At 41.0% G+C, this 144,179-nt stretch overlaps 3 long non-coding RNA genes across 4 annotated transcripts in view; all 3 read right to left on the bottom strand.

Annotated features, from left to right (window-relative positions):
- Nucleotides 1-33,724: 33,724 nt before the first annotated feature.
- On the bottom strand, nucleotides 33,725-35,889 carry LOC307196205. The gene is made up of 3 exons (XR_013831070.1): nucleotides 35,793-35,889; nucleotides 35,378-35,528; nucleotides 33,725-34,596 (listed from the first exon to the last, which is right to left on the bottom strand). It is a non-coding gene; the product is annotated as an uncharacterized lncRNA (long non-coding RNA).
- A 19,940-nt stretch (nucleotides 35,890-55,829) lies between these two features.
- Nucleotides 55,830-102,248, bottom strand: LOC307196202. The gene is made up of 7 exons (XR_013831067.1): nucleotides 102,083-102,248; nucleotides 91,921-92,043; nucleotides 82,161-82,396; nucleotides 81,203-81,334; nucleotides 70,751-71,075; nucleotides 68,509-68,768; nucleotides 55,830-55,965 (listed from the first exon to the last, which is right to left on the bottom strand). It is a non-coding gene; the product is annotated as an uncharacterized lncRNA (long non-coding RNA).
- Nucleotides 102,249-140,869: 38,621 nt separating this feature from the next.
- LOC307196203 overlaps nucleotides 140,870-144,179 on the bottom strand; it is a 23,947-nt gene continuing 20,637 nt past the window's right edge. For both annotated transcript variants that reach the window (XR_013831068.1, XR_013831069.1), the window contains exons 2-3: nucleotides 143,539-143,715; nucleotides 140,870-140,930 (exon numbers count right to left, since the gene is read on the bottom strand). This is a non-coding gene — a long non-coding RNA (uncharacterized lncRNA). The remainder of the gene's footprint in view (nucleotides 140,931-143,538; nucleotides 143,716-144,179) is intronic.

Raw genomic sequence — 144,179 nt, 5'->3', positions numbered from 1 at the left:
CCATGCAGGGTCTCCCTTTTAAGTGATCTTTTAGGGGTCTTTGTGGTGGTGTAGTAGTGATAATTATAACTTTATTTCTAATGCCCACTGCTCTAGTGATCTTTGGCTCTGTGGACCACAGATGGACCCAGAGCTACAGTATGTGAAGACCTTGACCTTCCCTTGGACATCTGATCTCTAGGCAGCTTCTTCAACTATACCCAACAGGAAAGCACCTTTAGCTCTTGTGACCAGCTTTTTCACAACTGTCTCACAGCAGAATTGTCCAGATGTTATGGGGAAGGGAAATGAGAAGAGGAAATGACAGGGGTTGGTGAGGTATGGAAAGATTTTATGGTTACGATATAGTTTGTGATTGGCCTAAAAATTATAAAAATTGAAAAGGGTAAAAAATACCAGTATGGCTGTATTCATACAAGAACCTGTACACAGAAGTTTTAGTTATAATAACCCCAAACTGGAAACGACCCAGGTGTCCTTCAATGAATGACTGATTAAACAAACTGTGGTATATTCATACCATGGAACACTACTCAGTAACTGAAATTAAAGAACTACTGATATATGCAACAACTCCAGGGAATCTCCAGGGAAATATGCTGAGTGAAAATCCCAGGAGCAATCCCAAAATATTACATACTGTACGATTCCATTTATATGACATTTTTGGAACAACAAAAACCCAGCAAGAGAGAACAGATTGATGGTTATCAAGGGTTCAGAGAGGGAGCAGGAGATGGGTATAGTTATAAAAGGGAAACCCCAAAATTCTTGTGGTGATAGAACTGTTCAGTATCTTGATTGTGATGGTAGATACTCAAACCTACACATGTGATATAATTGTATAGAACTAAACACACACACACACACACACACACAAATGAGTACAAGTAAAACTGGGGAAATCTGAATAAGATCTGTGGATTGTATCAATGTCAGATCCAGGTTGTGATACCGTACTATAGTTTTGCAAAATGTTACCATTGAAGAAACTAGATAAAGGGTACAGAATATCTCTCTGTATTATGTTTTACAAATGTATATGAATCTATAATTACCTCAATTTTTAAAAATCAACTTTTAAAAAGTGGAATGTCATTTCAGATAATAAGGTATAGCATAAACTAAACAATTAAAATTTAGATCAGGTCTAAGATCACATTTCTATAAAGTTGGTTCTATAAATATTTCTTAACCTGCTAAACTACTTTGCCTCAATTTACAAGTCAAAATTTTATGAATAGAAAGTAGAATAATGCATCCAGAAAAAATTTAATAAGACATTCACACTTTCAGAGAAGATGATTTCATTTCATCAACTTACACTGATTACACCTTGGGGAGACCACCGTCACGTTGGCCTCATTGAAAGAGTCAGAGGTTGAGATGGTGTCTTGGACAAAGACCGGTATAGCCTAACCCTCAAATTAAAACTCCCACCCTCTAGTGTCCGCCTACTCTAAGGGTTGATATACATAAGATTGTATATCTTACATATACATAAGATTGTATATAAACAACGCTATACATAAGATTCATATCAAGATGTGAAAAATACAGATTTCTAGACCCACACCTGGAAATGCACATTCAGTAGGTTTCCATAGGGTTCTGGAGTTTTCACATCTTATAAGCAACCCAGGTGATTCTAATCTACCTGGAATCAGAAATCAGAGTCAACTGGAATGCTTATTAAAAATGCAAATTATTTTGAGAACCCACTGCTTTAGTTGCACCAGTCTGTTTTAACTTTATTCTGATGACTCAATTGAATTTATAGAAAGAGGTTTGGGTACTTAAAGGCCTGGGTCATGTTCCTGTATGGTTGGGGGTGGAAAGAGAGAAGGAAGCTGTCAAAGAATAAAACCTTCCCAGCCCTCTTCTTCCAATCACAACTCATCAGAGAGCATTTTGCACAGGGAGATCAAAGGCCCTTGCCGAGGAGAAGTTGAAAGACTTTGCTGTTGTAATTCTGGGGCAGAGGTGCTTGGATATAAATGATTCCTAACTGTGGGTTTGGGGGACCCTGCTACGTAGAAATGTAAACACAGATGTCAGGCCTTTTATCCCCACTATGTAAACACACCAGCTGCCAGGGAAAGAAGGAGAAACCCTTTGGAATTAGCTGCATTTTTTTGTCATCTAGAGCATAAAAATTGGCTTCACGCTTGAATTTCCACCAGCAACGCAAAGCCTGTTCACCAGAATAGGGTTGAACAATGAAGGAAACCTCCACTTGCTGATTGCCTCTTTTCTCTAAGTGACATTCAGTTCTTGCCTTTCTCCAACACGTGAGCGGCTGTCCCAGAAGAGGACGATGAGAAGAGATGGTAGCACCCTATCACAAAACCTCTGGACTCATGGAAAAAGTCCCTTAAGCAATATATGGCCTTTTGGTCCCAAGAGCCTAAGATTTATAGTCCTGTGTGACCCAGATTTAAGGAAAACGGAAGTTGCAAACTCTCGTGAGTTTTTGTGAGAAAAACAGAATGGTTTCCCATAAAAAAGGATGTGATTATTCCAATGCATGAATATTTGAAGGGCCACAACTGGTTTAGCCACACCCAAACCACAACAAACCTCTTCTCACATTATTAAATATTTTTTTTTAAAAAAGGAAACCATGAAAGGAACTATTTCTGAAAAAAACATTAAATGTGCAAAAAAGTATAATAGGAAATGTATTTCTAAACAAAACACTTTAATCCATGGAAAAATGTGTCTTCAATTACATCTCGAGCTAGCCTGCCAACTGGCATATGCGAGTAACTCTCGTGTTTTCTACAGAGCTTCAGTTCTGAAAGACCTGAAGAATCATAGCAAAAGCATATAAAGAAAATTCATTGAAAGGGAATTTTTTTCTCTGAAAACATTAATGGTGGTCAAACAGATCTTCTGACAATGGATAATAAGCTGGTTGTTGCATTATTAACAATACACAACAGTCCATGGTGATAAAAGTAATCTGAAATTACTAAGCAGCCCACACATGTGAACTTATTTGGCAGAGACCACTGTGGTTTAGGACACATTGGTTCTAACAAGTGGTCCATCAGAGTATTGTAAAAGCATTATCACAGCAAGCTTTTTAAAGGATTCTCTTGCTTAGAAAGGGCCAGCCAAACTGTCAATATGTGATTGATAGAAGAACCAGTCAATTTAAGATAAATGCTTCATAGCTATTAACTAGAAGTTCTGTCCTGCTGGTGTTTGGCTTATAAGATACTATTTTCCATAGTCAGGTTATGGACCACAACTAAAGATCGGTGGAGACACTATCGTCTACTTAAAAATAGGTTAGTTCATAAATCCATTTGTTTCTAAATTCAAAAGATCAGAAACAAACAATCCATTTGTACACTTTTCTGCTTTTACAAGAGAGTTCTAGATGTTGATTAATTGCATTCCATCTACCTCCTCTTGCTCATTTCAAAAACTCATGTATATATGTATGTATGGATGGATGTGTAAATATATTTGTGTGTGTGCATGGATGTGTGTGTATGTGTGGTATCTATTATATGTATGTATCCAAGATTCAAAAACAGCACACAGACCAGAACATCTTGAAAATTCAGACTTCAAATGGCTGTGCATGGCAGCCAATACCCACTGTGAGTTCAGGCAATGTTGACCTTCCTTCATTAGGAGAATGAAGTTTGATAAACCGAGTAAGTAATAGAGCTTATATAATTCATAATTAATGTAATATGGCAAAAATACACATCGTGGTTTGTCCCTGTGTGACTCTCCAGGCTAGTCTCTCACCCATCCTGTGCTGTATTCAATCAAACTGGGTTTTTTGTTTGTTTTCAATTCCCTCAAAGCACCTTTTTTTTTGGTTTTCAGTCATTACTTTCTTCCTTTTGTTTTCTTTGAGTTTTATCTTCACAAGTTAAACAATTGACATATTTAGTTTCAGACCTTCTTTTAAAAAAATGTTTGGGAGGCTATACATTTTCTTATAGTACAGCTTTAGCTATATCCCCACGTTTTAATAATGGAGTATTTTGGTTAGGGTTCATTTCTAAATATTAGGTTAATTTTAATAAAATTGCTATTTTTGTAGGTCAAAAATTGTTGCATGTTGGCAATTCTGTGTTAAATTTAATATAAACTAATTTCCATTGTGATTTATTTACCCACAATTAGTGGAAAAGTGTACTTCTTAATTTCCAAATATATGAGTTTTTTTCCCAGTCAGCTTTCTATTGTTGATCTCTAAGAATTTCACTGTAGTCAGCAGAACTATATATTTTAAACTTTTATTAATCAGTTTTATGGCCCATTTTATGTGTTCCATTTTAGTAAATGTTTGGTTTGTGCTTGAAAAAAAATTATTCTGCATTTGTTGATTGCATTGTTCTATATGAACCCAACTGATAAATCTGCCAATTACGTTGTTCAAATTTTCTGTATCTAAGCTGATTATTTTTGGCTTGCTCTATGAGTTTTTGAAATAGGTATGTTAATATCTCCCAGTATGTTGATGGATTTTTAAATTTCTTCCTGAATGTTGTTAGTTTTCATTTTATATATTCTAAGTCTGTGTTTTTAGTTGTTAAAAGGATGGAATTGTTGTACATTCCTGGTTAACTGAACTTTTTATTATTATACAACAATTTTTTAATACCTAGAATGTATTGTTTTTAATTCTATTCTTCAGTATATAATAATCTTTAATTATATGTAAAATAATATACTTTATTATTATTACATATTAATATATATAATCTTTTAGTTAGAATTCATCTTAACATATTTTTTCCCAATTGATGATTTTCAGCTATTCTGTGACCTTATAGTTTTTCTGTATCTCTTGTAAGCAGCATATGCTATATTGTGGATATTTATCTGGTCTAACAATCTTTTTTTAAAACTGGAACTCTTAGCTTATTTATATTTATTGTAGCTAACAATATACTTAAATGTACTTTCAAACATCTAATTATGGACCATTTAATTATTCTACATTAAAAATTTTTTTTTCTCTCCTTTCTTGCTGCCTTTTGTATCATTTGACAATTTTTTATCATTACTTTATCCCCCTTCATAATTTAGAGTAATATACACTATTTTGATTCTAGAAATTGTATCATCTAGGCCTGTATCATCAAAGTTTAAATTTATTCAATATCTTTACTTCCTTCCCCCAAATAAAAGAGACTCAACCTTTCAATCCCAACCTCCAGCTCTTGACTTAATTCTGTTGTTTTAATGTATTGTCATTTTATTATTCTGAACCACTTAAGACACTGTAATTGTCATTTCACATAGTCAATGAAATGACTATATCTATATAGATATATACAGTTTTATATATATAGATATATACATTATAGTCAATACTTAAGTTTATCCACTTATATTTTTGTTTTCATCATTCATCCTCAGATCTTACACCTGGGATCACTTTCCCTCTACTTGAAGTGTATCTGTTAGTATTTCCTTAGTAAGCTTCCTTTGGTGATAAATTCTTAGTATTTGTTTGTCTAGAAATGTTTTTACACTGGATTTACTCTTGAAAGATATTTCTGTAAGCATGCAATTGTAAGATAATATTGTCTCTCTGAATATATCTTCAAGATATCAATTTACTTTCTTGTGACTTGTTATTGTTGAAAAGTCAGTTCTCAGTTGAAATATTATTTCTTTGAAGGTAACCTGGCATTTTTTCCAGTTACTTTTAAGATCTTCTTGTCTGTAGTGTTCTGCAGTTTCTCTATAATGCACTTTAGTATGGATTTTGTTTATTTGCTGGTTTTTCCTACTTTCCATTTCTTTGGATTCCTATATAGGAGATTGGATCTCTCATCCATTCTAGAAAATTATCTGCCATTGTCTTTAAAGTGTTGCCTCTAGTACATGTCCAGTGAGTTACACTGTGGTAACATATGGACCCAAACATGCAGTGGCTCAACACAATAGATCTCTGTTATTTCTTAACAGTCATGAGCAGATGCATAATTAGGCAGGGTTAATCTCCTCTACATGGTCATTCAGGGACCCAGCTGACAGAAGCACTGCTTCTTAAACATATGGCTTTCCAAAGGCATCTCCACCGAAGTCAGCCAGAAGGAGAAAAGAACCAGGAGGAACACACATGAAAGGTGTTTTATGAACCAATCTAGAACAGGCACACATAATTTTTGTGTTCATTGATGGAATGCAAGTGAGGCTAAGAAATACAGTCTATGTGTCCTGGAAATAGAGAGTTTGGATCCTTTTGAGTGGCTAGTAGATTCTGACATACTCTTTCTCCCCTTCTTCTAGATGATGCTAGATCACTTCACTCTATCCTCCACTTCTCTTAATTTCTCTTTCATTTTTTCCATGACTTTGCATCTTTCTTTGTGCTGCATTCTGGTTGCTAGAGATATAGTAATTGGAATATATCTCTATTTCATTAATTTTGTTAATTCAGCTGAATCTACTCTGCTGTTAAACTCAACCATTGAGATTTTAATTTCAATTGTTCTATTTTTAATTTCTAGAAGCTTTATTTGGTACCTTTTCAGATCTGCAAGGTCACTTTTTATAGTTTCTGCACCCAAAACATATTTTTAATCTTGTTCTATTTATTTTGACTTACTAATGATAGTTGTTTTAAATAATTCTCATATATGAAGCGTTTAGGGAAGGGTCTGATAATTCTCTCTTTTGTTTCTGCTGGCTTTCACTCATGGTGTCTTATTTCTTTGTGTAATGTATAATGTGGATTAAAGGTAAATTCCCCCAGAGAGACCTGTGTTTGTTACTGCCAGGAATCTGAGAGCTGTTACCAACCTGAAATTGATTTAAGCTAACATCTCATCTTCAGAGGGTTTTTTTTTTGCGGGGGAGGAGGGTTGGAGTCACCTAAGTTTTGAGCATTCAGAATTCTAATATTTGGGGGGCTGGCTTGAAGTTTTACTATTTCTCAAGGGATTATTTTTCCTCTTCCACTCAGAGCTAAAGTTAAAAATAACAGCTTTATTTGCAGTCTCCTGGAGTAAAAAGAGAGTTGAGGTATGTTTATTTCTAGTTCACTCTACACTGTGGGTACATACCTTTGGTATCCCAGCTTAATCCTCATGGTTGACCTATTGGACTCTCCACAATTGTGGGGACAACACTGGGAAGTCTTCCGTCCCCTGTACACTATGTCTGTGAAAATATGAAGCTCAAGTTCACCCTGTTTGGAGAATGTACTTAGGGCAAAAGCTAGCTTCCTGCTGTGCTGACCTGAGTTCTTGTTTTCATCTAGTTTTTAGACTTAATTTTGTTACTGCTCACTGACACATGTGAAAAAATACAAGATTTTTAAAATAGCTTATCAAACATTTTTGGTTGTTTTCAGTGAGTGGGTCAGTTAGAATATTTCATTTCTCCTGCTGGAAAAGGAAGTTCACTTCTACTGGTCTGGTGCTGTCAACTCATTTCCTCATACAATTTCCTCTCACAAGCTTCCTGACTTCCCTTTCCTGAGTACTCCTGTAGCATTCAGAACATACTCTTATTGTAATAGGGAAGAACAAATCTGACTCCATATTAGATCTGTTGGTTTTACTTCAACCTTTGTATTCTATTGTTTTTGCTTTGAGTTAAGAATGTTGCCTATAGCCTGAAATATACAGGATAGTCCATTCTCAAGGCTCTGACCTGTAAGGGTATAACATTTTCCCACTCATATAGAGATAAAAAGTTGCAGAACAGAGAATAACATTTGTCTTGTTGGAGGTTCATAGGAACGTAGTGACCTGACCTATGTGGGCAGCCAAAAGAACAAAGGATTCCAACACCAAGGAGTTTGCATCAACCAACCACACCTCCTCCCTTTTTTAGTATAAAAGAAGCCTGAATTCTGACTTGGGTAAGATGGCTCTCTAGGACATTAGTCTGCCATCCTCTCAGACATCTGGCTTTCCAAATAAAGTTGTTATTCCTTTCCCAAACACCTCGTCTCCCAATTTAATGGTCTGTCATGCAGTAAGCAGAATGAATTTGGATTTGGTAACATTATCTTACTATTTACTACATGGCATTGTAATTTCTAGTTTGTCCATATTCTTGGTAAACTGCAAGTTTTGAGAAAGTAGGAATCATGACTGTTTTGTTATCTTTTATATCTCTAGTAAGAATCAGAGTGTTTCAGGTATACAGGAAGCACTGAATAAGTATTCATTGAATAAAGGAATGCATATGTGAATTAACCTCTGTCTCCCACTTTCCCTATCTGCTTTGAGTGGCTCCTGGACATTTTCTGGGATCTTTTTGTAATGATTTACTGTTAGTTTTAGGATAGTTTGGCCTTTAGGTAATATGTTGGCATACCAGTAGGTACAGTGAACTTGGTAAATATTAAGTATGTGTTTTTGAAATCAAAAACATCTCCTGAAATGTATTATAATTATTGGTTAAATAATTTTCAGATGGTTTTTAAAATATTGTATGACTATTGAGGTACTTCATTAACTAACACTTAAATGATATGGTAAATACTTAGAGGAGTCTAGAGAAAAGCAAAGAATGCTTTAACTGCCCTAAATATCAGTTTTATTGTGCAATGGAGACTCCAGGAACCATATCCTGAAGTTGAGGTGGTAGTTACCCTTCCCCACTGTCAAGTCTGTTCAGAAACATGCAGTCATCATCCTCAGCTGCTGCTGATTAGGCTTGTTGTCACTTCCTGTCTCTTCTGTGACTCGTTCCTGTTCACCTTCGCCTCTAAGCCTCCAGCTTCCTTCCTAGTCCTCTGCGTACAAGAGGTTGTTAGGAAAGTTCCACCCAGTCATTTCATTCATCCTGTGGTGAATGCTGTTTTCAGAATTAAAGACCAGAATGTCCTGATTAAACACTTAATTAGACATAATAAAAAATATTGCCAGTTTTAAATAATTGATTCACTCATTAGTTTAATATGCTAATGACAGAGCCTTGAGAAAAGGAAATGGAATAAAATTTACCCTCTAAGAAAGTGGGTTGAAATTAGATTTTTCAGAGTAAATTACCAGCTCCTGATAGATGAGAGCAGTCTAACTAGTATTTCATTCACTGCGTGGACCTCTAATAGCTAAACTTTTTGCAAATGACAGCATTCAGGACTGGCCTTTAGTTATTTACTGTTATAAACTTCCATATGCTGTGAGATACAATGGAAAGAACCCTGCACTGGTTAACTGGTTTAACTGGTTTGTGTTCCAATCACATTTGTCACTTCCCTAATGTGTCTTGGAAAAGCCTCCCAATCTCTTTGAGCCTTCACTTGCCCTGATGTTAAGATGAAGACTGAGATTGTGTCCTAGACAACTTTTTGTCTCTAACATCTTCCTTGGTACCTACCGAGAACTAGGCACTCAGTATATATTTATCGAATTAATTAGAGAAGGAGAGTAGATCAGGTAATATCTTAAGTACCTTTCAATTCCAAAATTCCATGATTCTAATATTTACCTTTTCTTGATTTTTGTCCCAAATTTCTAGGCAAAATGACTTTTGAGGCCTGCGCAAACCGATGATTAGAGGGAAAGATAGAAAATTCTGATTCAGCACCAAGAGTGAGCTGAACTTGTAAAAAATCATTTATTAATTATTTCTACTGACATCCATGATCTGGAATATTATATCAGAAAATTTTAGGAGGACTCACTTACATCACAGATCTTATTCTTTGCCATCATCCTCATGAGAGGTGTAAGAAAATGAGGAACAACAAAATGGCAAGATGGAGAAGATTATGTTAGATGTCTGTTGACCTGGTGCACAAAATATTGTTCCACAAATAAAGCAAGATGCAGAGACTAGTCCCTAATATAATCGTATTTTAATAAGAATAAGAAATAATTATAAACATACATACATATTCTATGTGTGTTGCAGGGAGATATATATTTGTATGAGCTTAGGAAAGATGTATAGTTGACTACCCAACAAATTGTTAATTTCTGTTTCTAGGAGTGTTTAGATGGGAGAGAATGGGAGGAAGGTATGGAAGGGAGGAGGTTTGCATTTTTCTTTGCCCACTTCTGTTCTGTTTGGCTTGTTTTATAAGCAATTATAATTTTCACTTCCTTCTTCAAACTAAGAAATGAGTAAAACATGGTGGTTCCCCAATTTAACTTGTGATAGCATTCCAAATAATTCATAATTCAAAGTGCCTAGATTGGCCTCCATGACCCTTATGTTCTGGTCTCTCACTACCTCTGAGACCTCAGCTCCTGTGAGTCTTCTCCTCATTTACTCCCTTCCAGCCACTCTGATTCTCCTTAACATTCCTCAAACATGCTAAGCTTGCTCCTACCAAGGGCCTTTGTACTGGCTGCCATCTCTTCCTCTAGATGTCCACATGGCTCTCTCCTCATGTTGCTCAGATTTCTGCTAAAATGTCATCTTTTTGGCCATTATATATTTTGTCCCTCTTCCCTGGCACTCTTTTGCCTGCTTTATTCTACTTTCTTTTTTTTTTCCATGAAATTTATTGCTATCTGAGAGGCTATATATTATTTACTTGTCTAGTTGCCTACTGATCTGATCTCCTTATATTGGAATGTTTCCCAGTGCCTAGAACAGTGCCTAACATACACGTGACATTCAATTAATACATACAAAGGTGAATAAGTCAAGTGCGGTCCATTCTCGTGGAGCAATCTAGTGCCATCTGGGACACGCCTTCTGGTCTATACAGTTGATATGGGTTTTTACAAAGAGGGAACAGAAATAGGAAAAGTTTAAACCCAGGTTTCCTTCTGCTCCTAGCCCCCGACATCTAGTGACATCACTCAGGTTACTCTGCTAATCTTGACCTATTACCTCTACCCTTTACTTAGTTGTCCAGCTTCACTAGACAGGATCAGACTCAGCAAAATCATGTCTTTCAGTTTGTCTAATCACCTAACATTTGTTTATTTGATGTCTCCAACTAGATTGTCTCAATCTTGTTTTAATATACCCAATATGGAGCATAGACCCATTTAAGAGGCAAAGTGAGCAGTATATTCTCACCCCTGGATTCTTCACTGAAATATTCTATCTCCAGCTTTTCTATGTCAGTAGGTAAGCATGTTCCATTTATGCTAAGATGCTCTTAGAAACAAATGAAATAAAGCACAATTCATTTGGCTTAACCAATCAAGATTTGTTGGCCCTCAGAACAAATACAGTCTCAAGGAACGGCAGTTTCATGGTTGATAGATCCAGCTTCTCAGTCATGTCTCCAAAGAGCCAATTTCTTTTCATCTTTCTGCTCAGCAATCCTCAACCTGAGTTCCATCCTAATACTTACTCTCCTAGTTGTAGCAGGATAATTGTCTGACAAAGTCAGGGATACAATCATCCTTGCTCAAGTCCAGTAGGAGAGATTCCTTCTGCCCCAGTATTGCAACAGTGCTAAGATACACACTGATTGGACCAATGTGGGGCATATGTCTTCCCCAGAATGAACGGCCATAACCAAGGGAATGGAATGTACTGATTGGGTTTAGCCAATCCAAGACCACCCCTAGATCAGGGAGTGAGGTCAGCTTCCTCTAAAGTCTATTGGAGGAAAGGAGAAGAGAATCCAACAGTGAAAATCAGGATACTCTTAGAACAAATGTCCACTACAAATATCACTATAGGGAGGGATGTGAGGGCAAAGGGAAAAGGCTCATCTCAACTTTCTATGGGCCCCAGAAAGTCCACAACTACAGCTTTTTCATTTGGATTCCCAATGTCCTAAGTCTCTCTAGAGCATATTTATTGGTTGGAAATTACATGGAATCCAGGAGAATTAAGTCTGAGTCTAAATGATGGGCCTGGTCAGTGCACAGGGGATGTTCTCAGTTAGGGACTTGCCTCTACAAAAAGGCCAAAGGATTTCCCGATAGAGATGGCAATGCCAGAAAAATTAAGTTGTTTTTTTCCCCTCCTTATCCCAGTTTAGAAACTGAGGATGAGAAGGAAAGGGGGAATCCATTAGAACAATAAAAACTAAATTCTATATCTGTTAGCAATTCTTTCCCCATTTAAGCATTAATAATCTTCTACCAAAAAACATCAGTGTCTATATCACATTCTTGTAGGGATAGTCCAACCTGTCACTGAGGAAGTACTAAGAAAGCTCCAAGAATCTAAGAAAATGCTCAGTGTAAGTCGATGGCATTAATTTTTTTTCTTATTGTGGAGAATTTTAAGCACATAAAAGTACAATGAAATGCTATGTAGCCATTATCCAGCCTCAACAATAATCTACACATGGCCAATCCTGGTTTCAGCCACCCCTCCCCCCATATTATTTTGAAGCTAACTGTATACCATGTAATTTCACCTGTAAATATTTCAGTATGTAACTCCTGTATCTCTAAAAGATGATCAAATCTTTAAGAAACCACTATGCCATTATCACAGCCTTTAAAATTAGCAATATTTTGTAAATAATTATCAAATATCTAGTCAGTGATCACATCTACAGTTCGCATGAACGTCATAATTTTTAAATTTGTATGTTTGAATTAGGAGGCAAATGAAGTCCACATATTATAATTCATTTATAAGCATTTAAAGTATCTATGGGTTCCATCTCACTTCTCTTTTGTCTTTCTTATAATGTGTTTGTTAGGCAATCAGGTAATAATGCCCTGAAGATTTTTCCACAGTCTGGATGAAGCTGAATGCAATCCCATGGTATAGGCTAACACTTTTCTCTCTTCTCTCCTGTAAATTGGTAGCTGGAGCTAGAATCTTCATCAGACTCAGGTGTGGATGGCATGTTGAACCATCAGTCAAGGAAATGTATTCATATATCTTCTCATAGATATATTCAAAAGTGCCTGAGAGATTCCAAGCTACAGCGAGGTGTCATTTTGTTTACAGCAAATAAATAACCCAAATGGAGGGAGTTCGCATGGCAGGTTGTTATTCTGAAACTCACACAGCTAACATTTCCAAGTTGGAGGAAAATACACTGCACAAGTGTGGGTCTGCAAGTCTGTACTGTACTCTCATTTGTAATGATGCAAACACGTTGCTGTATATTTCATTGACCAACCTACTGAAGCAATGGTGTGCCGAAACCCAGTATAGAACACAGAATATGAAAGCTTGCTTAGAAATTATTTAGTCTGTTCCTTCTGTTTTTTCAAAGCTCAGAGAAGTTAATGATGTGCAGTTAAAAGACATGGCAAGTGGAGACCCCAGAGCACCTGATTTCCAATCAATGGCTTTTTTCACCATCTCTCTGCTAAAAGGCTAAAGATAGTTCAATTCACCTGCCTCAAATCTATGTAACCTTAAGTCTTCCCATCATTGTCCAAGAGCTGGACCCTAAAGAGAGATTTCTTTGGAACTAGGGAGTAGAAGATCTCCCACCCACCTACTTTCATTATCAGCTGGGATTATAGTATTTCACCACTCACCCTTCTTACCTGGGGACGGAACAAAGGTGAATCCTTGCTTTCCCCTGAGGCTCCAGTATCATCGACAGTGTCATCCTCTCATTCCTTAGCAAGTCTAAGCAGCTCGCTCTGCTTCTCATTCGTTTCTCTCCCTTTTTTTCCTCAAGACCCTGCTCAGATTCTGGTTATTCCATCCATAAGTGACGGTAACCTCTTTTCCTGTTCACTTCCTCTTGCCTTTAATACAATCCTTTACATGTACTGAATGGAGGGCATATCTCAGTTATTCAAAATCTTCTAAGGACAATTGTCATCTGTCTAGTCCAAATGCAAACTCTTTTTTTCAGATTAATTTTTTTATTGAAGTGCAATTGATTTACAATGTTTCAGGTGTACAGCAAAGTGATTGTTTTATATATATATATATATATATATTCTTTTTCAGATTCTTTTCCATTATAGGTTATTACAAGATATTGAATATAGTTCCCTGTGCTGTACAGTAGGTTTTTGTTGATTATCTATTCTATATGTAGTAGTGTGTGTCTGTTAATCCCAAATCCCTAATTTATCCCTCCACTCCCTTTCCCCTTTGGTAACCGTAAGTTTGTTTTCTATGTCTGTGAGTCTATTTCTGTTTTGTAAATAAGTTCCCTTGTATTATTTTTTTAGATTCCACATATAAGTGATACCATATGATATTTGTCTTTCTCTGTCTGTCTTATTTCACTTAGTATAATTTCTAGGTCCATCCATGTTGCCAAATGCAAACTCTTGACCCTGATTTCACTAATATCACTTCCTCTTTGTGCTGCTGGTTTAACTCTCTGATTTCACATTTACATCCTCCTCATAGCATCTTCTCTAACCCTCTCAACAGAGTTTGTGAAACTTACATGTCAAGTGCATAGAACATGTTAAAACCCAGGCCAAGTCCCTCTTCTTCTGAGAAATCACCTCCACTTAATACAAATTCCAAATTTCTTGACCTCTTTGCACCCTTCCTTCGTTGACACTCATATTCCCTGTCATGAGCGCCTACGGCACAGTCTCCACAAACTTATCTGGCTAACTTAATACCACTTATAGGGATAGTTGTCCATGAACAAATTCTCCAACTTCCCTATAAAGTTGCGATCATTGATAACTATTTGTTGACTATTTATTAAGTGCTACATTTAATAAGGCACTAATATAAATAATATGGTATCTACACCAGTGTACAAAAAACACAGTCTCTGCCATCAAACCCTCATATTCTAGCCGAACCAACAAAATATGCACACTTGAAAAGATGGCTAACAACCAAAAACAATAATTACAAATGAAAAATTATTAATAGCCAGACAGTGGCTACTATGAGGAATTCAGCAGAGAGGCCCTAGAAAGAGGAAGAGACATTCGACCTTGGGCTTGGAGTTCTAGGTAGTTTTTAATGTGCGGAGAGGGGATCAGAATTAGCTGGGACATGAACATGGAGGGCAGGCTCTCAGCAGATATGGACCACTATTCATCTTTAGTGTACTTGTAAAAGGAAACATGACTGCTGACTATAAACATGATGAAGATGATGTTAGCCATGGTGCTGATGATATGAGGAAGGTGAGGATATTGGCAGTACTGACAAAAGACAGCGATGATTCTAGAATCAGTGAACCATGCTTTACAAAAGAAGCCGTTCTCTTTTTTCCAGTTTGGCCTTGATTTGTGTCAGTTGGTGTGAAATTGTCTCTCGTGTCACTCTACCATTCCAATACTAATTTTGATAGCAAGGCTGCGGTTGACTATTCTTGCTTTATATCAATGGCTTAATGAATTTTTTTTTCCCAGTGGAACAGCAGCAAAACTTGTGGGTTGATGCTAATTTACCTGGCTAGGGTCTTATTAATATACTTTGGCTGGGGACAGATGGAGTGCTCAGGCAAGGCACAAAGAGTTTTCTGTGCTTTGAGAGTTTTCTGCAGAGTTTGTTTTCCTTTAGTACCTGTTGCCCAATTTCACTCCTAGAAGCTTGGCTTCTGGACAGAGGATAATACAAGCCTAACCTTACCTCCAACTGAAGAAGCCGCCTGCATGTATCCAACATTGAGATTATCTTAACAATGCACTGCTACATCTAAACTCACAAGAGCACGTGCACACACACACACACACACACACACACACACACACACTCCACTTTATCCTGCCATTTCACTCTTAAGTTTGGGAAAATTGAAGGCACAAAGGCAAGCATGATCTCAGTTCCACTCGGTAGAGGCTTGAGCTAAAATGACGCCTGGAAAGCAAATGCGGTGACCTTTAAAGGAATCGAGAAGAAGCTATTTCCAGCACATTACTAAATGCTATATTTTAAAGGTTCTAACCTTATTTGCTACAAGTGTATAATATCGGGAAACCCTCGTGAAGGAAGGGTCTGCATTCATCACAAAGGCACAAGTCACTTACGGAAGGGATGAGGAAAGTTATTACTTCCCAACTTGCAGACACTGTTTAGCTCAGCTCCTTCTGTGGTTTGCTGCATTAAATAAGGTTCAGAGATCACTTGGAGAATTACAGGCTTCTTGACCTAAAAAATATAAAGTTTTCTGCAAATAACAATAGTCATATCATCATACAGAACAATTTATGACACACACACACACTCCACCTTTTACAGTTCACACCAGCTGGCAAGACTGACCCTTCATGTGTCTGTGGTATTAATTTCATTTACTCTTCTAGCTGATTAATAGTAGTAATTGATCTATGAGACTCAGTATCAAAATAAAGAATGGGTAAGCAGAAGAAATTACTCATTGAAAAAAAAAACAACAACCTAAAACACAGTCTTTGAAACCAAAGTTGGTCTCCACTGTACAGGTCTGGAGGACTATTTGCAAAAAATAAAAATATGTAACACTGATTATCTTGACATTTAATGGAGTCCTCAGGTTTAGATGTCTTAGAATAGATAGGTAGATGGATAGACATAGAAAGATAGATAGCTGGATAGATAGCTGGATAGATAGATAGACGATCAATCAATCTTGATAATGCCGACAATATTGCCTTACATTTGTAAACCGCTTTACAAAACACTGGTGTTTGGCACTCTTTTTTATTCTTAACCTTATTATATTTTATAGATTGGAAGTAAAGATTTCCAGCAAGCCAGCTTCAGTAGCTCTTTTTCCCACCCTGATTGCATAACTCACATCTGTGAAGGAGTGTGTTGCCAATTATCTCATGGATATAGGATTTATAAGTCAGCCAAGTCAATAAAACATTGTGTGAGGGCCTATGTGGTCAGAAGTGTCTCCAGTTGACCTTTATGCTAAGTGGAGCTGTCAAAACATTAGTAAATAACCCTGATTACCTAACAATGCGCTGGCCTCCACGTGACGGTCTAACTGATTTTTGATTTTTTAATAGCAGACTGGAGAATCCCTTTCAACCTAGTTAGCATAAAACCATTTGTTGCCGTTTTTTGGTTTTCCATACTTAGAGTTGAAAGATTGAGGCCACCAGGAGAAAACAACTATATGGGGCCTAGGGCATGGGTTTTCAGGCTAGGGGGAGTGCTCTGAAGCAAGATTCTCTCATGGTCAGAGAGTAACTGTGTGAGGGTTTTGAAAGTTCTCATTTAGCCAAAGCCCCAGGCAAAAGAAACCGACAAGGGCATCGGTCTCCAAAGCAGCAATAAGCAAAGTCAGAGAAGTAAAAGAAACCAAATAGTTAAAAGTGGCGAGCAGGGGCTTCCCTGGTGGCGCAGTGGTTGAGAATCTGCCTGCTACTGCAGAGGACACGGGTTCGAGCCCTGGTCTGGGAAGATCCCACATGCCGCGGAGCAGCTAGGCCCGTGAGCCACAGCTACTGAGCCTGTGCGTCTGCAGCCTGTGCTCCGCAACAAGAGAGGCCGCGATGGTGAGAGGCCCGCGCACCGCGATGAAGAGTGGCCCCCGCTTGCCACAACTAGAGAAAGCCCTCGCACAGAAACAAAGACCCAACACAGCAAAAATAAATTAATTAATAAACTCCTACCCCCAACATGTTCTTTAAAAAAAAAAAAAAAGTGGCGAGCAAACTACATTCAGAAATCAGTTCAGTTTCACAAATAAGGGTAGGAAAAGTGGAGAAACCCTAAGACGTTAAATCAAGAAGTCACTTAAACCTAAAGATCTTACCAGTAGTTCCCCTGTGACTTGGGCCATTATGGCTACAAAATGTCCTTGACTGAGTTACAGGAAATCTAAGGTCTACTGGCGGTGGCTGACTTCTAATGGCACAATGAGTATCCTAAAGCAGTTTAGGCTACTGTTGTTGAAGCACTCTAGAATGAAACAAAATGCACATTGATTTTCAGTACGGAGATCCCAAGATTACCGTTAAGTCGAAAAATGTTTCTGCGAGATAATTCCTGTAGCCTGAGACACAATAAAATAAACACGGGGAAATTCAGGTCTGTGAGTCCCTCATGCTAGCGCATCCTGAATTATCTTGGGTGGTTCATTTTTATTTTATGCTGCCGTGCCCTTTAATCTGCCTCCATCTCTAGGTGAAACTCCATGCATAAGGTGGTTGGATTTAATCCAAACTCAATCAACATAATCAAAAGTAAGTACTGAAGAACACACATGACAAGTGTCAGGACTCCCTTCATATTCTCGTTGGCAAGATTGGTTGTGGGTTTGCCAAGGGAGACTGGAATGGGGTGTTTTCGGTTGAACTTGAGGGTGATAAGACTTCAGTGGAAGGATGTGTTCATTTATCTACTTAACAAATATGCTGGATATTCTCACGCGGGGATACCCGGCATATACACAATTTCTAGGTTGCAGATGGCTGTCATGCCTATACCCCGCCGTTGTTTTGTTCTATCTTCCTCTATAATGACAATGGCTGACTGTTACTGACTGCTTCTAATACACCAGGCACTGTTCTACTGATACACACTCCGTGTGGGATCACTCATTGAATCTTCCCAATAATCTTCAGCAGTGCATGCTGTGATTATTCTTAATTTTCCTGGTAAGGAAACTGAAGTACAGAGAGGCTAAAGGATTTGCCAAGTTCACACAGCCAGTGAGTGGGAGAATTGGGATTTGAGCAGTTTATCGATTCCAGGGTATTTGCTACCTCACAGACTTTTGTGAGGATTCAAACATTCCTGACACACAGTAGCAAATAACTGTCAGCTATTATTTTTTATTATTTAGGCTCATCCTATTGCTGTTAACCTACTTTTTTTTTTCACCACAGGAGAAAGACAACTTTTATTCTTTCAAGAAAATGTACCAACAGGTTGAAGGAAGAAGCATGCTGGCCACATCCCCTGTCCTAAGCAGGGGTCTGAGATGATGCCAGGCCTGACCAGGGCTTGGGAGAAGCTAACGGGGCTCCCTGTGGTACTGGGGGGGAGGGCTGGACCAGCTCAGAGGTGAGACTTTGTTCTGTTAGCAGTGTGATTCTCAAATTCACAGCCTAGACTCGGTCCCCCAGCCCCCCGTAAACATGAGAATAGGCTCGTGACTGCCAGCTTCTCCCTGGGTCTCCATCCTGATGGTCCATTTGGAGATTTTGGACTTGCTAGCCTCCATAATCATCTGAGCCAGTTACTTAAAATAAATATTTGTATAATTTTTTAATATACACACATGCACATCCTATTGGTTCTGTTTTTCTGGAGAACCCTGACTAATACACCCATGAACTGAAATGTCAAAAACCAGACTGGGCATTTTTACCAGCCTACACAAATTACATCACTTCTCCCCATCCTTACTGGAACTTTGAGAGTTAGAAAATCCCCAAATTTCTCCCTGAGGTGTAGACTTTCGAAGTATTATTAGTTTGCTGCTCCTTTTCAGTTTGCCTACAAAGAAGAACTTCAGGCTACACAATAAACAGAAATGCCAGCAGTGCGACCGGATTGTCCAAGGTTGTGGCTTGTTCTAGAACACACCGGGACACAGCTGACCACGGCGCTCCCGTTGGCTGAAACCAAGATGTGATTGATTAAATATCCTGCCAGAGATTTTATGCCTAATTATTTAAGTTCCCTAAGGCTAATCTTTAAGAAAACAGTGGAAGAAGAATACCAATAACTCACAAAAGATAACTTTCACACCATCAAAAGCAAGTGTCCCATTTCACCCAGTTCCACCTGTCAGTCCCCCCCACACCTCCGCAAGGATGTCCTTTTCATATGTTAAAGACTTCTTATAGGGTGGAATGATGTGTTAAGTTATAAACAGCTGGTGGGCGGTTTAATATACTTACATGTGATTGGATCTTCCCCTTTCATTTTCTCACCCTTGTCGCTTTAAAAATAAAAAAGCTACACCCTCCAGAAAGCACAAGATAGATAAAACCAATATGTTTGCCTTTCAGTTAAAGACCTCAGGCTCTCACCTGGAGTGCAACACCCCAGCATCAATGAGAAGATTTTTCTAAGAACTGTGAAAAGCAGGACCAGGACCGGGAGTGCTTCTGTAGGAGAATCCCGCTAATGAGCTTTAATGTCCCTGAGAGCTCAGGTCACTCTGAGCTGAAGCATCATCTACACGTTTTCACCTTGGAGGTGTCTTTTTTCCTGAAATCCTAATCTACTAAGACATACTTAAGATCTAACAATCAAAATGTTTACATGGATTCAAATTTTTTTTTTTAAGTTCTGGCTAACGGAACTATGAAAATGACACGCAGGTATAGTCCAAACTTCTCTGTCTCTTTTTCTAACAGACCTTCTTTTTTTAGAGCAGTTTTAGGTTCACAACAAAATTGGGCAGAAGGGACAGAGATTTCCCATGTACTCCCTGCCCCCATACCCCCATTATCAATGTCATCCCCCAGAGCAGTACCTTTGTTACAATTGATGAACCTATACTGACACATCACTATCACTCAAAGCCCATACTTTACATTATGGTCCACTCTTGGTGCTGGACAGTCTATGGATTTGGACCAACGTATGATGTATCCACCATTATAGTATCATGCAGAGTAGTTTCACTGTCCTAAAAAATCTCTGTGTTCTGCCTATTCATCCCTCCCTCCCTTCTAACCCCTGGCAACCACTCATCTTTTTACTGCATCCACGGTTTGATTTTTTTCTAGAATGTCACATAGTTAGAAGCACATAGTACGTAGCATTTTCAGACTGGCTTCTTTCACTTCGTAGTATGCATTTAAGTTTCCTCCAAGACTTTTCATAGCTTGATGGCTCAATTCTTTTTAGCTCTGAATAAATATTACATTGTCTGAATGTATCACAGTTTATCTATTCATCTACTGAAGCATATCTTGGTTGCCAAAACTTGCCAAGTTCTCTTTCGAAATATCTCTGAAGAAATAAAGGGATTAGTAACTCACTTCACGGAAAAAGAAAATATTAATTTTTTAAAAGATGTATTTATGGATCAAAGGCCACAAATTTGCTGTGTGGTAGGCAAACTGGGTGGGAGTAGACTTGAGTGAGGGAAACCAATGAGTTATAAACATACTAGTCTTTGATATGATTTAATCTGGCTTAATCACACAATGTTAAATATTGCATAAAATTAGGAATTTTGAGCATATGTTTAAACATCTCTGAAATCTATAGCATTATTTAGAAATTTCAAATTTTACCCAGTTAGCAACTTACTTTATTCAAGACTTCAAGTTATTTCTGTTGACTACCTCATTACCTTAAGAGAAAATAATATTGACTTTCATCTTCAGAAGAAAAATGAAGCAAAGTAACTATAAAAAAATAGATTCCTGGCATGGTGTATTCTCAGGTATATGTTCTACTTACATTATGCCTTCCTTACAACACACATAGTAACACTGTTAGAAGTTTAACTGGCTGCCTAGTTAGTTGTTTGCATCACATAATTCAACTTAATTTGTTTTTTTTTATCAAACCAGTCCATTGTTTCTGAACTGTTCATACATCTCCATGAGGGCGTCCATAGTTTCCTGGTTTAGTTCTTGAATCGTGGTCCTCAGTAAATTTGCTGAATGAATGTCCATTTGTTTGTTTGTTTTAAATGAATAGGAACTATATCTGGTTCACAGTGTGGCTATACCTGCCACCATATTATAACCAATACAACAAATCTGCGAATCAACCCTTGCAGACAATTCTCAGTCAGGGCCAGAGCTATGTTGGGCATGCTCCAGAGGGTACCGTTTTTACAGATGACGATGATGGGAATTGCGGCCCCTGGAGTTAGTGGGGCAGCCCCGGTTTGTTTTACTGATTATCATCAACATCCCTTGAGAATTTCTGTATGGTCGATGTTTACTTCTAATCAAGAATCAAGATGAACAGTACTTTCAATGTGTCTTGAGAATTTTACATGCCATCTAATTAACTAATTGAAGGTGCCTTGGAGTATTACAAGGCTGAGAGCCCTTGTTATTAGCTGCTCTTAAATGGGGATAAAAATCCTGCTCAGGCTGCCTCACTGGGGTGGGGTGAATTTTTGACTTCTGCTTGCTCATCTATAAACTAAGCAGGTCTAAAACCAGAGAGCTGTATGGATTCTTGTAGTTCCGACATTCTGTAAATTTAAAATACACAGAATCCTGAGAATTCAGGCTCATTCTGTGACCATTGCCTTTGGCCTCAAAGTCTCGAATCACATTGTAAAGAAAATCTTTGTGTTTTTTATTCAACAGATATTTAGAGAACACCTGTGATGCTAGTAGTCACTGAGAAGGAACTAGATATGCCCAATCACCTCTACCAGTAATAACTAACAACCATTATTGAACAGTAATGCCAGCATGCATTAAGTATTTACTATGCCCCAGCCACTCTTCTAAGATTTATATATCTTATTAATCCTCTTAACAATCCTATAAGGTAGGTATAAATAAGAAAACTGAGGCACAGAGAGGGTATGACCACCACGAGTAAGTGAAAGAGCTAGGATTCAAATACAGGCAGTGTGACTCCAAAGCCCTCGCTCTTAATCACTGCACTATCGTAAAAGAATTACAAAGAAATTACAAAAGAAAACAAAGAATGTGAAGAGTTACTTATAGAGTCTGCATTTCTTACACTGATTTAACTTCTAAACTGAAAGAAATTATCCACATAATCTAAAGTAGATTCGGTGGGAAGAATCGGGATGAGAAACAACGACAACAACCAAAGCCCCCATCTCTTAATATATTCATTTGTGCTAATATTATTATGTTGGTTTAGAAGGAACACACTGGGAACAGACTCGGGAATTTAACTCTGGGTCGATGTGAATTACTTCCGGTTCAGGGCTCACTCCAAATAACCTGAATGAAGGCCCAAGTCCCACTTCCGTGTGTAAGTGGGAAAAGTCCAGTGATGACTCCAACCTTCACAGGTCTTTTTCTCCTTGCTCCAATGGAGCTGACTCTGCACTCTAGAGGTTGGCACTGGAGAGATGTTGTAGCATCGAGTGAAGATGGGAGCTCTGGAGCCCCAGCTGGCTGTGAACTCAAAAAGAACTGAGTGGGAATCCTGGCTCTCCTGGAAGAGCAGTTCTGCCAAGTTCCTCAGTCATGCCAACTTCAGGTTCTCTATTTGAGTAATGGGAGAAAGACAGCACCTACCTAATAGGATTGTTGTGAGAATTAAATGAGATGATACATTTCTAGGTAATGCTATTCTGTAATAACCTAAATGGAAAAAGAATTTGAAACAGAAAAGATATATGTATATGTATAACTGAATCACTTTGCTGTACACCTGAAACTAACACAACATTGTTAATCAACTATGCTCCAATATAAAATTAAAATTTAAAAAAAAGTATACACTATATGACCCCCGTCCCCCCCAAATAAAGACAACATTAAGCCTTGGCACAGACTCAGCACTCAAAAACGGTTTGCTCTTACTATTATTAACACTACTCCGTACTAGTCAACCATATCTCTCAACAGGACCATATGCCTCAAAGGTGGGTTTCTAAGACTTTTGCTTTTTTGTATCTACCTTGGTGCCTGGCACTTACGATGTGCAATAAATACGCATAGACAGATAAACTGGCAAGGAGGGCAAAAAAGGAGAGCTCCGTTCTCTGCCCATAACGTTCCCAAAACAAAGACAGCAAATGAGTGGATTTGCTGTTTGGTGTTTTGATCATTCTCTTCAGATTTGTATGATCAGATTTCTTCTCTTTTGTAAATCACAGGAATAACTTCAGGAAGCCTCAGACATCCTCATATAAGGTTAAATATTTAAAACAGAGCTGCATGAGCCTTGAAAAGATCCAGACAAACATATGTTGAGAAGCTTTGGCAAAGCCCGGCGCAGCACAACGAGCAAAGGGAGGCCTAGCACCCCTGCACCCATCGTCAGGGGCCGTCCATCTTGAGCACAGCTTGCAGGCCTCTTCTCAAGCATGAGGTCACCCAGAGCCCAGATGGGCAGGCGGGTTGCAGAATAAGATATGTCTGGGTGCAGATGTGAAAGGAATTGGGACTAACAACCATAATGGAAACAGGAAATGAGACTTAGGTCAGCCGAACTGCACAGTTGTTGAAAAAGCAAAACTTAGCCATGTGGTATAATTTTCATGCTCCATGAGGTTTACCACCAATCAGCCAACTTTACCAATAGATTAAGCTGTCACTATGAAAAAAAAAACCCTCAAAGTTGTCCGTCAGACCCCTTTCCCCCCAGTCTTTCTCAGTTCCTTCCTGTACTCCAAATCAACATTCACTAGAGCTGAAGGGTCATCCCATTCAAATGCTTCAACCCACTACTTTTTCCCTACTATTTAGAGCCATTACAATGAATCTGGCAAGGCCTTTGAAGACTGGAGGGGCTCAATGACATATGAAACAAGAAAGAAAAAAATAAGGATTTATTATAATAAAAGAGCAAGCCTCTTCCCTTATGGTACACATAGGCATGTATGTTCATAATAGGGATATACTCACAAACTCACCCATACACATGCACAAACACACACAGTGCTTCTGCCCTTTGTACAGGGAGTTATTTTGAGAAGATTGTTGCGGGGTCTCTGGGCTAGGAGAGCAGCGAATCATTAATCTCTCAAGATGGTTAGGTTACGCTTGCTGCCGTGATGTTACTGACCTAACTCTCCCAGAGTACATCCAAGGCTGTCTGCCGACCTGAAAACTTTAAACAATCTCTGCCACTCTGCCCTTGACCTCACACGGACCCTGATGTCTTTTTGGCTGATGATAAAATTCATGCACAGCTAAGACATGTGGTTTCACAGAAATACCAGCACCAAGTTCTGCTATTTCTTTTAAAACTATCTATAACATTACCGTTTCTAAAAATCTACGATTCTACTCTTTAATATATACCAGCATGTTTAAGACTTGGGAAGCATCCTACACAAAATGTTTCTTAGTTCTTCAGACTCATTTCATTTTCTGAAAGGCCTAAAGTCTATGTGCTATATCACCTAATCGTAAAACATCTTATACAATTCTCTCGTTGTTTCACTTTTATTAAAAGCTCTGATTTTCCAAAGACAGTGGGCCCAGAAAGAGGAAAACTTCAGGGAAAATGCTTAGGAAGGAAGTTATTTTTTTGATTTGCTATTTTAAAACAAGAGTAGGAAGGGAGACAGAGCCTGCTGAGTTCATTAGCTGGTAATACATTAACGTATATCAAAATTAAATAAAATGTCCCAGATTTCATCTTTGTCAAAGAGAAAGATGCTGAGACTAGAAAGAAGAGTATGGACAAACTTAAGTGAGAGAAAATAGAGCCGAAGTCAAGAGTCAAATATAAGACTAGGAAGCTGTAGGGAATGAATTTAAATCCTGTAGCTCAGAAGAAATTATGCACCTGAGACAAAATTACTGAATCCTTTAGGAAACCAAAATGCATAGAGGAGATCTTAGGAAAAACGAGGACTAAAGAGTTTGTCTGGCTACAAACTCAATACAACCTATTCATTCAATAATTCATTCATTAAAAAATGTGAGTCGGGAACCTACTAGTGACAGGGACTACCTAATGTGTGTCTGAAATTATTTGGGGCAGCGAAAAACAAGGCAAAGTTTCCACTTTGATGGAGCTGACATTCTAGTGGTAGAGTCAGAAATTAAACAAATAGGGCTTCCCTGGTGGCGCAGTGGTTGAGGGTCCGCCTGCCGACGCAGGGGACACGGGTTCGTGCCGTGGTCCGGGAAGATCCCACATGCCGCGGAGCGGCTGGGCCCGTGAGCCATGGCCGCTGAGCCTGCGCGTCCGGAGCCTGTGCTCCGCAACGGGAGAGGTCACAGCAGTGAGAGGCCCGCGTACCGCAAAAAAAAAAAAAAGAAACTTAAACAAATAAACATATAATGGCAGTTGGTGATAAGGGCCAAGAAGAAAAATGAAGCAGAATAAGAAAACAGAAATAAGTGTTCTACTTTAGGCAGAGTAGTCAAGTATGAACTTTCTGAGTAGGTAGCATTTGAGCAGCAATGAGTTAAGGGAACAAATGAAGAAAGGATCTAGGGAGATGAATATTCCAGGCATAGGAGGCAACATGTACAAGAGTCTTGAGTAAGGATAAAGCTTTGTGTGTTCAAGAAACAGAAAGAGTAACCCAGTGGCTGGAGCAGAGGAAAGTAGCGAGTGCAGTAGGATAGGTAAGAAAATCACAGAGGGTCTTGGAACCACAGTGAAGAAGACTAGATTTTGTCTGTGTGAATTGGAGGATCCTGAAGAGTTCTGAGTAGAGAAGAATCATGATGTGATTTACAGTTTAAGAAGATTGCTCTGTCTGCTTTGTGGAGCATATGTTAAATAAGATCCCAGAGAGGAAACCCTAAGACAAGTTAAGAGGCTATCCTATCAGCCCGGAAGACAGATGAAGGTGACTGGAGAGGTATGCTAGAGGCGATATCCCTGGAAGGAAACGCAGATGGGACATACCAGTGTGTTGCCCTGAGGACTCAAATATGATAACCAGGTGTTGGCTGGAGCAATTGAGTAAATCATGGGGATACTTACTAAGATGAGAAATACTGGTGGAGGAACAGAATTGGGAGTAGGGTAGAGAATCAAAAGTTACATGGGAAATGAGATTAATAACTATGTAATGGCATTGCTAAAAAAACCCCCAAAAAACCACTAATGGGACTTTTGACTCTATTGATAGAAGTGTAACATCCAGTTCAAAGGACACCATACATCCCATCTACTGTGAACTGTCTGTACCACATCTAACATTGAACAACCCTGTTCAATGTTAGACCCTACGTTTTAAGAGGGACATTGACAAAGAGACCCACGTTCAGAGAACAGAGTCCAGGAAGGAAAAGGGGCTCACATGACAAACGCTTCAGGGAAGTGGGGACCACAGAAGAAAAGAGATTTCACTGAGAAAGAGGAACGCAGCACGTGGTGGTTGTCTTCAAATATTTAAAAAATGTAACTTACCCTTTGGGACTACAAAAGGCACTTGAGTAGAAGTGGGTAGAAGACGCCAGGAGACAGACCTCAGAAGGGACTCTCTCAATTAGAAAGCTGTTCTAGAAGAGACCAGCCAAGCATTCATCAGGGGAGCATCAGTTAGGAGCAGGACCAGATAATATTCAAGTCCCTTCCATCCCATGGCTTTCATCACTCTAGATGTAAACTCTTTCTGGTTAGAAGCCATCATGGTATTTTTAAAAAGCCTCTAATAGGGTACATAGCATAGGATCAAAATATACTTAAAAATTCAACTTCTTCTTAACTTGGCATGCTTATCTAGCCAATGAAAACTTTTAAATAGTTGTTAACACTTTTTATTACTGTATTTTGTTTTTTTGTGTAGGGGTGCTGATGAGAAACCTGTTCTTGGCCATAAAAAGCCTGGCTCAACTCTTTCAATTTTTAATAATAGACTAAGACTCATAGTAACTAAGGCTGACACAGAAGCCTAAGAAGTCACTTGCTAATATCCTTCTGCCTCTAAGAAGAGCTGGATAGAGGGGCAGCCAGAGTATGAAGAGGACAGACATTCCAGCTAAACACATCTGCCAATAATCTTGAAAAACTGTATTTCAAATGATTGTCGTAAGAATAAAATGAGTTGTTCCATGTAAAGCACCTAGCACAGTGCCTGGACCTTGATAACTGGTTACTGTTATTTTATCACTATAATTATTCACAAATGTTAAATCACTTCTGTATGTTGAACTGTCTGATCTTTAGTTTAAGAACCTCCAGGAAGATGGGGTGGGGCCTTTCCAAGGCCTTCATTTCATAATGTTTGGCGCTTGTTGCTGGGGCCCCCTAATGGATCATCTACAAAATGAGAGGGTAAGATGACCTTGAGAATCTTCCAGCTCTCACAGCCTGTTTCTAAAAGATTTACCACCACGGAGGATAGTCTAAAAAATGTGCTAAGTCTCCAAAATTGGAATTAATGACAAATTTTAGTAAAAGTGGTTGAATATGATATGATCATGTAGAAATAAATAACTTTTCTTCATACTAGTTAGAAAATATCATGACAAATGTGACCTTTATAAAAGCAAACTCCGTAAAATACTTTCAAGTTAGTAAGTCGTGCAAGAAACCTATGTAAAGAAAATGGCAAATGGTTCCTGAAAAATATAAACTAATTATTGAATAATTGGAGACAATGTTCTCAGATGGCAAAACTAAATGTTGTAATCATATTAATTATTGACAAATTGAGTTGTTTGTTTAAAGCATATGCAATAAAAGCATCAACGGCATTTTTCTCTCTTTTAGCTTGCTTGAAAACTGTTGCAAAAGTTCATATGGAAGAATACATATGTAAGAATAGCTAAATATATTTTGAAGGAGAAAAGAAAAAAGACTGGGTGCAATACCATAGAGTTCATATTTCACTACACACACACACACACACACACACACACACACACACACACAAAGTTCTTAATATACTCAAGGGTTAAATGTAAAGGCCAGACTTTAACAATCAGCAAAAAACCAAATGGGTGACTATCTATCATCTCCCCAGCAGGGAAAGACTTGAAAGCAAGAGAGAAGGAAGGAAATGAAGGAAGGAAGAATGGGACTTCCCTGGTGGTGCAGTGGTTGAGAGTCTGCCTGCCGATCCAGGGGACACGGGTTCGTGCCCTGGTCCGGGAAGATCCCACATGCCGCGGAGCAGCTGGACCCCGTGAGCCATGGCCGCTGAGCCAGCGCGTCCGGAGCCTGTGCTCTGCAACGGGAGAGGCCACAAAAGTGAGAGGCCCTCATACCGCGAAGGAAGACCCCCTGAGAAGGTTGAGTATTTAAACACATAAAAGTTTTGACAGAGGTTTAATATTCAATATATTAAAAGCTCATATAAAGCTTATCTTAGTTCAGGTGTCCAAGAAGCAGACAATAAGACAGGATTAAAAATGGGAGGATTTTATCAGGTGTATTAGTTACCTGAGGCTGCCATACAAAATACTATAAACTAGGTGGCTTAAACACCAGCAATTTATTTGCTCACAGATCTGGAGACTAGAAGCTGGATACCCAGGGGTCATCAGGGTTGATTCTGAGGGCTGAGAGGGAAAGTCTGTTCCATACTTTTCCCCTAATTTCTGGTGGTCTCAGGGGTTCCTAGGCTCGTAGATGGTTTTCTCCTCATGTCCTCATTTCATCTTCCCTCTGTAAGTGTCTGTATCTTCACATGGTGCTCTTTGTAGAAGGAGACCAGTCATTTTGGATTAGGGGCCCATCATATTTCAGGGTGAACTCATCTTAAGTAGCTACATCTGCAACAACCCTATTTCTGAATAAAGTCAGCTTCTGAAGTATTGGGGGGGGTAAGACTTCAAAATACGAACTTGGGTGGAACACAATTTAACCCATAACATTAAAGGAACAGCCTGTGTGGAAGGAAATCAGGAGGGAGCCCAGCAGGCTGGAGGCGGGGAGGGCATCAGAGATGGAGAGAGAGGGTGTAGACTGCCTTCTAGTCTAAGAAGGGGTCAGGAAGTCATAGGGGAGTCAGAGCCAGTCAACAAAGGCGTTCTGCATCTCCTAGGAATGGGTCTGCCTCAGTATCCTCACCACACTCCATACGCGGTCATTGGCAGGATGCAGCCCAGGAGGCGTGGCCTCAGCGTAAGTAAGGCCACAGGTTTCAAAGTGAGAGGCCTGGGAGGCACCTTCTCATGGCTGCCACACCAGGAGAGATAAAGGGATAGGGGGTGATTTACAATAAAGGAAATATAAAACGTTCAGTTTCCCTGGTAGTCACAAAAGTGAAATGTAAGATAGCAGACCATTTTGTTTTTTATTTTAAAATTATCAAAGTAAGAGTTTTGTATTTTTTGTTGTTTTTTTTTTGCGGTACGCGGGCCTCTCACTGTTGTGGCCTCTCCCGTTGCGGAGCACAGGCTCCGGACGCGCAGGCTCAGCGGCCATGGCTCACGGGCCCAGCTGCTCCGCGGCATGTGGGATCTTCCCGGACCGGGGCACGAACCCATGTCCCCTGCATCGGCAGGCGGACTCTCAACCACTGCGCCACCAGAGAAGCCCAAGAGTTCTTTTTTTAAATGAGGATGTTCAGTGCTGGTGAAGTGAGGTGGACAGTCTGTTATTAATGTAAATTGGTATATCTATTCTGGAATGCAATTTGGTAAAAAAAAAAAAAAAAAAAGTGTCTTTTTAAGTAACCACATGTGTCTTTTTAAGTAACCTTCAGTCTCCTAGGGCTCATGTGATTATGTGGTACCCACCTGCTCTCTCACTCCCTCAGGTCAGGAAGAGATGGGAACAAAGGGGAATGAGATAGTGCTTAGAGGTCTCCTTCTCATCCCCTTCATTTCTAGCCTCATAGCCACCGTCAAACAGAGCCATAATGCTCCTCCTTCAGAGGAACCTCACAACACCAAAGTGATATCTACAGTGGAGAAGCAGGACATCTACTTGGCCGAGCGACCTTCCATTCAGTGGTCGGTTAGCCGCTGCCACAACCTAGCTTGCTGAAGTCAACAGTTCCAGGAAGATGCTGTATTTCGCACGTCAGGCAAACGGACAGTGAAAACTCTTTTCTTTCCTTCCTTCTCCCAACCAAGAAGAAGATCATTAGGAACAGATATGAGAACTTCCTTGCAAAATGTCCAATCTAATTTTCAACTCAAATGGTTCAGTGGACTTTTCATTCACCTGACATGGACAAAACTAATTTATGTTCAATTTTGGAGATGAGGGAGTAAAGAGAAGGGGAGGGGGCTTCCCTGGTGACACAGTGGTTGAGAGTCTACCTGCCCATGCAGGGGACACGGGTCTGTGCCCCGGTCAGGGAAGATTCCACATGCCGCGGAGCGGGTGGGCCCGTGAGCCATGGACGCTGAGCCTGCGCGTCTGGAGCCTGTGCTCTGCAACGGGAGAGGCCACAACAGTGAGAGGCCCGCGTACAGCAAAAAAAAAAAAAAAAAGAGAGAGAAGGGAAAATTCACCATCCCAGGAACAATTGCTTGTGAACAAGCTTTAAAACTCTCATACTGTTATGGTGGTATGCCTCTGAAACTCCACTTCCAGATGCCTCCCGACCATATTACTCATATGATTTCACCCCACATCCCTCCGACTCATTCCAGTTTGTCAAGACATCTCATCTTTTAAGTTCTCCCCTCTCCCCAGAGTGCCACTGTATTGTTTCTTGGATTTGACTCGAGTGCCTTAGTTTGTCCCATCAACTTTTTTTCCTCTGGGAGGCAGACGGCACATTTTAGAGGACTTTACAGCATTCAAGAAAAAAAGGGGAAGAAAGCCCTTCCTGATGTCTGCTCTGAATTTGTTTGTGTTCTATTCTGTGTGTATCCCTCCTTTGTTCTGTCCTCTGCATCAGATGGAAAGTAATCATCCTGCCTGAAATGTATCTACAGCCAAGGCTCCGTGTAAATTACAGAGAGAGATGACAAATTTCATGGCCTGGTTATGGTAAAAATGGCAAATTTCACAGTTTGTCATGGATTAATAGAAAAGGAAAACAAACACAAATGAAGTCATCCCAATTGTTAGAAATAATTCCAGAGTGACTATTTGATGAATTTAAACAATGGGATGGAATGCAGGCCATTCAACACGTAACCCACGATTTTAAATTTAATAAAAGACCTTGTAGCTTTATACTCAAACATCCTCATGCTGAAGGTTGAATTCAAACACACTTGCACTTCAGCCTGAGCCCGTAATGAGCAAACTCCAAATTCCAAAAACCTGAGTTTACCCTTTTTCATGAGAAATAATAAAGCATCCATGAAATGTTTTCACGATGAACCGTGGATTGCAGATTTTCAGGGTCGTTGGTGACATCATGATAGATGAGGAGATTTATCTACATGTTTGGAAATGTTACACAGCTCAGTCCCTCCACCTGGAAAATATCTTTAAAAGATTAAGGGACTGAGCCCATCTTCATAGTTCATTCCCTTTCGTTCTAGTTTCAACTTTATTCCCTATCCTTGCTCGTTCTCAGTTACTACCGCAACCTTGTGAAAAACGTGTTGACCAGGGCTTCATTCACCATGGGATTCTGAGAAGGGTCTTAGGGAAGAATTGGGTAATCCATCATCATCTCTTTAAACTCAGATTCTGTAGCCTGGGCTTAAGGCCTGGCATTCCTGCGGCTTTGGTAACTGTTTCTCCACATTGTCCAAAATCCCTCAAAAGAATTCCTCATTGTTTCAGAACCTGAGCAGTGTTATTGCACTGTACCTCATTTCTATGTCTGTATCTGGCTTTTGATCCGTGCAGTCCTTGTGTTTTTCTATAGCATTCATGCCTGGAGCCTGAAAAACAAATTCCAAGATTATAGTAGAATTACATACAGCCAAAATTACATTCATTAGAGCTAAAGTTTTCAGGTTGCCTGATACTTGTCCATCCAATCACACTGACCATAAAAATTGAGTCTGCATAAACCTGTTAACCACTTTAGATTCTTCCACAAAAATGAAGACCTCTAACTAGACTGTAAATGCTAACGTATATGCAGGTGAATAAAAGTAGGAAGATAAAACAAGTGGTGACAATTGATGCCTTCAAGCACTAAGGTTTAGCGACTGTCCAAAAGTCTCAGGTGGAATAGGCACAGGACAGGATTTATATTATAAAAGTACATTCTAAATCCCTAATAAAGAAGGCATAGCTCATTTTTCACCTCTGCATATTCAAAGCAATCACATTTCGTTTATTGTCAGCTTTGAAAATCATGACTAAGTCATCTGGAATTTAGAAATAAACAACAAAGAGTAGTCAGATACGGATGCCTCTTTTTTTACTTTATCGGGAGATTTTTAAGTCCATGGAAAAAAAGACAAGCAGAATGACCCCGGCTTCACCTTCAATCCCTTCAGTGCTTCCATAAACATTCTGTCCCACACTTTCACCTCGCTCACATATGTCACCTTGTAATGTTCCTGTGTGTATGTCTTACCTACACAACTAGACTGTAAGTTCCTTTAGGGGAGGGTCTTTATCATCTTTTAATCCATCCTGGAAGCACTGAGAATAATTCAAGGCCATAAGTTCTAGCTGACTCGAGAGACACTCCTCAGGACCCCATCAAGGCCATCAGTTGCACAGCTTACCAATTTCACTGTAGTCATCTGCAACGGGTCTTCCTAAATCACTGCTAAGGACTCAGGTCTCCATAGCTCCACGGAGTATCACCACTTAATATTCCCAGCACTGCCATAGAAAACAGTTTCATATGCAAATATAGCCACTCAGCTTTCTGATCAGAGAAGCTTCACATTAAGGAAAGGCTGCTGGAACATCTGGTGTCCCATCAAGTTTCGAATATCACCATCAGGAAAGAGTGAGCCCCATTTGGAGCGTCAGGATAAAGGCACTAGCCTCTGGCTGAGCCCCCGATGCATATTGCTGATGGAATCTGAAGACAAGAGTCATTTGCTCTAAGTCTGTGACAAATGATATAGGTTCTGGCAGATAAGAAAGAACTGAAATTTGAACCTGTTTTAAGGCCACAGGATCTTATGTTCACTAGTGCTCTGTTGTCTTCATTCTCATTCCCTGATTAAAAAAAAGTCTCTGCAATTTTCTGGGGGGTGAAGTAGGGATTGGTGGGCAATACCACTGAGCCACTATAGACGAAGGAACTTCCAAAAATCAGAGGTTGAGCAAAGAGTTGGGTGTAAAGCTGAAATCTAAAGAATCCAAAGCAGACCTTGAAGCAAAGGCTAAAACCAAGGGGCCCGAAGCAGGAATGGAAAGTAGAAATCCAGAGTTAGGAGCTGAAGCCCTGGTGGATCAAAAGTGATCAATCTAATACCAATGAGCTACAGTCTAAAATATGGCCTTTTTTTTTTTTTTTTGCTTGCTCTCATATACCCTTTTAAAACAGATGCTTAGATAAGCCATAAAGAACAAAGGAAAAATGTACATTGCCTCTTCTTGGTGTTTCTTTCATCTCACAGGAAAAATGACAGGGCTTTCTAAACTTATCCAGTGGAAAACTCAGACCCAATGTGAGTCTTCTTGAAGTAGGAGGTTGGATCGCTTGACCTCTCTTCTTAACCTCATCTAGTGCATCAAGTTGAAAAACTAGCCCTGACCTTTTGCAACAAATCTTTGAATTCCCCATTTTGGGTTTTGTGGCTGCATGAGAGGCAGGGCTTGGTCTTATTAGGCTGGGTGAAGGTGGAAGTGGTAAAGATGTGGTTGATACCCTTCAGTGGGGGTCATTAGAGGTGCAAAATGATACACTCAGGCTGAATGAATGGCCAGAGGTTCCACACAGCTTCCTCCTCCTCGGCCTGATACCCGTCAGTTACATTTCATCTCGTATTGCTCTTCAGTCTGCCAGTGGGCAACTGGTAGACCTTTCTAACTGACCTAAAACATCTCCAGGCATCCTGATGCCAGAGCTATGGTGGCAATCAGGTTATAGGTTAATGGTCAGCTGTGAGGTTAAATTAACTTAAATCTGATAATGCAGACTTGGGTTGGCTACTTACCAACTCTGGGGCTTTGAGCAAACTACTTAATCTCTTTAAGACTAGGGTGTTAAATTTGTCAGATGGTTTTCTTCAAGATATATGTATTCATTAGAGATTTGTCAAATGGTTTTCTTAGGATGTATGTATTCATTAGAGAGGCACATGAGGCTGATGATGGTGATGACGATGATGATGACGATGGTGGTGGTGGTGGTGGTGGTGATGATGATACCTGTCAGCCACTTTACCCAACAGCAATTAATTTTCTCCTGGTATAGGTCAGCCAGCTCTGCTCCAGGCAAGACTCAGCGATTCAGGTTGTACCTAGTAAGTGGTTCTGACTGGAGCCCCATTAAATCCTCTGCAACTGCACAAGGGAAGAGGAAAGCAAGAAAGCCAAGAATCTCATGGAGATTTAAGAGGTGGAGTCTCTTCACACCCCATTGACCAGAATCAGTCCCACAGCTTGACCTAGATTCAGTGGGCTTGGGGAATGTTCCAGAAAGAGGAGGGGAAACACACACATTGGTAAGTATTGCTAGGATCTGCCCTAGCCACCGTGGAGGCAGTTCATCTAGCTATTGGCAGCAGTTCGTGGAACTGGGCATGGAGAATCTGGAGCAGTAGAAACCAGGCTATGAATCAAAGAAGCAAGGGCTATAGCAGAGATTAGGAGGACACATCTTCATAGATGGGGAGCTGACGAGGGATAAATGTAACCATTTTAGTGGGCCCGCTCATCATCACCTCATTTATCCAATACTTTCCTGGATAAATGAGAGTGGGAATCCCTCCTTAGTCCAATCCTAACTAACATGATGTGAAGCCTGGATGTCTTTGTAAAGCCACTTTCCGAAAGCTGTTGAGATTGCTATAAATTGGTACAGTCAGGAAGAGCTTCAAAGAAAGTTAAGAACTTGATCTATGTTTTCAAATACGCAAAGAACTAGACAATTGATACAAGGGTGAAAAGTTCATATGCTGTTAGCTGTTTTGTCCCCTAGTTACCAAGGAAGATGATGAAAATTAAAGAAGGGAGGGTCACTAAAATTTTTGGTCATAGAATGAAAATGGTCATAGGATGAAAATATATCCTTCCATTTAAAAAAAATTTTAATGTTATAGGCAAATTATTTTTTAAAAGATACCTTCTTCAGCCGTAAGTTCTGAGCTTGATGGTACAGACTTCATGTTTACAGATGAAGGGAGAGTTGCAATGTAGAAAATTGCCAAAAAGCATCCCTAATCTTCTTACAAAATTGTCTAAGAGTCTCATGATACATGTGCTTTCTGCTTTAACTGAACAAAGAAAAAAAAAAGGGAGGGTGGGGGGAGGAAAGTAAGTATTGTGACAAGCAATGGACCTAAGGGAAAAGAAATACTCAGAAAGTGATCAATAATTCTTCCATATTTTCTTCTAGGGTACAAGGGAAAAAGTCAAGGGCTTTACCACCAAGTTTAGATAAAGTCTAGTAGCTTGAGAACTTTTCATGCCAAAGCATCAGTGTTCAATCCCTAGAGATACTATATGTGTGTTATAAAAAGAAAATGGAACCAACTTACAGTTCATGCACCTACAGATCTTCCTCACTTGAGTGACTTCTTCTCAATTATTAGAGGCCCGTAGATGAGTGAAAATGTAAGTCTGTTATGTAGCACCTGATAAGAGAAATATGGAGAGGCTGATATATACACATTACCCAGTTGTTATATTTATTATACTTTACTTTAATTAGTTTTCCTTTTAAAGCTAAAACATGATCATAGGTAATGGAATTTAATTAACGTTTACAGGTCTGTTCCAACAAACAATGTAACCTTTTTTTTTTTTTTTTTTTTTTTTTTTTTTTACGGTACACGGGCCTCTCACTGTTGTGGCCTCTCCCGTCGCAGAGCACAGGTTCCGGACGCACAGGCTCAGCGGCCATGGCTCACGGGCGCAGCCGCTCCACGGCATGTGGGATCTTCCCAGACCGGGGCTCGAACCCGTGTCCCCTGCATCGGCAGGCGGACTCTCAACCACTGTGCCACCAGGGAAGCCCGTAACCTATTTTTAATGCATTTCTAAGAGCAGAAGCATTTACCTTTCTCTGTGATATAAGTTATCTATACCGAAACAACTTATTTTCTCTAAAACCATTTCTTCCTCCTGAAGCTCCTAACTCTTATAATGATTCCCCCCATGTTGGTTATTTATCTTTTGTTTCTCAGGCCCACAGCCTTCCCTTCTACACTCTGCTGGGTATTGCTGGGGCTGGAAGCCTGCAAACTACATTTCCCAGATTCCTTGCCAGCTGACTTCTTATTCATGTTCTGTCAGTTGGAGGAACTGTTCGAAGATTAGAAAGTGGGAGGAAAGACAGAAGCAGTGGTTTGGTTTTTTTTCCTCTGCTTCTTATTTCAACAGCACAGCAGTCGCTAGGAATTTCTGATGGTATGGTGACAGCAGGCGCAGAGGAACTACAGCCACTAGAGCCCCAGAGTGGGCAGCCCTGACCATGGTTCTGGTTACCCCGAGGCAGCATTCCGTCGGCAGTTTGGGCAGCAGCAGGTCTGGGCTCCTAAGCTCCAGTCCAAGAGCACCAGAAGCTTCCTCCTTTTTCCATTAGTCTGTCCAGGTATAAAGCCTTGACGTCATGCATGACCATTCTCCCTCTCTGGTACAGCTTGTCAATCATCTTTTGCTTCATAATATGCTTCACACACGTATATTCTTTCTTTTCTATTCTCATTTACTCTGCCTTGGCCCACTCCATTCCCTGCTTCTTTCATGGGACCCCACAATATTCCCCCAGACACGAAACTGGGAGAGACCTGCGTTTAAATTTCAGTTCTTCCAGTTACTTGCTGTGTGGCCTTGGACAAGTGATTTCACTTCTTTAAGACTCAGTTTCCTCATCTGTAGTAATAATAAGCAAAATTCGTTAGGTTATTGAGAACTACAATGTACTTGGGGCTCTGTTATCATTCTCTATTTTAATACTTATCATAATCCCATGATGTATGTGTTATGATTCTTTCATTTTTATAGTTGAAAAAACTGAGGTTTAGCAGAGTTAAGGAACTTGCTTAAGATCTCACTGCTGATTAAGGGAGGAAGCTGGGGTTGAACCCAGGTACCTCTGACTTAAAAGACTGTGCTCTGAAGCTTCTTTAAGTGCAGATCGTAATATAGATATTGTGAGGTTATTGCAATGATTAAATGAGATGTGTAAAGCGTGTATAGGGCCAACATATAATAAGCATGTAATGAATGATGGATTTTATGTCATAAAAGTACTATAGTGTTCTTTATATCTTATATAGTCTTCTTTATATCTTATTACATGTGTATATCAATAGCCCTGTATATCCTGCTTTGATCATCTTAACGCAAATGATTGGGTGTTTATCCCCCCTAGAAACTTATATGAGAGTTAATAGGAAAAAAGGTTTTGCCTTACAGTTAGTTTTGCTGGAACATATAAGTTTTATAGACAGACTCATACTCGCATTAAAGTACCCATATATTTCCTTATGTATTAATTTGTTCATACATGAATATACACTTTTCTTTTTGTGTAGGCATAGTCTTAGTTGACATTTCCTGGATAAATGAGAGTGGGAATCCCTCCTTAGTCCAACTTCCGGGAAGCAGGAGTTGGCCCAAGGAGGTCAAGAGCAACCCAATTAGAGAAAAAGGGGGAAAATCCTAAAGGCAGATCCCATGCAAGCCTAGAGTTAGAACACAGATCCAATGAATTCTGTTTCAAAATACAGTATATTTTTTCACGTAGTCTAGCTATGTTCTTCACCGAACCACTGGTTTTATTCGTTTCAGTAATAATGTTTTATACACCAAAGTCAAAAATTAGCAAAATTAGGAACCCAAGCAAACTTTTGGTATCTTCTGTGATCAATTCTTAAAGTTTCTGGAGCATCACCTCATCTTCAAAGGATTTTGTTTATTTTTAAAGCAACCTGTCTCTCCTTTCTTACCATCCGTGGATAATTAGAATTAGCTCCTCAGGAGGCTCATGGTATAGCAAAAAGAGGAGTGAATGGGAATCAGGAGACCTGGGGTCTGATGGTGACTCTGATGCTAAACACCTTTGTGAACTTTTTGAGCCTTCATTCTCTCCTTTGTACAATGAGACCTGCAGTTCCACCTGGTGCAGAAATTTTTATTTTAATTAAGAATGCTGGGGCTTCCCTGGTGGCACAGTGGTTAGGAATCCACCTGTCAATGCAGGGGACATGGCTTTGAGCCCTCATCCGGGAAGATCCCACATGCCGTGGAGCAACTAAGCCCGTGTGCCACAACTACTGAGCCTGCGCTCTAGAGCCCGCAAGCCACAACTACTGAGCCCACGTGCTGCAACTACTGAAGCCCGCGTGCCTAGAGCCCGTGCTCCGCAACAAGAGAAGCCACAGCAATGAGGCCTGTGCACCGCAACGAAGAATAGCCCCTGCTCACCACAACTAGAGAAAGCCCGCGCGCAGCAAAGAAGACACAACACAGCCAAAAAGAAAAAAAAAAAGAATACTATTCCATTCTGATTCATTGCAATGAATTGAAGCATACCCAAAGCGTGAATTTGGCTGCATTCCAAAATTCTGCCTCTGGGAACTCTAATCTTAACAATTTCACAGAACATTCAGTTGACCAAACGCTCTGAGCAACCACTCCGTGTGCATTTGCTTAATGTTCTGGAGGATGTGGGACCCAGTACCAACCTCCAAGAGCTTATCGTCGAACTGGTGAAGCAACACCAAAGAGAAAATGCAAGTACAGGGTGAAATAGGACATGAATCAATTTTTTTGAGTGCTAAGCAGACAATAGTGTTGGCAACAATCACGGACAAAGGAGAAGGCATGGGCCATTTGAAGAAGAGTTTAAAGGCAAGTTTGACCAAAGTGGAATGAGTGAAGGAGAGGGAGAGGATGAGCAGAAAACAGTATGGGCAAAGAGTGAAAACTCTCGAATGCCCATATAAGAAAACTTGACTTCATTCCCCACACAATAGGGAACCATCATTAGGTTTTAAACAAGAAAATGATAACTTCTAAAGAATCATGAGGCTGTCAGAATTGTTATTGGTCATGACATACAGATGTTTCATACATCTGAATGAACTGCTAAACCTTCAGAGCTTGGTCTTTATCTCATTTAATTGGATGAGTTGGACGGGTTCTCACAATCCATAAGAGTTTTATTTCAAACATACAAGTCACACTTACAGACATTCTTTTAAGTGTCTTTTGCTTCAATTAAGATACCTCCAACTTAAAGTGAATAAAGATCAAAACTGGTAGCTAGCGACAAAGTAAAAGCATCAAAGAATCCCAGTCTCTAGAACTTTCTCTTTCTTATTTAATTTTTTAACTAGATGTTATTTTACAAGGGGCTATTGAGCCTTTACACTCCTCTCACATCTTTATACACATGTTGCTTATTCATTTCTTCAGTTTTGCAGTAAAGTTAAAACTCTGTCTTCATCCCAAGAAGGCAATTGGTTACATTTTAGGGGACGACAATGCCAATCACTTGGGTGGCTGGTGGATATTTCCTTGTTGTGTCATATTTAAAAGAACCAAACAGAAAACTTCCAGCATTCACCACCAAGGATTGGAGAGAGAAGAAATATCTATCTATTATCATGAAACTTTGCTGTTTTCTCTACTGAATTAACTCCAATCATTTTTAAGAAAGAACATTTCAATACATTTTTCTGACAGGTAGGAAATTAACTACATACCAGAAGCTATTGAATTCGACTTTAACAGTATCAATAAACATTTCTGATTAAATTATGAAATTGATTTTATAATTTTGACTGTTATGTTTTTACATCAATATCATCATATGGCAGTAAATGTAGTTACCACTTCCTTATTGATCTCAGACATGGCACTCTAAAGTATTCATTTGACTATATTACAAAATCAAACTTGATTTCTTGTAGTACTGCAGTAACTTCAGGTCGTAATCTAGTCTGAAGAATCAAAATAGATGAATTATTCAGTTATTAAAAGACATATTTTTCCTTGGAGGAAAAGGAACACTTTGGTCAAGTCATCCTTAATGATTGTGTTATAGGATATTTCTCCATGTGGGATTACTTTGTGTGGGTCTCACACAAATATACTATTGCCTCCCACTTATGTGTTATCAATCATGTTTCTTGTGAATAACATAAACACCACTCGAAGAGAAAGAAATGTTTATCCTTCCTACTTAGGGATTCAACCAAAATGCAATGTTTCCATGACTTTAAAAACCAATGTCTTGGTCTCCCCAGCGCATCCCATCAAAATAATACTAATATATTGAGCCGTTGCATTTCCTGGTAGAGTTACATACCTTATGTGTCTTTCACTGGATACATTTTTTTTTATTAGAGTATAATTGCTTTGCAATGTTGTATTAATTTCTGCTGAAAAGCTAACTGACTCAGCTCTATGTACACATATATCCCCTCCCTCTTAGACCTCCCTCCCACCCACCCACCTGCCCCATCCCACCTATCTAGGTCATCACAGAGCACTGAGCTGAGCTCCCTGTGCTATAAAGCAGGCTCCCACCAGCTATCTATTTTACACATGGTAGTGTATTTATGTCAAATCTGATCTCCCAATTCATCCCACCCTCCCCTTCCCCTGCTGTCCATATATCTGTTCTCTACATCTGTGTCTCTATTCCTGCCCTGGAACTAGGTTCATCTGTACCATTTTTCTAGATTTCACATATATGCATTAATATACAATATTTATTTTTCTCTTTTTTGACTAATTCACTCTGTATGACAGACTCTAGGTCCATCCATGTCTCTACAAATGACCGAATTTCATTCCTTTTTATGGCTGAGTAATATCCCATTGTATATATGTACCACACCTTCTTTATCCTTTCATCTGTCGTTGGACATTTAGGTTGTTTCCATGTCCTGGTTATTATAAATAGTGCCACAATGAATATTGGGATCTATGTGTCTTTTTGAATTATGGTTTTCTCAGGGTATATACCCAGTAGTGGGATAGCTGGGGCATATGGTAGTTCTATTTCTAGTTTTTTAAGGAACCTCCATACTGTTCTCCATAGTGGCTGTATCAATTTACATTCCCACCAACAGTGCAAGAGGGCTCCCTTTTTTCCAGACCCTCTCCAGCAATTATTGTTTGTAGATTTTTTGTTGATGGCCATTCGGACTGGAGTGAGGTGATACCTCACTGTAGTTTTGATTTGCATTTCTCTAGTTATTAGTGATGACGAGCATCTTTCAGGTGCCTCTTCGCCATCTGTATGTCTTCTTCAGAGAAATGTCTATTTAGGTCTTCTGCCCACTTTTTGATTGGGTTGTTTATTTTTTTATTTTGAGCTGCATGAGCTGTTTGTATATTTTGGAGATTAATCCTTTGTCTGTTGCTTCATTTGGAAATATTTTCTCCCATTCTGAGAGTTGTCTTTTCTTCTTATTTGTGGTTTCCTTTGCTGTGCAAAAGCTTTTAAGTTTAATTAGGTCACATTTGTTTATTTTTGTTTTTATTTTCATTAATCTAGGAGATGGGTCAAAAAGATCTTGCTGTGATTTATGTCAAAATGTGTTTTTCCTGTTTTCCTCTAGGAGTTTTATAGCATTTGGTCTTACATGTAGGTCTTTAATCCACTTTGAGTTTATTTTTGTGTATGGTGTTAGGGAGTGTTCTTTTTTTTTTTTGAATTTTATTTTATTATTTTGTACAGCAGGTTCTTACTAGTTATCTATTTTATACATATTACTGTATATACGTCAATCCCAGTCTTCAAATTCATCCCACCCCCCCACCCCTGCTTGCCCCCCTTGGTGTCCATACTTTTGTTCTCTCTATCTGTGTCTCTATTTCTGCCTTGCAAACCAGTTCATCTGCACCATTTTTCTAGATTCCACATATATGTGTTAATATACGATATTTGTTTTTCTCTTTCTGATTTGCTTCACTCTGTCTGACAGACTCTAGGCCCATCCACGTTTCTACAAATGAGCCAATTTCATTCCTTTTTATGGCTGAGTAATATTCCATTGTATATATGTACCACAACTTCTTTATCCATTCATCTGTTGATAGGCATTTAAGTTGCTTCCATGATATGTCTATTGTAAATAGTGCTGCAATGAACATTGGGGTGCATGGTTTTTTGAATTATGGTTTTCTCTGGGTATATGCCCAGTAGTGGGATTGCTGGGTCATACGGTAATTCTATTTTTAGTTTTTTAAGGAACATCCATACTGTTCTCCATAGTGGCTGTATCAATTTACATTCCCACCAAAAGTGCAAGAGGGTTCCCTTTTCTCCACACCCTCTCCAGCATTTATTGTTTGTAGATTTTCTGATGATGCCCATTCTAACGGGTGTGAGGTGATACCTCATTGTAGTTTTGATTTGCATTTGTCTACTAATTAATGATGTTGAGCAGCTTTTCATGTGTCTCTTGGCCATCTGCATGTCTTTTTTGGAGAAATGTCTACTTAGGTCTTTGGCCCATTTTTTGATTGGGTTGTTTGATTTTTTAATATTGAGCTGCATGAGCTATTTATATATTTTGGAGATTAATCCTTTGTCTGTTTCTTTGTTTACAAATATTTTCTCCCATTCTGAGGGTTGTCTTTTCGTCTTGTTTATAGTTTCCTTTTCTGTGCAAAAGCTTTTAAGTTTCATCAGGTCCCATTTGTTTATTTTTTATGTCCATTAGTCTAGGAGATGGGTCAAAAAAGATCTTGCTGTGATTTATGTCAAAGAGTGTTCTTCCTGTGTTTTCCTCTAAGAGTTTTATAGTGCCTGGTCTTACATTTAGGTTTTAATCCATTTTGAGTTTATTTTTTGTGTATGGTGTTAGGGAGTGTTCTAATTTCATTCTTTTACATGTAGTTGTCCAGTTTTCCCAGCACCACTTATTGAAGAGACTGTCTTTTCTCCATTGTATGTTCTTGCCTCCTTTTTCATAAATTAAGTGACCATACGTGTGTGGATTTATCTCTGAGCTTTCTATCCTGTATCAGTGATCTATATTTCTGTTTTTGTGCCAGTACCATATTGTCTTGATTACTATAGCTTTGTAGTATAGTCTGAAGTTGGGGAGCATGATTCCTCCAGCTCCATTTTTCTTTCTCAAGATTGCTTTGGCTATTCGGGGTCTTTTGTGTTTCCATACAAATTGTAAAATTTTTGTTCTAATTCTGTGAAAAATGCCATTGGTAATTTGATAGAGTTTGCATTGAGTCTGTAGGTTGCTTTTGGTAGTATAGTCATTTTCACAATATTGATTCTTGAAAATGTTTCTGTTATATGGCCAACACTTAAAACCAATGGAAATTTTTATTCAGCAAAAAATAAATATAATAATTTATACATCAAATAATAGATTTTCAATAAATAGACTCCAGAATCTTCAAGTTGGAAGCAATCATAAAGCTCAATTAATCCAGTGTTCCCCAGAGCAGAATTGTCCTGTGTACCATCCCAGAAAATGACCAACTGATCTATCTTAACAGCACTGGAGCCAGAGGACTTTCTCTTTTGTAGATAGGTCATTCCATTCATGAATAATAGTGAACATTGGAAGTTTCTTCTTATAAAACACTAAAATTTATTTACTGATTGATTTAATGCTTAAAGGGAGAAGGCATTATGAAAACTGTCACTTCAATAAAAGTGAGTCTAGCCCTAGATATTAGTCTCCTATTTTATTATAAGACTATCTTACTGGTTTAATTTATGCAGGATAAGAAAATCTCTAAAAGGAAAGATATTTCCAAAAAGTTTGAAAGAGATAAAACAACAGAAATCTAATATTTTTATTAAACTGACCAAGATGTTGGATTTCTACAGAGCTGGAGATTTGAAAAGCACGTGACAGTACATGACTTATTGCTCCAAACTCATTAAAATGAGCACTGCTCTCACTAGGATGATACCTATTCATTATTTTAACAATTAATGGATAGGCTCTGAGATAGAATGATTAATTCAATAATTTATTTGTTAGGCAACTCTATGGAGTGTATTCTTCTCTGTGTCCAGCTCTCTACAAGACTGTTAAGAGTAAGCTGAGCATAATCTCTCCTCTCACAAGCCAGTGGGAGAAACAGACAGCAACTAAGAATGCAGAGAGCACATAGTGTGCAAAGAGAAGGTTCTGTGATCAGAAGGAGAAAGCCCAGTTTCCACCAGGAGTTCTATCCTGATTTGCTTGTCTTGCCTGGATTACTGCAACTGGCCTTCTAACAACCAATTCAATTCTGCTTCACTCAAATTCACCTTTCATACTTGTTCGTGATGATTTTTCTAAAATACTAACCTGACTATGCTATTCCCTTGCCTTCAAGCAAAAGTGCATGCTCCTTGGTATGATATACAGTCATGTATAAGAAGTTCCTCCTGTCCTCCAGCCATTTCTCTCAGGACCAGCCCCACCTCATACCTTGTCCTCCAGCCACACTGACCTCCTTGTGGATGTCCAGACACTCAGGGTTGGCTCACCTCTGGGTCTTCATCCACAAGGATCTCTTTACTGAGGATGACTGTCCTTCCTTGTTTTCTTCGTAGAACAAATTCGATTGAAGCCTCAGATCCCAGCCCAAAGTATCTTTTCAGGAAGTCATTCTGAGTCTCCCAATCGGGGTCTGGCATTTTTCTTCTTGGTTCAAGAGCACATTGTGTTTACCTTAATTATGGATAGTAAGTCATTGAAAGCCTGTAGCGATTATGATCCATATACCACTTAGGTTTTGTGATCACCTTATCCAAAGAGAGAGAGCGAGAGGGAGGGATGAGGGAGAGATGGAGGAAGGGAGGAAGGGAGGAAGGAAGGAAGGGAATGCGCCTATTTCATAGGTTATTATTAAGCAGTAAAGAAAATTTTTGTGTAAATAAATTATTTAACCTACATCTTCCATAGATCTCAACCTTTCTTGAGTGTCGATAATTATTAAATTGATAAATATTTAAAAGATGGGTGAGTTAGTGAGATTCTGTTAGTGGCTTTGAGTGGCCCAAAGGAGTATTTACAATGTTCACAGATTATATTCCAAGCCTTGTCTGCTCAGACATCCTTTAAGTAACTTAGTACCATGAAAGCTCCAGGTTGACTGCAGGTAAAGGACAGTCAGCACGGGCTTCCTTGGAGCAAAAGTAGCTCTAGTGCTGACAGAGGGAAGGTTTGACTCATCAGATTTGAGTAGCACAATCTCATTCTTCACTGGTTACTATACTGAAGTTCATCTAAGGATAAGAAAAGGTAGACAGACTTGCATGGAGGCAGATTCTACAATAGCAACACTGACAGGCAACCTGAGGACATTTATCCTTAACATTGTTCAAAAGAGAAGGTTCATTCTTACAAAAACAATCATCGGTACTATCCCTAAGCCTCAGAACTTGAATTCAACTTAAAAAGCAACAGGGCTTTCTTTTCCTTCTTACTTCACTGTTTTTAAACTTTTGATGTTTTAAAAGTTTTAAATAAACTGCTCATTTAAAGTTCACAGAAATTTTTTCTCTGATACTGAAACTTCAATTCCACCTTTGCAGATTAAAATAACATTACTTGTGTCTGTGATGCCCCCATGGAGAGAGGGTAATAAGCCACATGCACTTGGGGACATGGGAGACTCCTTTTGGAAAGTAAGCAAACATTACTCAATGCAAAACTTCCTCAGGCAGACTTATAAGATCTAAAATGGAAAATTAAGTGTTCATGCTATATAGATTCATCACGACTCTTGGAACAGGAATTAGAAGAGTGTGATGTAGACCAGGGTTTGGCACACATTTCTGTAAAGAATCAGAGAGTCAATATTTTAGGCTTTTCAGGCCATATGATCCCTGTTTCAGCTACTCAGCTCTGCCATTGTAGGCAAAAAGCAGCTACAGACAATATGTAAACAAACGAGTATGGCCGTGCTTTGATGAAACTTATTTGTGGGCACTGAAATTTGAATTTCATGTAATTTTTCCATGTCACAAGATATTCTTCTTTTGATTTTTTTCTTAATCATTAAAAATCATTCTTAACTCCTAGGACATTCAAAAACAGGCAACGGGCTGGATTTGGGCTGTCAGGCTATATTTTATCCAGCCCTACTCTAGAAAATATAACAAGGCACCTCTGGGCTATTAGGTAGAAACCAAGCTAGGCTGCAGGTAAAGTAAAGGATGAGGATTAGACTGCTCCTTCCCAGGAGTATGGGTACCCTTGGGGAAGCTTACAGGGACTCTCTGGGTAATACTCTGCCAATTCCCAGGAAAGGGATGAGAATACATTCAAATATTTTTACATGCTTGCTATATTTTTCACTTTTCATATATTGCCTCATTTAAGCCTTAAAATGGCCATATGAGGGCATTTTTATTCCTTTCATCCGCATTTTACAGACATGTAAACTGAGGCCATAAACGGTCATATAACCTGGCCCAAGTCACACAGCAGCAAGCAGCAGGCATGAGATTCTCACTCAGTCTGCCTAACTGCAGGGTCCGTATGTTTTCTATTCTACTACCCACAGCACAATGTCCCTGAATCTGCCACTACCTTTGGAATTCACCATGTATAACCGGCAAGTGAATGAACGGTGTGGGAGTCACTGACAGTGGCATTCAAGGCCTTCCATACCTGCTTCCTTGATACACATGACGAGGCTTCAATCTTGCTGTCCAACTCCTCTCCCACTCGTCCCTTACATGAACTCTTTGAATCCTGAAGATGTCCTGCCTCTGTGTTTTTGCCAAGGCCATTTCCTATCCAGAAATTCCTGGCCTCCAAGGCCCAGTTCAGATATTACCAGTACCAAGAGCCTTGCCTGGACCAGAACCTGAAAGGGACTCTTTTAACATGTGATTACCTTGTACCTCCCAGCTGCCCTCAAGATTATAGTCATTGATGTTTAGGTCTTATCCACCTGTTATTAGCTCCCTGAGGACAGATAAAGTACCACATGAATCTTTGAACCTTCGTATATATTACATAGGTTGAGTGCTCAGTATTTGCTAAATGAGTGAACAATAAGATTCTTTATCCAAATAAAAAGCTACTGTCATCCTCAGTAAAATAAAGGGTAGATCCTTTAAGATGGACAATGGAGGGATGCTCTCCAACAGGGACGAGTGATTAGGCCACTTGATTTTGTCCCTCATATTGGACATTCAGCTCTCCCTGGCTATCAGCTCAACACGTCAACCCTGGGGCAGAGAAGGAACTTCTGCCTCTTTCACATTCTGTCCCAAGTATGGGCACAACCTTTTCCTAAATTCCCCGTAGTACAGCTGAAATGAGGCAGAAGCATTTAAACAAGAGTTTACTAGAGGTTAGAGGATGACAAAAGGGAAATACACATAAAGAGGGACTAGAAAATGGGATTGTATGAGTAACATATAGTTTACAGTCTGCAGCTGAGTTCAGCCACAGGGAAGCCTGCATGTGGCTGACGCCACCTCACGTCCCCACTCCTGGGAGTGCGTGTAAGTGTCCCTGGATTCTCTGAAATTGAGATTCAGGAAACAGGGTCCCAAAGAGACAAAAGTTTGCTTTGACTCTGGCTATAACTTGCTGTCAAGACTTCCAGGTCTTTTGTTAGAGAAGCTACACTTTATCAGAAAAATAAGTTCCAGGGTGTTAACCTCCTTTAGGTCATAAATCATCTTGATGTGATGCAAAACCTCAAATCTGGGGAGAGGTAAAGGGCAGGAAATCAGAATCTGATACTGGATACAAAAAGAGAAGGGCTGTTTGCTGACTGTGTTGAGAGCAGAAGGTGCAAGTGGTTGAAATTGCAGAGGAAAGGACTTGGGTAGTTATGACAGAGACTTCTTACCAAAAGGATAGTTGGACCAGAGAAAGGCTATGGATATGGGAAAGGCTATGGATATGGGAAAGGTGTTCCAATGGAACTGAGGTCAGTCACCCTCAGAGTGTCCCAGTTTATGACGGTTTGAAAGTAGGGACAAAGAGGCCAAGGTGTAGACTGAGGGACATTTAGATTTCTTTTCAGCACTGGGTGTCTTTAAATCATGGATTGTGGAATATGGCACTTGAGAACTCAACTTTTAATATAAAATCATGGGCAATTAATATGATTGTATTTTAATTTTTAAAAATTTTGTACTAAAGTATAGTTGACTTACAATGTTGTGTTAGTTTCAGGCGTACAGCACAGTGATTCAGTTTTATATTTTATATATATATATATTCTTTTTCAGATTCTTTTCCCTTATAGGTTATTACAAAATATTGAGTAGACTTCCCTGTGCTATACAGTAGGTCCTTATTAGTTATCTGTTTTATATATAGCAGTGTGTTTATGTTAATCCCAACCATAAGAAAATACACTGAATGGTGTTAAGTAGAAACACGAAAAAGATGCATAAACTTTAGTGAGTTATTTATAATAGTTCAGAGAAAGAAAGATAGAGGGAAGGATAGAGAGAGATACTGGAGAAACTTGTTGTGTGACCATAAGCAAGTCAATTTCTTCTGGGTTTCCCCATCTGTAAAATGGGAAATGTTTCCAGGGCTGAGAAAGGATCAAATGAGATAATAGAGGTGAAAGAGTTTTGAAAAGTAGAAGGCACTCTCCCAAATGGAAGGGATTATGATTAGCTAAATGCATTACAGACCCAGCAGCATCAGGAAGGCTCAACCTCTGGCAAACAGCAGTCCAACAGGTGATTTGAGTAAGGCTGAGGTTACATTTTGATTAACCCATATGAAGCCCTTACATCATCTAATGCAATGTGATACACCCAAACGGAGCGCCTTCAAGCCAAATTGAGCCTCTAGTTTCATGTTGTCATGATTGTGTTTTTCATTAACTTCAGTGACCCTTGCAGTTCCTCATCTAAGGAATGGGGGAGCGGGGGGTGTCTGTAAGGAAGCCCGGGAAAGAAGAGAGAAGTTTGGATGCTAAAGCAAGGGCACATTAACTTTCGCAAAAGAGTAAATTTAAAAAACATAAACAAAACCAATAGGTCAGTTAAGCAAGTGGGTCATTTAGACTTGCCAAAGCATGTAATGAAATAGATAAGAATGAGTTTGGGGGGGGGTGGTTTTGTTGTTTGTTTTGTCCCCCAAGGGAAGTACCCGGCAGGGTCATGCCTCGTTATTCATTTATCCCAAGGTTGATATCTTTACTCGGTTTTATGTATAAATAAAAGAAATGAAATTCACTTGACCATAGAGAATAAAACTCTTATTAGAAAAGCAAGAGCGGTGGAGAATATTCTTTGAATACTGTTTTGGTAAGTCCATTATTATAGATTTTTTTAAAAGAAGGAGGGAGACTATTTGCAGAGAAAACACTCACCCAAGACCAAAGCAAAGGAAGAGTCCTGGTTTGGACCTCTTTGGTTGGAAAAGTAGCATTCAGTTCAGCATGACTAACAAGACAGCCAGGCAAATGATTCATCAGGCTCATAACTCAGCAGGTGTATTGCGCACGCCAGCCAAAGAACCATTCGCGGCTCGTCTCAAGCTGTGACCTCCCCTGTGTGGCAAGAACAAGAGAGGAAGATCAGGCCCTCGGGTTTCCTCCTATGGGTGTGTGCACATCATTTTAGTCCATTCCACTCAGAAAATATTTATCAAACACTCCTTCTGTACTCCTAAATGATACTGGTGGTGGCGGGAATGGGAATGGAGGTAAGGAGAGGAGAAGACTATAAAGGAGAAACTATCCCTGCACTCAAGGAATTTATGAACTAATTAGAAAAGTCCATGGAAGCAATTATTGAACTACAAGTTAAGTTATAGTAGTACAAACCCCAAAAGCCAGGACACAGGATATAGCACTAAATGAAAAGAAACATAAAACTAAGAATACACTCAAAATGAAAATTTGACTCAACGATTTTATATATATATGTGTGTGTGTACGTGTGTGTACATGTATATATATGCGTATGTGTGTGTGTGTAAGAGTCACGTACACACTAACAATAATAATTATAAAATTACATACCCAAATGTAACCCAAACTGGTTATTTCTGCATATGGGTTTATAGGTGATTTTTTTCCTTATGTATACAATTTTGTACTTTAACTTTCCTGCAGTGAATAGAATTCACTTTTAAAACCAGGAAAATAAATTACTAAAACACACACACACACACACACACATATATCACATATGGCAAACGTGAACGCTGTGAGAAGAATAAGGAAATGTCCTAGAGGAATTTTGACTGGAAGGGGCAGAAGCCCTGGGAGATGGATGGATGCTCGTAAGAAGCCCGAGAGGGTCTGATTTTCCACCTGAGACCCACGTGAGGGAAGTGGGCAGTCATCACTGTAAGGCTACATGCAGGAAGAGAGGATGCCATGCAGAGTTCTAGATTCAGATGAAAAGGCCAGGACTGCATAAAGTTGAGCTGTTGGTGAGCTTCACCTCAGGACTGTGACTATCGTCAAAATGATTCATTCTGTAGCAGGAGCAAATTGTATGATTTTGACCAGCCTATCAGCCTTGGCTTCACACACCCTCCTAAGGAAGACCCCTGTGGCATGAACCCTGAACCTTCTCTTCGATTGTTTGGGATAAACAGTAGAAAGCACTGACAAATGGAATGAGCAGAGTCAGGGTAGAGTTTTTGTATTTAGGGGGAAAAATTAGAATTACTAGCTGGAGACAAGGATTTGATTTAAAAGAGGATAAGTGAGAATGGAGGAGTTAGGAGCTACCTGGGCTGTATTTCAAGGAGTTTTTGATGGAAGTTGAGAGAACAAAAAGGATCATTTTCTTCTTTGAGAGACCTGCTGTCTCCATGGTGATCACAAAGTGTAGCAGAAATAGGAAAAAAAAATGTTTTCCAGTACATTAAGAATGATCTCCCCACTCTGGCATCTTCTAAGATGGGGTCAACAAACTTCCTGGAAAGGGACAGATAGTAAATATTTTCAGCTTTTAGAACCACACAGTGTCAGTCACAGCAACTCAACTTTGCCACAAAAAGTGGACATAGATAAAACATAAACAAATATGGCTATGTCTCAATAAAACTTTATTTAAACAAACAAGCAAAAAACTATTTAAAAAAACCCCAGATTTGGCCTGGGAGCCACAGTTTGCCAACCCCTTCCCTTTGAGAGTAGTAACATTTAAACATCTTTCTATTATTTTCCCCTGACATACTGCTCTTTCTTTGACTCTATACTGTGCATAGACAGGGCCATGTGGTATGTTAGTTATATTCAGGTTACAGCAATAAACACAGCAAGTTCTTTCATTGGCAACTTCAGAGGCATTAGAGCTACAGAACAGGACTATCAGAACATGGCATGATTTTGTTTGTTATTTTTGTATGTGATTTCCTACAATAATCAGGAGGGAAAACCTCATGAGGAGAGAGGGCTTATTTTCAGGAGCTGTCTTATTCATTACACCTGCTATAACAGAATACCATAGACCACGTGGCTTACAAACAACAGAAATATATTTCTTCTGGAGTCTGGGGAGTTCAAGATCAAGGCACCAGCAGAATGGGTGTCTGGTGAGGGCAGCTTCTTGGTTCATAGACGATCACCTTTTTTCTGTGTCCTCACACGGTGGAGAGGACAAGGGAGCTCTCTGGGGTCTCTTTTTTTTTTTAATGTGTGCATCTTCATTTTTTTTTTAATAAAGTATAGTTGATTTACAATGTTTCAGGTATACAGAAAAGTGATTCAGTTATAGATAGATAGATGATAGATAGATAGATAGATAGATAGATAGATAGATAGATGATAGATACATAAATAGAATATAGATATCTAGTTATCCCTCCTTGACCTCTTTCCCCTTTGGTAACCATAAATTTGTTTTCTTTGTCTGCAAGTCTGTTTCTGTTTTGTAAATAAGTTCATTTGTATCTTTTTTTAAAAATTCCACATACAAGTGATATCTTATGATATTTGTCTTTCTCTGACTTCCTTCACTTAGTAAGATAATCTCTAGGTCCATCCATGTTGCTGCAAATGGCATTATTTCATTCTTTTTTATGGCTGAGTAATACTTCATTGTGTATATAAATAAATATATATACACATATATACATCTGGGGTCTCTTTTTATAAGGGTATTAATCTCATTCATGAGGGTTCTGCTCTCATGACCTAATCACCTCCCAAAGTCCCAACCTCCAAATAACATGACATTAGGGATTAGTTTTCAGCATATGAATTCTGAGGGGACACAAACATTCAGTCTATAGCAAGAGCAAAAAGAAAGAGAGGAGCTGGAACACTGTGTCTCCTTAGTCTAATTTGCATGAAGAAGAACCTCAAGGGGCAGAAAAGGTGGTGACAGATAAAAAGAGGAAACTAAAGTGATCTAAAGAAGAAGAGCAAAGGACCTGGAGTAGGCTGGTCTGGCTTAGCATGGAAAAGTCTATGTGGTTTCTTAAAAGAACATCATTCACTCAGTCCATATCTATAAATCACCTCCTATGTGCACAGTACCCAGGCAGTCATGGGAGAACAAGGCAACAGGATATGGATTCTGTCCTTGAGGAGCTAGTCTGAGAGGGAGCAAGGGGAAGAGACTGTCGTGGGTAGGGGGGGGAAATTATTCATAGCTGGTGAGGAGTAAGGCTCTATAGAGAAGAAAGTCAATGTCGTTGCTGCTCCTTGACCAGGAAAAGGAGATCTGAATTGCCTGGCACTGCTCACTTTTGCATCGGCATGTATTTCTTGAGCCACTGAACACACGAGAGTTAGGAACGAAAAGCCAGTCTTTGACCAAAGATAGCTTTGCAATTCAAGGGCAAGACGGGCCTGACCTTCCAGACAGCTCATGTGACATGAGTTTGGATGGGTTGTTCCTACCCATTTACTCACAGGGACTCAAACATCTATGGTGGCAAGACACCATTATTTCCTCCAAGACAGATGTGCTAACTGGCTAAACAGAAGTTTGCCGTGCATGTTGCTAAGGATCCAGAGAGTTAGAAAAGTCTGCTTGACTAGCTGACATTTTCACTTTTCAGCTTACTTTTGGCATGCCTTAGAAACAGGCTGCGATGAGATGACTTCTACACAGGTAAAATCAAGTGTATTATTGGCCAAGGGACTTCCAAGAAAGCACTGTTCCCTATCTAAATAAGAGTATCCCCCCTTGTTAACACTTCAAAGAAAGACACGGCCATGTCTGTGCCATTTTGGTTCAGCTTGGTGCCAGGCTCACAGAAGGACCTTTCTGTTTGTGATGAGTGACTATAGCAGAGGACACATGGGCTTTTTCTTCATTTATTTTCCCTCTATTAGGACGCTTTTCCTACACTGTGTGGTCATATTTTGTGGTCACTGCTGCTGCAGAAAATTCCCAAGGGTCAGAGAATCCTAGAGCTTCTAAAACCAAGGAATATATCTCAGGAGGCTTCTAACATGTGTACACATAATACTTGTTTCATTTCAAACTTTTCATTTCATACTTGTTGCAGAGTTTAGTGAGATTAGAGAAGAGCAGAACAAAGAACAACTCTGCACCGGACTGACCTGCTGGGTCATGGCTGAGGCCCCATGCTTCCTGACACAGGCACAGATGCCCAGGCAGGGTCTGGCCCAACACTGTGATGTTGCTGTAAACTGCGTCTCATTTCCTTCTCTTCCTGGATCCAGTCACCACAAAGACCTATCATTAAGGCAACTTTGTGTTGCCTTGCTTCCTGTGTCCTATCAGCATGGGAATGACGGCCATCTGTAGAACAGAGAAGTTAAGCAGTCGCAATTTCCAGGAGGCTCAGTACTTCCGATTTTAAGGGATGTAGGCTTTAACCTTGTCCTCCTGAAAATATTGGCCTTCACATCCAATTTTTCTTTTCCTCTGTTCTCTGCTTCCCAGTGAGTTCAAACCTCTTGGAGAGAAGAAATGACTTTCAGATCACTCGGCGGGTCAATGGTGGATAGACAACAAATTCATACCCATCATTATACTCCAAGACTCAAGAGCTATTGGGCCAGAACCACTTTTGGTCTCAGATTATGAGCTGCTTTTAATTTTTTATTGAAGTATAGTTGATTTACAATATCATGTTAGTTTCAGGTGTACAGCACAGTGATTCAGTTGTAGATAGACAGATATTCCTTTTCAGATTTTTTTCCCTTATAGGCTATTACAAAATATTGAGTATAGTTCCCTGTGCTATACAGTAGGTCCTTATTGGTTATTTATTTTATATATAGTAGTGTATATATGTTAATGCCAACCTCCTAATTTATCCCTCCATCCCTTTTCCCCTTTGGTAACTATAAGTTTGTTTTCTAGCTTGTGAGTCTCTCTCTGTTTGGTAAATAAGTTTATTTGTATCTTTTTCTTTAGATTCCACATATAAGCGATATCATATGATATTTGTCTTTCTCTGTCTGACTTACTTCACTTAGTGTGATAATCTCTAGGTCCATCCACGTTGCTGCAAAAAGCACTAATTCATTCTTTTTCTATGGCTGAGTAGTATTCCATTGTATGTATCTACACCACATCTTCTTTATCCATTCAGACTATTAACTCTTATTCCAGTATTTCTCATGCCCCTGACCAGAGCCTCTTTGAAAGAAACAGTGTGGAATTCAATTTTTATACTTTTTGGGTCTTGAGTAGAGAAGCATATGATATCAGCTTCCTCCTGTGTCATGGGTGTCAAGATCTGTTCACAGGAAGCCACAACCATTCAGGTATTTTTATGTTTCTTCCATCCTCCCAACCCCAGTTTCTCTCCCTCCCCATTTGTAAGAGCTCCCCCTACACTTGGTTCAATTATTATTCTCCATTTCCTTGACTCCTCTACCAACCTCCTCAACTCTCTGATGATTTTGTCTCCCTTCTCAGTAGGTTTTCTGATTAACCTTCATTCCTCCTCTTTTCTCCAAAACCTGCTGTCTGGCTGGTAAAGTAATCTCTGTTTTCCATTCAAGGCTAGCTATCTAATGATTCTTCTCTGGCTTTCAGATTGGAATCCTGGGGTCATTTGTCTTTAATAGTAGGGGTAACATGGCGGACCCTTTGTCTGCTGGTGTCCACAAGGCAAATTGCTTCTGATCCCACTTGGCCTCTCACCTTTCCCCTCTGGCAATGCTAAACTAGCATCTATAGAAATTAAGATTCCTCAGGAAATTAACTCTCCAATTCATCTTCACCTTAGACAGCCACTACCTCCCTCTTTAACATATAACGTTTATTCATAGAATTATTAAACCTTGAAAAGAAACCATTTAATCTATTCTGCTTGTTTCATAGTAGAGGGAACCAGAGTCCAGATGGTGTAGTGACTTGACCAAAGTCACACGGCCAAGACTATTTAGAGACATTCGAGACGAGAACCTGCTCTCCATCCTCTTCCTGCATGGTCTTCTCACCCAATTGTCCCCCCCCTCCCTTAGTCTTGCCAGTTCCTCTTCCAATAAAATCTCACATCTGGAATATTGACATACTAGTTTTACCCTTTCTAGGACCTTAACATAAAATCAACTAAACTGAATGATCAAATTTTTGATTCAGTAATTAGATAACAGAATAAACCTGACTTCTAGATCTTTCCCTGACATCTGAACACTTCTCACCCTTCCCCTCTTTGACCGACTTACCTTCATCTGAGGTAGTAAATGATGGTGTTTTTGACCAGCATTCTCCCAAGGGTGTTGTCATGAGATGGTTTAGTCAAGAAGGGCCCTGTATCAAACACGTTTGCAAATGCTCATGGCATGTCTGATCCCTGCCTTGGCAATTCGTACTGTGTGTCAAAGCCTCTGGGAATGCTGTAATCAGAAAATTTTCATGACATTGTTTAATTTAATATGTATCAAGCCTCTCTGGTTATGGAACTCTTTAGCTGACAATATACCTATTGAAATCTTGCAGTACACATTTTAGGGAAAAGTAGTTCTAGATTCCATATCTCTGTTTCTGTCTGGATCCCCTACTTTCTCGAACTCTTGGCATCCTTACACTGCCCTACAAAAACATTCCCATCCTGTGGACTATCCTTTTAAGTTCCTACCATGTTAAAGTATTAATAAGGGCTCTCTATGTGCAGGAAATCATTGAGCTTGGAATCTGAAATGGGTTGAATCCCAGCTGAACTGGCCACATGACTTTGAATGAACAGCTTTACTTTCTGTGAGCACTGATTTCTTCACCTGTAACCTCAGCATCGTAATTTCTGTCTTGCTTATATCAGTATTGCTTTAAGGATCGGCAGAAATAATAGACGGGAAAACATGTCATTCACTCTAAAAGGTGGTATAAACGTTAAAAATTATTATGATGGTAATGACAGCGACGCTAAACCTCTTTCCTGAAGTTACACATTTACATTAGTGTCAAAAGTTCCCAAAGAGGTTTAAAAACTGGTCATATTGGGTTTAATCTGTCAATTGAGTATAGGGAAATAACAGCTGAAGGATCAAAAGCAGAAATTTGCCAGTTGCAAAAGAGAAGGAGAAGGAAGGTGTAACCCTGGTGGGGAGAAAGGTTAGGGGGAATTTAAAATCATTCTCCGAGGAGGAGACAGAGCTTACATGATTTTCATAAGAGATTTCTCCTGACCTAGGGAAAGGGGTAAACAGTCAGCCAGGAGCTAGGTGCCTGGTGGAAACATACATGAAATTGTTGAAGAAGTGGAGGGCTTTGGCTCAAGCAGTAGAGACCCCCTCCTCAGTGACCTGAAGGAAGCCAGAAACCCTAGAAGAACGTGCAAGAAAGTCTTTTCTGAGACATCCCAGAGATTTATCCATTTTGCCCCAGAGGGAAGGAGGCAAATAGGGCTGGATGTCAGTAACGGCAGTTCAACGATTCAGAGCTGAACCAGAGAAATACTAGTTTCTCATAGATAGGTTTATATGAGTGCATCCTTCTCGTCTGCCAGGCCGGTGGCCAGAAAAACATCTGTTACACATTTTAATAGGGGTCTGTGGAACACATCACATGACGCTATAACCCAAAGGAATGATGTAAATGATAGGGAAATTTAGAGATCACAGCTGGCCAGAAACTAAATGTGACATTGGCCCTTTAAGGCTTTGTCCTTCTGACCACTCCAAGTTCCTAATCCTCCTGCCAAGTGGGCTGGAGGCCAAAATATTTCTTAACTTTGCATTTATTTCAGGGTGTTAATCTCATAGGCAACCAACTCCTATTTAATAAACTCAAACTCCTCAGGCCCTCCCCCTCAGGGATGCCTGTGTCTGCTCTCCCAAAGCCTTAGCATACATGCGCCTGCCCCTGTCTTTTCCTGCCTGCCGAGGGTGTTGACACAGCAGTGTCAGGGCATCGTGCAGCTGTCATCAGCCCCATGCCACAGATGGTACCTCAATTATGCATCCTTCCCACAGCGTCTGCCTTGGCCACACGAGCCGTCTACCTGCCTCTGAGTCTCACTTGGGGCTCCAGAGGCCAGGAGGTGAGGCAGAAGAGCTGAACTCCAGATGGACTCAGGAACCTTTAGCTCTAAGACCAATCGCAGAAGGAGTGGGCTTCCCTTGCCCCATCCTCAGCCCTATTTTTAATCACTAACCAAGGAAGGTAATGAGAAAGTACTTGAATTACAAAGATTCCCATTTATTACTCTGGCCGCCCCTCCACAAAGCATCTCTTTTCCCCTTTGGCAAGAACAGATCACTATTGACACTTTTAGAAGGCCCTGGGCCCCTCTCAATTATTGGCCTAATCTCTGCCTGCTCTGAAAGCAGAATTCTTTCCTAACTAGATTTTTTAGAAAGTTAAGAGGCCATTCTTTGCTTTATTCATTGGAATGACTTCGTGAGCTAATGTATTCTCCTGTCAGTACATTTCATGGGTTCAGCAACATCTGCAGGATATGGAAAGAGCAGAAATAAACCAGATGTTTCCAAAAGGTAGCTCCACTAAGCCTTCTTAACATAATTATTGCAATAGCGCATCCACATTTTATGGTACCTCCTCTATCTTTATACGCTGCTAACTTTTCCTGTAGAACTCCAAACCCGTGGACCTGAGTTCCTTCTAAACAGATTTGTAATCTTAAAAAAAAAAAAAAATTGACATATATCCTCCATTAAATCCAAATTTCCTTTATCAAATTTTAGAGGGGAAAAATAGATTAAGGAAATGCAGATATTTATCTCAGCCTTCAACATTTACACTCATTTGGTTAATTACCACTTAATTACACTGTCAAAGGGGAAAATTTTACCACAGACAGACCAGTGCCCACCCTTCAGGGCCTCACTTCTTCCAAGAGGCAGACCTCTGCTCGGAGCCAACTCCTTTCTCCACGAAACATTTGTAATGATTACTTGACAAGAAGTGCAGATACAAAATTGCGCAAAGGAGAGCCATCACTCACCAGAGGCTTTCTCTGAGTTCTCAAGCTAGAGCAACAGTGCCCCCCAAAGCAAGCAGCCAGCAACATCCTGTAAGCTGACACTGGGCTGCCCAAACTTCTATTTTCTGCTTCATAAGCCGAGGAGCTATTTTAAGAGTTGCTGGCCGAAAAGCAGGCTCTATTACAACCAGACGAGCATTCCAACCAAGCTGGGGAGCCTCGGCTGGAAACAGAGAATATTTCCACCTATTTTAACTCAGACGCCAGGAATTCTCTATGGAGGAGATGGGGTTGGGGAGCAGGAGACACAGTAGAAAATCGGAAAACTTCAGAAGTTTGCCAAACTCGAGGGAACAAAGTATAACTAGATTAATGCATAAATCTTATTAACCGAAATGCAGCTGAATAGAGTCATTTGTCATCAGAGTTTCTCCATCTTTTAACAAATGGCAATATTTTGGGGTCTCATAGTTCTCTGCCAAGTGGAAGACCTCATTAAAGCTGTTGGAAAATAACAGTATTTGAATTAGTTTAATCATGATATGATGAACTATCAACCCAATTTTTTAAAACAATATGCAAGTAGCCTTTTTAAGCCAGAGACTCTGTTTTCCAAAACAGGAAATGAAGCATAACGCCCTTAATTTCTTCATGAGGGCAAAATCCTAGATACCCCGATGCAGTGATACAATGAGCATGAAATGAAACCAACAATCCCCACCCCAGTGACTCCCTTTGTGCATTGACTAGAAGGTCTTTTGGCTCCAAGAATGGAAACTGCATTAAGCCGGAGCCTGACCCAAATTTTCTCTTTCAAGTTCTAAGCCCTGTTTTCTATTTTCCCTTCTATCTTGGAATAGGGTCAATCTATAAAAAATGAAATTTCACATTCCTGAAAGACAATGATGATGTCATATCAGCCTGCTTGGCTTTTATGCTGCTCTTTGGGGGTATTACAAGGGGAAAAAAAAAATAATAATGTGGTGTTGGGAAAAGGGAATGAAAGCCAGGAAGCCTGAAAATCGAAGTTTTAAAACCAAACTGTATAATCAACAACACAATCATAAACACCTACAAGAAACAACCCCTTCCACTCCCCTGCAAGAAGCCACAATGAGACCTCCCCCACTATACTCCGACCAAAACAGAATTAAAAGGACTGATAATACCAAGTGTTTGTAAGAATGGGAAGAATTAGAATTCTCATGTATTTTAAGTGGGAACGTAAATTGGTACAACCACTTTGGAAAACAGTTTGATGGTTATCTACTAAATATATAAATCCTAAGATGGAGCAATTCTACTCCCGGGTATATATCCAACCTAAATAAGCATATATGTCTACCAAAAGGCTTGTACAAGTAGGTTCATAGCAGCTTTATTCATAATCACCCCATCCCAAAAGTCCATCATTTGTAAGATAAATTGTGAGATATTCGTTCCATAGAATGTCACACAGAAATATTTTCCAGACCAAAAAAAAAAAAAAAAAAAGAGTGCATACTATGTGATTTCACTTATATTTTGTTCAAAAATAGGCAAAACTAGAAGTGATAGAAGTTATCATAATAGCGGTGGAGGTAATGGCTGGACAGGGCATGAGTGAGCCCTTGGGGTGTGTTGGGATTGTTCTGTATCTTACTATGGGTGTAGTTCCACAGGTATATACAAATGTAAAAATTCATGCAGCTGGACAGTTAGTTACTATATATGAACTTTATTTATGGTATACCCCTCAAAATAAAAGCAAAAGGAAAAGCAAGACAAAGAAAAAAAAAGAAAGTAAAGAAAAAAACCCTCCCCGAGTCATCAGTTTCAAACATGTCTCACGTAATGTCACTTCCTACATCAAGCCTTCCTGAGCTTCCTGCTTCTGATGACAATGACTTGCAAACTCTTCACTTGCTTTATCATGCATGTTCTGGGACCAGCCTACCTCGACACCTCTCACCACTTTTGCCCTACTTCCTCTTTCTGACTCCCCTCCAGCCACACTGATATTTTTCTTCTCGAAAACACCAAGCTCTTTTCTGACCTAGGTCCTTGGCATTTACTCTTCATTCTGAGTGGAACATTCTTCTCCCAGAACCCATCCCCAAGACTGTCGCCAACTCACCATTCCAATCTCAACGCAAATGCCATCTCCTCTGCTTGACGGCCCTAGTAGTGTTCTGCTCTCACCATCCCTCTCTACCCTACTGCCCTACTTATCCTCTTCAGTTTTATATACTGCACTGATTCTCTAAAACTATTCTGTTTGCTTACTTTGTTTATTTCTCTGTCCTCCACAAAAATGCATGCTCTTTGAGACAGTGGTCAAGGTCACTCTCTTAAGGTCACTGCTATATCTCCAAGTGTCTAGGATGGAGCCTGGCATCCAGCGGACGCTCAATGACTATTTACTTAGTGATGCATAAATGACTCAATAAATGTATAAATCACTGCCCTCGAGAGTTAATGGGCGTGGTAAAATTAATAAGCAGTAGTAGGGCTCAGTCAAAAGAGCACTGGATCAAATGTTTGCAAACTGAGAAGTCTGCAGTAGATGATCACCTGCTTTAACATCTTTAATATTCATCTATCTATATTTAGTTGGGAGACTGGATAGATAGACATGAGAAGGACATAAACAACCCAAAACAGCAAAAAGCCCAAACAGAGACCTCAGAGAGAAAGCCATCAGGTCAGGCTGGTGTGGTCAGGGGGCCCTGCAAAAGCTGTGAGATTTTCACTGGGCCTGGAAAGCTGGTTGGAAGCAATGGAAGTAGATTGAGGGGAACAGAAGGTCCTAAATAGTAAACTTGGGTCAGCAAATATGCAGAGGTGAAAAAACCCAAGGCATCACCAAGGGCTGGAGCAGATGAATATCACTCAAGAAGAGGGTTGGTATTGAAGAGTGGGTCCCCACCAGTGTCCAAATTTCTTCCTCCTCATTTTTGAACACACCCAGCTCTTAGAAGAGGGATTAGCAATTACCAGTGAACCAACCATCTCCCAAAGAGAAGCAGCTTGACTTATATAATGGGTTAGATGAACACTGACCTCCCTTGAAACTGCAGCCTGAAAGGTGATATGAATCAAATATCAGAAATTTGCTTTATTGCCTCTGGAAAGATAGAAATTTAAATGTATTCCCTGTGTGGAAGTGAGAGGTTTGTATACAGAACCACCAACCTGTGGAAATACATTCTTTTATTCATTTGCCCTAATATTTTGGCTGTACTATAGAGCTAATATTATTGTTTATTTTTGAGAGTTAAAATGCTATCTCATTACCTTCAACTGCTATCATCAAGCCAGTCACAAAGTTTTTAAAAATATAATTAATTCTCAAACTATAAACTTTCCAAATAAATACTTTGATAGAGTAGGAATCATTTGATTAAACTGAGCATGTTGTCTAGGAATTGTGAAGTGTGTGTGTGTGTGTGTGTGTGTGTGTGTGTACAAAGCCAGAATATGATGAATAACACACTTGCCCAATAATTTATAGGTTAAAAAAAAGTATTTAGAACCTAAATAAGTTCAAACTACTGGAAGTGGGATGCAAGCAGAGATGAAAAGGAAGATCATTGATGCCAACTATTCCTTGTTTGAAAAGAGTCTGGAGTTTGATCTGGAAAAAAGAAAGAAAGAAGACTTGATTCTAGTGTTATTTTTTCAGAACTGATTAATTTCTTCTTACTGCACAGCTGGAAACACATGGAAATAAGTAAGGGTTTCACTGCAGAAGGCTCAGTTGGAAGTAATTTGCCATTGAGCTAGTAAATTGGGAATTTCAGACTTCCGGTCCTCAAGTTGGGGCCCAAGATTGGCAATGGCCACCTTTTGGTTCCAGAACCAAACCAAAGAATTCCAGTGGATCATTTCTCTGAGGATTCTCTCCTTGACTCCATAAGACTGGCAAAGTTGAGGCTGCTTTCCATAGGACCAATCTATTGGGTTAATCTTTGGTGCCTCTGGAGTCTGGTAGAGATTTCAGAATACTCTCAATGGGTAGGGCTACTGCCATTTACATCTATACATCCTGATAATGCTCAAGGAAGTTGCAACTATCACAGCTCACAGGTGACCACCACAGTACTAGGAAAAACACTAGTATATTCTTATTTAGAGAAGAAGCTCAAGGAAAGAGAAGGGGTAAAGAAATTACTTTTCATTTATATGAAGAGGTAGAAAAACCTCAAACAAACCTCAGACAGATCTGGGTTAAATCCCAGATCCACTACTTACTCGATTCTCCCTTTCAAATTCTGCTTTCACCATTTGTCTCAGGCTGTGCCTACATGCTTAGCAATGAAACACTGCTATTCCTAACTTTTACTTAAAGTGATTGTTATGCGCATGTAATGTATGACATCAATTCTCCAATCTTAATCAATAGCTCTGCGATGATGATAAATTGATCTATCTGAAGGTTGCCATTTAAAGGTTTTGCACTACCATTCAATCATTCTGAGCTGTCCAACTCCAGAACTACAGCTACCTATTCAAAGCCAGTTCTCTTTCAGGGTTTTTTGTTTTACTATTAAGCCATCATAGTGTAGCTATCGTTCCCTGAAAACTCTGTGTAAATTCCCAACTCCAGGTCTTTGCTCAGGTCACTCACCCTCACACAATGCTCTCTCCTTCCCTGTGAAAGCAATCTCCTCTGAGTCTGCATTCTTTGATCCATTCTCTTTCTCTTCCATTGGATTTGTTGGTGTCATTTAGGTCCTAGCATATGTTTCTTTTATTGTCAGTTATCTTTGTCCTTAATGGCAGAGACTATGGTTTTATGCTTTTTGATATTTTCATGACTGATGAGATACACCATTCATAACAGGTGTTCAACATATTAATGGCAGCACTGAAAACAAACAAAAAAAATTTGGGACTCAGACAGATCTGGGTCATATCCCAGATCCACTACTTACTAGATTCTCCCTTTCCCTGGCCTCCATATTCAATCATCAAGCCTTTCTCTTCTTCCAAAATGTATATCTAATCTAATTACTTCTCTTGTTACTGCCATTGTCTCTATTCATACCACCATCACCTCTTCCCTCAACCACAGAAATAGGCTCGTGACTAGCCTCCTTGTTTCTATTCTTGCCCCTTACCTTCCGTTCTTCATACTATAACAAAATTGCCTTGTTGTTTAAAGGAAACCATACATCCTACTCCCTCGCTGAAACTCTTCAACGTTTTCCCACTGTGCTTAGAATCAAGCCCAAATCCCTGACCTTGACCACGGCTTCAGGACCCTGCGTGATCTGACCTCTGCCCCAGCATCATCTCACACCTCTCTATCCCTCTCTCACTATATTTCAGTCACACTAGCCCTTGGACAGTTTCAAGAAATGGCTGAGTTCTTACCCACCTTCAGGGCCTTTGCCTGGAAGTTAACTCAACCTGGAATCCTCTTCCTTGATTCTCAACTGGCTGGCTTCTCATCTCCCCGATCTCAGGACAAATGTCCCCTTGTCATTTCAAAACCTTCTTGATCACTCTAACTCATTCCTTATACCTTGTTATCCTCTATTATAGCATCCTATTTATTTCCTGTATGGCACCTGCAACGGTCTATAATTCTCCTGTTTATTTGTGTACTTGTCTTGTTAACTGCCAACTCACTGAAATGTACAATCCATGAAATCAGGGATCTTTTCTGTTATCCATAGTATCTGTAACCACTAGAATAGTGCCTAATACATAATAGATGCTAAATAAACAGTTTTTCACCCTTATAAACAGTAAATGTTAATTTATGAATGGATTCACAATGCATATACTTCCATTTCTCCTCTCCTGGCCTTTGTCATATGTTTTACTGGTACGTATGTTATACCGTATACGGTGTTATACTGTATTATTATTTTTAAAACAGTCCATTGTCTTTTAAAGAGATTTAGCTAATAAGAAAAAAGAACCTTACATATTTACCTATGTAGCTAATGTTTTCATTATCTTGTATAGATCTATATTCCTGCCTGGTATCATCTCTCTGCTTAAATGATTTTCTTTAACATTTCGTATAATACAGTTCTCCTGATGATGCATTTTTCCAGTTTTTGTATTTCTGAAAAAGTCTTTATTTTATCTTCATTTTGAAAGCTATTGTCACTGGTTATGCAATTTTTGCTTTTGTTATTTTACAATTTTAAAGACATTGCTCCACTGTCTTCTCTCTTCCATTGTGTCTAATGAGAAATAAGCCATCATCTTGATCTTTGTTCCTCTGTGTGTCTTTTTTTCTGTTTTTAAGATCTTATCTATTGCTAGCTTTGAGTAATTTGATTACAATATGTTTGGTGTGGTTTTCTTTATGTTTCTTATGATTGGAGTTCATTTAATTTCTTGGATCTGTGGATTCACAGCATTCATCAAATTTGGAAATATTTTAGCCATTATTTCTTCAAGGTTTTTTTTTTTTTTGGCTGCATTGGGTCTTCATTGCTGCACGCGGGCTTCCTCTAGTTGCGGCGAGCGGGGGCTACTCTTGGTTGCGGTGCGCGTGCTTCTCATTGCGGTGGCTTCTCTTGCTGTGGAGCATGGGCTCTAGGCACGTGGGCTCAGTAGTTGTGGTTCGAGGGCTCTGGAGCGCAGGCTCAGTAGTTGTGCTGCACAGGCTTAGTTGCTCCGCAGCGTGGGGGATCTTCTCAGACAAGTGCTTGAACCCGTGTCCCCTGAATTGGCAGGTGGATTCTTAACCACTGCTCCACCAGGGAAGTCCCACTTCAAGTATTTTTATGTCTCGTTCCTCTTCCCTTTCAAGACCTCCAATAATATGCATGCTAGGCTGATTGCAGTTGTCCCAGAGTTCACTGATGCTCTTTTCATTTTTTCTTGAGCTTTATTTCTCTGTGTTTCCTTTGGGATAGTTTCTATTGCTATGTCTTCAAGTTCACTAATTTTTTCTTTTGTAATATCTAATGTGCTGTTAATTCCATCAAATGTGCTTTTTATCTCAGGCATTATATTGTAGTTTTCATCTTTAAAAGTTTGATTTAGGGTTTTTTTTTTACATCTTCCATGTCTCCAGTTAACTTGTTCAACCTTTTTTCTAGCTTCTTGAACATATGAAATATAGTTATAATAACTGTCTTTAATGTCCTGTCTGCTAATTCTACTACTATTGTCAGCTCTAGGTTGATTTTGATTAATTGATTTTCAACCCAGATCGGTTATATATTCGTTTCTTTGCATGCCTGGTAATTTTTAATTGGATGCTAAGCATTGTGAATTTTATTTTGTTGGATGTTGGATATTCTTGAATTCCCATAAATATTTTTGAACTTTGTCCTGAGATATTAAGTTATTTGGAAAATTTGGTCTATGGTTGACTTTCTTTTCAGCTTTGCTAGGTAGCCTTAGGTCTAGGGCTATTTGTTTCTCATTACTCTAGCAAAAACCTTCTAAAATTCTACCCAATGACCAAAGAATTGTGAAGTTTTCCAATTTGACTGGTGGAAACAATCACTATTCTTTGCCTTGTATGAATGTCAGGTCCTGTTCTCTCTAATACTTCTGAGTGATTCTTTCTTCTTCCAGGGTAATTTCTTCATTCACATGTCCTGATTAGTACTCAACTGAATATTCATTCAGGGAGTCCTCTCTCCTTGAGCCACAGCCTGTAAACTTTCTCAAGACTATAAGCTGTAGCAATTGTAGGGCTCAATTAAGTTTTTCTCATCTCTCAGGGATCTCTGTCCTTTGATGCCTGATGTCCAATGTGTTGATTTTTAATTATTTCAGAGGGAGACCATAACCAGTCTATGTTACTCTATCTTGACTGGAAACAGAAGTCCCAGAGTACATGTGAACATTGCCTAATCCTCTCCCTCATAGAGATACTCTCTGGGGAACAGGTCTAAAGTATAATAAAATGGTAACAACAAGTAAAGCATGAAAAAAAATCAGAGAAAGAAGAAAGTACAGTGAAATGCCACACCACAGTTATGCTGGAGTTGGATAGTAGAGAAAAGAGAAGGAAATCGCCTTTACTGATTACTACCTTATTTGGAGTATATGAAACAGGCCATGCTATATGAAATTCTCTTCTCTTTTGGTGGGGAGGAAAAAAACAAGGTAGAGTTAGTAAGGAAAAAGAAAGCCATTCTTCCAACCCATCCCTCCCTCTCACACCACACACACACACACACACACACACACACACACACACACACACAGCCTCTTATCTCATTAAGCGATGTGACCCTCCTCACAAAGAAGGGTCATCAGCAAATACAGTGGCTTGTGAACACATCACGGGATGTGCTCATTATACCACAAAGACAGAGTAGGGACCAAGCAATCACAGGGCAACATAGAAAATTGTTTTATAAGCCGACTTTTACAAATTGATTTCAAAACTGGGGAGCAATTACCATTAAGCAAAATAATTTGCTGCCCCGAAGAGGGTAGGGCAAGGCAGTAGGTCCAAAGATAACCTAAACCATCATTAGAGAAATCCAGTTATTTAGTCAATTTTACTTATTTACAGGACTAAAGATTAATGAGTTCAGATACTCACTCAGACAGTAATTAGGTTTCAAAAACATACTATAACACAATCAATCATGGCTCTTGAACATAATGGCATTAGGGCAGAGCCCTCTTTCAGCTCCAGTTATTAGCAAGTGATTGGTGAACACTGGGTGAAGCTGAGAGGTTACCCCAGGGCCCTGCAATAAAATGAAAGAAGACCCTTAAATAAGAAGAAAGTATATCTTTGATCCTTTGTCCTTCGCTTGGATATTCTGAAATATTGTGCTCAGGATGTGAGGTTTCATAACAGAACTTCAAGGATTGGTGGCATTTAAAAATACAGTTGATGTTTCACTTGAAATATATCTTTACTTGATAATCTAGCTATTTACAGTCTTTTGAATCTATTATTAACATTTTCAGATTTTTAAAAAATTTACTTTCTCATGACTTTATGAGTAAAGATAACTCGAGAGTTTTATAAATATACTGGGACCTCATGGCACCAAAGAAAAAGCCAAAAAAATAAAAAAAAAAGAGCTTTAAATGAGGGAGAATTTTTTATTATCTGCTTCTACTTAGCAAAGAACAGCTTTGCCTTTCATGAGACAGAGAAATTAGATAAAGGTACAAGTCCTACACTCATGGAATCTAGGATGGAGAATAGACAGGAGAGAAAAGAAAGAGCAGTAATCATTTGGAATAATTTTAGATTTACGGAGAAGTTGCAAAGATAATAGAGAGTTCCTGTATACCTTTCACCTAGCTTCTCCCAGTGTTAACATCTTACATGACCATGATATACTTGCCAAAGCTAAGAAATCAACATTCGTACATTACTATTAACTAAACTCCACACTTCATTTGGATTTCACCAGTTTCTCCAATACTGTCCTTTTTTCCGTTCCAGAATTCAATCCAGGATACCATTGTGTATTTAGTCACACCTCCACAATCTTCTGGCTGGTGACACCCACTCAGTCTTTCCTTGTTTCCCATGACCTTGACCATTTTGAGGAATGTGTATGTTGTAGAACATTCCTCAGTTTGTCTCATGTTTTCTCATGACCAGACTGGGGTTGTGGATTTTTGGAAAGAATACCACAGAGTTCAAGTACCCTTCTCATTGCATCATATAAGAGGCTCTGTGGACATCAACATGATTTATTACTGCTGATATACACCTTGCTCACTCTGTGAAGATGGGATCTGCCAGGTTTCTCCTCTGTAAAGTTACTATTTTTTCCTTCCCATACTCTATTCTTTGGAAGCATGTCATTACATCCAACACCCACTTGAGAAGGAGGGGAATTAAGCTTTATCTCCTAGAGAGCGGGTATCTACTTACAGTATTTGGATTTCTTCTTTACGGAAGATTTGTGCATTCTCTCCCACTTATTTATTTATCCAATCTCTTTCCTCACTTATTTTAAATAAACATGTCCTCCTAGCTGCTTCTCTCTATATATTGGATTTTATGTCAAAATATAACAAGCACATTAGTTCATGCTGTATTGCAAAGACTCACCAGACCTCTTTGGAAGACACATGCTTGTCCTTCAAGAAGCCACTGTGCAGTTTATTAAATTTGTAATTTTATTCTTCAAATGCTTTTCTTGATTTTTTGAATGTAACGTTTATTTTTCTGTGGTTGTTTGTGCAGACTCCATGCATTTCCTTTTAGAATGTTAGGTCTATCTCTGAGGCAGTTAATTTTTTACACAGGTTATGGAATTAATCTAAGACTGTGTAAACTTCTGCTATGTCTCCACAAGTTTCTAAGAACAGCTGAAAAAGAAAAAATATAACATTAGGATCATTCAATTCAGCAGTTGTTTTGTTTCCATAACAGCAAACAAAGGATTTGACTGACTTTCTCTAAAATAATCGTGTTTCTCTGTTTCAGTTTGGATCTACAATTCTTTTTACCTTGTGAATGCCCTCCGAAAAAAAATGAAGAACTGACTTCTTTTCCTTTACATAGCTTCCTCTCCACTTAACTCTTCCCCAAGGGGAAAAATACCTTTAAACCTTTAAATTTAGTCCTGAAATAGACAACCTCAGAAGAGCATAGGGATTTGCATTTTATGTTTGGTTTATCTGAGTCCCAATCAATTGGTTTCCTGAGTGAGCCACACCAAATTCCTTGTGTCCTATGCCAGGCTCCTGTGAGTTACAAGTCCAACCCTGGTTTCTTACCAGCTTTTCCAGGGGAGAGCAACATGAGACCCATGGGTCTTCCTGCATTCCAGCTCCAAGAAAAAGTTCTGTCAACAAGGCATTGATTTCAAATATGGGTAAAGGCACCCCCCTGGTGTGTCATCCTGCAGGAATATTACCAATGCTAACATGTGCTGTAAGCCAGCCTTTCCCTCATTCTGTCAACAATAAGAGCTTAAAGGAGGAACAGGAAAGGGTGCCTCCCTGTAGGATGCCCATCCAGTCCTTGGCCCCCAACTAGATCCGCTGAATATAAAGAGGATGCAGACCCCTTTATTCTCATCCCTGCCGACTGATGCTCCTCCTGTCAAGAACCCCTTCCCTCTTCCCTTCTCAACCTCATTCATCTTTCAAGGCCAAAAATACTGGATCTCCTTTCAAAGTCTTCCATAGCTCATGGATTTCTATTCTTCAGAAGTTCTGAAGTGTTCAAACATATGCCCTTTTTATGATATACTATCTCGCCTTTGCTCTTTCAAATGTGTTTCTTTTCAATCCAATCCAGCTTGTAAGCAATTTGAGGCTTAGGAAAAAAAAAAAAAACAACTCTTCATGTTTTATCAGTTCTTTCTGCTAGAATGTAAACACCATGAAGAATCTTAAGATGTGTTTACTGCTGCGTTGGTTGCACTTTCCAAAGGACCTAGAAGATAATACGAGCTCCATAAATATTTTTGCAGGAGAAAAAAAAAAAAAAGAAAGAATCTTCACGGTGCCTATCTCCTGGACCCTATAGCCTATTGATTGTCTGATTATCTCATGCCTATTCTCAAGAGGCTTAAGATCTAGAGTAGCAATAAGAGGACCATCTCATACATTTCCAGTAACCGGTAACTGAAAATATTTTATTTTATGTTTATAGAGCCATTGAAAGCCCTCTCTCTCTCAAAATGCTTTCTTTTTTTTTTAACATCTTTATTGGGGTATAATTGCTTTACAATGGTGTGTTAGTTTCTGCTTTATAACAAAGTGAATCAGATATACATATACATATGTTCCCATATCTCTTCCCTCTTGCGTCTCCCTCCCTCCCACCTTCCCTATCCCACCCCTCCAGGCGGTCACAAAGCACTGAGCTGATCTCCCTGTGCTATGAGGCTGCTTCCCACTAGCTATCTACCTTACGTTTGGTAGTGTATATATGTCCATGCCTCTCTCTCGCTTTGTCACAGCTCACCCTTCCCCCTCCCCATATCCTCAAGTCTGTTCTCTAGTAGGCCTGTGTCTTTATTCCTGTCTCAAAATGCTTTTCTATCTCATTCTCTGAGCAGTTCTGTGATATAGGTTTAGTGACTGATTTCTTAGCATTCTATCCTGGGAGAACAAATTGAACGGCCCTCAATATTTTTGATCCATTGGCACTGACAACACCAAGCGTTAGCCACAAAAGGGCTGGTTGAATAAGGAAAGTTAATTTCTGTATCTTTTCTTTTTTATTCTCGAAATGTGAAATCATAACAACAACAAAATCAGGAGTCTTTCTCAAGTGAATTTTTGGTTTAGAACACAAACATTTTCTCTACATAAATTTTGTGTCTCTTACCACACACCTTGACTTGTTACCTGTCGGTAAGCAAGTTTTTGTTGAGCATACTTTGTTTGCTGGGTTTTTTTGTTGGAGCCTTGTTCAAGCCTTCATATCTCCAGATGGTCCAAGCATGGTCATTTTGTGAGCATTCAAAATTCTTCATATATTTAAATACGTTTATATATTTATACTTTTAACGTGACAAAATGATTTTAAAGTGTAATGAAACTTCAAAGAAGTGTATTACATATTGCTACAGATACACATGGTTTCTTCTCAAAACGTGTTTCCCTCAGTTAAAAAATGGACAAAATCTCTCACTCAACCCTTCTATGCAAGTGGAATTTCTGTGGATAAAGAAAACCAAAAAAATTTTTTAATAGTTTATATAAGATTTGATCTGGTTAAAAGTTACATTAAAATTTAGACTCTCAAAGGTAATTTGGTGACAGTTAATTAACCTGTTAGGGCTTTGGCTGTGTGTTTGTGCATATATATTTATAAAAATATATACCCATAAATGCTTTACTGCATTTCCTTATTCAAGATTGTGGTTTATCACTTGACTTTCTTGTTTGTCCTTTCTCATTTCTATTTTTAGCTTTCCTTTTTATCCCCCTTACCTCTCTTGTTCCCTTATCCCCCAACCTTACCCCACTCCTATACTCCTGGGATCTAGGACTTGTACCTTTACTGATTTACCTAAACCTCCACTTTAAATACATGTATATTACATGGGGAGGATCTCCCAACCCTGTCCCATCACCACAAACTTATCAGAACAGCCAGCTGAATCTGGGAAGACCAGAGTCAGAGTATGCATATTTCAATGGATAATAGTGGTCAGGTCACCAGGATCAACCTCCTTCCAAAGTCAAGAGGACCAGCTGGCAGGCATGACAGGGGCAGAGGTACAGATCCCTGAACGGAGGCAGAAACTTAACTACGAATCTTCCATGCTCTCATGGTTCTATCTGGGTAGTCCCTGATTCAAAATTCCTCCCTGCTCCCCTTTCCATGCACAAAAAACTCAGATTCCATGGCCAACTATGTTTCCCTTTGTGAAAAAGATTAACCCCTCCACCACCCCGGTGGATGCAAAGCCCGTTGACAAAGACAAATTAGTCGGGTGAGAATCCCAGCGTTTGGAATTCTCTCTGCTGAGGCCACTGGAAAGCCTTTCCAGACACAGCACTGACCCTTGGGCTGAAACTTATGGTCAGTCCTTCAGGTCATCTATTTGGTGACAACTAAGCCTGGGGCGGGGGGTAGGGGGAGCAGAGGAAGGAGTGTGAGGAGGCGAAGGCCGAACTTTCATCTTCAAGGCGTAAGAGATGAACTTCAGGCTGCCAAACCCAAATCCACAACCTAACTGAGGCTGTGTCCTGGTTTGAGCTATTACTCAATGTTCTATGCTTTCATATTTTAAGAAAAGTTTATTATGACAAGTCAATGACAGCACTTTTAGTAAGTCAATAAATCACAGAAGTATCATATCACAGAGATGACAGCTATGTAAAGCATCGCAGGGAACCTGATATTATTTCAACAAAATAGCAACTAAAGCCTCTTGGCACTTACTGTAATTTGAAGTCAAGGTTTAAAAATATATTATTATTAATATTACTGAATGGGAGATTTTCTTGGATGGGGTACTGAGAAACAAAACAACTCATCGCAAAGTTTTGTGTGAGAGGGAATAAATTATTAAGTGGGGAAGGTTTCCAAAATGCTGCTTCTCATATTGATGTCCTAGTTATATTTTATAATTTGCTAATATTGGGGTGGGGGAGGGGAGAAACCCAAACCAGATGAAAAACAGGATAAAAAGATTGTCGAGAGCTTTCCTTCATGGCCTCTTTCCAAGCATATGGAAAAAAGAGATGTTAATTTTTTAATAAGGTTTGGATCACGGCAGAGTAGAGACTGGGGGCTGACCCAACCCTGTTTTGTTACTTTCAGAGTGGAAACTTCGAAGCAGCTGTCAGAGCTGGGGTGACAGATGTTAGCATGAAGGGTGCAAAGGCAACAACTTACTTCTCCTTCCAAACTGTGAACATTATCCTGTGCCAACATTTTTTCTGTTCTTTGAGAGGAGAGGGCAGTGGAATGGCAGGATTAAGAAAGAATAATAAACCCTGATATTTGGATAGGACTTTCCCATTTCCAAAATTCTTTCATGTATTTTATTTCATTAGTTCCTCAAATCAACTCTCTATAGGAAGCAGTTTGGGTTCGGCCCTAATTCTTTTCACAGAAGGCATAGGGAAATTAAGTAACTTTCCCCAAACTACACAACTGCCCATGGAAAAGGGACAATGCCCAGTCTCCCCACCATCAATTCACTGCTTTTCCCACTGTGCATGTTTATCTTATTTTCCATCTGGTTTGTGTTTCTCTCCCTCCCTTACCCCGATATTAGTAAACAATGAACCATAACCAGAACATCAATAAGAGAAGCCGCATTTGCAACCCCTTCCCTACTTAATACTTCATTCCCTCTTACATTCAACTTTATGACAAGTTGTTTGTTTCCAAGCCTATGCTGGTCTCAGGTCACTATTTCTTTTAACCTCTGTTAACCTGGTAACACTGGGATTCAGTGATGCGGTGGCCATGGTGCCATGAACGCCTAGAGGGAGGGGTGGCCCCTCACATTCCTCCCCAATCCCGGCCTCAGGGTTGGCTCTTTCGCTCCAGTTTTTGACCACAGAGGAGGGTGTTTCACATCAGGGAGGGCGTGGTGTCCAGAATAACATCCCGGCAAAGGAGGGCCTGCCTGCCCTTGGCTCCTGGGAGGTACTAAGAAAGTTTTCAGGGAGAGCCAAGTTCATCTAACAGCCATCAAATTCAGGGAAGCCGCTGGTTTCCACAACTTTGAAGCAGAGATGCAGAAGGAGGTATAAACGGAACGAGATTTAGCCTATCGGTACACGCTTAGACAAAAACCCCCAATAATCAAAGTAAAGTAAGTCAAGCTGCTGTTCGCCCAAGTTATTCCTCCCTCAAGTTGCTTTTTGTGGCTTCTTTTCCCCTCCACAACTACTCTAGAAAATCATTTCGTGAACATATATAAATCTATTTTAAACACACATCAGTCCAGAGCTGTCATCATCCCAGCCCCAGGAGGTGCTGGCCCTTGAAGCACGGCATTCTCTGTTCTCTAGAGTGTGCCTCCTAAAAACAGTCAGAGTATCCTTTGCTTGATTCCATTTTGTGGACCAGGCTCGGGGAACAACCTGAAATAATTCGGCATATAACCGTCAACAGCCCTGCCAGCCAAATCCGTGTCTGAACAGAAATAAACCCAAATTGGCAGAGAGGTGGGAAGCATAGTGATGTGATTTCATCACAGCTCATCCTCCCAAGAGATCTATAAAGAAGCAGCTCTATCTAGGTGAGGACTAAAGAACCCAGAGAGAAAGAGGCAGTAGGAAGAAGGGACAGAACACCAACAAGCACAAGGGGTTAAAAAATAAATGAATCCCAGTAGTCAGTCTGAGGCCAGCACTGAAGCCACCAAGGGACTGGGTCTAGGACACGACGATTCTGGTGCTAGCACCACCCCTGTGCACCAGGATCCATTTTCCTTGTCTGTTTCTCTTTTTGCAGATCCGTGAAATGAAAATGATAACATCGACGTCATAGCTTGTTGATTTCATTTGATGGGAGGGCAGGACATAGCACAGTAGATATGAGAAAATGTTTTGAAGCCACCCGGTGAGTTTTTGCTTCTACTTCTTAATAGCTCTGTGACTTTGGTTAAGTCTCATCAGCTCTCTCAGGCTCAGACTTCTCAAAAGTGGATAATGATGCCATATTCGTGGGAACAGGGAACAGATTAAATAAGATAATGAACATACAACTACTTAGCATAATGCCTAGCTTAGAGTCAGTGCTCGATAAATGGTTAAAAATACAAGCGCACTCACATATATCCTACATTTGGTCTGAGACCCCAACTAAGATAGAATATGGAGGAGCTTGGAATAATAGAAAATATTCTATTATTTTATAATTTACCATAAAAATTAATGTATGCTATTCTTATTAATATTTACCCTTTAAAAGTCCAGGCACTTTTTTAAGTGTCTTAGTCTTTGAGGATGTCCAATAGTTTTAATGTTATTTGATCAGAGCCGGCGGTATATTTAACAATCGGCCCCGATCTCCTACAGTAGTATTAAATAGTCACACCCTCAACATGGCCTCCTGGTCAACAAAATTCTCTTTCCCACCCCTTGACTTTGGGTTTTCTCATGTGACTTGCCTTGGCTTCTTGGAGTTTTCTAGAACAACTGGAAATTGGCTTGCTAAGCAGGCTTGCTATCTTTATGTATGGCCATAAGAAGAGCTTCCTGGAGCTGCAGGTCCCAGGATGACAGGAGACACATGAAGCAGACCTGAACCCAGATACAAATTAAGCCACACCCAGCCGAGCCTGGACCAGCCAACCAACACACATGTAGGCAAGAAATATTTTTTGTGTGCCACCAGGTTTTGCGGTAGTTTTTTATGGATGGTATTGAGGCGATAGCTGACTAATAAAAACAGCTCATCTTTAGAGGTAAGAAGGGAGATTGCTAGCCCTTCAAGGTGTGTTGGCCCCATCTGAAACTTCTGTGCTGAGTGGCAGGAACAGAAGCCACTGGAGAAACAGGGTCCTCCGACCCCTTCCTGGCTGAGGGGGTGGGGAAAGCTCGGTTATTTTCTAATGATTCTCCCACAACACTCGACCCATCTTCACCAGTCTGCTCTGTGGATCTTGTCTCCACCTTAGTCAAAAAGTATAATATCATGGAATCTGAAGAATCAAGGGCTCTGCAAAGCAAATTAAGGCTTCTTAAAAGTAGCTTAGATCCCGTAAAATCTTTAAAAATTGTGAAGCACTATGTTGTACACCTGAAACTTATATAATACTGTAAATCAACTAAATCTCAATTTTTTTAAAAAGTAGCTGGGATAGAGTGATAAGAGGGACTGAGAAAATGCAAAAGGCAAAATTGTGAGGATGACAGAATCTGTTTTCAGGTCTCACTCCTACATTTCAGGAACCTAGGATGTCTCCAGATTAACCAGATCTGCCCAGAAAAGAGTCCAGTATCACGTGTTTAAACCTTGGTTTAAATGTAAATCTATATTACTCCTCTTAGGGCTATTTTGATACCATCCTATATTTAATTGTGGAATAAAGTGTTTTTCTTGTAAAAAAAAATATCAGGAACTACGATAAGGATGGGAACGTTATTTACTGGTTTTCCTAGGGAAGGAAAGGGAAAATTTCCACACTATATGTGTGCTACATATAGTCACCTTTGAGAACATGATCCAAGAATTAACAGTAAGAACATAGCATTGCATATACCCAAGGTATACTTTCAAGGTTAATAAATGATTCAGCATCATATTTCAGAGGTGATCATTTTGAGTGTGTAACTGGGACACAGAAAAAAGTGGAAGGGATGGCCATCAAATAAATTTTAAAGTCCCTGTCTTCTAGAACACTCTCTAAGATGTTAGGACAGGTAAATCTATAATCTCTGCATCATATGTTGGGAATTCCAGAAGACTTCAGAGAGTAGAGCTTTCAAAGGAGCGGTGATTCGAAATCTACCAGGCAAGGCTGTTAAATCTAACATCGTAAGTGCAAATCTACTCAACCAGTACTCGGCTCTTCCTTTCAATTGCTTCCTAGGGCCATGTCCTATCACTCTCAAGGCATCACTGGGAGCCAGAGAGAATGAAAAGCACTGCTCTTAAGACATATAAACTGAAAAAGAGACATCAACAGTTAAGTCATTTACCCCACGGTGACCTAGGCGTGGAGCCCAGAGAATAACCCATGTCTGCTGATTTCTTTCCAAAAGCAATGGATGCTCTAATGACTACATAGGAAATCACAACTCAGGAAACCTCTCAGTCAACAATAATCAAGTCAAGACCTAATAACCAGGTATGGACCACAGCCTTGGAGAAATTAGTTCTACCAAACTGTGTGAACATGGACTGGATCAAAGTGATGATATGGCCAGCGTTGTTCCTATCCTCAGAAAGTCTTTGGAATGAAGAACGAATCAATGAATGAGTCAATCACTTCAATCAGCCAATTAATTACAGAAGTTATCTCCATAATATACACCACACCAAAGTATACTTAGTGCCGATTTTTAATTCCAAAGCTGTTCTATAACATCTCTGGAGAAGGATCAGGTCCTAAGGGACCCCATGCGGCTGCCACCAACTGCTTACAATGCCCTGGCTTTGCACATGAGTGGCTGAGTTTGAGGCAATGTTACAGTATTACCACTGTGAGCACTGTAGAAAGTAGCCCTGCATCCACTCACACAAGACCCCAGAAACAGAATCCACTTAAATGAAATACGCCTTTTTGTTTTAATATGAGCTTTGATTCATAAGTTAGAGTGAAAAAGAGCTTAAAGCCTATATTTATACTAGGATAACTCCTCTAGCCCATGAATTGAGGAAAACAAACTAGGTCAACCACTCAAAATTGCCTTCCTTAAAAAAGAAGCACAGGCAGAGGTGGGCGTCAGGCTAGAAAAGTTGTGACACTCTCTATAATGCTGTTGAAAAGTCAAGTCTCTGTGAGTAGAAGAAATATTCTAGAAGTAGAAAGTGAATTTTCATGAAAATATGCACTCCGTAGGGATTTTAACATCTTGGACTTCCCAAGCTGTGCTGGGGAAGTGAAAACGTGTGAGGAGCAAAACATTGGGGAATTTTTATTTGCAGCCATAAGTTAGGCCATATGGTTGGAGAGTGATTTCTTATACGATGGGTAGGCACTTGAAATAACATGGCTCTTCATTGCAAGAAGAAAGAAGAGACAGGTGGGCTGGATTTCTGTGTCACACTGCGCCTGCGGCAGAGGCAGCAGCAAGTCATCTCAACTCAGAAGAGTCGTAGGTGGCTGAAAAATTAATGCAAGAGTGACAGTGGGATAAAGCAATAGGGTGCAAGGGAGAAGAAAAAAAATGGAAAAGCAATGTAAGTGATTACCGGCCAATAGGCAGTACCTGGTAATAAATAAATAGGCAGGGCATGCAAGGGAGAGGGAGGAGATGAGGGGAGAGGAAGCTGGGGTCCGGAAGATCATTCAAAGACAAAGAAGGGGCATTTAGGCAAGATATAAAATACAGGTGGAGGAGGTCCTTGACTATTACAGAGGAAAATCAAGGCAGTGGAAAAAATGATAAGACGCGCAAAGGTGCAGAATGAACGCAAGATAAATTATAAAAGAGGTTGAAACAAACAAGACATTTTTAAGTACGTAAGGAACAAGGGGTCAGGGAAATGGCAAGGGAAATTTACTGCCAGAAGAGGCAAAAAAAAAAAAAATCAAATGAATTCTCTGCTTGAGTGTTCATAGAGAACGGGGCAGATGCCAGAAACGGGCATAAATTTCCAGAAGAAAGAAGAAGAAATAGTTAAGGAAATCAAGATCAATAGTAGAACCAGCCACCAGGAAATTGCCATGGTCCCAAGCCCCAAAAAACTCCAGGGACAGAAGTGGCCTCTAGCCCAGGGCCTGAAGGGAATGGTGGAAGAGAGCTCTGGAAAATTCTCACAGGGCTTTTGCAAAACTAGAAAGGGAATGGCAAGTGCAGTCCGGCGGAGGCGACTTGATAGCAACTGGGGGTGACCCACGATCCATTCTTGGGTGACCATGTGATGAGGCCTAGAAGCAGATTGGGAGGTGACACCCAACTCTTTCATGACTGGCATTTTCCCTTTGAAAAGCGGTTGTCAGTAAGTTCTGGTGTCAGTAATAAAATGGCTGGTATTTGGACACTCTCCGAAGCCCAGCTGTTGTCACCCCAGCTTTTAGCTATGGCACCAACAAACTGTTGACTAAGTGATCACAGTGCCTTTTGACCCTTGAGCTCCGGGAAGTCTTCTCTGACGTGCTTCCAGGGAGAAAGATCACCAGAGAAAAGCAAGAGGAAAAAGCAAGGAGTCCCCAGGGAATTCGACTACGGCTGAGGTTGTGTACTAACCTCACTTCTCATTCACATCACATTTTCTATCCCAACTCTCTTCATGTCTCGCTCTTAAATTTCTTTCTTTAATTGACTCTATTGAAAACATCTTTGCAAGCTGCTTTAAATGCTTTTTGAAAATAGCTGAGAATATAAGAAGGCTCAAAGAAAGAAGAGGAGGAAAGAGGAAAGAGACAAAATGGGGGCAGAGAGAGATGAGGGGAAATTGTGAGTTCAATTCTCAGGAGAGACGATGCAGTGAAGAAAAAAAGCATTTTTCTGAATGGGGAAGAAAAATGGGTTGGAAGCAAGAAAAAGATCTAAGAATTCAAGAAATTAGGTAACAAGGTGGGGCTGAAAGAAGAGTATACTAAACTGTAAGGAATGAAGAAACGGTTTGAAGTATAGGGCTAAGTAGGAAACATTCAGGGGAAGGAAGAAAAAGAAATATGATGGGAAGATGGCCTCTGATGGTTCAGAAGGAAAATTTGGAAGCGTAAAACTGGAGAAAAAGAAGTCAATCATTAGAAGATTTACACTTGGCTTTGAAGAGAGTCCTAGGAGACAGTCACTAAGCTGGTGAGAGGGAAAATGAGGTAGGCACGAAACGAAAACAGCGAGCAAGGAGGAAGACAGAAATTAGGGATAATCCATTAGGGATAATTGCAAGAACTATATGCATCCCTGAAGGTGGGTGTCCTGTAATGAACTTTGGCCACAGCATTGAGTCTGTAAATATCAAAAGCTGCTCTCTGGGAAGACACACACACACACACACACACACACACACACACACACACACACACACATTTCCATCAAAATAAACCAATTTTGGCTCGCTTTCAGAAATAAAGATGGGTAATCTAAGAAAGATGCTAGTGGGAGACACAGATTATTCTAATATTCTAGTTATTTGATTCCATAAAATTTAACATCCACAGTTATAAATTGTACACAGGCATGATTATAATTCTATATACAAATAAATGATAATGGCTTTATTTACTAACTTGATCAAAAATACTTAGCTTAGACTAAGAGCTCACCAATAAGGAAAATAGTTCATAAATCCTAAGAAGTCAATTATTTGATTTCATAAAATTTCAAGGTGAAGAATGATGGGGTCACTTAGGTCATTTCCCCATTAAAATATGCTCAGTTCCATTATATATGTCAGAATGGTATGCAGAGCTTTTATGTTGATTAAGTCAAATAATAGCCAGACAGTTATGTTTTTCCCCTCTTCTCCATGGGGTCCTGTTCTTTGCACACTGCTCAGTCAGAAATGTCTCTACCTACTGCTTTCTTTTCTAAACTTCAATGTGAAGTAAACACCAGGAGGTTTTCACTCCTATTTTGTAATTAGGCAACTGGAGTCCACGAATAAGGAACCATGTGAAATTCGAACAAGAAAAGGGTTGCCCCATAACCTAATGAAAAAGGCATCTGTTTACTCTAGCTGATGAAAACAAATTGAGTCTGGAAACAAGGTCCCTAAGATGTCTTCCTTGCCCTCTACTCTTATCCACGCCCCAGGCCACACAAAAGAACACAGGATACTGGCTGAAGATGGGTAACCCATGGCAACATGTAGCCATAGATGCTTGTTTGCTTTTTGGACAGTGGAATTTAAAAATTTTTTATTCACAAGCCAACATTCCAAATCTCTCGGTGAAGACGACCTACACTTTGTGAAAAATCAGAACTTCTGACAACACTGTTCCCTCCGGTCAACTGTATAGGGCTGGCCACTTGAGACTGGACATGGGTCTCCAATTCATCCCAGTCCCCTCGCAGGCACACACCCATTTTGTTTGCCCATGTGGCCCCTTGTAGTTCCTTGAGTTTTTGACGTCTGAAGAAAGCATAAAGACCCCCAAACACATCACTCAGTCTTTCAAAATGAGGGTCAGCATTCTGGTCTGCTTCTCTGCGAAGGCAGAGAGCAGAAGACAGGTCAAAACTACCCAGCCATGCCTAGCGCTCCATATATATTTACAAACAACAGTAGAGCTACAGAACTAGATGACAGGGCTTAATTGGCCCCTGCCTCACTCTAAATTACAGAATAAAGTAGACTTCTGGTTTTTGACATTCCTTGACAAATGAGATTAAGAATTACATTATCTTTTTTTATAACTTAACTACTTATGTTCTTCCCGTATTTTATTGTTATTTTTCTTCATTGTAGTATCTTAAACCTGATGTTGATAATCTTGCTAATAATTATAACTGTATTATGAAATATTTACTAATGTCTTCTTTCAAATACTCAATATATATTTTATTATGACTTTACTGAGGATTAAATGGATAAACTAATTTGTTACGATGTTGGCATTTTTCAACATTTACCTTGAAAAATAACACTGGGTCTTTTGAATGTAATGACCTGAAATTTCTAGAAGTAATTTGATGATTTATTTTAATTATTATCAAGTTGAAAGATGATAAACAAGTCTGAAACTCCTTACTTTATTAGGAAGTCTCATTCTGTACCCACAGGGAAAACAACAGATGAAGCATCTGGGCCCTGACCCATGGTAACTTCACTGCCAGCAAGGCAAGCACTGGTTAGAAAAGGTCATACTTTGGAGTCTCGGGATCTATAAGCCAAAAATAGCACAAGGCACTGAGAAATGGCTAGTCTTTTAACTCACAAAGGTGAGATACTGAATTCAGTGTAACCACATGCTTCTCATATAGTACAGATTCTTTTACTCAGAATTAAACACATATTCTTATGCTAGAACGAGTTTTTATTAAAAAAAAAAAAAAAGGCTGCAAACCAGAATGGGTCATAACTCCCTTACAAATACAACTTTTCTATCCTACGCTCACCACAAACACACATATCCCAAACTGGGCTGTAGATGAGACAGGCAACGTGATTTACAGGGCTTGGCGCAAAATGAAAATGCCAGACTCCATGTTAAAAAATCATTAAGAATTCAAGATGGTGAATGCAGAGCATTAACTCAAGGGAGGATCCCCTCTGAGCTCAGTGCCTTATACAACTGCCCAAGTCACCTGCCCCTGAAACAAGCCCTGGTTGCAAGGAAGAAATTTTGAAAGTTTTGAAAAAAAGAGTAATTCTTGCTTTCAAAGATATAAAACCATTTAGCCTTTCCTTCTGGATCCTCGGATCCAGGCTTAGGGAAGACCGCATCCATATTTGGGAACAGAGCATGGGGCTACAAAAGAGAATCAACCAACAGTTGGTGAACCTACATGGACCCGTCATCATTGCCCGAACTCTGTTGTTTACATTAGGATTCACTCTTGTCGCTGTACATGCTATGTATCCACCGTTATAATATCATACAGAGCAGTTTCACTGCCCTAAAGAACTACTGTGCTCTACCTAGTCACTCCTCCCTGCCCCCCAACCCTTGTCAACCGCTGATCTTTTTACCATCTCCATAGTTTTACCTTTTCCAGAATATCATACAGTTGGAATCATATAGTATGTGGCCTTTCCGGATTGGCTTCTTTTACTTAGTAATACACATTTTAGGTTTCTCCATGTCTCTTCATGAGTTGATAGCTCATTTCTTTTTAGTGCTGAGTAAATTTCCATGTTTGGATATACCACAGGTTAATTATCCATTCACCCACTGAGGGACATCTTCTTTGCTTCCAAATTTTGGCAATTCTGAATGGAGCTGCTATAAACATCAAAAAAAAAAAAAAAAAAGAGAGAGAGAGAGAGAGAGAGAGAGAATCAACCATCCCCCTCCCCAGGTAACTTTCCAGGCGTTGCCTCCACGCTCTCTATCCAAAGGGACACTTTCACTCCCTCCCCAGAGCAGGGAAGATTTGCTCAGGCATGAAGACTTTGGACACCCATAGTGGGCAGTGGAATAAGTAACTAAGACTAAATTTCAGTAGGACTGCCTGCATCTTTTTAACCTCAGGGCAGATTTAAGTCCTTTGAGGGAGTTTGAATTAAAAATGTCAAGTTCCTTTCTTTGAGAAGGAGGAAGTCCACTAAAAGGAGGAAGACAGGGGCAGTGAATTCCCCTTTAAAAAAAGTGTGGAATAGCTCTTCTAGAAAGGCTCTTAGCACAGCAAAGCAAAAGAAAGCAGACTCCAAAGTGTCAGCAGGGCAGGGAGGACACGTTAGCTTCGACCCTAAAGGACGCTGCCTTGGTAACAACCAAAACCATGTGAGAAATTCTAAGAATAAATCCTCGGGCATTTGGTGGGCATAATTTTGGGAAATCAGGCTTTGGCCTAAACAACTGTGGCATCAGCTGTTGGCAGGGACGTGGAAGGGTAGGTGCCACTTCCCAGGTGTGTCAAAACTGTGTGTTTCCGTAGAACATTCTAGTTATCCTTTGGGCTTACTCTGTCACTTTTTAGCTCTGAGAAAATTGTACAACAGGATTTCAGGTGCAGTCAGGTGTCTTGGTGTGGCGGTTTGGGGGTTTGGAGTTGGCAGTGGTCTGGGAATCAAGATGGCTGGACTCTGGTATCAGTGGGCTATGTGACCCTGGGGCAAGGCCCAGCACCTTCAAACACAGCTTCTCAGCTTCATCAGCCAGGAACATGAGGGAACTTCACAAGATCAGGAGGTTGGCTCCCCTTAAGGGCCCTTGGGTGAGGGGGTGAGAGGTGTAGGGTCAGGTCTGGGCTGCACCTCACCCCAGTTCCAATCAGAGCAGTTCCCTTATTTTCTGTTCATTTTATTCCCCCACTAGGGCACAGAGGTGACATGTAGGACATCCCCACCATGTCCAGTTTGGGTCCTACCAGCTCTGACGCCAGGTGCCAGGGTCCCATCACAGCTGCACCTCTTCCTAACTCTGTGACCTCACGTGTGTTCTTGAACGTCTGTGTCTTGGTTCCTTTGCTTGGAAAATAAAGACAATCACACTACCTACCATTGGAGATTTTGTGAAGACTGAATGAGGTCATACGTGTGAAACCTTTAGTTCACTCCTCAGTTTCTAGTGGGAGCTCAACAAATGTTAACTATAACAATTCTGTTTGAACAAAGGATTCCACGTCCAAAGAAAGGCTGAAAAAAACACTGAACCTGATATCTTTAAAAGTCTCTCTAGGACTAAAGTTCTATGATTTTCCTACCATTTTGCCTCTCATTGCCTTTATCCTTTCACTCCCTTCCTACCAAAACCCTCAGGATGAACCGAAGTCAAACAGGAATCTTCCCCTTGGCCGTGGGTGGTGGTGATGGTGGGGTGAGCAGGAGAGGTGGGCAAGTCCACCAGTTTTCAAGTGTTCCTGGAAATGCTGTTGGAAAGCCCGGGATCATGGAATTTCCCCTGGCCTGTTTTAATGGGTGTAACTGAACCCTCCCTCCTATGAGAGGAATTGTGATGGCCTCTGTCTCTGTACGGGCAAGGCCTAAATCTCTAATTACCTCTGCAGACAATAATACTAACACCAATGGCAAAACCATCACAAAGAAAAAATCTAGGACAAGGCAGAAGCAATGGCTAAGGCCTTGCGGAATCCATATAATTTATGTCCACTTCATGGCGCCAATTCACAAATGACCTCTCAGCTGGCAGTCACCTTCCCGGGCTTTTGTCTTCCACTTGCTTAGTGAGAAAACAGCCATAGATGACAGGAGTCCAGGATAAATCTGTCAACGCGACTTACAGGACAAAATCTCCCGAGAAAGGCTTGAGGAATCCAGAAAATAAATCTTTCTGTCCCAAACAGTAGCAAGGTTACCCAAGTTTATAATGTCTCCTTTTAACCCCTCAGGTATGGGCCTTATTGACCATAATTATCACCAACCTCAGATGACACCCAGCAGTAACACAAGGACTGCCCCACACAGGCCTGCTTTCCAGGCAATGGCCTCAAACATGCAGGTTTTAGACAAGGGGTTACGGCTATCTTCTAAGTTGGATGCTTCAAATCTTTCAGGACGGGACTGGACATTGAAAATGGAAGTCAGGCATTTAGCACAAGCTGGAAAAGGATTTCAAGAGACTTAGAAGACAAGAGGGCAGCAGGGTGTCGGGCTACAAGATCATAGCAGTTCCCTAGCTGTCACCCAAGCATGCAGACTTGACCAGATACCCCCCCCAGTGATTCTAAAAGAGGTTTGAGGACACCCAGAAAGGTTCAACCCAGTCTCTTAGAATCCCCTTCAACTTCTTCCTGTGGACATCAAGGATGCTTCCAACAATACCCAAGCTTCAAGAACAGTGAAAGTCAGCAGGAAGACAAGAGCCCCTCAAAAGGCTACAGCAGTTAGACAAGCACAGGAAAGGGTGGAAGAGTGTAGGATATTTAAGATTTCTCACTGCCTAGGAAATAAAGTCCCAACTCCTACGCCTGACACTCAAGGCTCTACCCAACGCAGTCAGTTTTCTCTTGCCAACTGTGCCATCACGGCTACCCAGATGCAGCTCCAAAGTTACAGTTGCAGACACCAAGAGGACCTCAGAGTCAGTCCAAGGGGCCACAGATTCTGATACACTAAGATTGTCTTACCCATATCTGTCCATATATGTGTATATATATATATATATATATATATGAAACTGCTAGAGTTTGTATGAAACCCATATAGTAATGGTTCATTTAGAAATATTACTGAACTTTTGCTTGCCTTTAGTACTGAATGAGCAATTACTTTCCTAGAAGCTTTTTTTTTTTTAACATAAAAAAGTCCGCCTTGAGAAGTCGGGTCCTGTGGTCTGCACAGACCCATTTCTTCAGCTAGGCCGTCTCTTCCCTGACATCTTTCTTTCTCCCAGTGCTGTCTGATAAAAATTGAATGCAAGCCACACATGGAATTTTTAACTTTCTAGTAGCCACTTTTTAAAACACGAAACAGGAAAATTGATTTTCATAATATAATTTAATATATCCAAAATGTTATCATTTCAACATGTGATTAGTATTTTCAAAATTATTAAGGAGATATTTTACTTTTTTCATGTTTTTTAATTGAGGTATAGTTCATTTACAACGCTGCGTTAGTTTCAAGTGGACAGCAAAGTAATTCAGTTATACATATACATATACATATATATATTCTTTTTCAGACTCTTTTCCATTATAGGTTATTACAAGATATTGAATATAGTTCCCTGTGCTATACAGTAGGTCCTTGTTGTTTACCTTTGTTTCATATTAAGACTTAATCTCATATGTCTTAATCTCGTATGTATCTTATAGTGACAGGATATCTCAGTTTGAGCTAGCCATATTTTTTTTCCAATGTATTTATTTTATTGATAATATACCTAGGTACTACAGTTATAAAATACTGTGCATATTATACAGGATACATTTGTAATAGAAATTTTTAAATGGATAATCTATGATAAAACATTTTAAAATTGTATCTTTTTATTATTAAAGGGACATCATGACGTCCTCAAAAAATACACGCACACTTCTAAGAAGATGTGGCAATCTGCACTGATATGAGCTGCAAGGTAATTATTCCAGGAATACTGTGATATGAGCTAGCCATGTTTTAAGCGCTTTGTAAGCACATATGGCTAGTGGCTACCATATGGATATGAAATTCTATGCAGTTATACTTCAAGGTCTTGGTTTTTGCTGCTCCCATACCTTCCTACCGTCCACACTCTCCCTTCTACCCTCTCCCTTCCATACCTCTCTGCCTGTCTGCAACACAGCCATCCGTAATACGTAGCGTATGAACCATTGTATCCTGAGGTCTCCAAGCCGATGGGGTTTTCCCAATCCTCATTTATTCTAGCATTCAAGGTCTATGCCACACACTTACCCCAACAATTCTATCCAACCTGGTCTCATAAATCAACTGCTTCCTAAGTGTGGGTCATGTCTCCCCAAGAAGTTTGAAGCCTATTTGTGGATAGTAAATGTGCCTTTTATCTTTTATCTTCTCCACAGCACTAAGCAGAATGTGGGACACACAGTCCCAATTGGCTCAACTGAATCAATTTCATTTTCTTAGACACTCTGCTCTATGTTACAGGAGAAGTAAGGTTTTTCTTTGCCAATGAAGAAAATATGGCAACAAAAAAAACCCAAAGAGATGTGATACTCTTCCTTCAGGGGCCAATTTTCTCACTTTTGGATGGATGCACTTTGTCATCAAGAATATCGTAAGGGGACTTCCCTGGTGGCGCAGTGGTTAAGAATCCGCCGGCCAATGCAGGGGACACGGGTTCGATTCCTTGTCCGGGAAGAGCCCACATGCTGCGGAGCAACTAAGCCCGTGCGCCACAACTACTGAGCCTGCGCTCTAGAGCCCTCAAGCCACAGCTACTGAAGCCCGTGTGCCTAGAGCCCGTGCTCCGCAACAAGAGAAGCCACCGCAGTGAGAAGCCGGCGCACCGCAGCAAAGACCCAACGCAGCTATAAAGAAAAAAAGGGAAAAAAAAAAAAGAGTATCTTGAGACTTCCCCTGGCTTTCTTTTACACTACCTTGGGCCTCTCATCAGCATTCTCTGACTCCAAATATGTATCACCAGTCTACTTTCAAAATACTTTCCAATGTGTGTTTCCATATGCCTTGTACTGCTTCTCCATTTTAGCCCCATTGAAATAGAGAAGACAGGGGCCACTTTGAGAAAAATGAGCAAATGACAAGAAAAAAAAAAAAACTCTTTCCCCTTGGAGGTCTGAAGAAGAAAGGGCATGGGGATGGAGAAGTAGGCAGTTATATGTGCCTGTGTCATAGACTTTGAATGCACAGCCATGGAGACCTTGCAGGAGTTAGGGTCTGTGGTGGATGGCCTGGTCCAGGAACCCTTTGAGGACTTGACAGAGACTCACAGTGAACTACAGAAGCGGAAAGAATCAGGACCATGAGCTATGAAACATACCACAAATTCATCAGCTGCAGAATGCCTGGAGGAAGCAGCCAGCTAAACTAGATCTCAGCAGACACCAGTCAGCACTCACCCAAGGAGAATCATGGGGCAACCCCTTCTTCCTGAACCTATGAAGATCTTTCTCCTTTACTCTGACGTTTTAAGAGAGGATGAGGTGTAGGGAGGAATCTGAATAATAACTCAAAGAGATCGTTTACCCTAGTGGGCTAAGTTTTGAACCAGCCTACAAATTTGGAAACTATACTTTTTCTGCACATCTCAGCGTAGGCTGAGTCATTCTGTGACCCGGATATGGACGAAGTCATAGAATAGATGAACCTAAGATAACAAAGTATGGAGAGCAGATGATGTGGCTGTGTAGGAGGTGAATGACTTTCAGACAATGTTCACATTCTCTAAAGACTTTGTGGTCACAACATTTACTTTAATGAAACAGCACTGGCCTTGAGCAAAATTCATTTTGGACATCACATTCAAAATAGCGTTCATTGAGGACTCGTGCTAATAAAACATGCTTCCAAGGCACCTACAGAAATCTGCTCTCAAGAAGGTTCTAGTGTTTGTCATGCAAACCTTAGTGTAAATTAAATTAATGTGGTACATCTCCATCATTTGTGGTTTGTTTGTGGCGGTGGTGACTGTTTACATTTCTAAGTCATTCTCGACTATAAAAGCAAACCTTTGATTTCTGCTAGAGCAACTTGCAAGCAATAGTAAACACCTAAGGAGCTTTTCCTACCAGGTCTTCTTGCCTGAAATTAATTCAACAGATCCTAATGGTACTGATTCTGTTCTAGATCCAGAATTAAATGCTGGAAAGACATAGATGCCTTTCTGACATCTCTACTTGGAAGCCCCACAAGCATCTCAAATTGAATACATCCTAAGTAGAATCCGCCCACCCAAACCAGAGACTAGCAGAGCTGGGTACCCAATGTGCTCAAATTGGAAATCCTGGCGTAATCTAACTCCTCCCTTTTACCGACACCACCCCACGGAAGAACAGAAGAGTGCACACACACTGACACACATATCCACATGTGTCCTGTGAAATTAATTTAACAAGGAGGCTATTAGACTCAGGTGGTTAATAATAATAATGCAGGTGCCGCCTATGCAGAATCTAAGCCCGTAAATACCTCAAGGTTACGAAATCAAAACCTAAGGATAACCGATCACAAACAACCAAGTAGGCTTTAAGCTGTAGTCAGTCAATCATTTTCTTGTTTTGCATCCACCTTTTCTCTATAAAAGTCTCTCCCCAGCTCCTGTCAGCGAAGCGCTGCTGTTCACTTCCAGTTTGGTACTGCCTGGTTCAAATCGATTTTTGCTCAAATAAACTCCTAAAAAAATGTAATATGCTTCAGTTTATCTTTTGGTAGTACACACACACACACACATACACACACACACGCGTGCGTGTCCAAGGAACCATTCCTTTTGGTCCTGTCTCCAAATCAGATCTTGTGTCTGTAGGAGAGTAAAAATAATTTTCCCTCCACCCTTCTGAGTTCTTGGCTGAGATGCCCAGTAATAAAAGTTTAACAAGACGCAAAGCAATAGAAGTTCGTTAACATGTATACATCACGGATACATGGAAGATACCCAGGAACAATGAATAAACTCCCCAAGATAGTCCAAGCCACCAGCTTAAATATCACCTTGAGCTCAAGACAGACAAAAGAAAGATGTTGTGGCAGAGGGGAAGCCAATTACATGAGAGGCGACCAGGAAAACACAGTAAACAAGGGTGTGGTTGTTATGCAGATTTAAGTGGGATGTGGCCTTCCCCAGGGATGTGTTTCTAGTGCTTTAAAGTCATTCTCTTCTTGGGACAGAGAGGGAGATGGCCTTATAAATGGAGATTTCCTTTATAAGCGGAGATTTTCCTTACAGAAGGGTAACATCTACTCTGTTTCCCGAGCTTCTCCTGTGACTGCTGGCTCTCAAAAACAATCAGCTCAAAATAATTTGTACGTCAAGAGGCATATTTGGGGTGGCATATTCTGCTCCCCTTCAGATCTGTGCTCTCCTCTCTGTGCCATCTCTCAACCGGACCGCTCAGATAGACTCTCGATGGCTTCTTGGACATCTGCTGCTTCCATGCTAGCTTCCTTCAGTGCATGCCCATCTCAGCACTCAAATGGGCAGTCAGATCATCTCACTTTCCTGCTTAAACCCTTACTGGTTTCCCAGGTCACCTGGAATACTATCCCAACTCCATCCCTGTCCTCCAAAGCCCTGCATCACCTACCCTGCTTACCTCCCCAGGGACTCTACTCTTTCCACCTCCCCAGCCCTCACCTCTACTGTCTTTCTTCACTACCCTCATGTTCCAGTCATGATGGTTTCAGGAGGTTCTCAGAACAGACCACATCCTTTCTACTTCCGGTCTTTTCCCTTGCTATCCCTTCTGCTTCAAAGGCGCTCCCCCTATTGCATGACTGGGTCCTTCCCTTCCCACAGGTCTCAGGTTAAATATCATTTCCTCACAAACATCTTCCCTGACCTGCCTAGCTAAGTTTTAAACCATCACTAGCATTCTGTTTATTAAAAGCAAAATCACAGGTTGTAAAGAGTGGATTGAGTTACTGCTGGCATAAAACATCATAGTTAAGAGCCTGGACTCTGCAGCCAGACTCTCTGGATTCAAATTCTGGCTCTGCCACTTCCAAGCTGTGTGGCCTTGGAAAAGTTACTTAACCTCTCTGTGCTTCCATTCCCTTACCTCTAAAATGTAAAAAATGATAGTACCTGCCTCACAGAGTTGTTAGAGGATCAATGGGTCAATATACATGAAGTACTTCAGAGAATGATGGTCTGTAAGATGCATACTATGTCTATTTTTTCAAGAAATTTAAAAAATAAAATATGATGATGGCAAGAATCCTGTCTTTCTTTAAGACCTGTTAGCCCAGGGCTTAGCCTCATGCCGAGCACAAAGTAGACATTCAATGAATCCTCATTAAATACATAAATAAAAGAATAAATAAAAGAATGATGAGATGACATGATTTCTATCCCCGAAGCATTTGCAGGAGAGCCCAAGAGGTTGCAAACTTGAACGTGCAAACAAATCACCTGAGCATCTTGTTAACATGTAGACTCGGACGCAGTAGGTCTGGGGGAAGCCTGAGAGTCTGTCTGCATCTCTAAAGCGCCAAGTGGTGCAGATCACAAACCACACTGAACATCAAGGTTCTAGCTGACTGTCGGCTGATGTAGGTCTAGAAACTGGCTTCCAGAAACGCCTTCCTACTGCGATCCGTGTATACCTACCTTAGAGTCACTTCCTCATAAGCCCATCCCAGAGTTAGCACCTTCTGGAAGTACTGATGGAGTCTCAGTGGACATGGCTCGTGATCTCACTCAGGTGCGGGGTCAATGATCATCTTACCTTTACTTCTGATCACCTGGGAAGGTCTGGAAAAGGTCTCCTTATATATTTCCCCTTTATCATCCACAGGCCATCGATATATTTCATCTGAAAAGACTCTTTTCTCTTTAAGGCTCTCTTTGGGGTCTTACAAGGTGTCGTAAATATGTTCCCTTTACACCAGCATTTTCTGTAATTTATTCCAGATACTGGTCTTGTGTTATTTAACTCTTAAATGCTTTCAGATTTCAAACATGCTTTATATCAGAACATACAAACTATGTATGGTGGCACTGGCATTTCAAGAACAAGAAGGTTAAAATTTCAAAAGCAACACCCTGATTTCTCGGACACGATGATGGTGTGATTTTTTTTTCCGGGGCAGGGAGGTATGGGGCTAGAATTTCTCAGAACTGCTCAACGGTTGCTTCTCAAGGACTGCTTGAGTTTTAAATATTGCCATTGCCTCTACTGTAGTGTGTGCTCCAGAGAGGCAGTCTTGCCCTTTTCCCAACTCCCAACTGAAATAATCCCGGAGGCACTTTTGAAAGTAAGCCTGATCTTCAGGCGACAAGACATTTCACAGAGCCACGGCTGAAGACTGCAACCTCGTCGTATATCTTCTTTAAACAATCACAGCCTGCAATGCCTAATTATCTGCTTCCAAAAGCATTTGGTTAGGCGCATGACACATCTCAGTAATGGAAATGGACTTGAGTCTCCTAGAGCCAGTTCATAAAAGCAATGGAGTCGTTTTAATACTGTCGATTCCCTCTCGGCAGTGCAGTCGAGTAATGTAGCAGAACTGTCTGATGGCCAAGGTAATAATCAGAAGAGATATAACAGACAGACCCATCTACTGGCTGGTATCATAGAATTAGCTCATTTATTCAGCGGGAAGAGTTTGGCTTGAGGGGCCCCTGGTACTGGTTTCGCGTGCCGCTCTCCCCTCCACAGCAACGGTTGGGCTATGCAGGGTCAACGTCCGAATCCTTACCTGCTTCCTGGAACCATGACTCCTTCTGTCATTCCAGCGAAATCTCGTCCTCTTGCCCACATGTACTCACAGCCTTTAGTACTGAGCACCAATTATTTTCATATTTGAGGATGCTAACTCTAGCTAAAAAAGAAAAAAAAGAAGCTGTTAGAATTTCCTTCCTTAGAGATTCTTCAGAACTGACAACCAAGAGTCCAGCTCAGCTAAGCAAGATAATGAGTTTTCCATTGTCAAGTCCTAAAGTCCTACCATGCCACCCTGCACTTTTGGAAGTTAGAAAACTCTGACGTACTGAAGCATCTCTCACTCACTGACCTCTCACGGTCCTTGTTTTATCCCAAACAAACTTCCCTCCGAAACACGATGATTCATCATTGTTCTTACGGCTACTGGTTAATATCCATGTTAATTATTCATAATTCCCTGTCAATATTCATGCCCCCAGGGAACCCGCTTCTCCTTGCTTCTATTCCTCTCCCTTAATCTAGAATTGAAAGAGATCAGCTACAACAGGAGGACTATACTGAAGTTTAATGTTTGTCCTGCCCCAGATTGTTAGGCATTAAAGGATAAATAGTGGTACCCTCCCCCTGTGCTCCTGAGTCTCGGGCAGGCTTTAACAACTACACAGGAAGAATCACGATGTCCATACTTCTCTAAAGCAAGCCATCAGATCACCCCCCAAGAGGGGAGTTTTAGGTGATTTTTTTCCTCAACAAACATTTTAAAATGGAGGTCACTGATTTTACAAGGAGAATGAGGACACAGCACACTCATCAGAGAGCCCCAGTTACAGCCCCAGCTCAGCATTTGCAAAGTATATTAGATACTGGTTGACAAAGATCCCAAGCTTAAAGCCTGTGCTTTTTGCAAAAGAATGAGCAAATATTCAGACTCAGTATTTGCTATCAATATTGCTTGGAAGTAAGAGGGAGACATCCTTGTTCAGAAGGTACTGGGCTCAGAGAAGGTTCTAGACAAGGTGTCAGGTCATTAATGCTCAACTTCTTACAGCATCACTAGATAGCAGTGCATGGGACAGTCCCTAAAATAAAGAATTACCCTACCCAAAATGTCAGTAGGTTGAGGAATCCTATCCTCTGGGATTATGGGAAGGAAAGAAAAGGATATTCTCACCCCATTCTCCACCTGGGACCTGGGTCCAAGTGGGACTGGGTGTAGCAACAAAGCCCCGCCTTGGGATTAGAAGATGGGCACTCACCCTGGCCTCTTTGCAATGGTGTGACTTCTGACAAATCAAAATTCCCAAGTCCTAATATCAAGTATTCTGTCTCTGTTGTCAAATATATCCTAGGCTGGGACTCACAGACACGTTTACCATAACTCAAGCAATACCATAATGCATCTTCCATGTTTGTGAGTGAAAGAGGTGCTATTAATAACTATACTGGGTCAATAGGCACAAATCTGGATTGTCCTGGGCAAACTAGGACATCTGGCCATCCCACCAATAAGAAGAGAGCAGCAGAAACTAGCAAAGGGAAACAACTTTCTCTTGTGTTTATCTGGTATTCTGTCCATTTCAGGAGACTTGCACATTCACTAGCTTGTCTGATTATTACATCCACTCCTTTACACAGAAAGTACGAGGATTATTTTTACTCTAATTGAAGGGCAAACAAACTGAAAAACAGACTGGGAAGCTGGGTGCCCACGTGTCCCTGGTCTCCGGATTTCTAGCCCAGTGTCCTACCTTCCGCAGAAGGGTCTGCCCTCCCCCAGCAGCGTGGCGATCTAAAGCAAGGAGTCAGGACGCCATGGTGGCAGATTTGTGGTCCATGCCTATTTCCTTAACGGCTTAACAAGCCTGTTATATGCATTAAGTATTGGCCGCATAAGAGAGCCTGTGACACCATCTTAATACTAACCAGGAGAGAAGCTGGTTAGCATTAAGCACCAAGAGAGCCCTGAGCCAGGACAGACAGCCATATTTTCTTCATTAATGCTCAACTTCCTATAGCATCACTAGATAGCAAACCACATCCATCTTTACGAGCAGTTTAGGGAGAATAAAGGAAGAAAGACACGCATGGGTAATAGAGAACATCCTCACGCAGAAAACTGACAAATCGGGTCACCTGATTTAGATCTGCTTTTCTTTCTTTTTTTCTCTGTATTTCATTTTATTTTATTTCATTTTTGCCATGTGGACAATACATTTTTATTTTATTTATTTTTTTAATGTGACTGTTCTTTTTTTTCTTTTTTCCTGATCTCACTTTATACTTGTTGCAAAGTCTGATCTCTTCGACTCTGATCTAGAGCCATAGATGAGATTTTCCCCCTGCAGTTCAAAGTAACCTAAACGGATTATTCTCTTGATACGCCCTCCTGGTACAGAAGTCTCAGTGCTGGACCATATTCTCACTGCAGTGGCCACATAAAATGGTCTCACTCCTTTGTTTTAATATAGGGTTACCAGATAAAATACAGGATGGTCAGTTACATTTGAATTTCAGATACATAACAAATAATATTTTAGTATAAGTATGTCCCAAATATCGCAGGGGACAATGTTTTGAAGTATGGTAATTTTCTCCTAATATAAAGGTGCACTGACTTCCTCCACAAAACTACTGTCCTCTGGCCTGGCATCATTTGAAATACACTATAGTGCAGATGACCACAGACCCACTTAAAATTAGAGACCCTGAATTATGCAGAGCCATTAAAAAGAGGTTTTTCGAAAATATGGAGACCAAAGCTGGTGGTCTTCGGTGTGACATGGGGAATTTCTACTTTCCACTTGAAGTTATTAACCAAGTAATCATTAGCACTCTCAGGCTGACCTGAGGCTCAGGATTTCACCTAAGAGAAAAAAATGAGCTGAATGAAGAGACACCATTTGCTGATTTGTGGTTAATGACCAAAGGCACCTCCCAGGGCTGGCCAGAGAGTTTGGAAAAAAAATCTAGAAATAAAAAGAGAACAGTCCTGGTTCTGGCTTGGGTGGGAAAAAAAAGAAAAATATCTATCAACAGAGAAATCGTTGGTGATGTATTTGGGTGGGGAGTTAATGTCCGTGGCAAAGGGCAAGCTTCAGGGGAGAGCCCCGTCTCCGCTTGTAGGTGAAGGATGCAGTGAATAGAGCGGTGGGAGAGGTACCCGGGATGCTTTTTAAATTCTGGGTTACAGGGTTTGCAGGCAAACTGAAGTCTTTTGAAGTTTCCCCTCCTATACCTTGAGCAAATAACTATCTCTCATGTCTAAGGAGAAATATGTATTTGTAAAAGCCTGTAAATGGCTCATCTGGCTTTTCATACTTTTAAGAACACAAACAATATTTTAAATGTTTTAGTAGAATTGAATAAAAACCAGATGGGACCTTTTTTTTTTTTTAAAAGGTCTGAGCTTTTTACATAGATAACATGTAGCAGTCACCACACCCCTGCAGTGGAGGAGTAGCATGATTTCCAAACAGGGAAAGGGGAGGGCTGACAAATGAGACAAAATTCCATCCTCCTTGTAATTAAATCACCCACAACTCTAACAACGGACTCTTGATCCAGCTCCGTTGTAGAACAACACGGGACCCGTGCTTCACTGATTTTCAAGGAAGTCCCTCCCCTGGCAGCCCCGGCCTCTCCAGGGTGGAGGGGCAGCCGATGGCCAGCCCTGGCCCCACACCACACCGCGCTCCTAGAGGTCTCCCACCTGCCACCACCAGGCCCAGGCCAGCTGAGGTGGTAGGACAGCCTGCTGCGGGTCCAGGGATGTGCTCCTTGCTCACCTGTGTACGTTGGAAACCATCTCTGGCCACAGTCTTTGCTAACTGAAAGCAACTCGGAATTTAATCAGCCACTTACCCGATCCTGTTTGGAATCAAACTAGCTCCTCTTCTGTCAAATACAACCTGAATTAAAATCAACCCTACCACATGAAACATGACACTTAAACAGAAACGAATCACCGCCCACTCTCTCTCTCCTGCCTGGTTGAAGAACCCAGCTTCTTCAACACCGGTGGACAGCTGTCCCAAAGCAGCACTTCACTACCATTATTTTATGACTCAGCCCCTTCCATCATTCTGCCAGGGAAGGTTTGCCAGCCTGTATGTATGACGGACACTCACATCATGGCAAGGCCCTCATCATCACCTGTGATTAAAGCTGAGAAGCCCCAACGGTACGTCTTTTAACGATGCTCTCAGAATTGTGGTATCTGATCTTGGTTGTATGACATGTCAAAAGCGCTTTAATCTGCCCTGGGTTAAGGGCTCACACATCTATGCTGGTGTCTTTCCAGACAAACAGTTGGTGATTTTTCACTCCCTGCTCCAAATATTCATTCTTCTTTCTATTTGCCTCATAACACAGAAATGAAAGAAGCAAAGAGAGTGTGTCCTCTGGAATCAGTTGTAACTATTGCTATTACACAGGTCATTTGGCCCAAATTGAGGCATCCTGCCTCGTTTCTCTATGGCTTGACTTTAAGGCAACGGAAAATGGAAAGAGGAGCTCACAAGAAAACAAAGTGCTCTAGAGACACTTCCCCGGAGAGGTCACCAGTACACCCTCGCTACGTCAGGGCCAATTTTTAGCCTATTGTTAACAGGACCAGAGACAGAAACCTCCAATGCCACTTGCTTATTCAAAATGTCCTCCTGTTTTTAGTGTGGGGATGCTTCTCACAGCAGGAGTTGGGGACCAGAAGGTTAAGTGGCAGTTCTCGGCTGCATACCTGCTTGTGTTTTTTAAATAAAATGCATTCAATTGCAGGACTGGCGGTCAGCACACATCCCAATGTTCTATTTAGCAAAGGGAGACGGTATCACCAAGTTCTCCTCTCATCTGATTCCCACAAGCCATGTCACCCCGGGCAGAACAACGAAATCTTCTGACCCTCAATTTCCCCATCTGTCCAATGAGGAGGTTAAACTCCCATGATCTGATTGTTAAACGTCAAGTTCTGATTCACGGGGGCTCCTGGCCCACAATATTCCCTAAAGAACACAGAGTATGCCTCAAGAGTATGTCTCAAGCATGTTCTTTTTTTTCTCAAAGACAGATATTTTTTAAACTATTAACCCCAGTCTATTTGCACTTCAGTTAGGTCCTATGGACATATCATAGTACAGGAATTACTCCAGCAAGGAAGAGTGAAATCACCAAGCTAACGATAGTGGCTCAACTAATTAGACTGGACACCTGAGCTCCACAGATAGAAACGTTTGTTGGTATCGTGTGTGTATTCCCCAAGTTCATCTAATAATTCAGACAGAAGGGGGAAAGTGTGAATAATCTGAAATGATATCACTAAGAGTCTGCACTCTCGAGTTGGACTCATGAGAAGCGGTGATAGCAGAAATGGGGGTAACACAAGTGAGAGAATTTGGATGTAAGTACTGCAGGAATTCAGTCTGGGGGAACAGACATAGAAACGTAGGATGACATTAATTCACTTAAAGCCCTCTACTTCCTCTAGATATACAATGTCCAGTAGGGACCTAAGTATTCTGAGAAAAAAGAGCAAGGATAATTAAAATCCAAAGCACTATTTTTGCTTTTGCTCTGTTTGAAGTTCTTTTCCACAAGTTGCCCCTGAATCTTAAATTGCATAGACTTATTTTCTGATACTGTGATTTCAAAAGGTGACTTACACAGTCTGAAAATTAGCAGATCTTTTAGAATAAACTGGCTTTCCAGATAAAATGCAAAATAACTATTGTCGTCAAATTATTTGTGCGGACTAGAGTTTAGTCTCTGAAATTACAATAGGGTAATTGTACCTAAAAGTTGGGGAAGAAGAAATTATTTAAATGAGTGAATACCTTAAGCTAACGTTATCAAATTTTACAGTATGCAGTGGACTGAATGTTGGTGTCCCCCAAGAATTCATATGCTGGAATTGTGAGGGTATTTGGAGATGGGGCCTTTAAGAGGTATTTAGGTCATGAGAGTGGAGCCTTCATGAATGGGATTAGCGCCCTTATAAAGAAGAGGCCAGGCAGCTTGCTAACTCTCTTTCCACCACGTGAGGACACAACAGATACAATGAGAAGTGGGCAGTCGGTAATCTGGAAGAGACCCTCACCAGAACCCAACCACACTGGCACCCTGATCTCAGATTCCCAGCCTCCAAATCTGAGAAATAAACCTCTGTTGTTTATAAGCCACCCAATCTATGGTATTCTGTGATAGCAGCCTGCACTAAGATAGGGTGTATTTGAGTCTCTTGGCGATCTTTTCAAAATGCAGCTTCTGATTCAGCAGGTCAGGGATAGGCCAGAGGAGGCTGATGTCACTGCTTGTACCCAGAGGAGGCTCATTTCTAATGAGCTCCCAGAGGAGGCTGATGTCACTGCTTGTACCCAGACCACACTTTAAGTGACCCTAAGTGACCAATGTTCGAAGAATTTCACTGCAGCCATCTACACTCAGATTATTCTAAGGACAATTTGATATTTGAGGATTTGGAAGGGACTCAACTGAATGCTGGGCTTCAGTTTCATCAATAATTATTACAAGAAAACACTGCTATTCTTTCAGCTTTCTTGTTTGGAATCAGGTCCTTAAAGTCTACAGTTGATGGAGATGAGTAAAAGGCAAGGCACATACGTGAAGAAGAGTTTTTATTTCCCCTACCCTTCTTCTTTCCCTCTAGCTTAACTGCACACATAAATTATGACTTGAGGAATCTGGCAGCATTGGACTGGGGGCAGCAATGAAACATCAGGCTGCTGTCCTGAGAAATGTGTCTTAGGACCCCTCCCATCAGCCCCTGTGAGAAAAGAACTGAGACAGTCCTATTGGTGAGGACCCCAGCCAAGTCCCACCTGTGTACTCAGCTTTTTTTTTTTTTTAATGTTGAGCCTTCTTTTAATTAATTTATTTTTATTTTTGGCTGTGTTGGGTCTTCGTTTCTGTGTGAGGGCTTTCTCTAGTTGTGGCAAGCGGGGGCCACTCTTCATCGCGGTGCGCAGGCCTCTCACTGCCGCAGCCTCTCTTGTTGCGGAGCACAGGCTCCAGAGGCGCAGGCTCAGTAGTTGTGGCTCACGGGCCTAGTTGCTCCGCGGCATGTGGGATCCTCCCAGACCAGGGCTTGAACCCGTGTCCCCTGCATTAGCAGGCAGATTCTCAACCACTGCGCCACCAGGGAAGCCCTGTGCATTCAGTTTTTAAAGTCATTGTCTGATTGAAGAAAGAAAGGGACCTTGGTTCGTAGGTGACCTGAAGATAAGTGAGATAATATAACTCTTATATTTAGAGACCATTTAATACCACCTTGGTTAATTTCAGGTGTACAGCAAAGCAATTCATTTATATATATATATTTATATCTGTTCTTTTTCAGACTCTTTTCCATTATATGTTATTATAAGATATTGAATATAGTTCCCTGTGCTATACAGTAGGTTTTTGTTGGTTATCTGTTTTATATATAGTAGTGTGTACCTATTAATCCCAAACTTAATTTATCCCTCCCCCACCCCTTTCCTCTTTGGTAACCATAAATTTGTTTTCTTTGTCTGTGAGTCTGTTTCTGTTTTGTAAATAAGTTCATTTGTATCATTTTTTTGATTCCACATATAGGTGATGTCATATGATATTTGTCATCCTCTGTCTGACTTACTTCACTTAGTATGATAATCTTTTAGGTCCATCCATGTTTCAGCAAAAATTTTTGAGTACCTACTATGTTCCAGGTGCTTTTCTAGGAGCTGGGAACATAGCAGGAATCAAAAAAGACAGAAATTTTTGACCTGATATTCTAATGAGAGATACAAACCAAAAAACGAGTAAGTACTTAATTTAGAATAAAAGTGAAAAATACTATGGAGACAAATTATTAACAATAGCCAAAGGATAGAAGCAACCTAAGTATTCACTGATGGATGAATGGATGAACAAAATGTGCTATATACGTGAAGTGGAATATTATTCAGCCTTACAAAGGAAGGAAATCCTGGCACATGGTACAACATGGATGAACCTTGAGGCCATTACATTAAGTGAAATAAACCAGTCACAAAAAGACAAATACTGTATGATTCCACACATATGAGGCACCTAGAGTAATCAAATTCATAGAGACAGAAAATAGAAGGGTAGCTGCCAGGGGCTGCTGGGAAGGGGAGAGGGGAGTTATTGTTTAATGGGTATAGAGTTTCAGTTTTGCAAGACAAAGAAGTTGTGGAGATTGGCTGCACAACAATATGAATATACTTAACACTACTGAATGGTACACTTAGAAGTTCAGTTAAGTGGCTAAGTGATAAATTTTTGTTACATGTGTTTTATGTTATGTCTATTTTTTTAATGCTATGGAGAACAATTAAACAGAGAGGTAGGTTAGTTAGGCCCAGGGTGGTTTTAAATAGGGTGGTTAAGAAAGGTCTCATTAATAAGGTGATCTTGGTGCAAAGACCTGAAGGAGGTGAGAGATTGGATCCCGTGAGAGAAGAGCCTTCTGGCAGAGAGATGGCAGGAATGACAAGGAGCCCAGGGCTCCCACCCTTTTGTCCCATCACCTTCACCAACTAGATGACTGACAGAGCTGCATTCTGCTCCCATCTAGATTGCAGGGCCACTCACTGGTCCTGTTGGGAGACCTGCCAGCGAAGACCTCTCAGGAGCAAGCAAGGATGCCATGAAGAACACCTTCACTTTTCTGTTGCTCAGGTAACTCATCATTCCTTTTCAAGCTGTTTAATATTTAAGAGCTGAAGAGGGAGGGCCAGCAGAGTGCTATGCACTCTGTGTACCTAAGTGTCAGACTTTGATTAACTGGTGGACCAGAGACAAGGAGAGGACAACGGAAGAGACTGAGATCTGCACACAGCTCGGGCCCTGGGCAGAGAGAAGGTTCTAAGAAAAATCTGTTAGTCTAAGACTTAGGGAGTACCTGGGAGACAGGAGGGTCTCGGGGAGAAGGACTGTCCCATTCTGGACGGATCACAGCCCTGCTCCAGCACAGTACAGCCAACAGGGTACAGGGTGACAGGCCTGGCACTGGAGCTTCTAGATGTTCTCAGCAAGGAAAGGTACTCATACATAAGGCAAGGGTGAGGCGCATGGCTTCAGACATCTAGAGGGAAGCGGAGAATCAGAAAGCCATTGGTGAATATACCTGACACATGCCTAGGGACTATTAGAAAGACTACAAGGAGGGCTAAAATCCCGTAACATGTGGGAGCTACTTATGCTGGGACCTCTTTTATTGGTAAAGGCTGGGAAATTCGGTTTCTTGAAGGAATTCATTTCAGGGTTTTTTGTGTGTGTGCTCAAAGACTAAGATTCCATGATCTGTCTTCAAGTTCTTATCTTCACATATAGATCAGCTTTATTTTCAGTCCATTTCCTTATCTTGTGTGTGCTTCAATTTCTTCATAAGTAAAATGGGGGCAATGATACCTGTTCTCTTGGCATAGCTACAAGTGTCAAATAAAATAACAGAGGGGGGACTTCCCTGGTGGCACAGTGGTTAAGAATCTGCCTGCCAATGCAGGGGACACAGGTTCAAGCCCTGGTCCGGGAAGATCCCACATGCCGCGGAGCAACTAAGCCCGTGCGCCACAACTACTGAGCCTGCTCTCTAGAGCCTGTGAGCCACAGCTACTGAAGCCCAGGTGCCTAGAGTCCGTGCTCCGCAACAAGAGAAGCCACTGCAATGCGAAGCCCACAAACTGCAACAAAGACGTTCGCGGCAACTGGGGAAAGCCCGCGCACAGCAATGAAGACCCAACGCAGCCAAAAATAAGTAAATTTATTTAAAAAAACTAATAATAACAGAGGGAAAACTACTTGGGGTAACTAAACGTCCTAGCTCAATAAACAGTCATGATTATTATTATATTCTTTTCATTGTCATTTTGCTACAGAATTCTTCTTCCCCCTCTCCACCCTGGGGGGGGGGGAAAATCTGCCAAGAGTCTGAGCAAAGGAAGGCTGTAAAGTTATGTGTGCAGTTTATTTGTCAGGGACCCGCATGAGGAATTTAAAGCCTTTTGAAACATCTGTTGCATTTCAACACAGTAAGTGCAAATAACAGAGAAATAGTAGCATCTGGGTTAGAAATGAAAAATATCTCCTCCTATTTTAGAAGAGAGAGAGGGAGAAGAGAGAGAGAGGAGAGAAGAAGTAAGATTGTTATATTTCTTAAGCTACAGACTGAGCACGGGATCCCTAGGAATCTCGCTCACCTGCCGCTCAGGAAGCTGCATGATGAATGGGCCCTGCGCATCGCCAGCTGCTCCAGAGTCAGCTCTGGTCCCAGTGCCCCTCGCTGGCTGGGTCAGCACTTTGCTCTGTGGGTGCTGAGAAGTTGACTTTCTCCGTTTTCCACTCCCTCCCTTGTGCCAGCCTTTGCTCTGGGAAAGAAGGAAGAAATGCTCCATGAAGTTTCATTTGCCTTGAAACAAACAGAAACATCTTGGGAGATATTACAGGCCGTGGTGCCCGCAGAGGGTAAGGGCCTGTGGCCCGCAGAGGGAAAGGGCCTGTGGCCAGGCCAACCCACTGCCTTGAAGAAGCAGAGAAGGCTGATGGGCACACAGAGGAACTGGACCATTTGTGGGGAAGCAAATGCCTTAAAGAAAGAGAAGGACGTCTCCTAAGTTTCATAGGTTTTGTGTTCTTCCCTGCTTGAGAATGAGTTTCCTGGAGTTGTTTGGGGCCTGGCCTACAGGAGGTGGGCCCACAAGCAGAGGGCAGGTGGCCAACTCCCCACTTCTGTCCCTAGCCAGCCGTCAGCCCCAAGAACAAGACGTCAGGACAGGCAGCCGTCGTCGCAGACAGAACTGAGCCTACAGCAGCGAGGCCAGAGACAGATGCTGGTGTTGGTCTGGGAGCTCAACAGCAGGCACTGAGGTCTATCCTGGCCAGTCACAAACTCAGCTCACCCCAGAGTCCTTTTACCAGGCCCCTGTGAGACCTGACGCATCCCTTCCCAACAGGCACAAGGACACCCTAATCATGGTTTTTGCTTCTGCTTTGAAGTCAAGTAAGTCAACAAGTTCTGCTTTGAAGCCATGCACTGTGCTGAACTTTTATGGTGGCTCTGGGAGTGGTTTCTGGTTATACTGGGGATTGTTTCTTTATTTTCCACTGAATTTCCTTTTGTTTCCTCAAAATAATTATTGACAAATGTGTATAAATGTAAAACTGGGTAAGTGATGGCACTGCCCCTTGAGTTTTCTCTCTCAAATGAAGTCCTCTGCTTTCCTACTCTCTTATTTATGAAATAAGAGAGAAAGAAAGAGGAAGGAATGAAGGAAGGAAGGAAGGAAGGGAGGAAGGGAAGAAAGGAAGAGAGAAAGAAGGGAGGGAGGGAGGAAAGAAGGAAAGAAGGCAGAGGGAGAGAAAGAGAGAGGAAAAGTGAAGGGGCAGTGAGAATACCTTTTTAAAAAGTCAACTAAATTATTCCAATATTTAATGATGCTTTTTCTTCTGTGTAGGGATTGAAGGCTGAATTATGCCAAGGTGTGACAATTAGAAAAATTCTGAGTCAGGGAAAGTTTACCTTAGCCTGATTTTATGCCTCTAATACATGCTTATTCTAAGATCTAAATTTAGAAAGCAGTTGTGAGATATTAGAGAAGAAGTTAGGGAAGCCACAAGACACATTTTTCTTTAAATCACATAAACGGCACTTTTTTTTTTTTTTTTTTGTGGTACGCGGGCCTCTCACTGTTGGCGGCCTCTCCTGTTGCGGAGCACAGGCTCCGGACGCGCAGGCTCAGCGGCCATGGCTCACAGGCCCAGCCGCTCCGCGGCACATGGGATCTTCCCGGACCAGGGCACGAACCCGTGTCCCCTGCATCGGCAGGCGGACTCTCAACCACTGCGCCACCAGGGAAGCCCAATGGCACTTCTTTAACTCACAAAGATGTCCATGTGAAATTCATGGAGGACTTACTAAGTACTACAGCATGGCAGCCACAGGGGTAGGTTTCATGGACTAGAAGAGAGAAGGGTCCCCCTGAAAGACTTTGCAGGCCCCAATCCATCTTCACCATCTTCCTCCTCACCTTCATCCCTCCCCTGGACAAAGGGCAGGAGCCTCCCCCAACCACCCATGTCTCTGTTTCCTCACTTGCTTCCCTACAATCCACTCCCCCTCCAAAGTCAGTGATCTTTGAAACTACACATCAGAGGACATAACTCTCCTGCTCAAAACCCTCTGATACTGCTGCTGCCCAAGCTAGAAATAAAACCCGCACTCCTGGCCCAGGACCTGGCCAGCTCCCATCTGAGTTCCCACCTCAGCTGCTCCCAGGCTCTCTCCCCTCTTCCCAGGAAGGAAGGTGACCATGGTGCTTTTGGTTTCCTGTTCCCTCAGCAAACCTACCTTCTTCTGTCTTAGAGCAGTACCCTTCAAATACCTTGGAGATTCTTCTTGTAACTAAAAGTGGGAAAATGATGCTGCTAGCCCCAGGTTTTGTCCACAGGATGAGGATGAATAGTGCAAGAGTCAGTTTCCAAGGAACAATGGTAAGAAAAACTACGAAGTCATATTCTGTTTGCCACCTTCTGAGTTCAGCTCATTGAAAGCACTAATCACGCACTTGCTGCTTGTGTCTCCCCTTTGCTAGAAAGAAAGCCCCAGGGAGCAGCAAGCTCACCTGTCTCGTATTCTCCTCACCTAGAACCATACCCGGGACATAGTGGATACACCATAAATAGTTGAGTGAGTAAATGATAGAAAAAAGAAGGACACTCGCCCATTACAACTTTACATACTTATTCACAGCTATTCCACAATTAGGTACAAGAATGAAGGATACAAATTCTAAGTTGGAAACACATTTTTCTCTCGCTTAAAAGATGCAGAAACAAAAATGGTGACCTTGTCAAGCCCTCATGAATCTACCAAGACAAGCCCAGCTCCTGGAACATCCTCTGGCTGAGGCATTTGGCGCACCCTAACTGACTACTCAAGGAAATCCTCACTTCAAAAGAAAATGCTTGGGCTTCCCTGGTGGCACAGTGGTTGAGAATCTGCCTGCTAATGCAGGGGACACGGGTTCGAGCCCTGGTCTGGGAGGATCCCACATGCTGTGGAGCAACTAGGCCCGTGAGCCACAACTACTAAGCCCGCACATCTGGAGCCTGTGCTCCGCAACAAGAGAGGCCGCGATAGTAAGAGGCCGGCGCACCGCGATGAAGAGTGGCCTCCGCTTGCCACAACTAGAGAAAGCCCACACACAGAAACGAAGACCCAACACAGCAAAAATAAATTAATTAATAAACTGCTGTTGTCATAAATACACAATCCGCCTATGTCATGAGACTCAGAATATTTAGAAAAAAAAATAAGAAAATGCTTGACCAATGGCCTTGTCTTCGTTCGAGGTAGTGATTTAGCTTTCTGAGAGGCATCCATTTGCAGCAAGGCCATGTGGCCGAGTGGAAAGAGTTTTTCAGCAGTATCTGCAGTGGTGACTGTTGCTTGGTGACTCAGGAAAAAGCCTTTGAGTCTCAGGATCCGTATCTGTCAGACACAGTACGATCTGCCTCAACTTCCCTCTCTAGCATTTCTGGAGACGTTAGATGCCTATCAAACCCTGTGAGCTTGCCTGGGAGAAAAAGAAACGTAGCACAGGTACAAAATGTACGTAGCTTTTTTCATGTTCTTATCTGTGTGATTCAGTTAATAGGTGATAGACTCTTATTGCAGCAAGATGTCCTCTTCCTCTAGGAACATGATTTGATTATTATTCCCAGCCCACAGAAATCTGAGGTCTGAAAGTCAGTAAATCTGGGAGAGAGACAGAGAGGAGCTTAGTTGAGACTCTGGCCTTGTAGAAACCTAGGAGATAATTCTAGCCAAGAACCAGGTTGAAAATGTGGATTCAGTTTCCTGTCCTTGCTGAGTCAGCTCTCCCTGGTATAGCCTTGTGGTTTTGCTTGATTTGATACAAATTCCCGAAACGTCTAATTCATTCCTATTAAAAAGACCATGTAAAGAGAGACTACAGTGGTGTCCCCGTGGCCCCCACTGTTGACATCATTTGAACCACCTCTTCCCTGTGATTATGTGAGATAGCACAGTTGTCTAACACTTAGTCTCCTTCCACAATAAATCTTAAGTAGATGGTTGTGGCATCCCCTGCTCATTGCCCAACTGATAAGTATTCTTTTTTCCTTCATTGTTTACAAAACTCTGATTGTTTTCGAGCAGCAATATGCCCAGTCGCAGGTGAGATGCTCACTTGCGCAGCTTCTTGGAAGTTCAAGATGTTGATGCGACACCGTTCTGGCTAATGGGATGAAAGTCAAAGTCTACTGGGAGCCTCTGGAGCCGGTTTGCTTCTCATGTGAAGGGGCAAATGCTGATGACTCAGTCCTTTTCTTCCCATCTTGCACAGGAGGATATAGATGTGGTGGCCACCTGGTGACCACCAGAAACAAGCATCAAGACAAGAACCCTGGTATGGAGGGCATAGCACAAAGGTAGAAAGAGTTTGAGTCCCTGATGACGTCCCCGGGCAGCCGGGTCCACACCAGAAAGTACCTGCATCTGATCTTCTTGATATCTGAGAACAAGGAACATCTATTTGTTTATCATTAAAATTAATTCACTCAACAATCATCATCAAAATCACTACTAAGTGATACTATGACCATATTATTTGAGAGTAGAGAAATTGTTCTGTAAATAGAAATAGCATCTTGGATCAGTACAAAAGAAGAGCCCTGAAACATCCCCTGCTTCCAGGGAAAAACATCTCTAAATCATCTCCACCATTTAGTCTCTAGTCTTCCTGGTCTAAATACAGAGATCAGAATTATTCCTTAGAGCCTGAATCCTTGACCCCTACGGCCTCACTTTTTCCCACCAGCCAATTCCCTCAGCTGTCCCACATCCACCCTTTATTATTTTTCCAACCATAAATCACTTGCTTTGTCCAGGTTTACAATTTTCCAAACTCTGCCCATTTCAATTAGTTGCCAGGGTCGCAGACATAACCCGGCAGCCGCGCCCTGTGGGCCGCTAACATCAGAGGCAGCTGGATTCCTGCAGGCTCTATTCCCATGTATGCCATCTTGAGTCCAGGACTAGATAATTTCACTCATCTAGAAAATTAAGGTGAATAAGAGAATAGAAAACTGGAATGGCATATGGTCTAGCTTCCTGAATTTGTGTGATTATCCATTATCAAATAGCAGGCACTGAGTTATTAAGTCTATTGACAGATGCAATGTAATTTTCTTCAAACAGATAACTGATCCTGGAGCTGATAAGGTCTGAATGTGCAGTGCACGCTCCCTCATATCTGGATCATTCCTCACTTTCTTCATTCAGTGCCCTATGTTATCAAATTACCAGTACCAATATATACACAGAAGTAAAGCAACATAGAATGCCTTAAATTTACACTCAGGGCTCTCATTTTCTTACTTAAAATTTTCTGACTCTGAACAGCATTGCTTTCTAGTCTTAGGAGCAACAGAGATAAAAATAAGTAGGAAAATACAACACGAAACGTTCAAAATTCTGGGTCTGGGAAAGGTTTGAAATAAATTGCACAGAAATGGGAGAGAAAGGGCTCTGAGCTTAGACCATTTTGAAGATTTCAAAGTTTAGAGTCAACACTGTTGTGATACTGCTAAACGTGCGAAGGGTTTGCCTTTTCCTTTTATAACCACTGGCAAGGATTTTCATGTTCCAGTAATAAATCAGCACTGAAATGTAGCTCAAATTACAAGAGCAAAATAAAATCATTGGGACAATACCTGATACAAACCGACTGGAGAAGATATTTTGGAAACATCTGAAAAACACTGCTCTGCGTACACACAGTAGGCACTTGGAGGACCTGCCGTTTTCAGCATTTGGGAAAAACTTTCTAAGCTTGTGAAACAAATAAACAAAATCCTTCTTGTCTCACAATTTAGCCTCAGGCTGTAATTCAAAACTGTTCTATTTCTGGGCTTCCCTGGTGGCGCAGTGGTTGAGAGTCCGCCTGCCGATGCAGGGGACACGGGTTCGTGCCCCGGTCCGGAAAGATCCCACATGCCGCGGAGTGGCTGGGCCACTGAGCCATGGCCGCTGAGCCTGCGCGTCCGGAGCCTGTGCTCCGCAACGGGAGAGGCCACAACAGTGAGAGGCCCGCGTACCGCAAAAAAAAACCCAAACCCCCCCCCCCCAAAAAAAAACTGTTCTATTTTTTTTCTGATAGTTCTTCCTGACTAACATGACTTTGTCAATGCTCTGGGTTCCAAAGAGTTAACAACAACAAAAAGAGAGTATCTAGGTGTTTGCTTAACAGATACACACTACTGTGTATAAAATAGATAAACAAGGATCTACTGTATAGCACAGGGAACTATGTTCAATATCTTGTAATAACCTATAATGTAAAAGAATATGAAAAAGAATATATATATATATATAACTGAATCACTTTGCTGTACACCTGAAACTAATACAACACTGTAAATTAACTGTACTTCAATTTTTAAAAAATGGGTGTATATAGTATACACATTATGATTAAGAACAAATACCAGAGATTACGTGACCCCTTTGTGAGGAAATACGTGTTTTGGGGAGGGGGGAGTCTAGTTCTTCGTTTGTGAAGATGTAGGTGAGACCCCATGCCTTCACTGTAGACACTGTAGATTGGGGTTCAGTTCTTACTGGAAACCAAAATATTTTAGCAATTCAAACATGTTCCTATTTGTTTGACAATAATTCACTGTGTTCTGAACTCCAAAATAAATCATCAGTTATATCTGACTGTAAGAATATACTCAGATATAAGATCAGATAAGAACCTTATTTAATAAACATAGTGATCTTGGGATTTCAGATGTTCAGATTTCATCGCACCTTCAGAAGACACTCCCCAGGTATCCTCTTTGTTTTCCTAGCTACAAGCCTTTGATATTTGTTTGAGGATTTAGTTGAGTTAAGATTTCCCCTTTTCTAAACCTACTAGGGAAACATTCTATTTCTTCCTGGCTGGTCATTTTCAAAGATGAAAGCAGTTAGGCTATTCGTTTTCCCCAATGAGTTGAGTCTTTATTCTGTAGGAGTGGCGTTCCAGAGCACACTTCAGTTCTCAAACTTCTTCGTGAAGTGTTGTTAGTGTAAAATAGCTTTTGAACTGACTTGTTTCAGAATTCCTCTTCCCTCTTGAAGGGCCACATTCAGATGTGAGTTCAATGGAAGGAGAAAATAAAAATATTAATTACCCCGAGCTGCCTGAATCCTAACAGCCATGCTGAATGTGCGGGACACTGGTGGAGGCTTCCAAGGAACATCAATATTTATTATGAAGATGTGTGTATTGATTGAGCTGTAAAATGATTCAAAGTAATATATGCCATCCCAATAATTGAACTCCATTCAAAAGAACACCAATGTAGCCACTATGAAAATTGAAAGAGATGATTTTGATTTATTAAATTACTCTATGCAGCCACAAGATATTGAACAAAGAGGGGAAAAGTTAATATAAAACTATGGTCCTGCTGCCTTGCTGTTAGAAAGAAGGACCAGAGGCATATTGGCCATCATGAGTAAGAGGACTAAACTGAACAGGGGGACTTCCCTGGTGGCGCAGTGGATAAGAATCTGCCTGCCAATGCAGAGGACATGGGTTCAAGCCCTGGTCCCAGAAGATCCCACATGCAGTGGAGCAACTAAGTCCACGCGCCACAACTACTGAGCCTGAACTCTAGAGCCCGTGAGCCACAACTACTGAGCCCATGTGCTTCAACTACTGAAGCCTGCGCACCTAGAGCCCGTGCTCCGCAACAAGATAAGCCACCGCAATGAGAAGCCCCCACACAGCAACAAAGAGTAGCCCCTGCTCGCCGCAAGTAGAGAAAGCCCACGTGCAGCAATGAAGACCCAATGCAGCCAAAAATAAAAATTAAATTAAAAGAAAGAAACTGAGCAAGACCCTGTGGGGGTCCGGGGCATGGAAGCCCTTCTGTCCCCCTCCAGCCTCCAGGACCTTCCCTGAGCTCCAAAGGGCAGATCTGAACAGTTGCTAAACAGGGAAGGGAGGGGATACAGAGACAAGAGAGGAGCAGTCAAGAAACAATAGTGCAGCCTTGGGGCAGGTTGTATATGTATCCAGCTCAAGGGATACACATAACAATGCCTTGAAGCCCTTTATAGAATTAAAGCCCAACAAGTGGAGGATGCCACCATTCTTCACACCAGGGAAGACCACCTGAGGCCAGACTAAAGGAACCAGAGGAGCTCATCAAGGAGATTACCTGAGACCAGATTAGAGGAGTGCAGGCCCTGCACACACCCTAATCTCACCAGCGAGCCCACCCTTGAACTGTTGCCATAAAACTCCTCAACAAACTCCCCTGGGTTGGGACACATAGTTTTCAAAGGCATGAGTCCGCTCTGTCCACTTTTGCCTGGCAAAGCAATAAAGCTATTCTTTTCTATTTCACCCAAAGCTCTGTCTCGGAGATTCAATTTGGCACCGGTGTACAGAGGCTGATGTTTTGGCATCAGGATCTGGCCACACATTTTTAGAGAATGAGTGTTCTTTTGAATGAGCATTTGGTGGCTCTGAAGCTGACTGCAAGGCCACACCTTCTCTCTTGAATAGCCTGTCCCCTTCTCATGTTACCTCTCTCACAAGGGAGAGGTCACTCCAAATTTGTTTCTCTCCTCTCTGTAGGTGGATATGGGCATAAGGGTAGGTAACAGGGATGAAATTCACATTTAGGGAAACTTTACATACTCAAAATCATCAACTAGCCAGAATCCCTCCATACACTCTGTTTAAACACAGGACAAAGCCCGTGTATCTCACACACATTCAGGGAGGACATGAGGTCAGCTGGCATGTTTTAAAGGACTTTAAGAGTCTATATTGTAGCCAATAAACGCATCTCAGCTTTTTCCATTCTCTCTATCTTCAGTTAATAGTGCAAATTCATATTCAGATGAGGAAAGCTGCCTGTGATATTACAGAGATAACTATTATTAAAGAAACATATAATCAACTTCATAATACTATCATTACTAAGATGTGAAAGTAAACAGACAAGGTTTTCAACACAGATCAAAACAGAGAGATTTTATGAAACGGTCAACCCAAAATGTTAACCTCCCTAACATACCCCCATCTTTATTTTTGTTAATTGGGGTATATGGGTTGAATGGTGGCCCCCCCAAATATATATCCACCAGGAACCTGTAAATACAACCTTATTTGGAAAAAAGGGTAGTTGCAGATGTAAATAAGTTAAGGATTTTGAGATGAAATCATCCATCTCGAGGTTACCCAAGTGGACTCAAGGATCCTTATGAGAAGGGAAGAAGAATTTGTAGAGACATGGATGGATCTAGAGACTGTCACACGGAGTGAAGTAAGTCAGAAAGAGAAAAACAAATATCGATATTAACGTATATGTGTGGAATCTAGAAAAATGGTACAGGTGAACCTGTTTGCAAGGCAGAAATAGAGACACAGATGTAGAGAACAAATGTATAGATGCTAAGAGGGGAAAGCAGGAGGGGGGCGGGCGGGATGAATTGGGAGATTGGGATTGACAATATATACACTAATATGTATAAAATAGATAACTAATAGGAATCTGCTGTATAAAAAATAAATAAAATATTGTTTTTTATAAAAAAAAAAAAAGAAGAGAAGAAGACACAGAGACAGAGAAAAAGGCCATGTGAAGACAGAAGTGGAGCTTGGAAGTATGAGGCCACAAGCTAAGGAGCTCTGGAGCCACCAAAAGCTGGAAGAAGCAAAGAAGCACCTGCCCCTAAAGCCTTCAGAGGGAGCTTGGTCTTGCTGACACCTTGATTTCAGATTTCAGTCCCCCAGAACTATGAGAGAATAAAGCCACCACGTTTGTAGTAATTTGCTGTGGCAGCGCTAAGAAACTCATACATGGTGCTTTACTCTATCTGATTAATTGCCGCTCAATAAATGCAAATAAAGTATAATTAAAGATAAAGACTCTTCAATAAGTCATTTAACAAACACATATTAAGTGTTACCATGTGCCAGGCACTGTGTGAGACTCTGCAGATACAGTAAACATTTTAAAAGGTATTCCACTACAAGACCCTCATGGACCTTAGAGTGAAATCTGAAAAGGTGTTTTTTCCCCAGTCTTTGGAGAACGAGGGAAAGAAATATCAGAGATTTTAAAGAGAATATCAACTGGGGTGGCTGGATGGAGTTCTTTTGATATAAAAGTTCTGAAGGCAATTTTCATGTACAGAAAAGATAGTGTCACTGAAGAACTGTACAAAGACTTAGAGACATTCAGTTCAAACTCGGAGTTTATCAGTCCCCAAAGATGCAATTGTTTTCTACATTCCCTGTTAATTACGAAGGAAAGAGCAGCAAACCCAGACAAGACCTGAATCCTTTCCCAGGTGACTATCCTAATGAAGCAGATCTTTTCCACCATCACATTCAAAGAATTTGAAAGTAAAAGTGGCTTCGAGTCTTCTGTTGTTTTTCTACATTTTCCAGATGATATTTTGCATTATGATGTGTCATCCCATGTTGTATCAATCACATTACAATGTGTCACTTAATGTAACATGAGGTAATATGATTGACACAATCTACTAGGGCTTGTCACAACATTGCACGTCAACCAGGACATTTTTATGGGTTTTGTAAAGAAAAAAAATTCAACATATTTCACAGAACATTGCATCCAAGGTACAGGGAGGAGGGGAGAAAAGTCTTCTTTGAAGATTTTTGCAACATTCCCATGGCGGGAACTGATAAACATCTGCTAAGTAAATGGAGTCAAATGTCGTCCTTATACCCATATCAAATGGGTGCGATAAACTATTGCCAGCCTGTCTCAGGTTCATGGTCAGCTCTTACTGCTCCCTGTTCCTGCTTGCTGCATTCAATCCAAGACACCTTATAAGATCACCTTTAAAAGAGGGAACAGGGGCTTCCCTGATGGCGCAGTGGTTGAGAGTCAGCCTGCCGATGCAGGGGACACGGGTTCGTGCCCCGGTCCGGGAAGATCCCACATGCTGCAGGGCGGCTGGGCCCGTGAGCCATGGCCGCTGAGCCTGCACGTCCGGAGCCTGTGCTCCGCAACGGGAGAGGCCACAACAGTGAGTGGCCCGCGTACCGCAAAAAAAAAATAAAAATAAAAGAGGTAACAGAACTATCAAATGGAAGGCTCACGTCTGAGCCAAAGGTAGGCAGGACTTGGGAATGTTCTAGAAGCCATTACTGGTGCACATGTGGCTGCAGGTAACAACACAAAATGACTTAATCAAAAAGGGGGGCGGTTATTATAAGGACATGGGGAATTCTCAAGGAACAGAGGGTAGGATAGAACTAGACCTTGAAAGCACTAGAAGAAATAAATACAAATTCATCAGTATTCTCTTCTCACTCCTGTTTCTGCTTCTCTGTCCCACCTGCTTTCTTTTTGTCATTCTACTGCTGCTCCACCCATTTGGTAGAATTCACCCCCCATGACAACCAGTTTTACAAATTAGAGTCCCAACCACAAGGGAGATGTTAGTGCATATTTGTTGATTTCCTCTGTGGGATGTAGCTCCCCGCTCCTGACATTATTCCAATTCCCCAGCAGTGCAGTGGGTGAAGGATGGACCTTACCTCCACTCTAGAGGGAAACTCAAATTGGCTTCAGTCAACCAGTGGCTTCCATTTCCATGGCTAGTGATTGGTTCAGGGAAAGACACAGGCCTAAGTAGCTGCAGTTAGAGTGAATCCAGGGAAGATTTGTCTAGAAAGCTAGGACACAGTGTCACTCTTCTCCGTGTCTGAGTGAGAATGTGAGTTTGGGGCTGCTGTAACCTGCGACCGTGAGGGAAGCCAGCTAGAGGGTTGAGCCAACTCGAAGGAAAGGAAGCCAAGACTTGGATGACATCATTTTTGAGTCCTCCATCAAATCACTCCAAGAGTCCAAGTCTCTCCTCGAACAGTTTGGGTATGTGAGTCAACAAAATACCTTTATGCCTCAGATGGTGTAAGTCAAGTTTTCTATTCCTCGAAACCAAAGAGATACCAGCTTATGTGAAAGACCAACTTACTATCTTCAGGAAAATCTCTAGCCAACCTAGCTTGAGCCAGCCAGCCTAATCAGCACAGCAGGGGTACAGCCATAGTTGCTAGGTGCCAACGCTCATGGGCCAGGTGGGAGAGCAGTTCTCAGAAAAGGCGGTGGGGTGGCATCTTGAACAAAATCTATTACCAGTGAAGATATCCATTTACTGGGTGAGTGAGTCTGGATACGCAGCCCTCTGTGCTTTGGTTCTTTTCATTTTTTAAGCTGGTTCATCGCATCTTTGCACTTTAAATCCTTCCTGATATGCCGATGAGGGATGAATTGGCTACTCGCTCCGAATAGGTTTCATACCTCACAGATAGGTTCTCATAAGAACAATACATTCAGATGGCCTTTGCCATTTTTCACAACTCTTTTCCTTCTCTCCCTCTGCTGCCGCTGTTTGTGCATGGAGGAAAACAAGGAAAACAATTTAGATTCTTCAATTTTATGACTCTACATTCCCTCCCCCACCCTCAACCCAAGTTTCTATGGAAATACTCCTCTAAGAACATCCTTTTTCAGGGCTGGTCATGTGGCTCATCCGTGCTGGTGGGAGTGCAAGTGGCTTAGCTTCTCTGGCCTTTCTGGATGAATCTTTGATATGAGGTAACAAGAGAATTAAAACTGCTCATACCCTTTATTGAAAGAACTCCTCTTGGAAGTTAATAGGAAGCAAAAATCAGAGCCATGCATACAGATTTATGTTCACTGTACATACAGAGTTATGTTCATTCAAATGTTTTGCTTTTCTATTTTATTTTTTAATTGAAATACAGTTGATGTACAATATTATATAAATTACAGGTGAACAATATAGTGATTCACAATTTTTAAAGATTATACTTCATTTATAGTTATTATAAAGTATTGACAATATTCCCTGAGTGTTTTGCTTTCTTCAAATAATGTTTAAAGCCTGGCTCTGTTGCACATTGGATAGCTCATTGGTTTTCTAAAATAATGATTAAAAATTGGAAACAATTGAATGCTAAAAAACACTGACCTTGTTAAATAAAGTATCATTTATCCATGTGACAGGTTTCTATTAAAATGGAAAAATGCATGTGAAACATAAGTGAAAGAGGCAGTTACCAGAGTGTATATATAACATGACAACCATCAACCCACACACACACACACACTCTAACTGGAAGAAAACTAGTCTTGACTGTGGTTTTCTCAAGATTCTCAAAACAGTAGAATTATGAATGGATTTTTTTTTTACACACTTTTCCACATTTTCCAAATGAATCCACAGTGAATAGTATCACTTTTATAATTTGGGGGGGTATTAAGAGCTTATCCTATTTTTGTAGATGTGAAATATAGTTTATTCTCTGAATTTCAGTTTTAGAGACAGTAAAACGTGTCGACATAAAATAGTTTTGAGGCAATGTCAAGGCTCTGTACCTCAATCATATTGAAGAAAATGTAAGAAAATAACCTGAAAAAAGACAACAAAAACAGACGTTACCCACATAACTAAGGAAAGGTATTTTGTTGTTGGTTTTGTATTTCCTAGTTGAAGAATTTTATTTCTAGCAGAAGAACAAAGTGTTCACTTTAATTTCTACCTTTCAAACTCCTCCAAATCAAAGGTCAGAACAACTTCCTTTCTGCATCACCGTATTGTGGCAGCTGTATGATTTATAACTCTGATTATATTTTTGTCTCCTCCAATATGCTAAAGTGAGTGAGGTCAGAGATTCTGCTTTCACTCAGTTTCCTTGTTTTGGTGGCTTGAAGTCAAATTATTCATATTACTTTAATGCAGTTTTGTTTAGCTTAATTATATGCTGAAAGTCTGGCACACATAATTAATTAATGTATTGCTAGTGACTGTTGAACAACCCGTATCTGTTGGAAATTTTATTATGAAATACCGGATGTTAGGGGAAGGAAGACAGGAACAGATGAGAGAGAAAAACCATGCCATCTCTTCCTCAGACCAGCGCTATCAAAGTGGTCATGTGTGTTGAGAGAAATCAATTTAGTTTTACAGATTTGTCCTCACTTCTGGAAAATCCAAAATATATCTTCCGTTGTTCGTTTTTTTTACATCTTTATTGGAGTATAATTGCTTTACAATGTTGTTAGTTTCTGCTGTATAACAAAGTGAATAAGCTCTATGTATACATATATCCCCATATCCCATCCTACTTGTGTCTCCCTCCCACCCTCCCTATCCCACCCCTCTAGGTCGTTACAAAGCATCAAGCTGATCTCCCTGTGCTATGCGGCTGCTTCCCGCTAGCTGTCTATTTTACATTTGGTAGTGTATATATGTCCATGCCACTCTCTCACTTCGTCCCAGCTTACCCTTCCCCCTCCCCGTGTTCTCAAGTCCAGTCTCTACACCTGTGTCTTTATTCCTGCCATGCCACTAGCTTCATCAGTACCGTTTTTTTAGATTCCATATATATTCATTAGCATATGGTATTTGTTTTTCTCTTTCTGACTTACTTCACTCTGTATGACAGACTCTACATCCATCCACCTCATTACAAATAACTCAACTTCGCTCCTTTTTATGGCTGAGTAATATTCCATTGTATATGTGTGCCACATCTTCTTTATCCATTCATCTGTCAATGGACACTTAGGTTGCTTCCATGTCCAGGCTATTGTAAATAGTGCTGCAATGAACACTGTGGTACATGTATCTTCGTTCTTTCACCTGCCAGGCAAACACATCAAAAAGACCTGCCTCAAATACTTCTACATCACTTTATACGGCTAAAAAGATGCTTTGCTTTGCAGGTCACACAGGAATACTGGGTATAACTGGTGATTATATAATCCAGGGTCTGCCCAAAGCCTTTATCTTTGCCCCAGTATTCAATCATTACTCTTATACCTTCTCCATCATTTCATATGAGAAAGCAGGGGGGAGAAATGGCACCCCAAATTTTTTTCCCAGTAAAGGTCTTTTATTTTTTGTTTCCTTAGACTTCATGGACTTTTTTTTTGTTTTACTTTATTTATTTATTTATTTTTAACATCTTTATTGGAGTATAATTGCTTTACAATTGTCTGTTAGTTTCTGCTTTATAACAAAGTGAATCAGCTATATGTCTACATATATCTCCATATCTCCTCCCTCTTGCATCTCCCTCCCATCCATGGACTTTTAGGAAACTCTATTTTAAGAATGTGTGAAAACTGATTTAAAATTTGTTTCACCATACATTGCCATGAGGAGCTGATAGACATTTGCTTCTAGTGCCTTTTTGAGCACCGCTTTTAATGATAGAGTTCAATTCATCCATCATTTGACTGCCTTTACTGGGAGCCAGCCACTGCGCTGGGCTCTAAGTTTCATTTGATACAAGATGAGGATCGTTGTTTCTATCCTAAAGGAACTTACAGGCAAGTGGTGGAATAGCCAAATAAACCCAGGGCTACATGTAGTGAGATAAGTGCTCTCACCAAGGAGGGGAGGGGGCCATTCAGCCCCCAAGTGGTCCAGGAAGGCTTCCCTGAGGAGGTGGCACGACAGCATTTCAAAAGATAGATACCAGGCAAACGCGAAGTAAATTGCATTAGTGAAAGTGCAGTCCTTTCATCTCCTGGTTCCTCAGTTATTCTAACAACATTATTAACTCCATTCCAGAAATGAGAATCCTAAGTTGCAGAGAGGTTAAATGATGAACAGTGTCGCACACCCAGAGAGTAAAAAGTCTGGCTGCAAAACAGTGTCCTGCAGACCAACTTTTGCCCTTCCCACAGAGGCAAAACAAAGAACCCATCGTTTTGCTAGGGTGTGCAATGCCCACACAAAGGCACTTCCCAGAAAGTGCATTATTTGTAAATAAAGATCTTTATTACCTCCCAGACACAACAAGTAAACTTAAAGAACTGCTTCCTCCAAGCACTTTCCTCAGCCATAACCAATGCAGCACATGTTAAATACCTGGCCCAAGACGATAACAGAGAAATTGGGAATCCCAACGTACATGTTCTTTTCATTCCCCTGAAATGCTCATCATTGTATGATGGGCTCCTGGGCACTGACCTGGTTATTTCTCCATTTTGCATAATCCCAACCTTGCACCTACGACGAAGTCCCTTTTCTCTTCTGTTTTCATTGTTATGATCATGGCCACCGTTGAGTGAAAAATAAAATAGCTCTATGCTTACATGTCACTTTATTTTGTTCTGTTCATTAAACAGGAAAGGGAGAAAGAGAGAGAGCAGAACTGAAGGCAGCAAAAAATAATTCTGTTAGGCAAAAGGCAACAAAATTACAGAAGTGGTCAGATTCCACAGAAGCCAACCCCAAAACGAAGAAACTGGGATCCGAATATGCTTCTAATAGAACCATTGGCTTTAAGCATTGGCTGTGGCCAGAATGATTCACTGTCCCAAGTCCCGGACACATTTCAGCAACTTCGAGAAATAGAGACAGGAGCCTTAAGTAGGATGCCTGGATTTGGTCACCAGGGAGGTGGTGATTCCCTGTCATTATTGAGCTGGGTTTTGAAGGTGAAAAACCCATCAAAAATGGAGAGCACACAGCAGAATGGGAGGTCCTGATGCTCTCAGCAGCACATAGAGGATGTCTGGAGTCTACTTCTGGGCTCCCCATAAGTCAGAAATAATCCAGTCTCAACCTCATCTGGTCCCACCTTCAAAAAGACTATAGGAAAAAGTAGCAGCATATTAAAACTTTTTAAAAAAAAAATAAAAATTGTGATAGCTGGCAAAGAAAAAAGAGTTTCCAGAGACCAAGAATAACATCTATATTGAGGCAATTGGCTTCCATTCTCTCCCCAATACAAATTTCATCTCATAGCTGTTGTTTGTATCAACTTTACCGTCAAAAAATTTTAAGCAAATATAATTGAGTCGAACTGCACTTTGAACACAATCAGTTAGAAATGAATATGGACAAGATCTCTCAAATATTTGTCTTATTAAACAATTTGTGTTTGGAAAAAAAAAACAAAACAGGAGAGGATTATTTACCAGAAAAGCATTCCCTGTATGTTGGAGAACCACAACGCTGCCATCCAACACTGTTAAACATGAATACACTGCCATGTAAACCAATGAAGAGACACTCTGCCCTATCTTTGTGGTGTCATTCATAGTTCTTGCCCAGTACCCAGACACTGTTTACTTCACTGGATGATGCTGTGTCTTTAGCCAAGACATTTTTACCCTTAACTTATTGGGCATCATTTATAATATGTTGATGTTTTATAATCCCTCTCGTAAGAGTTGAAATGCAATTGAAGATTAGAAAAATGGAATATCATTCACTAGCTCTATCCATCCCAGAATAAACCCACACCTGAATAAAGAAGGAAGTGATCTTACTTACAAAACAGAAGTAGACTCAGACATAGAGGACAAACTTATGGTTACCAAAGGGGAAACGTGCAGGGGAGGGATAAATTAGGAGTTTGGGATTAACATATACACAGTACTATATTTAAAATAGATAAGCTAAACAACAAGGTCCTACTGCATAGCACAGGGAACTATATTCAATATCCTGTGATAAACTATAATGGAAAATAATATTTTAAAAGTATATATGTATGTAAAACTGAATCACTTTGCTGTATAACAGAAATTAATGCAACATTTTAAATCAACTATACTTCAATAAAATAAATTTTTTAAAAAACCAGATAACCAACAAGGACCTAATGTATAGCTCAGGAAACTATACTCAATATTTTGTAATAATCCATAATGGAAAAGAATCTGAAAAAGAATAAGTTTATATATATATATTTATATTTATATATATATATATATATATATATATATATCTGATTCACTTTGCTGTACACCTGAAACTAACACAACATTGTAAATCAACTCTATTTCAATTAAGAAAGGAAAGAAGGAAGGAGGGAGGGAGGAAGGGAGGGAAGAAAGGAAGGAAGGAAAGAAGGAAGGAAGGAAGGAAGGAAGAAAGAAAGAAAGAAAAAGAAAGAAAGAAAGAAAGAAAGAGAAAGAAAGAAAGAAAGAGACAGAAAGGACAATAGCAGAAAGATATTTGGGGCCATAATGGGAACGGGGGAGGGGCGTGCACACGCATGCCCACGCGTACAAACGCTCCCTCCTTCGTGCATGTGTTAATCCTGACCCCTGGTCCTGGGGAAAGATAAAACACGATCCTCACTCATTTACAGTTAATCTCAAAGGTTAATTTTGTTGCCTCTATGCTGTAAACAAAGAAGAGATTTCTTTCCTGTCACAGGGCCTTTTGCCATCAGCGAAACAGAGAAGAAAGTCAGTGCGTCCTGAGGATTAAGGAGAGGTCGGAAGATCCGAAGGACCTGGTGCTGACAGATCTGCTTATTAAAAAGAGAGCTCTGGTGGCCGGGCTGCCGCTGACGGCCTGACACGGCCGGACTTCAGAGGACCAGCACACAATCAGCGGACTGTGCTGCTCTGAGGACAGCGGGCACGGGGGAGCCTTTTCTAATTTGTCAAAGTTGTATCTAATTCCATAGAACAAAGTTGGCAAAGAGAGATGAGCAGAATCCACAAATTATTGTTCATTCACGGAGCCCGAGATGGAGAGATAGAAGCCCCGCACAGCTAGGGTTTTGTCAAGTAACTCGACCCCTGCCAGGAGGCTTTGGGTAATTCCGCCTTGTGGGCATAACAGTTTCCCTTGTTTTTTGTTTAATAGGATTATTTCTCAGAATATTAAAAAGATAGCATCAACATCTTTCAGTGGCCCCATAAACTATTTCTGGAAATATAAAAAGAATGATTCAGGTGGTTTCGTTACTCCTGATAGGACTTTTGTTCTCTCATAAACTCAGAGGTGAAGAATGTGGTTTGGGGAGGGGTGTGCCTGGAGCAAACAAAACAAAATGTGAAGTTTTCTAGAAAGGTAACATTGTGCAAACTTATGTTGCCCGTTGAAACTCTTGCTTGCAAGTTTGGAAAAGGAGGACCTAGAAGTTCAAACTCTGAAAATTTAGGGGCTGTTCAGGGGGAAAACAGAGACGTCTTAGTGTCCTTCTAAGTTTCCGCCATTTTCTGGAATGGTGACCAAAAGAAAACACATTCTCCTGAAGAAAATATATTGAACAATCAGGAAGTCTCTAAGAAAATACGGCCTTCTTGCTGGTAAGGAGCACTGCATCTGAATAAGAGCAGACACAGATCTGCCAGGAGCTCTGTTGACCCAAGTCTGCCCAGGAACCAGGGTGGTGAAGGCAAATGGTGGCCAGGTCCACCCAAGTCACTGGCTTTTCCATAGCAATACCTGAAGGGCTCTTATAACTCAGTGTTTTATAAGGATAACAAAAGGAAGGGGTGGGAAGAACTAAACTCACACGATGGAATACACCACATACCACCACTAAACAGTTCACCTACACATAAAATACAATTCACAGATGGGTAGAACCAGAGTCTAAGTCAGGTTTAGATACTCATCCCTCCCCAGCAGGTGTTTGATGAAACTCTGCCTGGAGGCTGTCTTGGTCTCCATGAAGCCCCATCTTCATTTGTTGGGCGAGTCTTCATCCCACACCCAGTCTCACTCAAACTGGTCACATTTATTTTTACCCAATAGCCAAGACTCTCAGGTCAGACATTTAAAATTCATGAAAATTCACTGCTTGCCTTTTTTGAACTCACTACTGAGGCTTTATGGCTCTAGATAGGTTCTCGCTGCATAGACCCATGAAAGTACAGCCATGTCAGCAAAGGTGACTCTCTTCCAACACCGTGGGCCCAGCTGACTGCTGTTGCAGAATTTTTTCAGCCAAACCCCTTTCCCAACTACGAAGAGACTGACATTCAGGTTCATCCTAGTTTTAGACAAGAAAAAGACAAACCCCCAGATGAAACGTACCTGAAAGACAGCTCTTACTTAGAAACCCTTGGCTTTCTCCTACCTTCCTCCATCAAGCAATCCTTCGGATGCAGAGCCAGAGGTTAAAGGAGGACCTTGCTTACTGCACTCGAGAGGTTAGGCCTTGGGAAAGCAGCCTGGAATAGTGGACAGAACGTGGGATTTTTAATCAAAATCTATTCTAAATCCTGACTAGGGCATTTTCTTCCTATGAGACCTGGAGCATGACTCCAACCCTACCTGAGCCTGTTTCCTCATATAAAATGGAGCTGAAAATAATGCTTCTTCATTTTCAGGGCTGATGTGGAAAGTAAATGAGCTTGGATATATGAGGATACCTTGTAGAATATTCTATAAACATTAGCTGCTGTGTTTGCTTGGTTGTTCGGCTTCGTTGTATCATTATTATTAACTGTTTGGGTTCATTAGCAAGTTATGTCCCTAAGAGGTCAGCTTACATCACAGCAAGACCCCTTCCCCATTGCAATTAAATGGCATGTGAAGGTGGGACTTTCACATTCCATTCTTTGAAAACATAAAATAAATGTTTATATAAAAATCAACTTTGCCATTTTGACTGGACTTTTGGTCAAATAAAAAAATGTTTCAAATCAGGTGTGGTGTAGAACTGGTCGTAAGACTTGTTTATAAGAAAAACCACCTGCGTGGTAGTGTTTTGTGGTATTTACTTAGCTCTCTCTCCTCCAGCTTATAAAAGTGTTTTGAGAAAGCTTAAAATATAAGACAAATATCATAAAACTGAAAAATCATTAAAATGAGTAAAAAGACATAAGGAAAATAAAAAGCCAGTCTATGTTAAAGCAAATTTCTGCAGCTAAGCACAAAACTTAGCAGCGGGGTTACTGACAGTCAAAATAAAATGGGAGTGAAGTGGCTTTCCTTTCCGTTAGAAAGCCTCAGAGGGAGAGAGGCATTTCCTAACTCTTAATTCCAGAGGAGATTTTTCACAGGAACCTTCCCATGACTGATTTCAAACAACATAATAGTCTCCATAAAAGGTTTTCCAAACATGGTTATCTGCCCTACTGAGAGGGACCCTGAGTTTGGAAACCCAACTTGGAAAAGGAAGTTTGCTATTTGCAATAAACAAACACTATTAACTCTTGATTCATTATATATCTTACTGTAATTTATATTTTCAATAATGATGAACTTATACAAGTTTTACAATGAATTTATTTTGTTCGTTAAAATTAGCTAAGATACACTGAGTTCTCATTATGAGCCAGGCAAATGCTAAGCCCTTTATCTGCAATGTCTCATTTAATGCTCCCCAAAATCCTATGATACAGGGATTATTATTTCACTGATTTTACACAGGAGAAAACTGATACGTACGGAGGTCAAGAATCTTGCCCAAGGTTACAAAACGTGTAAGTCATCGTGGAGTCTGAACTTGAAGCCATCTCAAGGTAATCTGCCAGACCCCTCACCACTGTGCAAACCTACCTCACACACATTCAGATCGTCCTTATGAGGACTTTAACTAACCATCAAATGAATGCAAAAGTGTATTGGATTTGATCGGAAAAGCGAGTTGCCAGTCAACACAGATTCTATATTGTACATTAAGAATTTATTGGAGGTAAGTTTATGGAGAAAGAAAGGGATGTTATTTCTGGTCTGCCAGTGGCTAAGACTGAACAGCTAATCAGGGCACCTTAGGAGAAATGTAAGCACTTCATCTGAAAGTTGGTTCAGAAGTCCCCTGGAGGTCCACTTTGCTTCCCTAGAAAGTCAAGTAGACCTTCTCCCTCATGCTACAAGGTTTCCTTCCAGAGTTAGAGCCCTGTGTTAAATAAGATGTGTGATCTTTGCTTCCTGGTCCTTGCCCACAGTGGGGTCATAGCAGCAAGCTGGCGGGCGTCATTCTGCCTCTCTCCGTGTACGTTGATCACCTCTAGCAAACAAATATGTGATGATTTTAACTGACTCTTAGTCTCAGTTCCCTCACCTAAAAAAATAAAAAATTATTATGGGGCTTCCCTGGGGGCGCAGTGGTTGAGAGTCCACCTGCTGATGCAGGGGACGCGCGTTCGTGCCCTGGTCCGGGAAGATCCCACATGCCGCGGAGCGGCTGGGCCCCTGAGCCATGGCCGCTGAGCCTGCACGCCCAGAGCCTGTGCTCCGCAACGGGAGAGGCCACAACAGTGAGAGGCCCGCATACCGAAAAAAAAAAATTATTATGAATGAGAACTAGATCACGGCTCTTTAAAATTCTAAAATTGTATGATTCTATGACCCAGTCTTTTCTCCCCGGCGAATTTAACACAGTTTTACGAATTCCCTTTCCTCAAATCTAAACAAAATACTATTTTCTACAGGAACACTCTAAGGTGGAATACCTCTTTTCTTTTACCTTCTCTTATCGAGACTGATTTTGGCAAAGAGATTAAGTGCAAAGGCTCTGGGTACCACTCACTTACAACTGTGTGTCTTGGCAAGTTATTTACGTGTAATGCCTCAGTTTATTCATCTGTAAAAGGAATGTAATAATAAGATCTACTTAATAAGGTTGTTATTAACTTCAGATGAGTTCGTAGCTATAATGTGCTTACAGCCACGTGGATTTGCAACGTAGTAAATGCTCAGTAAATGACAGTCCGTAGCCATCTGACTGGAATTCAACCCTTCCCCCTCTCCTCCCAAGACGTTATGCTTATTGTACACATTTTCCCATCTCCCATTCTCTCGGAGCTGTGACTTATCCCAACCTGACGCACAGATCATTCCCACCACAACCACAGCCCACCAAGCCATCTTGGAAGAAAAAAACGTTCTATGAGATTTTTCCAGATATTAGCATTTCAGATGTTTAACTCCTCCGGATTTTTAATTCACCACGTCTCCTCCACACCCTTCACTCGCTGCAAATACACTCACTCTTCATATGTCGCACGCACAGCACTTATTTTAGAAGGCACCTACTTGCGGACAGGGCTTGAGGCCAGTAGATTGTTATCCTTTGGGGTAGCCTTTAGTTTTTCTATTCATTTATGAGGACATTAGATAAATCAATATCCCAAAGTGTGAACAAAACCAGAGTATGTTGTCTAGAATGAGAGGGGAAAAATTATAAATTTTATCTGAACAAGGAGCAAAATGTGTGTCTATTATTCCATCATTCAAAGGTACTCTCTTTAAAATGCAAAAGTCATCTTTGACTTTTCTAACTGTCTAACTCCCTGGATCTAATCATGCTAAGTCCTAAGAAACTCTTCCTTCCTAAATCTCTCTCTCAGATGCACTCAGAGCCCGTGCGTCCTCTGACTCTCCCCAGCATCTCTCGCAGTCTGTTTCATATTAAAGTTACTTATGCACGTGCCTGTCTTCCATACTAGATCTTTGGGGCTGGGACGCCCTGGAGCCTGACTTGTCTTTGTATCTCCAGCAGCATCTAGCACACAGTGTCTATACTACCCTGCACTTCCCCCTCCGCGCACACACAGAGCTGGTTCCCTCATCCAAGCATTTTTATTCCTGTTCCTTTCACCCTCAATGCCCTTACCTCCTATCTCCTCTACATGGTGAAACCCTTCTTATCCTTCCAGCCCAACTCCTGCCCACACTTTTCCTGCAGGATTCCATTGTCTGTATGACAGCACAGTGAGTATCTCACGCTACCAGACTTTTTCCAGACCCTACTGTCCTCCTTACCCGATTGTAAAGTCCTTGAGGGAGAGAACCATATCTTCTTCGTCCTTCTAGTCCAAACAGCACCTGCTATAGTGCTGTGGACCCTCCAAACTACTTGTGAAATTGAACTAACTTGAATCGTAAGGACCAACTTCAAGAGTAAATGCTCCCTTTAAGCAATTATCCTGAATTTCTCAGGTCTATTGCCAGAAGAGTAGTTAGGACCGTTTGCCTATTTGTATATGTCACCCAATGGCTTGGACACATGAATGCTGAGCTGAGGAAAAAGCATGGGCACAAATCAACAGGAAACTCATTCCAAGAAATCTGACTCCAGTCTGGGTTGCACAGCCCAGTGGCAACATGAGAGAAGAAGGAAAAAGACCAAGCCTAATGCTCATAGAAATTCAAAATCAGAAACGTAAGAAATACCACAAGATGAGCCACATGTTGGTTTCCAGTAAATCATCGGCAACTCTGCTGGGAGGAGCCCAAGATGCTGCTCCACGGCAGGACATCAGAGGGGCTCAGATACCCTAAAGAATATGTTCTGTGTCCTCATTGATGACATGGAACCTCCTGGGACACTGGCTTCTCTGCCCCTCAGGTAGCTTCAACCCTCATTTCTGAAACGCCTTCAGGAAGAAGGGCATGACTCATCCCCCAAGAACAGAAGCTGTTCCCCTGGTCTCCAAAACATGATATTCATCTTCCATTTCTCTGTGCACTACAATTTAAAAAATCTGCCCCAGAGACATCTGACAGCCGGACAGCTGATTCTGTAATTCTTTACTCAGATGAAAAGAAAAGGTTGTGTGAAGTCTTCCGGTGGAATTTCCACCCCTTCCCTTTTTATTTTATCGGATTAAAATGGTTTCAGTGTTTTTACAGAGGGTTCCTCTTAAGAAGATGCAAATTTATACTATCTTTCTGTGTTCTTAGGATCACATGCTCTGCTAAAAATCCACACTCCACTTCAGTTACACACACGTTAATTCTTCTTGACCTAGATGGAGCGGAATACTCGCAGCAAATTGAGAATTCAGATCGGCTTGAAAGCCAAGCAAAGAAAGCTAATGGCCTGCATGTCATTCCCACGTACAGGATTCTTGGGGACTTTTTTTTTTTAATTGTGCCTTCTTTTCAAAAGAAAATATGCTGCTCTTTCATTTCTTATTAGAGTCTAGGAAAGATCAGCTCCTAAAGGGAGAGACACATGTGGAAATCGCTTCCATGATGGCCATTTCCTGAACTGTTTTCAAAAGCCCTTTTTTGGCTTAAAGGGTCCATGGAGCCCTTTTAAGATTTTATACAAAGAAACTGATCAGTTCCATCATGTCATGATGAAATTAGAGCCCATACTGCTTAGCGGGACAGACCTTACACACAGTAGCTCTCCTTCTCTTAGAGATGGGGTGTAACTGTCTTGGGGGGAATCGCCTCCCCAAGAGGATTTAAAACGAGGCAGGAAGGGCATGGAGTGAGGACAGAGACCTGAACCTCCCTTGCTGTAATTCAAAGATTCAAACAGAATATTGACTCTCTTACTGTGAGCCCTGCTTTGATTCCCACATTCAGGGAAGTCTTTTCGATGAGGGAATGTCCGGTTTTCTCTCCTCTTGTTTAACAGGAGCGAAATACACTTGTATTCCCTGAGGCTGAGGGGCTGAGGACTCAATGCATGGTGGGTCCTGGATTACCAATGTAACTCTCCATTTGACAAAACCCCTCAGACTTTACCCAATCCCAAGACTTTTTTGACCTGATGGCAAATAAATCCCAGATCACTTCTCTGGTAACAGGATATCAAGGACAAACAGAAGTAGCTAAGAGACTTTCCTGCATTCAGAGGCTGGGTCTCCTTACCTACATCTGCCTCCCTGACATGAAGACATTTTATTTTGGTGACTGTCACCAGGTCCCCTTGCTCAGAAGTCACCAGGTTTCAGCGGTTCTGCTTATCTGTAGGGAATTTCCTTCCTGGTTCATGAAAGAAGATGGGAACTTCTGTTTAAAATGGTGATACGGGGGCTTCCCTGGTGGTCCAGTGGTCAAGACTCCGCATTCCCAATGCAGGGGGTATAGGTTTGATCCCTGGTCGGGGAACTAAGATCCTGCACGTTGCACAGTGCGGTCAATAGATAGATAGTAAGTAAATAAATAAATAAAGTGTAAATGGTGATATGTGCATTAGCCGCTGAAATTTTCAAGACCACGGTCATGAGGTCATGGCCAATTATAACCTTCATGGGTCATACAAGCACTTTTGTCTTCATGGTCCCTTTCTCCATGGACAAAAAGATTAAAAATTATATTTTGTAACTGCATTGTTATAAAAATGCATATATTGCTATTAGATATTAAAACATTTTCTCCTATCTTCAACTTTTTTTCTTCTAATTTAATAAAAAGAAAGTAAGGTATTTTCAGGGGCCCTTAAAAATATCGTGAAATCTAGGCCCTGTACCTACTGGGTAAGTCGGCTCTGATAGCAAATACTTTTCACCAATTGGATGCTTCTGATTCTCAGATGCCACACCTGGAGGTGGCTGAGTGGGGCCTCAATTTCTTTCAGTGTCAGATGACAGGACTTGGACCTCCTAACCTATGTTATCTCCTTGACTGTCCCCCTATCCCAGTGGAGTAAGTATTATTATTACTATTTTCCACAGACTCAGAGATTTTTAAGTGATTTTCCCAAGTTGCCTCATCTGGTCATTGACAGTGTTTCTTGGGAAAGTGAAGGGAATGAGCGCCAACGATTCCCTGTTACCCTGTATTAGGTGTTTCACACACAATCCACCATTCGATTCCCAAGAGCCGGGAGGTGATCTCTGAATGGCCCATCCAAGCCGGCCAGCTGACGGAGAGCCTGGCCAGGGGTGAGGACATAGGTGTCACTAGGAAATGTTGGGAAAACCTAAGTCCAAAGGATAGAAGCAGGGCTCCAAGCAAGAGACTGAGTCAAGGGCCTCAAGACAGAAATGGAGGGAAATAGGAGCCTGGGGGAAATGGGAAGACTGGTGACCTATAGCTGCAAACAGGCCAGCATGTCCAAGGACCCACTTGTCAGAAATATATGAAGGGGAGGCAAGATCATATCCCTCCCATTTTGCAGCTGTAAAAACTGAAGCACAAGGGGCTTTAGTTGTCTCAGGTCACACAGCTAAGTGGCAGATCTGCATTTGACTCCTAATGCCACGTTCGCTCACAGAGCAGACATCTATAGGGACTCCAAATCTCCATTCTGAGCGTTGCCAGCGGCCTCCTAAGAAGATATCCCATCTAGCAATCTCACTCCTGGGCATATATCCAGAAAAGACGAAAACTTTAATTCGAAAAGATAACATGCACCCCAATGTTCATAGCAGCACTATTTACAATAGCCAAGACATGGAAGCAACTTAAATGTCCATGGACAGAGGAACGGATAAAGAAGATGTGGTACATATATACTATGGAATACTACTCAGCCATAAAAAAGAATGAAATAATGCCATTTGCAGTAACATGGATGGACCTGGAGATTATCATACTAAGTGAAGTAAGTCAGAGACAGAAAAACAAATATGATATCACTTTCATGTGGAATCTAAAAAAGTGATACAGGGCTTCCCTGGTGGCGCAGTGGTTGAGAGTCCGCCTGCCGATGCAGGGGACACAGGTTCGTGCCCCGGTCTGGGAAGATGCCACATGCTGCGGAGCGGCTGGGCCTGTGAGCCATGGCCGCTGAGCCTGTGTGTCCGGAGCCTGTGCTCCACAACGGGAGAGGCCACAACAGTGAGAGGCCCGCGTACCGCAAAAAAAAAAAAAAAAAAAAAAGTGATACAAATGAACTTATTTACAAAACAGACCAACAGACATAGAAAACAGACTTCCGATTACTAACAGGGAAAGGTGTGGGGAAGGATAAATTAGGAGTTTGGGATTAACAGATACACACTACTATATATAAAATAGATAAACAAGGACCTCCTGTATAGCACAGGGAACTGTATTCAATATCTTGTAATAACCTATAAGGGAAAAAATCAGAAAAAAAAATATATATCTGAATCACTTTGCTGTACACCTAAAACTAACACAACATTGTAAATACTTCAATTAAAAAAAAAAAAAGATGTCCCATTCTTGGGCATTTCCAGCAGGAGTAAAGCCATTGCCTGAAAATGTGCCAGATTGGTCTCCACTAACTTGAATAACTGTGCATATATTCCCAAGACAATACTTGTGAATCAAACTTGTAAAGAAACCCATAACCCTTGCCAGCATTCTATGCTCAATGGATACACAGAAACAATGGAGAAAGGTACAATTTCTCCTTTACATCTTTTCAAAGAAACACTTGGGAGAAAGTGGAGAGAAAGAGGCAGAGAAACCTGACCATCCAGTCTGCAGTAAAAAGAGAAAAAGGGGCCCTGGGCCCTTTTAGTTATCTATATTTTAGTTATCTATATATTGTGTTTGATATTTCCCAATCACTGGAAGCCCTCAGGATCCCTGTTTCTGTGGAAGGAGCTAGCTCTAATACTGGCTGGAGGGAAGCTGTCTGAACAAGAGTCCATTTCACCTGCCTCCCTCCAACCAGCTTTTCTGAATCTGAGTGGCCCGCCGCCTGCCTGCAGCCCAACAGACAAAGTGCTACAGGAGTCGTCATTAGGATGGGCCAGCCAGACATGATGGCCACACAGAGCTGCACCTCAAAAATTAACCCCATAAGGTCTCTTCCACTCCTGCCAACAACCGATTTTAGAAATGAAATACAGTTCACTAGGTTTGTTTCTGAAAACTCTGAATTTCTGTTATAAAATTTAAAATATGCATTTCCCCAAATGCTCTGTGTGCGTGTGTACTTATTCTTTCATACGGTTTTCCTAAGGGTCTCTCACATATCTGGCACGACGTTCATTCTAGTTTCGTAACCACCCAGAATGCATCACCTGATTAATTCAGTCATTTAACTGCAAACCCAAGCAGGGAGAGGCCTTTCATCAATTGTCTACCCACTTTAACTCAGCTTACATGCTAAGTGATCTAGCTTAATCACTCGAGAGCTATGTCACATCTGGAAATACACAAATGCATTTTTCACAAGTCAGCCAAGTCCCTGGAGCCTGGTAAGAACTTTTTAATAGCCAAGAGGAGACACACAGCCCCATTCTCAACTGCTTTCAGGAGGAGAGGTGGGTTCTAGCCTGTGTCAGAGCACTTTTCCTTGCATGATTGCCTGTTGAATAGGGTTCCCGGAGAAAGCTAGCAGGAGGACAGTGCATGGCCATTACAATGCTAATTATGAGAGCTTGAGAGCTCCCTCCTGGTAGACCCCACAAGACTTTGCAAAGTTAGTCCTGGCCCAGTCCCCGTTTCCATGCCAAACAGAACCTAAGTGGTCCTGCAAACCAGACTTTTCAGCTCCCCTGAAATCTGATGTTCATTTACTTAAGTATTTATTATACATCTGCTAGCATATGTAAATCTCAGCTTTGGCACTGAATCACGAATACAGGCTGGGAACACTTAATGCACTAACATCCACGTAAAATAGGAAAGCGTCCACCACCAAGACGATCTCCACAGAATCTTCTCAAGGCAGTTGGCCCACAGATGCTCAGCCTGCTCTGACACTGTGTTTACTTGATGTTCTAGTTGGGATCCAAATTCTAACAGGCCATCCAAAGCTACATTAACTTTTCATAAGGAAAGCTTGTGTGTGTGTGTGTGTGTGTGTGTCTGCACTCATGAATTTTTGGAGAAGGAGAAGGAACTGAAGTCATAGTTGACAACATCTGAAACCTTGGGTTGTGTCACAGCTGTTCCAACTGGCACTCATTCCCTCAGCAATGAATTCTAGAACATCACATTTTTAAGGAGTCCATTTTCACCGTGCACTCCAGCGTCTTAGCATGCTCTCTTGGAAAGCAAAGTCAATCCTAGGTCACCATTTCAATGTAGTTTCCTTTGTACTAAATCCTACTTTCAAGAAAATTCTTGCCATGGTTCACTGGTGTTTAACCTATCATATAATATCCAGGTTTACTGTGTTAGAAGAAGCAGAACAGTATTAAGCTTTTTCCCACAAGCCTGTGATTGCATTTGACCTAGTAACCTGTATTAGATTAACATTTATTCTACAACCGCACAGCAAGCCCTGCACCTTGGTGAGCTACAGTTTATAGAGGACACTTACAATTTTTACAAGTGGAGCAGGAAAAGGGAATTGAATCCGAGGGAGTAATTCCAGGCAAGTATGTTGCTGCAGCAGTTAAATTGTTTATACGAGGAGTAGGGGAATTACTTCTGACTGACCTCTCTTTTTATCTGCTTAAAAGACAAAGTGCAGGTCTCCATCACTGGGGCAAACTCTGGGGAATGTAGCTTTAAAATGTATAGGAGCCATAGGGCCCCACCAATCCACCAATGAGAAGCAGCTTCAAAGGCAAAACAGATCAGGAATGTAAACAAAATAGAGTCTCTGGGATGAGGATGTTTTAACAGTAGCCAGGGTTCAAATGTTCTCCCATCCCCCCCTTGCAGGCCCTCCAGGTCAGGTGGGACACAAGCGAAACACAAGTTCGGAATGGGAACAGGCTTTCCCATCACAGATATTTTGATGGAATGGCCTCTTGATTTGCCTTGGCCCCAGCTCAGTGTGTGGCAGATTCATTAAGGAACAAGTCAGGCTTTGAGGGAGGCTGAGAATGGCAACGAGGGATCGGTGGAGGCATCTGTTTGGGACCAAAAAAAAAAAAAAAAAAAAAGGGCTGAATCCATGAGGAAGCAATTACCAGGAAATAAAAATCAGAACTGTCTAAGCATCCACCCAACATAACAATGGGAGGAGGTCACCCCACATTATACACTATCGTGTAATGAAATCCAATTTACTCTTTCAGTGAATGCTGGATTCGCCAACATATCTGAGATGATGGCTGGGGAGTGTCCCTTCTCACGGAGTCCGAGGGAAGCTGTATCTACGTGATGGGCTCCTCCAAGAAAGTCCAGGTGTTCGTTGAAATGAAGCAAGCAACACAGCAATAAAAAAAAAAAGAGCAATGTCCTTACACTTGAAAATGACACAGAGTGCTAACGCATCCCTCATTGCATATCCCCTCCCGTGGAAAAAGAGGCGCCGGGAGTATTTCACAATTCCAGCATCTCTTGGTCCACTTAACTTGGTAACTTCATCTCTCAGTTTGCAATGGAACCCTCTAGAAGTTTCTGGGTATTCGTGGATGCTCATTAGAAGTGCCTAACAAAAGAGTTTATTAAACATTGCCTGGCCTCCTCTCCAGACGCTGAAACAGAGTCGGCCAGAATGATGCGCCACCTTCTGTACCTTTAACCTCTCCCACAGGGGAGTCTGATGAATGCTCTCAGCTGAGGACCAAAGTTCTAGAACCCAGGGAATGTGAAAAATCTACCAAATGAGGGTCTGTTGAAGAGGCGTCAGTCAGAGCTCGGTCACAACTACTTAGGCCCAGCGGCACAGCCAAAGCTGACCCTGTTCTATTTAGGAATCAGCTCAATTAAAGGCTGATGAAACATTGGCTTCTACACCGCAATCAATAAGTGCAATTCTGCAGCCGTCAATGTCCTGTGGTAACTTGGTTCCGGGGCTGCCCGCCCTCCAAGATTTCCCTTCCCATCATCTGTGAAGGGAGGTGGGTCCTGGAGTCTTCATGCGTAAAGCTGTCACTCCTTGGGCCCCTCTCACCCAGCAATTTGGGGTTTGGCAGGCCTTTTTAAGCTATTTCATTCAGAACAACAGGAAAGTCTTTCTTGAATTCTCAACCAGAAGCATGGATGACTTCCATAACCAGACACCCCAGAAGGGCTTGCTTTGTTGTTTTGTTTTCTTTTCTTTTCTGAGGGGCTAGGAAAGAATAAGGACAGGTAAGGGGGGCTTCAAGGCAGGTGAGAAGGGAGAAATAAACAACGTGCACCTGGGAATTTTAAAAAGCAGCAATGAAGTCTGAGGCTGGGATAAGAATGGAATCTGCCCTCGGGATGCCACCTACAAACAGGCCTGAACACAGAGCGAAAATGGTTCCGCTGAAGCAATGCCTGTCAATAAGATGAGTACTGGAGTGAAAAATCCGTGTGTGCAAGTGCCCTACTTTTAAGCCCCTCTTCTCCCATAGATGAACGGGGAAGATTCCAGACAGCCAAAGGAGACGGCTAAACGTACAGGATGGAATGTGATCCCCATTCCATCCCTCACCTGCCGCTACAAGATCCTTAGCCTTATTCTTCCGCCTGGGGTGTTCAGAGCAAGAGAATGACACAAAAGAAGGTGCTTTTAGGGACAGATAATCCTGCAGCCAATGTGCTAAAGGAGCTTTTACCGAAGTTCACCTTAATCCCAGGTGTTTTAATTCAATAGGTAACCTCACTCCTACTAGTTTACCCTTTGGGGAAAAAATGGGAGAAGGATTGAAAACCCTGAGCATTGCTAGTAGAAACAGAAACTTCCTTGAGCAGACATCTCTATGGTTGTGTCATTTCAAAGTCACCACACAATTGCCTCCTAAGTACACATATGTGCCACAAACAGGCAAAGGTAGGTAAATGTTCACCCCCTTCTGTATTTATACCTGCAAACTCCCACCCAGATATACCCACATTTACACAATTACAGGGTAGGTAAGTGATAACGGTAGTAGGGCAAAGAAGTGCAGGGAATCACAGAATTCAAACCAGAAAAGAAATATCCAGTTCAGAAAAAATGGTCCCAATTCAACCCCTTCATTTTACAGATGAGGAAATTAAACCGAGGAGAAGCAGAGAGTAACTTGCCCAAGGTCACACATCACCTCCTAGTAACTGAGTCTGGGCTGTAACCCCTTCTCCTTTCTCCCTGCCTGGTGCTCTTCCTGCAATACCACACCAACTCCATGAGGAAAAGGGATAGAGAACGTGACCTCAGACGTCTCCCTGTCAGTATCAGGGCAGGTCATAAAGCATCCGGAGCAGCCTCTCTGTATGGTGTGCAGAATGTCAAGTTGTCGGCTGTGTGTAATGTGTCCATTTACCCAGAGTCTCTAGTCTTAATTACCTCTGCAAGATACAATATGGCATCACGCAGTTTTGGAATCTGTATCCTTCATTAACCATTTCCCCATTAACCTTGACTGGAATCACATTCCCCCTCTAGTCGGTAAGATGTGTTCTATTTGTACGCGTTCCCATTTTCTCTTTGAAACCATTCTCATATTCTTATTTCATTGTAAATGGTCCTCCTTGCAATAAAGTGCCATTGAATGTATTTACTTACTATTTGCTGCTTAATTTTGTCCTCTTGGAAGGAGATCAATGTCAGCTCCGACATTAGTTAATATACCTTTGAGCACACACTGTGACCTTTCTCCTGATCGTGCCCGACTTCATTCTCAGATCTCATTAGACAGCAGAAATTATCTTTGGAAAGAGCAAAACCAGAAATCGTGCAGGTTTTGCGCTCAGCTATAGAGAAGAATTTGATTTAAATAGCCCCACGATGGCATGCATATAGAAAATAAAAGAGGATGAGACTTCCAGCTAAAATGGCCTGTTCTCTCTACCAGCAGGGCAGTATTACATGCAGTGACCTGGATGTGGAGAGGATTTGAATGATTTTGTGTACCTGACTGTCTTACCTTGTAGAGTACAATATGCGAAGCCTTCCATCAATACACACACACGTTTGTTAGTTGTGAAGCTTGCCTGACCACACCCCGAACCAGGTTTGCATCAGTCACGGACTTATCAAGAAAGTGATGAAACAAAGTAATGATGCTTTAGGAGTTATCAACCCCCTAAAGAGCCCTGAGAAAGTGGGGCAGAGGAAAGGAATTCTTTTTTTTTTTTTATGATTAGAAGAAGAAGGTTAAAGTTTGGAATGGTTGAAGGATAGAGTCAGCTCTTAAGTAAAGGAGATGTGGGTAAGAGCAGAGGTCCTGAGTTATGTGGTTCCCCAAACCCCAGCAGTGTAGACAGGTAACCCTAAAAACAAATAATGAAAACCAAAGACAGAGACATGTTGGGAGAGGAGGGTAAACCAAAGAGAAGTTGACGGAGAGACAGCCTAGCCCCTGGACAGTGACCCTGTGCTAAGGGGAGAGAATAGGGCCAGAGATTTGGCCCAGAGGAAGTAAAATACCCAAGCTCTTCCAAGCTCTATCAACCTTCCAGGTTTCCGCTCTGACTCACTCAGTTCCTCCCACCACAGACTCTGCTACCGTTCTATAGTGACTTTGATGTAGGTGATTCTTCTAAGACTCTGGCCTCTTGGTCCCTTGACCTCTGGTTGCTAAGGACAATTTTCCTCTTTCCACCCCAGCCAACCACTCCCGCACTCACACCCTGAACTGGTGATTCTCAACACTGCCACACATCTGAATTATTCGAGACAATTTTTTAAAATGACAACTCCTAGGTCTCACAACTGTAGTCAGAATCTCTGGAGGGGAAGCCAGTCATTAGTATTTTTACTAGCTCCCCTGGCAATGTTGATATAGAGCCAGGGCTGAGAACCAATGACATGGCTATTGTTATTATCAATAACTGCATCAATTACAAATTTTCTATTTTAAGCACTCACTCTACTCTCTGAGACTGGTCCCCAATTTTCAGCTCCCTTATGCCACCTCCAAAATCCTTGGACCCCATTGGGACTTCCCAACAACAGACTCCACCATCTTTGCAGTCTATCCACCCTGCTTATGCCCACATTTCTCTCTTTCCTCAGCTTAGAGTCCTTTTTCCATCATCATCTGTCTCTCTCTCTTTTTTTTTTTTTGCTGTACGCAGGCCTCTCACTGTTGTGGCCTCTCCCGTTGCAGAGCACAGGCTCTGGACGCGCAGGCTCAGCGGCCATGGCTCACAGGCCCAGCCGCTCCGCGGCACGTGGGATCTTCCCAGACCGGGGCACGAACCCGTGTCCCCTGCATCGGCAGGCAGACTCTCAACCACTGCGTCACCAGGGAAGCCCATCATCTCTCTCTTGCTCATACTCACGAACACCCTGCTCTTTCTCCTCTGTGAAGCCTGCCTGACCACACTGCAAACCAGGTTTGTATCAGTCAGGGACTTACCAAGAAAGTAATAAAAGAGGGAGCGTATGAAGAGAGTTTAGTAAAGGTATTGTTTCTAAACATGTAGGCAGATAAAGGGAAAACAATAAAGAGTGAAGAAGCATGACAAATCTAACATCAGTGGGAAGCAGTTACCAACCCTACCCTTGAAAGAATAAGAAGAGGGAGTGATTTCCAGGACCTAAAAAGAACCCCAGCCATGAGAGGGCTGCCCCAGAGGAGCTGGGGCCTTCATAGAGGGATGTAGCCAGGCCTACCACGGGCCACTGGGGAGAGAGTAGAGAAGTAACACAAGCACCTCACTGCCTCCTGCCAGCCAGTCTCATTTTGTGCCTGCTGCCATTGGCCAAACCCAATCCGGAGACCAAGGAATCCAGTGAGTTCTTCCTGAACAGCAGCCTCCCAGAACACCAAGCCAAATGAAAAAGGATGGAGAATGGGTCCAAACAGCCACATGGACAATGCCCAGCACATGGTTAAGTTCACCTTTCTGCTTACATCTCCCTGGCATCCAGGCATAGCTGGAAAAATTACACAGTAACATTGATCAGTCTCACCTAAGACTAAGATGGCAGATGTCAAGCAGGCCCACAGCACTGCCCAGTAGCCCTTCTATGTTAGCTAGTAAGTTCACGTTCTTACCACCCTGGAGGACATGAGTCCCTTCCCCTCCTTATACCCACCTCACTGTCTTCACCTGATGTTTTACTAACAAAACAGAACCAACCAGAAAAGAAATAATTCATTTTCCCACCAAATCTACCACCCCTTCCACATCTGTTCTCATCTTCTCCACCTTCCCTCCCGTCCCAATGATGACCTGTCCCTCCTCCTGGCCGAGGCCAACCTCCCCACTTATATGCAGAATCCATCCTCTTGACTACTCAGAAATTTTGCTTCTGGAAATTAGCTACCTTCTCTCTCTCCTGCATCATAAAACAAAACAAAATAATCCTTAAAAAAGCCCTTGCGTACACCCCCAGCCCCACTAGTCACCTTGTAATCCCATGACTGTGCTGAGCACACTAATTATGTATCTACTCTCCCATCATCTTGGGGAGCTCTTTATCAAGATACCTGCATGGCTCACCCCTTCCCCTCATTCAGGTCTCTACTCATATGTAACTCAACCGCCCGACCACCCAACTAACATAGACTCTCTGCTCCCACCCTGCCCTTCTCATCCTGTTAGCCTGATTAAGTTCTCTTTATAGCAATTATCACTATGTGAAAATACTCCGTGTGTTTAGTTATGTTTTCATTTTTCGTAGCTCCCACTAGAATCTATTTTTTAATGTTTTTTTTTTGAAGTATAGTCGATTTACAATGTTGTGTTAGTTTCAGGTGTACAGCAAAATGATTCAGATATAGATAGATATAGATATATAGACGTAGAGACTTCCCTGGTGGTCCAGTGGTAAAGAATCCGCCTTCCAATGCAGGGGGATGCAGGTTCGATTCCTGGTTGGGGAACTAAGATCCCACATGCCACAGGACAACTAAGCCACGACTACTGAGCCCACAACTACTGAGCGTGCCACAGCTACAGAGCCTGCACTCCTCAACTAGAGAGCCCAAGTGCCACAAACAGAGAGCTCATGCTCTCTGGAGCCTGCTCCACAACTAGAGAGAGAAAAAACCCGCATGCCACAACTAGAAAGAAGCCCATGCGCCACAACGAAAGATCCCAGATGCCACAACAATGCTGCCACATGCGGCAACTAAGACCCGATGCAGCCAAAAATAAATAAATATTTTAAAAAATGTAGATGTAGATATAGATATATAGATTCATATATATATATTCTATTTCAGATTATTTTCCATTATAGGTTATTATAAGATATTGAATAGAATTCCCCGTGCTATACAGTGGGAGCATGTTATTTACCTATTTTATATATAGTAGGGTGCATCTGTTAATCCCAAACTCCTTATTTATACCTCCCTGCTTCCCCTTTGGTAACTAGAAGTTTGTTTTCTATGTCTGTGAGTCTATTTATTTCTGTTTTGTAAATAAGTTCATTTGTATCACTTTTTTAGATTCCACATGCAAGTGATATCATATATTTGTCTTTCTCTGTCTGACTTACTTCATTTAGTATGATAAATCTCTGGGTTCATCCATGTTGTTGCAAATGGGACTATTTCATTCTTTTTTACGGCTGAGTATTATTCCATTGTATACATGTACCACATCTTCTTTATCCACTCATCTGTTGATGGACATTTAGGTTGCTTCCATGTCTTGGCTCTTGTAAATAGTGCTGCTATGAACACTGGGGTGCATGTATCTTTTCGAATTAGAGTTTTCGTCTTTTCCAGATATATGCCTAGGAGTGGGATTGCTGGATCATATGATATCTCTATTTTTAGTTTTTCAATGAACCACCATACTGTTCTGCACAGTGGCTGCACCAATTTACATTCCCACCAACAGTGTAGGAGGGTTAATTTTTATCCACACACTCTCCAGCATTTATTATTCATAGACTTTTTGATGATGGCCATTCTGACTGGTGTGAGGTGATACCTCATTATAGTTTTGAATCTCATGTCTCTAATAATTAGCCATGTTAATTAAGCATCTTTTCATGTGCCTGTTGTCCATCTATATGTCTTCTTTGGAGAAATATCTATTTAGGTCTTCTGTCCATTTTTTGACTGAGTTTTCTCTTTTTTTGATACTGAGTTATATGAGCTATTTGTATATTTTGGAAATTAATCCCACGTCAATCAATAAATAAGTTCCATGAAGATCTTGTAGGTCTTGGTTACTACTGTATCTCTAGTACCTGAGATAGTATCTGATATATGATAGACTTTTGATGGGAGCTGAGAAGGAAAAAGGAAAGGAGGGAGGAAAGATAAGAGAACTCAAGCACAGAGGCGAGTTGGTGAGACTATTTGCTTGCTGCTCCTGCAGAAACCAGGCTCCCAAGGTGAAATGGCTCAGGTCTCAGTAGCTTAGGGATGGGTCTTTTTACCCTAGTGATGGGTGTAAGAAAATATAGGGAAATGGATGTGTATAGTGAAGATTCCAAAGTCCTATGTTTGATCCTGTTTATAGCACTTCTTTTTTAAATTTATTTTTTATTTTATTTTATATGTATTTTTTATTGAAATATAGTTGATTCACAATATTGTGTTAGTTTCAGGTGTATGGCACAGTGATTCAGATATATGTGTATATATTCTTTTTCAGATTCTTTTCCCTTATAGGTTATTACAAAATATTGAGTAGAGTTCCCTGTGCTATACTGTATGTCCTTGTTGGTTATCTGTTTTATATATAGTAGCTGCTACTAGCACTTCTTAACTGTATCACTTTGGACAAGGTCACTTTACCTCTCTGTGCTTCTATTTCTTTATCTGTAAATGAAGAAGGATCAAGGGAGGGAATAAATGCTGCAATGTTTCTGTGAATTTTAAAGCATTATGTAATTGCTTCTTCCAAACTATAGGATCCCGTTGACAGTTTAAATTTTTCAACTCTGGCATTTTCCTCATATTTTCAAATTAAACTGTTTCCTTGAAAACTATATGGCCAAGGCCACCACCCATCATATAGGAAAATCACCCAGTAGAGTCTCAGTATTTAACATATTATTTAATCTCTTCTTTCTGAATTATGAGCATTTTGATTCTGATGGTCTAGCAGAAGTGTAAAAACTATATTTTTTAGCCCCAAATCTTATACAGATAAACAAAGAGATAAAAACATACATAGAGTAAGGCACTATGGTGGGACTGCCTAGTGGGGCATGGAGTTTAGGTTACAGAATCCTTGTTTTCCAACAGCTCCCAGAACTCTGAGGAATCCTGGGGCTCTCAGGACATGGTTTGAAATCCTCTGGTCTACACATTATCCATTCAGGTACTTTGAACTCTAGGTCAGCCCTTTACAACCTGGTATTTTCAAGGAGATGCAGAGGTCAGTGGAAACTGGAACTTCCCATATCTTAGAAAAATAAATACTAATAAAGGGAGTATCAAAGTGCCAACCATTAGACCGGGGGCTGCCAGGCTTTCACCTCTGGACACTATGCTGCTCAGGCTCAGCCATTTACCCCTGTAATAGAAATGTGTTTGCTGAACCCCAACTAGTAGCATATGATTTCATAGTTCATTAAACACCTTACAGTTAGTTGTACTCCAATATTCATTCTTCCATTATTTTTCAAAACAATAGAACCCAGTATTTTTATCTAGATACATGACATAAAAGAGAGACTGTATTTCCAGCCTCCCTTGCAGCTATGCATGGCCATATAACCAAATTCTGGACCAGAGAACGTGAGTGGAAGTGATTTAATGTCCAGGCTGCGGTCTTAAATGATGATCACCCTCTTCCCTCTTTCTTCCACCTGCTTACCTGGATCATGGAGGTAGGGAGCCATTTGGGATCATTCATATAAGGGCAACACCCTAAAGATGGAGGAAAACAAATAGGAGTTAGGTCTTTGGACAACCTTGTAGAACAGAGCTCTACAACAGCCCTGGACCTCCTGCTTCCAGACTATTATATAAAAGAAAAATAAAGTCTGTCTTATGTAAGTCCCTTTTGTTTAGGATCTCTATTTTATGTAGGTGAATGTTTATCCTAATTAATACAATAACCAAGGTCAGAATCAGGAAAGCATCACCTCAATCCAATGAGTCCTCCAGCCAAAAAAAGTTCAGTCCTGAGATCAGTCACCCAGTGGGTAATTGTAGGCCTGAGGCAACCCCTGGGAGCTACCACCCTCTAGCATTCAAAATCTAACCCCTACTTCTCACAATGCAGGTGCAGACAAATGTGCAACCCCAGCTCCCCTCTGTTCTATCTCTGCATGTTCTGCAGGGCCTGTGGAGGCTGTCCACTTCCAGAGCCAGTGGTCACTTCCAGGTCACAGTACCCTACACTTGGGGAGGACCTTGGAATATGCTAAGCTCTGGTGAGAGAGACTTCTAAAGGTAGCAGCTGAAACAAACCAGGGCCCCTGTTTCTAACTATGCACAGCCCCTCTGCCAGCAAAAGGAGGGCTGTATCACTCCCCACTGCCGAGCTTACCCACCCACCCCCAGCCCCAGCTCCGGGTCCCACTCCTCCAATACATCCTATCAGATCCTGCCTCCAGAAGAGATTTGTTTCAGACAGGAGGTGACCAGGGTAATACAATACATTTTCATGAAATTTTAGCAAGTTTCAAAATAATTATGGCCTGTGAAAAGAATAGTTTTAAAAATCTTTGTAGCATTCTTTGTTAACGTCTTATGTACCATGTGGTTTTCCCAGGATTGTCCATTTGTACGTTTGAAATCTCAACCAGATGCCATACCTTAGAAGGATGGAAGGTGGAATGAAGCCCCCAAGCTGAACAGAGACTGGTGACCAGCCACCTTTCACTGCCTTGACTCACCCCTCTCTGCACCCTGCTCACTCCTCCCTATACCTTGTTCACCTTGGAAGATTACAGGGTGTTAGTTACAGGGTGTGACTACAGGGAATCTTGGAGGTCATCTGATCTAGTGGTTTTCCTTGCAGGAAAGTTACTCTTGATACAAATTTAATCTCGTGTGGAATATTAAAGTTTAAGACAAAAGCAGAAATTCACTAGAATATATTTATTTCATGAGTTCAAATATGGTATACATATATGGTATATACACCTTTTATATATATAATGTAAAGTGTATCTCTGACAACTCTGATGATTGATTTGATGAATGTAAAATTTTAGAATAACCACAATCATATTGTCCTTAGCATCTGATTTTTATTTTATTTTGGTTCAGTTGCACAACACTTAGAGAATACTGATTCATCCGGCTAAGTAGTTGCAAGTGGTAATAGGTTTTGTACTGTTTTGTTTTAAATCAACTTGCCTTACAGCTTGGGTTTCTGCTCAACTAAATTCATCCAGAAGCTTACAGGAAAAGTAGTAGGAAATATCTGTTTCAAAGTTGAATTGTTAGTAACACCTAATAAATTCTTGAGTTTCTAATGGTAAAGTCAGAAAGGAAGCATTCATTCTAGTTCTAATGTGATGTCTTCAAGATGTGAGAGAGTCAGTGGTGAGTGCACAAACAAGGCTTAAGCCATGGGGAGAACCAATGCAAATAAGCTTGAGCTGGCCCTTAACAGAGCAGGTGCAAATGTACTGTGGTCATGAATGCACTTGTGCAATTTTATGTCAGTGGAGACATGCAGCGGTCATGTCAGAATTTAAGAGAGACAAACAGACCAGTGCAGAATATCAACATCCCTCATCAAATATGTACATCCACAGGCAAGGTTTTATTCTGATGTTCATTCCAGATAAGTTAACCTAGCAGCGTATTTTTATACGCTGATGTTCTTAGATAAATTAAAATGTGAAATAAAACACATCTGAATGTGTGTTATTTTAAAACAGTTAAAATGTATTCTACAGGGGAAGTTCAAACGAAAAGTTTGCAGAGCTACTAAAACCCTTCCATGGAACTCTGGTCTGAAAACCACTTATGAGGCCCACATAAGTATTCTAAGTCCAAACAGGTAAATTTCGTTCCCTGAGTCATTGTGGCAGGTTCAAGACTAAGGCCTGGGTCTCTGACTCCCATTCTAGTGCTCTTTCCACTAGACTGCTCTATGCCCATCACATCTCCCATCCAAGGGCATGTTCCAGACATGAGATCTAAATCCTGGTGGCCCAATGCAGGAAACCCATTTAGATGGGTGTGTGCCCAGGAATGCCTAACTATGACTATGAACTCTAAGGCTTTTACATTCTCTAAAATTGGGGAAATTATAAACCCAAAATGTATGGCTTGGAATTGGGCCTTCTCTTCATTCATGAGGTGCTGGACATGAGATGAGTAGGGTGAGACCGCATAGCTCAGGGCAGGTGTTTTTTAGTCCATGGTTTCCTATGTTAGAATTTGATTTCCAAGCCAGTTGGTGAAGGTTATGGTACTTTCCGTAAGGCATTGTATTCGTTTCCTAGGCCTGCCATAACAAAGTATTGAATACCACAGACTGGATGGCTTAAACGATAGAAATTTACTTTCTCACAGTTCTGGAGGCTGGAAGTCCCAGATCAAGGTGTGTGCAGGGGTGGTTTCTTCTGTGGCCTCTTCTTGCAGATGGCCGCCTTCTCCCTCTGTCCTCACATGGTCTTGCAGATGGCCGCCTTCTCCCTCTGTCCTCACATGGTCTTTCCTCTTTGCATGTCTATCTCCTAATCTCTTCCTATAAGGACACCAATTATATTGAACTAGGACCTACCCGTATGGCCTCAGTTTTCCTTAATTACATCTTTAAAAGTCCCATCTCCAAATACAGTCACATTCTGAGGTATGGGGACTTAGGGCTTCAACACGTGAATTTGAGGGGATACAATTCGGCCCATAACAGCCATAATGGTCAGTTGGGGTTGTCAAGTTCCATTAAGGGGATCAGAGTATGAGGACCAAGAGGGAAAAATCTGCCAGAGATCTGATCTCTCAATATTCCTCCTCCTTTACCTCAATCTGGGCACGATCTTAGATGCTCCAAAGGAAAGGCTGAAACTGCATTCAAACACCTCCTTAGTTTCTATTTCCGTGCAGATTCAGAGACACACAGATTTGAAAATCTCTGGATATATTTTTGGTACTTTTACTTTCCTAATTTAGCACTCTAGACTTAAATATTAAAAAGAAAGAAAGGGTTGA

The sequence above is a fragment of the Stenella coeruleoalba genome (genome assembly GCF_951394435.1).
Source record: "Stenella coeruleoalba genome assembly, chromosome: 13".
NCBI classification, from domain to species: Eukaryota; Metazoa; Chordata; class Mammalia; order Artiodactyla; family Delphinidae; genus Stenella; species Stenella coeruleoalba.
The sequence above is the reverse complement of the archived record's forward strand: the minus strand, read 5'-3'. Positions and strand labels throughout refer to the sequence as shown.